At 38.3% G+C, this 119,989-nt stretch overlaps 8 protein-coding genes across 15 annotated transcripts in view; 7 read left to right on the plus strand and 1 right to left on the minus strand.

Moving 5' to 3' along the window:
- Window positions 1-1,787, plus strand: part of pnrc1 (proline-rich nuclear receptor coactivator 1) — a 3,773-nt gene extending 1,986 nt beyond the window's left edge. Inside the window, exon 2 of the mRNA XM_026918088.3 lies at window positions 340-1,787. Coding sequence (XP_026773889.3) covers window positions 340-735 — 396 coding nt within the window. The 3' untranslated portion in view covers window positions 736-1,787. The remainder of the gene's footprint in view (window positions 1-339) is intronic.
- Window positions 1,788-4,675: 2,888 nt separating this feature from the next.
- On the plus strand, window positions 4,676-15,132 carry LOC113528790 (peptidase M20 domain-containing protein 2). Of its 2 annotated transcripts, XM_053231835.1 has the most exons (8): window positions 4,676-6,632; window positions 6,720-7,122; window positions 8,041-8,189; window positions 9,621-9,763; window positions 9,891-10,045; window positions 10,765-10,888; window positions 12,787-12,894; window positions 14,490-15,132. In XM_053231835.1, the coding sequence occupies exons 2-8, from the start codon at window positions 6,721-6,723 to the stop codon at window positions 14,693-14,695; spliced, it is 1,287 nt and encodes a 428-aa protein (XP_053087810.1). In that variant the 5' UTR covers window positions 4,676-6,632; window position 6,720; the 3' UTR covers window positions 14,696-15,132. The 2 variants fall into 2 exon arrangements, with proteins under 2 accessions (XP_053087810.1, XP_026773305.1); XM_026917504.3 differs by having other exon boundaries at window positions 4,677-7,122.
- Window positions 15,133-16,525: 1,393 nt separating this feature from the next.
- On the plus strand, window positions 16,526-29,481 carry LOC113529170 (cilia- and flagella-associated protein 57). Its single transcript, XM_053231903.1, has 22 exons — window positions 16,526-16,679; window positions 17,489-17,659; window positions 17,971-18,281; window positions 18,486-18,727; window positions 18,899-19,073; window positions 19,265-19,414; window positions 19,550-19,689; window positions 19,963-20,128; window positions 20,569-20,679; window positions 20,863-21,075; window positions 22,408-22,581; window positions 22,728-22,889; window positions 23,318-23,473; window positions 23,721-23,814; window positions 24,966-25,135; window positions 25,630-25,806; window positions 26,233-26,400; window positions 26,558-26,749; window positions 26,837-26,944; window positions 27,338-27,657; window positions 29,078-29,174; window positions 29,355-29,481. The coding sequence occupies exons 2-20, from the start codon at window positions 17,500-17,502 to the stop codon at window positions 27,587-27,589; spliced, it is 3,321 nt and encodes a 1,106-aa protein (XP_053087878.1). The 5' UTR covers window positions 16,526-16,679; window positions 17,489-17,499; the 3' UTR covers window positions 27,590-27,657; window positions 29,078-29,174; window positions 29,355-29,481.
- On the minus strand, window positions 29,218-33,876 carry c30h8orf82 (chromosome 30 C8orf82 homolog). The gene is made up of 3 exons (XM_026918265.3): window positions 33,504-33,876; window positions 33,346-33,394; window positions 29,218-32,053 (listed from the first exon to the last, which is right to left on the minus strand). Exons 1-3 carry the CDS (start codon window positions 33,651-33,653, stop codon window positions 31,620-31,622), a joined length of 633 nt encoding a protein of 210 aa, XP_026774066.3. The 5' UTR covers window positions 33,654-33,876; the 3' UTR covers window positions 29,218-31,619.
- Window positions 33,877-37,631: 3,755 nt separating this feature from the next.
- arhgap39 (Rho GTPase activating protein 39) lies at window positions 37,632-77,843 on the plus strand. The gene is made up of 10 exons (XM_026917447.3): window positions 37,632-37,764; window positions 59,908-60,294; window positions 64,778-65,942; window positions 67,859-68,023; window positions 68,374-68,773; window positions 69,009-69,082; window positions 70,857-71,056; window positions 71,889-71,980; window positions 73,484-73,653; window positions 76,191-77,843. The coding sequence occupies exons 1-10, from the start codon at window positions 37,754-37,756 to the stop codon at window positions 76,383-76,385; spliced, it is 2,859 nt and encodes a 952-aa protein (XP_026773248.1). The 5' UTR covers window positions 37,632-37,753; the 3' UTR covers window positions 76,386-77,843.
- Window positions 77,844-78,438: 595 nt separating this feature from the next.
- On the plus strand, window positions 78,439-96,845 carry LOC113529048 (GDP-L-fucose synthase). 3 transcript variants are annotated; one of them, XM_053231812.1, is made up of 10 exons: window positions 78,439-78,522; window positions 86,581-86,729; window positions 87,220-87,334; window positions 88,768-88,896; window positions 89,266-89,339; window positions 90,115-90,248; window positions 94,002-94,133; window positions 94,335-94,414; window positions 95,034-95,133; window positions 96,384-96,845. In XM_053231812.1, the coding sequence occupies exons 1-10, from the start codon at window positions 78,454-78,456 to the stop codon at window positions 96,437-96,439; spliced, it is 1,038 nt and encodes a 345-aa protein (XP_053087787.1). In that variant the 5' UTR covers window positions 78,439-78,453; the 3' UTR covers window positions 96,440-96,845. The 3 variants fall into 3 exon arrangements, with proteins under 3 accessions (XP_053087787.1, XP_026773804.1, XP_026773805.1); XM_026918003.3 differs by lacking the exon at window positions 78,439-78,522 and adding an exon at window positions 78,995-79,125; XM_026918004.3 differs by lacking the exon at window positions 78,439-78,522 and adding an exon at window positions 81,630-81,747.
- Window positions 96,846-99,942: 3,097 nt separating this feature from the next.
- Window positions 99,943-104,665, plus strand: pycr3 (pyrroline-5-carboxylate reductase 3). The gene is made up of 7 exons (XM_026918005.3): window positions 99,943-100,083; window positions 100,199-100,300; window positions 102,216-102,280; window positions 102,459-102,638; window positions 103,176-103,388; window positions 103,948-104,040; window positions 104,141-104,665. The coding sequence occupies exons 2-7, from the start codon at window positions 100,216-100,218 to the stop codon at window positions 104,321-104,323; spliced, it is 819 nt and encodes a 272-aa protein (XP_026773806.3). The 5' UTR covers window positions 99,943-100,083; window positions 100,199-100,215; the 3' UTR covers window positions 104,324-104,665.
- A 2,245-nt stretch (window positions 104,666-106,910) lies between these two features.
- On the plus strand, window positions 106,911-117,040 carry eef1db (eukaryotic translation elongation factor 1 delta b (guanine nucleotide exchange protein)). 5 transcript variants are annotated; one of them, XM_026918199.3, is made up of 11 exons: window positions 107,007-107,064; window positions 108,321-108,379; window positions 108,997-109,767; window positions 111,021-111,135; window positions 111,251-111,322; window positions 114,068-114,136; window positions 115,094-115,178; window positions 115,395-115,501; window positions 115,606-115,803; window positions 116,062-116,256; window positions 116,923-117,040. In XM_026918199.3, the coding sequence occupies exons 3-11, from the start codon at window positions 109,001-109,003 to the stop codon at window positions 116,959-116,961; spliced, it is 1,647 nt and encodes a 548-aa protein (XP_026774000.3). In that variant the 5' UTR covers window positions 107,007-107,064; window positions 108,321-108,379; window positions 108,997-109,000; the 3' UTR covers window positions 116,962-117,040. The 5 variants fall into 5 exon arrangements, with proteins under 5 accessions (XP_053087820.1, XP_053087819.1, XP_026774000.3 ...); XM_053231844.1 differs by lacking the exons at window positions 108,321-108,379; window positions 108,997-109,767 and adding an exon at window positions 107,910-108,046 and having other exon boundaries at window positions 107,004-107,064; XM_053231845.1 differs by lacking the exons at window positions 108,321-108,379; window positions 108,997-109,767 and having other exon boundaries at window positions 106,911-107,064.
- Window positions 117,041-119,989: the final 2,949 nt, after the last annotated feature.

Consider the following 119,989-nt stretch of genomic DNA (forward strand, 5'->3'; position numbering starts at 1 on the left):
ACGATACACATTTCTTGGTCTAAAACACTCGTATCTTTTCATGTCTAATGAGATTGAGGTGTATTAGAGCAAGAGAATTGCACTAAAATCCACATTGTAATGGGGAAATCTGATGTCAGGGTCTAATCAGGGTCACATTTTATTTGTTTGGTGTCAGTGTGCTCATCTAGTCGAGTGTTTAAAGACTGAACCCGAGCAATAAAAGCCTGGCAGGGGGGAGGTGCATAAACAGCCTACGTGCAGTCTGAGATGTCGGTCATGACTGCTAGGCCAGATGCCATTCGTTCCCTTTACCTTGCCATTTGAGCTTCTGATTATTTTTCTTCTGTTTATCTTCAGCTGCTGAAATCAAAAACAGGAAGGGGAGAAAGAGGAACTCAGCCGGTTAGGCCATCTCCACACAGCGCAGACAAACACAAGCCGTGCGCTCCCAACCTGAACACACGCGCTCAAAAGAGCAGGCACGTCAAATACGAGAACAGGGATAGGAAGAGGCCTCTGAGGTCAGCGGACGCTCCAAGAAACACAAACGGTGAACTCTCATCTGAGGATAATCTTAAAGATACAGAGAAGACCTACGCTGGAGCCAAGTTTAGCGAGCCCCCTTCACCGAGTGTGTTGCCCAAGCCGCCGAGCCACTGGGTGGGTGAAAACAGCCCCAAGCATTCCGACAGCAGCCGGGAGCAGATGTCCGTGCATCTGAAAACCATACTGAAGGTCCAGTCCAAGCCGTGACTCCAGTTACAAAGAACAACAACAATAAACCCCTGGGTTTTTCAGTTTCACAGCAGAAAAAATAGGCATTGGATTCTCAGGTGAAAGAAAATTTTAGTAAATTGGCTCCAGGCAGTCAGGAAAAAAAGATTATGGAACCTTGTTGCAACAGGAAGTGTTGAGTTTTGAGCGTAATATCAAAAATGTCTTGCTTTTGTCTTTAGAAAGAGACCTTGTGTTAATTTTTTTTTAAACTTGTGTAAATGTAAATACTGTAAGACATGTAATATATGTGTATATTTTTTGGATGTTATTTTAACAGAAGAGTAAATCTAGTTTTGTTACTGAAGCTTATGATGTTTTCATCATGATCTGATGATATGCTCTTTGCAAGTGTACTGATTGAGGCACAGCGAGCCGTCTCGGGACGCACATTACATGTGAAAGGTTTGCTTAGTTTTGCACAAGACTGAAAAACCAACACGGGTCCCTTTTAAGATGTGAGGATGAACTAGTGTGCGGTGCTATGGCTGAATGTGTTTTCTATGTCATGGACTGTTCTGGAAAGGGATGCAGCTAATAAAAGGGAGTGGAAGTTTAAAACGAAAGGACTGAAGCAAAATGGACAAATCACAAACGGCACTTCTGAAAACAAATGATTTGTTATACCAGTCTTGCAAGCACCAATCGTTCTGGTAACGGACATTTTTCTTTCGTTCTGTAGCATTTGCCTGGTTTATTAGATTAAGAACATTGTATTTAGACAGGAAATGATGTTTACTGTGAGAGAAGGTTTTGTGGTTATGACGTGTTTACATGTCTGTGGAGAAAAGCCAGGCATCTACCATCATCCTGTTATCCTTTTGACTAAACTTTCACTAAAACCAAGACATTTTTGTATTTGCAAAAATCCAACACATTTTGTTGCAACACTGATTGATTTTAATGTTTGGCCTCTTTTTAAAAGTACAAAAAGAAGTAATTTGCGTCCACATTTATTAAATTGGTCTGAGAAACGTTATGAACGTTTTTAACTAAAACTATTGAAATAAAGAATTTGGCCACCCCCTTTACATTGGCTTTTTGTTGTTGTTGTTGTTGTCGTCATTGCTTGCTACAACGCATGTGTTCCCGTACATCACATCCATGTTTTTGAGGTGGTTCATGGTTCGTTTTTGTCGTCCTACTTGGTGAAACTTCACAACACTTGGCAGACTTTTTGAAAGCTCTTGAACAGTAAATGCCCAAACTCCGATTCACTAACAGTGTAAGAATTAGATAAGACTTAAGTAAAAATTTTATGGTTATCCCAGCTGGTTTAGAAAGATGACTTTTTTTTTTTTCCATGTAGTCAGTCATTCTGAACACCATGTCCACCTTTTTAATTTTATGTGCTACTTCTATGTTTGTCTTACATCCACCAAATATAGACGGTATAATTTTGCACTACTGTTAAGGGATTAAGGGAGTTTAGTTGTGGTCATATTAATTGATGCTGACAGTTATGTGACCTACTTATACATCACTGAACATGTAGACCTATTCATATACACTGTACGGCCAAAAGTATGTGGACACCTGACCATCACACCCACATGTACTTGAACATCCCATTCCACATTTAGTCCTTTTTTGCTGTTACAATAACCTCCACTCTTCTGGGAAGCTTTCCACTAGATTTTGGAGTGTGGCTGTGAGGATTTGTGATCATTCAGCTACAAGAGCATTAGTGAGATCAGGCGCTGATGTTGGTGAGGAGGTCTGGGGTTCAGTCGATGTTCCAGTTCATCCCAAAGGTGTTCAGTGGGGTTGAGGTCAGGGCTCTGTGCAGGACACTCGAGTTCTTCCACTCCAACCTTCACACACCATGTCTTCATGGAGCTCGCTTTTTGCATAGGGGCATTGTCATGCTGGAACAGGTTTGGGTGCCATAGTTCCAGTGAAGGGAAATCTCAATCCTGCAGTGTACAAAGGCATCCTGTACAATTATGGGTTTCAGGCTTTGCAGCAACAGTTTGGGAAAAGGCCCACATATGGGTGTGACGGTCAAGTGTCCACAAACTTTTGGCCATATAGTGCATGGTTGTTTTCGGATCTGAAGTGATTCCATGACAGTTAAGACGCTGAAGTACACTACAACAGCGAACCAACAAGAAGAGAAATGATGGGTACTCCTAGACGAGTGCTTAAGAGTTAACAGACATGTACACCAACACGCCCCTGTCTCAGGCCATCGTCCCTAAGTGCTTTTAGATAGCCACCGTCATACCAGTGACCTTTGCCTGGTCACCCTGACCACAAACTTACCTATGACTGTGTCCTGGCTCTTAATGACAACAAGACGAATGAGCTATATCTGGCCAATGGAGGACGCATTGTACAAATTGTACAAATCCTCTCTCTACCACATTTTGTAGTGCACTAATCACTCCATTTAAAAATCCTCTGTTCACATAATATTGTGAAAACCTTTGCAATAAAAACTATTCAACTACTGTTCATGCTGCTGACTCAAAACTGCTGCAAATCCCAGTTCAAATCACAGAATAAAGTTTGCTGATGATACTGCAGTGATGGGACTCATCAGCAACATTGACATGTTAGGAAGGAGGTGGAGCAGCACACATACAGATACAAATAATATTCAGGAGCACCTGTGGTAATCACGCTCCACTGTACATCAACGGCACAACTGTAGAGAGAGTGAAAAGTTCCTTGGTATGCACATCATAGAGAACCTAACCTAGACCCTCTACATCAATGCGGCATAGCTTACTGCTGAACTGCTGTAAGTGGTGCTCTGAAAACACTGTGGGCTTAATAGACAATTTGATCACTTGGGAGAGCATGTCTGGTCTCTTAGGGCAGGATGGTATCCATCCCACGTGGAAAGAAGTTGCTGTCACGGATTGCAGCATACCTCATAGTCGTAGCCCTAGTTAATGGGTGACAACCTCGTACCAAGACAAACCATCTGCTAGCTGCACAAATCCCTACAGCCACACCCCAAAATCTAGTGGAAAACCTTCCCAGAAGAGTGGAGGTTATTATAACAGCAAAGCAAAGTAGTATTAAATCTGGAATGGGATGTTCAACAAGCACATATGAATGTTATGGTCAGGTGTCCACAAACCTTTGGCCGTGTAGTGTAAGATCACACCAAATTCACAGCCAGCACCTTTGATTTGAAGCTAGGACTGGTACATATTAGATCGGATTACTGCTCAGGGATTTAATGTACTCTGTTTAAAGAAACTTGGATTAGACCAAAGGCTATTTTTCCTGGATACAGCTATATACACCACCTTCATATAATTGGTACAGGATGTGGCATTGCAATTATGTATAACTACAGACTGGGAGTTCCATAGAAATCTTCGATATCTCAATTCAAGTACTTTTTATAACATAACGGACATAGCCACAAAAAAGAGGTCGACTCTATCATTTACACTAATTAGTATTTACAGTAGGGGTGTAACACAATGCCAATATCTGTATCTAAGTTTGTTATTGTATCCGTATAGGTTGTATAGATTGTGGGAACATGAATCATACTGTTACAGGGATTCACTATTATTTCAACATTGGCTCTGAAGCACTGAATCATCCAGCAGAATAAACAGCTGCTTCTGGTGAAAAGAAAGAGGAACAGCAGCACCCTCTGCCTGGATAAAATTATTAATGCACCTAACAGGTTTAACCACTGTCCTTTCTTTTCAAGCAGTGTTCAGTGCTTCTTTTGGTCTCTTTAATGGACTAATGTGAGTAAAAATGCACAATTATAGGTGGTGTCAGTAGTTTGCATATGACACACCTATAAGCTCCTTATACTTATAAGCTTTGCCTCTTGAAAACTGTGGCTTCATCTTGTATCTCTCTCTCGCTCTCTCTACATATATATATATATATATATATATATATATATATATACACATACACTGATCAGCCATAACATTAAAACCACTGATAGGTGAAATGAATAACATTGATTATCTCATTATAATGCTACCTGTCAAGGTTGAGATATATTAGGCAGCAAGTGAACAGTCAGTTCTCGAAGTTGATGTGTTGGAAGCAAGAAAAATGTGCAAGCGTAAGGATCTGAGTGACTTTGACAAATTGTGATGGCTAGACGACTGGGTCAGAGCATCTTCAAAACGGCAGGTCTTGTGAGGTGTTCCCGGTACACAGTGATTAGTACCTACTAAAAGTGGTCCAAGGAAGGACAACCGGTGAACCGGCAACAGGGTCATGGGCGCCCAAGGCACGTGGGGAGTGAAGGCTAGCTTGACTGGTCTGATCCCACAGAAGAGCTACTGTAGCACAAATTGCTGAAAAAGTTAATGATGGCTATAATAGAAAGGTGTCAGAACATACAGTCTATCGCAGCTTGCTGTGTATGGAGCTGCGTAGCTGCAGACCGGTCAGAGTGCCCATGCTGACTCCTGTTCACCGCTGAAAGCACCTACAATGGGCACATGAGCATCAGAACTGGACCATGGAGCAATGGAAGAAGGTGGCCTGGTCTGATGAATCAGTTTATTTATTTATTTTTTTTTCTTACATTATTTGGACAGCCGGGTACATGTGTGCATCGCTTACCTGGGGAAGAGATGGCACCAGGATGCACTCTGGGAAGAAGGCAAGCCGGCGGAGGCAGTGTGATGCTCTGGGTAATGTTCTGCTGGGAAACCTTGGGCCCTGGAGTTCATGTGGATGTTACTTTGACACGTTCCACCTACCTAAACTTTACTGCAGACAAAGTACACCCCTACATGGTAACTGTATTCCCTAATGGCAGTGGCCTCTTTCAGCAGGATAATGCGTCCTGCCACACTGCAAAAACTGTTCAGGAATGGTTTGAGGAACATGACAAAGAGTTCGAAGTGTTGACTTAGTCTCCAACTTCCCCCTGATGTCAGTCTGATCGAGCATTTGTGGGATTTGCTGGACGAACAAGTCCGAACCATGGAGGCCCCACCTCACAACTTACAGGACTTAAAGGATCTGCTGCAATGTCTTGTTGCCAGATACCACAGCACACCTTCAGAGGTCTTGTGGAGTTCATGTCTTCGAAGGGACAGAGCTGTTTTGGTGGCACAAGCGGGACCTACACAATATTAGGCAGGTGGTTTTAACGTTATGGCTGATCAGTGTGTAGTGTATATATATTTATATTTATATATATACATAAAGATTTGCTAGGCATTTCTCATATCATATTCTAAAGTCTTTTCTCTTCAACATTTAACCAGAATCACCAGAGTCCTAACAGCTTCTACTGACTACTAGAAACAGAAAATATCTATGCAAATAATATGATGCATATGAAAATTAACTTACACATTTATATTCAGATTGTAAAGTACAGAAAGTACAAATGTCACCAGTGGATAAACAAGATGATGTTTGTAATGTATATGTCATGCTGTTTCAAATGTTGTGCAACATATATACATTTCTATTATGTCTAAATCAAATCGATTTTCAGATGTGTATTTGTGTATGTGTATGCAATGTGTATTTGCGCCATTTATGTGCTTAGACACTGTTTTAACTTCATATGCACTGTTACTCTTACAGGCTGTTTTGCAGCTGTTTCCTGCTACAGGCATGAAATGTTATATAACACCTAGCAATGCAAAGGTCATGGCATGCGGTTGCATAAGATTTCAGTTCACCTCCTCTGCACCCATCTCCTGTAGTTACTTGTCTGATTTGAACCAGTGCTGTTACCTTGTTTTTTGTGACACTGAAGGGTTAGAATTAAAAAAAAGGACTTCACTGACTGCAGCTCAGGGCTGTAGCAGAAAACAGATCACATTACAGATGGGAGTGAAGTGTGTTGGAGTTGAGTGCTGACTTTTCTGACCAGTGACCACCTTTATCTTAGCACCTCCTTCATCTTAGTAACGGTCTGCTTTAAAGTTTTATTGACCCATAAATTTAAGTAACAGAGAGCACCGAGACACTGAGTTTTTGTTCTTGGTGTGCTGATACAGAATGGCTGAAAAACTCCAAGCACTGAAGCAGCAGGTTTGTGCTTCCATCGACGAGGCCAAGGACAAACTCCACCAATTAGGAGACGCGATATGGCACCACCCAGAGCTGGCATATGAGGAAAGACAAGCCCATGACACTCTGGTCCGCTTTTTCACACAGGAGAAAGGATGGAATGTAGAGGCACACTACAAACTAGAAACAGCTTTTCAGGCCACGTGGGGACCTGTAGGTGGAGCAGATGGTGAGTCTGTGGTTCATGTGGGGTTCCTGTGTGAGTACGATGCTCTGCCCGCTATAGGCCACGCGTGCGGCCACAATCTGATAGCAGAGACCGGAGCTGCAGCAGCAGTGGGCCTGAAAGTGGCGCTGGAGAGCGGGGAGGCGTGGCCTGTGCCAATCAAGGTGTGCCAACTAAGCCTAGATGTGATTGTTCCCATCCAAGTATCTTTTTTTATACAAATAATACTTTGAATTTAAGTACAAAGATTTGCAAAAATATATATTTCACTGTAGGTGATTTCTTTTGTTCAAGATTTCTGAGAACTGATGATGGAAACCCCAGTGTAACTCTATTATCTGTAAAAACAATATTTCGCGAGCTAAAAAAAAATTACCGAAAATGATTTTCTGTATAAAACTATTACATGACACATCATACAGTATATCAAATGTTTGCAAATGGCAGTTTTGACTAGCATACGTCCAAATGTGTAAAATACAAATGTGATAAATTCAACTTTGACAAATTAAAGGAAAAACCAACATAATGCATCTTAGTAAGGGGTTGAACCACCACAAGCTGCAAGCAGAGCTTCAATACACCATGCCATAGATACTACAAGTCTCTAGAAATGTACCAGAGCAATAAACACCATTCTTAAAAAAAAAAAATCCCTCAACTGTCTAACACATCACTGCAAAATCTACCACAGGTGTTCAATTCAAAGTGAAGGTCATAGCATATGTTTCAGCAAATGATTGAGCAAGCCCTTGTGCCTTGTGGATGGGGGTGGGGTCATCCTGAATGAGACCACTCCCAACAGGATAGAAACGTTTCATCATAGGTTAAAGGTGATCAATCAGGAGAACAGTACTGACTTACAGTGATGCTTCTCTTTCTAAGGGGACGAGTGAAGCTGAACCATGTCAGTAAAATGCCCCTACAGCATAACAGAACCACAGTTTATTTTCCTTTAATTTGTCACTCATGTATATGTACTACGTCACCAATTAACATGCAGTTCATTAAGATCATGTGCTTAGCTATACTTTACAAACGTCTAGTTTAAGCAATGTCTGATGAATTGTCTGAATTGTTAGGTAACTGTGTTGGGGACTCCAGCGGAAGAGGCTGGAGGTGGGAAGGTGGACTTGCTGCGAGAAGGAGTCTTCGAGGGTCTGGATGTGGTTTTTATGGCTCATCCCTCACAGGAGGACGCTACCTACATCCCAGACGTGGCAGAACATGAGTAATTCAATATCATACATTATTCTACCAAGAACTGTTTATATTTCACTTTCCCCTTTCATAAAATTATTCATGCATTATTTCAAAATCAATGTAATGTTTCAATTCCAACTAATCTTATGAGTTGAGCTAATGTCAGTCATGATATACTGTATGACGCTCACTGGTTCACTGGTGAGTGCTGGAACAATTCCTGATTAATTCACTGAGTTTTGTCTATTGGCTAGATTTCCAAATATTTTCCAAAATCTGTCCACTTCCATCTCTACAGTGTCAGCGACAACGCAAGTGCATTGTGGATAAATTGAGAGCCGAAATGTACAACTTTTACAACCTGCATTGATTACATTGCTGCTTATTTTGCCATCCAGCAACTTGATCAAAGCGTGACGTTCACTGTATTAAAAAAAAGCACACTTAGCTACCAAGCAAGCAATTAAAACATCTTTTCAGTGCATTGAGTGACCATTTTGTTGGACTGAATCCTTATGTACCTGACATGATCTCTGCAGGCAGAGAGTATAGGCAAGTTTATAAAGTAAATAAATCACTATATCATGTTAAATATGTTAATGTTTCTTAAAGTAGATGTGTCAAAGCAAGTTTTAGACAGAAATCAATGTTGGCCAAAACCCGATATTTTCCTGAATTTTCCAGACTGCCACACACACACCACAAAAGTGGTCATTCAAACAACAGTATTTCCTGAGTGCTTGGTATTAGACTCATATTTAGACCCATAGACTCATTAACACCAAGCATCTGGATAAAATGTTACCATGCACAGATGTACGGTATGTATAGACATTTCTTAGGTTTCCTTTACTGGTCATATCTTAACTATTATCGCAGAAGCTATACTTTTTTTTTTACCGTAACATAATTTGTGAGGCAGTACTGATAGATAGTTCCAGTTTCAGTGTGTGACTACAACGGTGATACAGCCACCTTCAGCCCAAGCCCCAGTGCTGTATCAATGCTGCGCTCTGGCCGAGTCCCAGAATAGATTCCTGGGCAAAGGGGCCAAAAGTACGCTCTGTTACTAGGCAGATATGTTTCTGGAGCAAGATTTACATCCTGGCACTACCACAGAAAAAGTACCTGTTGCAATACTATGACAACGCCGAGGGAAAGGAAAATAAAATCTAGGTTATACTAAATACCAAAGGTTATCTAGGTTATACTAAATTTCCCACATATCTAAAAAAAAAAAAGTCATATATTTTAAAAGACTACAGCTCTGGCCCTTTCCTCTGTATCCCAAATTAGTCCAAAGTGACCATATTTTATACATTACATAACATGATTGTTTCTTGGAAAGTGACATGGTTACAACTCAAACTATATTAATTTACAGTCTAATCTGATAGTGACAAACTGCTGTCTGTACTTACTTAGCTGTATCTTTCTTTTGTTCCGTGTTGTTGTGCAGCCTTGTAGTGAAGTACCATGGACGTGCATCTCATGCATCAGCGTATCCCTGGGAAGGTGTAAACGCTCTAGACGCGGCCGTCATGGCCTACAGTAACATCTCTGTTCTCCGCCAGCAGCTCAGACCTGACTGGAGGGTCCACGGTGAGTTTGTATCCTTAGCCTGATAAAGAGTAAGAATGATGTACAAATCTACAAGAGTGATACACAGATAAATGCACAGGACGTTATATACAAAACAGTGTGAAGCTGAGTTATGTGTCTTGTTCAGGTATAATAAGGCACGGTGGTGTGAAACCCAACATCATCCCTGACTACAGTGAGCTGGAGTATTACTTACGCACCCCTTCGCACCGAGACCTGCCCAAGATCAAAGCCAAAGCTGAGGCCTGTTTTCAAGCTGCTGCTCTGGCCACAGGATGCAGGGTTAGTGAACTGTAAACACCTTAATCATTACGTTTGGTTCAAAAACTTAGAAACTGAAATCCCTTGCACTGAGGACAACTTCTAAATTTTTATCTATGTATCTTGTATAGTATGTAAAGAACAAAACACAACACTGTGTTCTGTTATAGGAAAATAATCAAAGATACAGTAATATGATGCGTTACCAGCCCGAGTTTGCTTGGTTTCCTATAAACTGGAAGTCTTCTGTCCTGAAGTATTTCTCGTGGCAGAAAACATACTGTCTGTTACAAAGCACTAACCCTGGAAACTCCTTCCATAAATTAAATAAATGTCTCCTAATGGTGAAAAACACACCATATCAATAATTACATATTTCTTATTGTAAATTAAAACCATCTTTTTTAATTTGTTTGTTTTCAGGTTTAGATTATGTGGGCATCTGCGATACAAGTCCCTATAATTTAGCTCTTGCTATAGAAACAATTCCTTATTAGACATACAATAATATGAACCTGTGATTAACACTGAAGCCAGAAATAATTATTCAACACCTTCTGACCAATCAGATCTAAGAATTCAGCTGTGCTGTTGTAGAAACAAAAATATGCAATTTGTTTCATCATTTTCAAAGAAGCCTTTATGACACATCAACTTGAACATAATCGTTGTAATATATAGTTAATATGTATTTTAAAAGTCATCATTAGAGAAACTAAACTAAGGCTTGTTACTTTCAGGTTGAGCTTCTGTTTGCAAAGAACAAGTTTTATGAAATCCTGAGGAACCGCACCTTGGAAGGCCTGTATGAGGAGAATGGGAAATCTCTTGGCATGAAGTTCATTACTGTCGAGGATTCTTCTGGTAAACAAATAAGCTAACATGCTATCTAGGGGTGGAATGGTGTGGCAACTGTACTACTTAATAACATGGCTTTGGTATATCCCAGTATCTACTAGCAACATCTCAAAATTTGGGAGAAGATACCTTGCTGACTTATTGAACTATGCAGATATGCTACATCCATGCTAAAGCATTCTTTTGCCTTTTCCATTGTCACCTTCCCAGCTACTTCAGCTAGTCGTACCTCATTTTGTTTAAAGATCATAATTTTTTCATTTAGTGCTGCCCGTCAGAAGCTACATAAGATATTTACATGTTTCTCACAAGACAAAATAATAACAATTTACACCGATCATCCTGTTCAAAATTTTACAATGTATTATGTTGCCTTCTTGAGCATCAGTGAATGTTTGCACCTTTTGTAATAGTTGTGTACGAGTCCCTCAATAGTCCTAAGATCTCAAAATCATATAACCACTGTTGGAAAGGGGTCAAATATGCAGAAGACCAAATAATGTGCAGGACCTGGAGGATTTTTCTGAAGATCAGTGGGCAGTTTAACTGCTCAGGACAAACAAGGGCCTTCTGAATAACTATCACAAGACCAAAACACAATCATTGATCTTCCAGGTAACAACACACAGTATTAAGAATCAAGCATATGTAAACTTTTCAACTGGTTCATGTGTGTAAATTCAGTTATTATTGTGTCTTGTGGACTGTATCTAAGCATCTGTTATGTGAAATAGCTTATTCAAGGCAGTACTAAATAAAAAACAAAATGCAATTTCATTTTGCAGATTCTGCAAGGCGTGTGACCCTAATGACCCCAACTGTATAGCCTTCCTATGCATGATCAAAGTTACAGAGATCACACTTTTTTTTCATTCTGTTGTTTTATGTGAACATTAACTGAAGCTCTTGGCCTGTATCTACATGATTTTATCCTTTGTGCTGCTGCCACATGATTGGCTGATTAGATAACTGCATGAATGTGCAGGTGTAAAGGTTTTCCTAATAAAGTGGACAGTACGTGTATATATTGCTTTGCAACCAAGGAGGGAAAACACCGAACTTAAATAGGGTAACTAATTAGGAGAACACAAAACAGGTGTGCACAAACAAGAAAGGAAACTGGGCAGACAACAAATGTGAGTGAGGGTGCCCTCTGGTGGTCTGGGGGGAATTGTCCATTGTGAACCCCCATGTGAAGTGTTCACTGGTCTCAGCCCTTTTCGCTTACACGCTCAGAGCACCGTGCCTTGGTGTCACCACGCCAGCCCACAGCGCGATGACATTTCTTACCTAGCTCTTCACCTCCTTTCTCAACCCTTTTACCTTCTACATTCCAACCACTTCCTTATTCACCATCCCTTCCCCTCTTTTTCTCAGCTATCTCAGCAACACACCATCTGGTCAGCCCTCCTCTGGCTTGCTCTTCCATCCAGATCGCTGGATCCATCGAGCTGGATGACAAATACCATCACCTCTTTTGCCTCCCATTTGCAATGGTGGAATACTTTAGTAATTGGATTTGACGTATTGCACATTTGTGTGTCATATAGCCCTTGATTTGTGCTACATCTTATCTAGTTCATCTCTAACTTTAACTCTGCAGGCTGTTTAACACAGATACATCTTCTGCCATCTTCTGTACTTGGAGTTTAGGAGAAGACCATGCAAGCAAATCCCAATCTTTATCCCCTTCTTCATGGACATTAGCTTCTCATTTCCGCTGGCTTTGTCCCCCAATTAACGTCATCATCCTCTCTGATCCACATACCTACACTTACACCTGCACTTACACCTATGTCTTTTCACTGGTGGGCTGCTAGCATTGATAACCTTATTAAAGTTAAATGTTTTGCCAAAACGAAAGCACTGAACAACATTGGTTATTTCAATCTCATCCATATCAGGCTCTACAGACTTCGGGAACGTGACTCATGCTGTTCCAGGGATTCACCCTTATTTCTACATTGGCTCTGAGGCACTGAATCACACAGCAGAATATACAGCTGCCTCTGGTGAGTCTGAGGAACAGTGCCCTCTGTCAGTGGACTATATGTGATGTTCCACACTCAACGCAGTGTACTCTTTAATGCTCGGTATCGTGGTTTTAAAAGTAGCTGCATGATTCCATGGGTGCAGTGCAATTTAGCCCTTGTAACTCATAACTTAAAATTTATTATTTTTAAAATAATTTTTCAACATTGAAAACATAAAAAAAAATGGATCTTAACTCATCTCAAGCAACTCTGTCTGACACTAACTTGTACAATAATGTGATCTTAGTTGGATTCATACAAAAATGCAATAATATTTGCCATCATTTTTATGATTATATTACAAGGTAAAGTGTAGTTATACTGGGCTGGGTCAAGTACAAATGCTGTAGATCAGTGATTCAGAAAATAGGGTGTGGGAGTTAGAATGGTATAAATCATTATTAAAGTTAGAATATTTAGGGGTCCAAGCACCTAAGTCAGCTTAGATCTAATGTTTTCTGTCAGTGGAAAGTTCAGAAATAGAAAGCTCCCAAAATATTATTTGAAATTCATGAAATAAATCCACACTGAGGGGGTCCATAGAATTTGTTTTACAGTTAAAGCTGGAGATCATCTAAAACATGAACATACATTGTTGTGAAGGACATTTTACCCATGGTTCTTGGAAAGCTCTTCTGGTAAGAGAGTGTATAGTTCATTTAGTTGATTTGGAGCTGCTTCCGTTGGTTACAAATAATGTATGTTTAATTAAATCTTGGAAATTACACTGCCTTTCAGAAGTTTTAAATGTTTAATCACTGTTATTTCGGTTTAATCACTATTATTGCCATGGACCAAACAAAATAATACAGAATAGCAATTAAATGAGGAGCACTAATGAGGAACACACAGATCCCAACGAGACAATAAATGAGTTCATTATCAAATACGTGGAGGGTGAAGCTATTAAGCCTGAAGATAAAAGACTCATACACAGTGCTAGTATTAACTTTAAAATATAAACATGAGGTCTGCTACAAATCCCTAATTAGAGTGATAAAGATTTTGGTCTTTTCCGATTAGATTAGATAAGATCTAGATTGTTCCAATAAAATAAAGTCATTTCTGACATTTCTAGGTTCTCTAGGATAGATAGATAAATCTTACTTGGTTAGATTTTCAGATTGTAGCACAATCATTTAAACAGAAAAGCTAAAATATACTCTATTTTACTGTACACTGTTTACAGACATGGGAAAGCAAATTTTCGATTTACTCAAAAAAAATGGATCAGCCAAGTGCCAAGATTTTGCTTTGACTTTTTTTATGACTGTATGACCAAAAGTTGCATAAAAATATTAAAGGTGGATTTAAAATTTTGTTAATGTGGTATCACCTATCCAACTGATTTCATTAGAAGTATGCATATGCTGATTTTCCTGTTAGTGACATTAGCCTCATAGCTCCTTTACAATCTTATTGGAAATGTGGACAATAAACGTGCCTGGTTAAGGTGGAAAGTGGGAAATAATTCAATAATTCATATTATTGAAATAATTCAACTCAATGCCATTTACTGTTCTTTATGAAATGCAAAACCCCCCTTTTTCACCTTAACTTGACTTCGTTTGCAGGTGCAGATGAAGCTCAGTTTTACACACTCCGTACTGCCAAAGCTTTGGCCATGACTGCACTGGATGTGATCTTCAGCCCGGGAGTGCTAGACAAAGTCAAACAGGAGTTTAAAGAGGCCAAGCTCAGAGAGGAGAGACTGAGACTGCAACAGGTGAAACATGGGGAAGCGGAGACTAACAACAAATATGAAACTGCCACAGTCTAGACAGCTTAAAGGCTTATGGCTTATGCTGTATCCTGCAGTTTCTTTGGTCTCTGTCCTGTAGCTTGCAGGAAATGAGGTGAACAACCATCACTATATTTACAGTGGATTATAGGTAACACTTTAAAACCCAAAACTGTTTTTTTTTCCCCTGGGGCAGTTTAAATTGCCACATTATTTTGAGTGTGACATATTTTTCAAGAGAATGTTCCCAAAATCCTAAACACAGTATGTATGTGTCAAGATACGATCTCAGAAGTAACAGAAAGAAAACGAATGGCTACACATTATCACATATACTGAATTCCAACTTTATCAAAATAGTTTAATTAGTGATGACAAATTCATAAATATTCATGCTCTGTTCATTTTATCATGTAGACACTTTGTGATGATGGTTTGAATAGTAGCTACACTGTATCTTTCAGATCTATGTAGTGAAATTCAATAAATAAAATAAAATCATCTTATCATTTGTAGACTTATGCCTATTTATTTATCACACACCATTATCCAAAGCGACTGACACGTGAGCCGACATCGATACACGGATGAATGATGAAGAGGATGAGAGACACAAACATGGCATCCTCCAGGTACAGCTCAGCAAAACTGTGGGTACTCAGTATATAAAAGTGTATATTAGCACACAGACTTTGTAACATGTTATTTATTTATGCATTAAGTATAAACTCGAAGGTGGGGTATATAAGCAAAATGGCAACAAGGTAGGTACAAAAGGATTTTATAAAATATATATTACATTTCTGTATGAATAAATAATGAGTGTAATTAATACAAATATTTATTTATTTATTTTATGAAATACAGTTTATTTGAAATTGTTCAATAATAATAATAATAATAATAATTATTATTATTATTATTATTATTATTATTATCATTAAACATGAAGGTGAGGTATATAAGCAAAATGAGAAGAAGGTATGTACAAAATTAATTAAAAAAAATACTTTTCTGTATGAATAAATAATGAGTGTAATTAATACAAATATTTATTTATTTAAATAAAATTTATTTGAAATGTTAATAATAATGATTATTATTATTATTATTATTATTATTAATAATAATAATAATTTTTTTATGTACCTATATAAACCTTTGATAAGCCTTATAATAATATATATATATATATATATATATATATATATATATATATATATATATATATATATATTAGCTATATATATATTAGCTGTATATATATTAGCTATATATACATATATATATATATATATATATATATATATATATATATATATATATATATAAGTAAATTAGCTGACATGCTGTCTTCATTTCTGTAATAAAGGTGTGCATGGAAACTTACAGTGGTGCATTTTTATTAAAACAGAAACTATAACTTAGAAAAGAGTCGACTCATCTGTGAGTGACATCAATAAAACACAAGTAATATCTGTATACACATTAATAATTCACGCTGTCTTCATTTCTCTATCTCAGATGTGCGTAAATGAACACTTACTGTTGTACATTTTTATTCAAACCGACATAGAAAACTATAACTTTGACAAGAGTCGAAAAGAGTCGAAAAGAGTCGACTCATCTGTGAGTGACTTATAACTAAAACTTAACCAATATATATTAACGATTCACGCTGTCTTCACTTCTGTAACAAAGGTGTGCATAAACAGACATTTGTTCTGGTGAATTTTTATTAGAACACACACAAAAAAATTTAATTTCGGAAAGAGTCGAAAAGAGTCGACTCACTTGTGAGTGACACATCACTAAATCTCTTTCTGCCTAAAGAAATCGACTCACCTGCCTTTCATACTGATACGCAATAGTCGTTGCTAGGCAACCCGGTGATTAGGGGACAATGGAATAACGGAATGCTAACGCTGTAGCGGTGTTTTCAGAAAGACACTCAGAGTGTCACAAACTCGCAAACTTTTAACTCACCTATTGCAAAACTCAGCGATTTTTTTGTGTTATATAGGTAAGCTACCAATTCAGCCAAAGTTTTACATTCATGTTTTCGGCGTTAGTAATTTTTGACCTTTATGACGTGCTCGAAAAAATACAGCCGCTTTCTCGATCTTTCTAAACCACACCTACGTCAGTGCAGCCGCACCTGCTGTCCTCTTAAATAGCTTAAATTCGTTTAAAAACATGTAAATATTTACATTAACGATACATATAGCTTCAATTAATTAATTGATAGATTGATTGATCGATTAATTAATTCATTAATTGATTAATTGATTGATTAAAAGCACAATTTTGGATTTCCACTGTTTAAAGAATCGATTCCTTGATTCCAGGCATTAGGGAATAGAGAGTCGACTCCAAAGCTTCGGAGTCGACTCACCACAGTGACGTTGTAGTTTGCCTGTTATAGGCCAAGATAACAATTATTGTGGTTAACTACTGTACAGCTGAACCTATGATACATGCTGCCAATACTTTTTTTGTTTGTTAATTGACTGATGGTCGCTTGTCTTGGTCTCTAGACAGTAGTGCCGTGGATCCACTGGCCATTTTCATGAAAGACACGCTCTGGAAACAAGTTACGTTACGCCCCTGAAAGGCACGATCTGGTGCCAAAAAGACAAAAACATTGCTCACTGAACAGCGCCTACATCAGATCAGTGGGTTCTTATTACAATCAAGTTGCTTTGCCACAAAAAGTTTTTCTCTTGGACAGAGGCGTAATTGAAGAAGTACTTGCCAACTTATCCTAGACATAAAGCCACAACCACCTGCCTCTGTCCTTAACCACATGCTGTTTTCCTTTTCTCATTTCAGACTGCTTACCAATGACTGAAGAATATAAACTGGAACCTCACCACATTTTCGGTTTGCGCCAGGAAGTGAGAAACAACTTGCTCTTCTTGGACGACCAAACCATCATCTTCCCGAGTGGAAATCACTGTGTGCGCTACCACATCCTTCAGCGATGGAACAAATTCATTCCAGGTAAGTCTTCTGAGAGCTTCAGCTCCTGTACGACCATTTTAAAAACATACCTAAGCATTCAACCAAAAACAGATACTACACAGATACATTGATCTTCACCAAAGTAACATTAAGATTGTTCTGTAATACTTATAAACATCACAGATTCTTATCTTTCTTTCTGAATATGATATATTTGTTTTCTAACTGCTTCCAGCCTTATTTGTATTGTTTAAGCACTGGAGACACAAGGTAACAAGTCAAGTCCTTTGATATTACATGGTAAATTCACTCCAGCTGTAACACTCTAACACTCAAATGTTACCCCACAGTTGCAAAAGGAAGCAAAGGCATCAAGGCGCTGGCTATAAGCCCCAACCGGCGCTACGTGGCTGTGTCAGAGCGCAGAGAACGGGGCACAATCACCATCTATGATCTTCAGAACCGGCAGTGCCGCAAGAGACGGGTTCTGACAGGTGGTGTGATCAGCGTGCAGGAGTTCGTCTGCATGGCTTTTTCTTCCGACTCCAAGTACCTGCTGGGCCAGTCCGGAGGACCCGAATGGACCCTCTTCTACTGGGAATGGGAGAAGAATGAGGTCATTGCGACGGAAAAGACCACGAGGATCGACCTTGTCAGTCAGGTAAAAATTCTGAATGTCTTGTGGTTGTAGGTAAAGGCATGTGGACTTTGTAACCCTGAAGCCGTTTCTCGAATGGACCAAACAGCGTGCTTTTGAATGTGTACTGAAATCTCCCCTTTTTGTGGCGTTAGGCACAATAACAGTTTCACAGCTGTGTTTTAAGTGAAAGTGTGTATACTGAGTGTTGCTGTTTCTCAATCCCAGGTCAGCTTTAACCCCAAGGACAACACACAGATCTGTGTGACCGGAAAAGGAGTCTTCAAGATCTTCAAACTGGAGAATGAAACCCTGAATCGGACCAACTTGTTTAAAATGGACGTAGAGAACATCCTGTGCCACGTATGGATGTCCGAGGACTGCATCGTCGCAGGGACAGAAACGGGAAAACTGCTACTGCTGACGCTGAAGTCCGGAGACATGCACAAGCTGGGGATGCCGTGTGAGAGGTAGCAACGGAGAGAGAGATGCAGAGAACCTCTCCAACACCCTCTAGCTTGTTCTGATGATCTATTTTAGCATTGTAATGCTTGCATTATCCTACTGTACAATAAGGCACAATATAATTTTTTAATGGATTTTTCCCAATTCTCTGTGTCTTACATTCTCTCCCTCCACAGGCAAACGGAGGAAAGGGACTCGGACGTGATCACTTCATCTCTGACCGAACTGCCGCGTGTCACTGCCATCACGCGGTACTCTACAGGCTTTGCCTGTTCCGCCGGACCGGGTCTAATTTGCCTCTATGAGAAAACGAAGGAGAAGGACAGCTACAGGAAGACCGCAGAAATAAGAGTGAGTGCATTCATATTTAATATTTGGTAGAGGTTTTTATGCAAGGCAGCTTACAAGTGAGGCAGCTGAGCAAGTTTATGGTTAAGGATCTTACCCTTAAGGATCGATATTCTGACACTCTGTGCATGTGTAGTTTGCAACTGAGCATGAACGTAAATAAGCACTAAGAATTGTTGTCCCCTGATCTGCAGATTCCTCAGGACTCGTTCCGTCAGCCGAGTCAGGCCGAGCGGCAGGAGATAACCTCCGTGTGCATGAGTCCATCAGAGGAGACGCTGGCCATCAGCACAGACCAGGGCCAAATCTACCACATCAACCTCGCCTTATCTGAGATTAGCAAGGTAGCAGAGCAACAAGGGGTTTAATGAGTATACAGTAATAAAGTTAGCCATTTGTTCCATGCTGTACTAGTATAAAATTCACATCCCAAAAAAAGGACTTACTGACATTCTCTTCTCCATTGCTTCTTTTTCCAGAGTAAGCAGACCAACTTCGAGTTCCTGTTTCACTCTCTTCACTCGGGGAGCATCACCGGTCTGTCAGTCTGCTTATCCAAACCCCTCATCGCCACCTGCTCGAAGGACAGCTCCATGCGCATCTGGAACTACAAGACCAAGTAGGAGCTGTGAATGTTTTTATTCACATAGCATCTTTCTCCAACTCAAGGTTACTTAACAAAAGCCAACAATAATCATCGTAGATGCTAGCATGTAATGTAAGTACCAGATATGAAGTGGCTGGAAAGACATGTTGATGCTGGTACTCAGGGTGCTTGTTCCAAAACAATCACAGCATTATCATAATTTATATATATCAAAATATCCACAGTGCTGATTTACTGTGGCGGTTTTCTGACTGTATGGATGCGTCATGTTTTTTTTGTCTGCAGTTCTCTGGAGCTGTATAAGGAGTTCCCCGAAGAGCCGTACTGCGTGTCATTGCACCCGAATGGCCTTTCCATCCTGGTCGGCTTCTTCAGTAAACTCTGCCTCATGAACCTGCTAGTGGACACATTCCGCACTGTCCAGGAGTTCGCCATAGGCACCTGCAACGAGGTGAGTCCTCACTGACGTGACCTTAGTATTATACAATGAAGAGCTGATCTGAGATATGGGACAATAAGGTTTTGACATTCCAGATAGCACTCTAAAATCCTGAAATTTCCATTTACAGCTCTATAAGATTACTTCAGATTTATATTATTGAAATTCTGAGACATTTAGAAAGTGGATTTAAGAAAATAAAACATCAAGCATTCTAAAATACAATAAATTTCATTGTTAAAAAAACAATTTACCATTGAAATTTCATTGTAAATTATTAAAATATGTTAGAAAATGCATTTTTTGGGGGGGTACAATTCTTTTTAATATGAAATTAAGTACAGTACTTTTTAAATAAAATAAAGGAGTGCTCAGATTATTAGTTTTTATGTTTTATTAATTGTAGATTAAATGTAGAATTAGTGAGTAAAATAAAGCATGCGTGTCCACAGTGTGTGTTCAACCATGATGGCAACATGTTCGCCGCCGTCAGCAGCAACGTGATTCACATCTACAACATCAGAACACACAAAAAAGTGGACCTTAGGGGCCACCTTAAGAAGGTCAGTATATTTCTCTACGGCAGGGTCCGTGTGCAGAAGGTGCGTCCTTGAGTTCATACGTGGAAATGTGTCTCTGAATCCTGTTATACAACACAAATATTATACGTGTATGTATTTTCATATCATATTTTCATATAACATGTATTAAATATCCATGACTTATACCCTGTTCGGACCCTTCAGGTGCTGTCGGTGAAGTGGAGCGAAGATGACCGTCGCCTGGTGTCGTGTGGGATGGACGGCGCCGTATACGTGTGGAACGTTCTGACCAGCGCCCGCGAGTCTGACAACGTACAGAGATCCTGTAACTACACAGATGTGACGTTCTCACCCAACACTGGGACCATCCTTGCTGTAGGCAGTGATTTCAAACTGAAGGAGTTCCGAGATGAACAGGCAAGTCCAAAAAAATAAATAAATCCATACGATTGTTTTGTGGATAAAGTTACAATCCCAGCAGCTCAACTTCACAACATATAATGAACAAGGGCTTTAATCCAGACACTCACTGCAAGATTCAAGCCACATATTGTGCAGAAACACATGAAGCATGTACTGTATTTCCTGTACTAAAAGACGTCTTCTTGTAGCAGGTGTGGCATTTTGTACAAAGTAATACAGATATGCCTTTAATTTTCACAGACTAATTTACCACCATCGTATAGTCAACCTGGCTGAAAGAAATTTCTGTGTATTTAAGTGTGTGCTGGTTTTATACTGTGATCCTGAAGACTTGATATTTTGTTCTCCTGTATATATGTATACGGACAGAATGACAAGGTTTATTTGATTTGTATTTGTTTTTGTTTTTGTATGTAGAGATTTAACTATAAATTACTGGCACATGAGAAGTTTGTAGATTTTTTTATCAGAGCAGATAGATTACTTTTTTGAAACCAACTGCACTCCTGGTATGACTTACTGTAACCTCTGGGAGACAATGAAGGCCTTTTTAAGCGGGCAAATAATTTCATATAGTGTGGGTATGAGGAATATAAGAATAGAGGAGATCAATCAAATTACTTCAAGGATAAATAATATAGATCAAGAGCACTATAGATTCCCTGCCACAACTTTATATAAGGAGAGAGGAATATTACAGTGAGAATTAGATACTCTAATCACAGAGGCAGAGGAGGCACTACATTTGAGATCTAGACAGCGAGAATTTGAGTATGGTGAAGAAGCTAGCAAGTTGCTTTCACATCAGTTGAGACAGACAGCTGAAGCTAAATATATAGCTGAAATTCAGATGGCGCATGGAGTAACCACAGATCAGTTGAGTATTAACAAGCAATTTAAAAAATTTTATGAGGAGTTGTATACATCAAAGCCATGTGACAGAGCGAATATAGCACGTTTTTTTTTTGCTACAATAGAAATACCTACTATCAGTGACCAAGATAAAGTCAATCTTGAACAATCAATATCAACAGTGGAGATTGAACAAGCTATTAAACAAATGAAAAGCGGAAAAGCACCTGGTCCTGATGGATTTATAATTGAATTTTATAAGAAGTTTTCACACAAACTATCCCCAATTTTGAAAGAAGTGTTTATGGAAATAATTGAGCAAAAATTATTACCACCAACTATGTCACAGGCTATTATTAGAGTTGTACACAAAAAAGATAAAGATCCCCTAAAATGCGACTCATATCGCCCTAAAAGTTTGCTTTCAAATGACTACAAGATATTAGCTAAGGTCTTGTTTTTGTTTTTATTTAGATCCTAAGGGAACTGGTCTCAGATGGCGTTGCCTACACAGCCATCTCCATGACTCGTTCCGGCCAAGCGGTCTTCGTTGGAACCTCTGCTGGAACTGTCAGGGTCATGGAGTACCCATTACAAAAGGGGAAACTCTGGACGGAGTATCAGGCCCATTCTGGTCCCATCACCAAAGTATGTGTGTGCTCTATTGAGTTCTGTTGTTCTAATTATTCTGTTATTTCCTTGGCTGTGTGTGCTTCGTCCTGGCTGAGTGATTTATATAGCTAATGATGGTTATATCTGTATATTTAACATTTTTTCTTTAATTGTGTACACAGATGGTCATCACTCCCGGTGATCATTATCTGCTGACTGCCTCAGAGGACGGTTCCCTCCTCATCTGGACAATCACTGACCATCTGGGATGCAAGTTGTGTATGGGAAAAGAAATAGAGTACACTGAGGAGGTCCTGTGTGCCAAGACCTATCTGGAGAAAAAGGTAAATAAGAACATTCAGTGAGCTATATATTGCTGAAAGTGATGGAAAGATGTTTTACACTGGTGCAGTCGGTAGCATTGCTGCCTCACAGCTCCAGAGTTCTGTCCTGAATCCAGGTGACTGTTTGCGTGGAGTTTTGCATGTTCTCCCTGTGGGTTTCCTCTGGGTTTTCCGGATTCAACCCAATAATAAATTGGCCTTAGGTGCAAAAGGTTGCCATAGAAACCATGCCGTATTAGATCGAGTGCTTTAACATGTACCTGTGTTTACCTGGCAACAATACAGTACAGTACAACACTACTGTCCCTGCTACACTGAAAATTAACATTTTATAGGGACACAGTTGCAGGATAAAACACTCATAGTGTCATCCTGAGCCTTTGCTTGATGTCCAGCCTCTGACATTTTTTCTGTGTTAAAAACTCTAGGACCAGATTTTACAAGAGGCTAACAACCAGGTGAAGTGGCTGAAGATGGAGCAGGAGAACAAGCTGAATCAGAAGGAAATGAACTACAATAAGAAGATTGATGACCTCATGCAGAATTACCTGCAGCAGATTGAGGCTCTGAAAGGCCAAAACCAGGTCAGAACTCGTACGGCCTCATTAGTGAGACTAGAACAGTAGAATTCAATTTCATATGAGGATTTCTTTTTGTCTGTTTGTCTCTGAATTTAATGTATTCTTGAGTAACAGGTATCAAATATATCAAATACATACAAAGTAATATTATATACTGATGAATAATTAAATAAAAACTGTGTACACACATTTATATATATTAATAAAATTATATATATATATATATATATATACATGTTTATCACTGTAGGTGCTGATTACTGAGGACGAGGGCCTGAAGGTTTTTCACCACAAGATGCTGGCCGAGATAATAAAAAAACATGCCAAAGAGCTGGAGGATGAAAGTAAATACACTCACAGAATATGCTTATAATTTAACACAGTGTTTGGTTTTGTTTTTTTTTTTTTTTAACTTTTAATTTTATTTAGTTTAATATACAAAATTAACAACTCAGAAGAAAAGAAAGGAAAAAAAAAAATTCCAAACACAAAACATAACAACAAAGCCAAACAGATGAGGTTATCATTTCTATAACATTTACAGTTTACTTAGCTGAGGATGTCTTTACATTCTTTATATATCAACCACTTTTCCCAGTCCATTCTGAAAGCACTTTTTTTTATCTTTAACATATATGTAAGTTCTTCCATCGCCAGGATTTCTTCAATAATCTCAAACCATTGTTTACAATTCAAAGTTATGTCTTTGAGCCAATTCCTAGTTATAGTCTTTTTACATGCCACAAGAAGAATCTTACATAAATATTGGTCACTTTTTGGTACTATGTATTTAATATTTCCCCTAAGCAAAAATAAAGAGGTTCTGGGTATTCTATATCCAAGTACTTCGGACATAACTACCTGCACATCATCCCACAAAGATTGGATTTTCTCACAACTCCAAAATATATGTGCGTGGTCTGCATCTAACTGTCCACACTGTCTCCAGCAAACCTGCTGCCTGGAGACTTGTTTGCTTTGATCTTAGGTGTTATAAAGAAGCGAATAAGGCACTTCCAGGAAAACTCCCTCCATATTTGTGAGCTAGTGGTAGTTTGGTGTATTATCCACATATCGTACCAATCCGTTTCTGGTATTTCAGTCTTTAATTCTTTATCCCATTTCAATTTTATATATAGTGTGGAGGAGGGGCTGCAACACATTAATACCTCATATAAGGAAGAAATTATTCTGGGTAATGTATGATTATAGGCATCCATCATCATTTTAGTAAGGGAATGGATATCATTTACTCTAATTTTCCTTTTTTTATTGTAGTAATCCCTTAATTGGAAATATCTAAATAAGTCCTGATTTCTGATTCCAAAATCATCCTTTAAGTCCTGGAAAAGTGTTTGGGTTTTAAGTTTGAGTCTATCTAATGAACCATGAACATGGGGTTTTGTTGAATTTTCTAGACTACTCCTTGCACTAAAATGGTTAATGCACTACAACAGTACACAATTTTAAAAGCATGTCTAATTTTGTCGTCCAGAACGGGGCCACGTAGAAACGCTTACAGTGGAATATGAAAAGCACTATGAGCTGGAGCAGAGAATGAAGGCCATGCAGAAGGACTGTGAAGAGAAACTTCACCAGCAAGAGGAAAGCCATCTCCATGCCATGGAGGAGATGAAACAGTCCTATGAGGCCAAGCTGCAGGAGGTAAGGAAGTCCTACTGATCTGGCTCTGCTCCAGACCATGCACCTGATCATTATTCTTATCTGTATCTAGTTAGCTTAATCTGTGTCTTGTTTTTTCATCTGTTACTTGTTTCTTGTTTGCGTCTTGTCCTGGATGTCTAGTTCTAAATCTTTCAGCTGGTTTTTGAGTTCCGGTCCCCCTACTTCCTTATTCTTACTAGTTTTTCTGGTATTAATGTTTTTTTGCCCAGTTTGACACAGTGCACTTTTAAAAGCATGTCTAATTTCCCTAGTGCCTTCACTAAGGGAAGCTGAGGCACAGTAACCATTAATATTTAAGGTTTAGCTGATATTATTGTACCCCCAAAAGCTTACTATTATACTTTTTGCATGCATAGACTATTTTTTAAAAAAAATAAAAATCCACTATATGGGGAATAGTGATCCATTTTCAACTAAGCCTTGGTATCAGTACATTTGGAGTGTCATTCTTCTTCTCCATCTTCACTCTACAGCAACAGGCCAAAGTCCAGCAGGACAAGAAGAAGTCTGAGGAGACTCAGAGGAAGAGAATGAAGGAGAATGTTGAGTGTGAGCTCGATGATCTCTGCCTCAAATACGAAGAGGACCTCCAGGAGGTGGAGGAGATCAACAGCAACCTTAAATATGAAATGGATCTCGTAGAGAAGCAGGTGTGTGGCTTGAGATTTGTTCATATTAACTGTGGAGCAATATGAAAATAAAACGGTACAATACTCTATAACAGTCAAATATCGTGTTTTAATATATGGTATGTGCCCCACAACCTCACATTTTCAAAGAATAATATAATTTAAAACTGATTTGAAGTGCAGAGGAATAGGTGACAAATCGGTAATATGCATCTGGCTGTAATTATTTTGCATACACTGTTTTCAGGGCAGTAGTGCAGTAATGTCTACACCCAGGGCTGTAAAAAGCCTCTTAGAAACCAGTGTAGCTTTTTAAACCAGCTGCTTGTGGAAAAAACAGTGAACAACTGACCAATAAAAATCCATGTCAGCACCACCATTGTCAATCATAGTGTGATTTGACACAGACTCAGAGTTTCATTAATATGTGCATATGTTTGTTGGAAGCTGTTGCAGTTCAGTAAATTGAAAAGAGAGTTACGGGATCGGGACCTGAGCATCCGTAAGCTAAAGGAGGACCTGAAGAACATGCAGGACCAACATAAAGATGCAGGAAACAAAATCAAGGAACTGACAAAGGAAAAGGAGGAGCAAAAGAAGATCACCTGTATACAGGTGAGAGTCGTGCTAACTCTAAAAGTGCTTTGTGGCAAACATTCAGTTATTCGCTTACTTCACTGTAGAAGCGAGAACAGGGTTCTTTAAAAAAAAAAAAAGTCTTTGATTGACGATTATATAGTAAATAAGAAGGAGGTCTGTTCTGTCTCTGCAGAAAAACCAAATCTCATCACTACTTAAAAAGCTTGAGAGGTTCAACAAGGGATACGAATATGACTGTGTCACGCTGCAAAGCCAGCTGAAACAGCTGAGGCAAGAACGAGATAAATTGAAGAAAATCGTTCAACTAAAGGAAATCAAGCAACTGCAGAAAAAGATTGAAGAGAACAAAACAATCATCAAAGAGGTGAGGTGTTTAACTGTATACTATTATTATTATTATTATTATTATTATTATTATTGACTAGCTGATCAGAGGATGTTTTTATTTTAGCTCGAGACTGAGGTGATGAGGAACAACAGAAAGAACAAGGAGATCGTTGAGGACCTGAAGAAGAGGCTGACAACAAAGGATCAAGAGTTGTGCAATGAGAGGAACAGGGTTCGTTTTACCACAATATGCTTTGTTTATGATTAATAATAATTTCTTAGGTCATTTCTTAGAGCTCTTAAAATGCTTTCAGGAATGTTTGTAACGTGGCGAGTGGTGCTCATCGCTTATTAAGGAAATTAGCGACAATGCTTCACAGAGACAGTTTGGAAAGTATTACACGCAACCAACGGCAAATATACAGGAAACAAGGAGCTGAGTCCTGAAGAGGGGAAAATTAAGTTTCTTATTCCAAGTTACTTTACAAAACAGTTCCTATTTCATTGTGCTATTCCAGTGCCAGGATTCAGCATGTAGTTATTACTCATATTACTGGCGATATGGATAATAAGTATTACAATTTAACCACCGGTGCCATTGTTTGTGATGTCTTTGTTTCTTCAGGTCAGAAAGGAGAAAACTCTGGTGGAAAGGATGAAGGCCGACATCCAAAAGGGCTCCAACTTCCTTCAGCAGCCGAAGATGCTGTATGATTACTTCATGAAACTCCACAAATGCTACATCCAGAAAGCAGACGTAAGTTTAATACACATATATACACGAACACACACACACACACACACAGTACACAGGCCAGTATGCTTATACCTGACTGAGTGTGATGACTGCGCAAGGGGTACGCGCAGAAGCGGATGAACGTTCAGAAGAAACAACACGCCATGGAGATGAATAACCAGCAGGCAGTTTGCACCAAGATCATGAAGGTACACACGATTTATCATCCTTTTTTTTTTTTTTTCCTGATACAGGGTTTTTATTAAAACAGTTTACTGAAAAACACATGAATTAAAAAGAAGATTTATCGCAGTTACAAATGTAATGTTTAATGACAGGAACTATAAATATGCCAGTTTGAACAGCTAGCTCTTTAATCTGGATTTAAAAACATTTACAGAAACTGCATTCCTAATAGCATCAGGAAAACTATCCAAGAGTTTAGGGGTAATATAAGAAAAACATTACCATCGTCTGAGCTCCAATTAATCCTAGGTATTCATAGACAACCTGCTTTATACCGTTTCATGTTATAAAGATTAGTAAGAAAAGATGGAGGAAGACAGTTAGATGTTTGTCCTGTATATCATCAACAAAACTTTGCAGTCAATAGGCAGCCAGTGTAAACTGAATAAAATTGGAGTAATGTGATCAGACTTTACATAAGAATACAAGCTGCATCACTGCAAACAATTACATCTTAGCTTACATCAAGTGAAAAATAGATTTTAAATAGATTATAAATTATAACTGAATATTATTCAATTACCAAATATAAGATTATTAATCCTATTTCTAGACATTTTCACTAATTTGAAGTTTTAATTTTTCTTAATCTGCCAATAGAACAAGACTTTTTCAAGCTTTCAAGTTTACAATTATTAAAGCATGTCTAGAAATAGCTTTAATAATCTTATATTTGGTTTATTGTAATCTTATACTAGGAAATACTAGCTACATTTGCCTATATTCAAGATATTTTCACTTGTTAAGATAAGGGAAGTTGATAAGTCATTTTTCACAGTGATTCTGAATTAGTTGAAGCTTACTTATACAGACAAAGGGCTTCCAACTAGCAACATAATTAATGCTAAAGCAACCATCAGGTAATGCACTAAGGTCCTAAGGTCTAAGTGAAGCTTCTGGATTCTCAGAACAATCATCAGGCTCTAAGGTCTACTTAGTGAACTTATCTGTGTACAATCAGTAGATCAGTCATATCAGGAATTAGGAGAAGGAAGTTTCAGTCATCCATGCTTTAATGTCTTTAACAATTTAATGTCTTCTATGTTGTGTGATGGTGCTGCTGAATCTAGCTGCACTGATAAGTATATCTGTGTATTGTCTAAAAGTATAAAAGTGGAAATCAGCATTTTGTCTCGGGGCTGTATATAGAGCGTAAACAATGAAGAGCTTAGAACAGGACCTAGTGGGACAAACATCACCTTCTTGTTACAGGTTGGTGTAGTTGTTCCTTTCCCGCATTCTGACCAGTCATACTTTCACCTACCAACAGGATGATCCATCCCAAGGCAGGGGAAGAGTTTCAAAACCTTAGCCAATAAATAAACAGAATTGGATACTGGTTGCTCATAGTTTGATCTACAGTATATCTGCATATGTGTGTAGGTGAGAACCATGATGGCTGAAGAGCTTAGCCAAGAGAGAACAAAGAACTACGAGATGCAGATGATCCTCGATAAGAAGAATTCCCCAACTGTTGAATGTAAGTAAAAAAAAGAAAGACAAATATCTGTTATTATTCACTTTTTTATCATTGTGGGGAATAGCTTTGGGGGAAATGCCTTTAATCATTCAGCATGTGGAGTTGTATTAAAATATACAAACAGTTAAAACGCCTCAGAAGAGGACAGTATTTTAATTTTTTAAATTTCAATTTTATTAGAACTTCATGCACAATGGGTTACAGTCATCTCTGAAATCCTGTACAGTGAGGTACAGCATTCTGGACTTGGACATGGCTAAAATTTCTTCACCCAGTTTAAAACACTCAAAAAGCATACATAATTTCAGCAGCGGTATCCTCGGAGGAGTCACTGAAGGAATCTCTACAAGACTCTGTACGCATGATCAATCCACAGCGCACAGAAATCCAGAGGCTAAAGACAGATATCATGGATAAAGGACAAGGCCCAGCTGCATGTCGGAGTTCCTCAGGCGCTTTACAGCTTCCACCCATTAACAAGAATTAGAACACCAGATGATCGCCGGGGACGTGTCGAATACTCAGATATCCTCTGGTGCGCGGGCGCAGGACACGCCGAGACCTTAAAGCTACTTCTTTTCAAGAATCTACTCACCAAGTGCCCATTAGGTCCATCCTTGTGCTCTCTAGTGAAGTTACCTGGGTAGGGGGGGTATTTCTGGGACAGGTTGGGGGTGTGTGTGGTTGGACAGTTTGGATCCTGAGTGATCAGGAGTGCTCTAAAGGGTGTGAGCTGGCGGTGTCTGTACGCCTAGAGTGAATGGTGTAGCCAGTATATAGCCAGGGGGCGTAAAATAGCAGGTTTTAAGTGAGTGCCTTCTCTTGAGATGGGGGATGGACAGACTTCGTGTCTTTGTTGGAGATCTCAGCGTTAGAGGATATCCAGGTGTTTGACACCACCCCTGGCTGTCAGCTGTTACATTAAATAGGAAAACTGACAAGTCAGTAAATAAATAAATAAATAGTGACAGTGAATAATAAATTGTGTAACATTATGTAGTTGATTAAATTATTATTTCATTGTTAGACTGAGACTTTATTTTATTTTTTATTAATAATTTAAAAAAATATGTATTTTTTAAGCATAATTTGTAATAAATTTTGTATTCAGTTATTCACAAAAATTACTTCCAGATAGCCGCTGATCACATGACAGTCACTTTCTGAATAGCAAACTCTGGATTAGTGTGTATTTTAAGGTTAAGCGTCTGAGGGCAGTGAAGAACAAGCTTTTGCTTTATAAATTATAGTGTGCTGTCACAGAGTGGCTGAAAGAAACTTACGCAAAACAAAAAGATGTTATATACAGTAATTAAGTCATGAATAACTGTTAGTAGTGCACTATACGGGGACCATTTATAGGGAGCGTGAAGGAGAATGAATGAGAGAAACAGGATTCAGGCTTAATCAGTGTCGAAGAAGAGAAATAGGATGCATCTTTCAGCAATACTTTTGGTCACATATAATATACACTATAAGGCCAAAAGTATGTGGACACCTGACTATCACACAAACACACACACAAGATTCTTCCCCAAACTGTAGCCACAAAGTTGGAAGCACACAGTTGTATAGAATGTCTTTGTATGCTGTAGAATTACAGTTTCCCTTCACTGCAACTGAAGAGGCCCAAACCTGTTCCAGCATGACGATGCCCCTGTGCACAAAGCGAGCTCCATGAAGACATGGTGTGTGAAGGCTGGAGTGGAAGAACTCGAGTGTCCTGCACAGAGCCCTGACCTCAACCCCACTGAACACCTCTGGGATGAACTGGAACACCAACTGAACCCCAGACCTCCTCACCCACATCAGCGCCTGATCTCACTAATGCTCTTGTAGCTGAATGAACACAAATCCCCACAGCCACGCTCCAACATCTAGTGGAAAGCTTCCCAGAAGAGTGGAGCTTATTATAACAGTAAAGGGTCCCTGGAATGGGATGCTCAACAAGCACATATGAGTGTTATGGTCATGTGTTCACAACCTTTTGGCCAGATAGTGTACATATAATTAAGGAATATTCAGTGTGCTTTTATATGTTTATTTTGTATAGGCCTATATTTTAATTAAATGTCTGAATTCATCTTAAATCTGTTACTGAAAGTGTAATCAAGTAGCTTATGTTTACAATACCTTGTTCATGGGGTTTCTTCAACTAATGCAGTTTAGTTTGCTTTTCTACACAAAATAAAATAATACTCTGTCCTGTAACATTCTTTGATGCAAATAAATCCTGAGAAATTAAAAGTGTTTCTTCCACTGTACATTGTATGAATGACTGTACTGAAAAGCCTATGATCAAAAGCTTTTAATACCTATATACACACATGTCTAAAGGGTTTTATTTACAGTAACCCTTCTGGCAAAAATGATGATATGATGGTTCCTTGAGCGTATCTTGTAATAAGTATTGTGAGTTATCACAAAATGTTGAAATAATGCTTTCTATTTCACTGCAAAATGCCTTAAAAGCTCATTAGTCAGTGTGTAACGCTGCCCAGCCCACAGGAAATGAGTAGGTTGAGCAGAACTGTCTTGACCTGAAGAGTAGTGAAAGTGAGGGCTGAACTCAATGGCCAGGGCAGAACGTACCAATCCAACACCCCCTACCAGCTCAGGAGCAGGATGGTACACTCTACCACTGTCTGGATGCATGAACAAGGAATGAGGTTGGAAAGGAAAGGTCAGTTTAGTCCCACCTCCGCAATACGACAGATGCGGCGTCTCAGACAACAAATGAGTAAATACAACTGGCTGATCATCACAACGTAGGAAGTTCCTCTCACGTCCACACAGTGAAAGGAAGGGGAAGTGCTGCTGGTAGCGGCCACTTCGATTGACTTTCAAATGCTTGAAAAAGAAAACCAGAAATTGCTGATCTGGAGGGAGAAACAGAGGAGAGGAAAATGAGAGATTTCAATGATACACGTATACCAACAACAATTTCCAACCCTACTTCCTGGTGTCTATCTAAATATACACGTCACTTTAGTCACTGTTTCAATGGAAACCTCAGAAGCAGGAAACTGTAACTGTTCACAGAATTAAAGGTGCCCATGTAGCTGTTTGGATTCAAAAGTTTGGATTGAGATATTGTTTGATCTTGAAGACATTTTGTTCTAAAGGCTTCAGTTTAAGTGCTTAGAGTTTGTTTCCAAACATATATAAACAATGAATGGCCTTTACTTTCACACCAACTAAACCCAGCCCAATAGCGTGGATCTATTTTTAAAAAAAATACATTTAAATAAACTTTTTAAAAATTAAAAAAATTTAGATTTAAAAATTTTTAAATGTAAAATTTTTATTAAAATAAAAAAGGAAAAGAGGTGCTCATGTGGGGAATTGACTTTGAAAACTGTTGAACAAGCAGCTCAAACAGATCCCTCATGAAGCTGCCAGAAACAATGCCAGATGTGTTTAAAGAATCTCAAATATTACAAATATTTTGATGTCTTTATTATTATTAAATATTGCAGAAAAAGTAAAATTAGGGAAAGATGAGTAGGCTCTAGCAAATGTTTGACTGGCAATGTAATTAATAGATGGCATGTAAATCATACACAAACTAAGCTGTATATAAATCATAAGCTCAACTCTATTTAAAGGTAAGGTTTGCTCTCCAACAGTTAAACAGGTGGTGATGAATAAGATTTTTTTCTTTTTCTCCCACTCATTGAACCCTTCGCTGATTCCTGTGCATGTACACAAACCTCTGCCCCCAGAATTTATGGTGGATTAGCATTAAAAATTAGCAAGCTAACTAGAGTTAGCATTACCAAGGACTACCATGACATCACTTTCAAGCACACTCAGACACTGAACTGCTCAGAAGCAGTTATAACTCTATAAACATGCAAAATGTCTTGTCAATTTTTTTTCCAGGTGATGGTTTTTTGCTGGTTGATAGACTGGGACGTTGGGGGCGGGGTCTATAAAATGACTGACAAGAAGCTCATCCAAACACAAACAAGCTTTCCGGACCGGAATACTGTTTTCCAAACGGGAATTTCCAGCCATTTAATACACTAAAAAGCTTACTTTGTTATCATGTTCTACATGTTTTTCCACGTTATTTGTGCTAGTAATATTTTTAAAAATATTCTTTTGGCTATTGCACCTTTAAGTAAATGCTATAAGGTGATCTGAGTTAGAGATGAAGCTCACATACCTTTAAAACAAGTGACAAAGTTCTTCACCTTGGTATCATCCAGGAAGAGCTAGTGATAAGATACAAGGACATTTTAAAGTTGTAAGCATTTGTTTGTGACATGAATAAGACCCTGTTCTATTCAGGGGAAGACTGCATGCGCTATACAGGCTGTGTACCTGTCCTTGATGATCAAGGTAGTAGAAGTATTCACGAATACGCGGCTCAGGACTCTGACCCTGTGTGTATGTGCTCTGTCCTCTCGAAAACACAGCCGGTGTCCTGACCCTCACCGCGCTTCTCCAAAAACACAGCCTGCTTATAGTCATAGCGACACACACAGAGCTTAGCTTAGAGCTTTACGGCTTAGTTTGGATAATTATAACCAGCTCATTATAACCACGCGTCATGGACTGTCACAAGCAAAGCGACAAAATAACAAAATCGGGGAATGTTTTTTTAAGCGGCGCGGTCCGACTTTTAGAAAAAGTCCGGCGGAATCTGAAGACGCCGCGCATTAGTTCCACCAGCCAACACGTTCTGCAGGGTCCATTAAAGCACAACAGATCATCATAAGTGATGTTATAATGATAAACATTTGGTTTGGTGCTAAAATCAAAAGAGTTTCATTTATCTAACATGGTTAGATATGGCTGCTGGGCAGTAAGGTAACACTAGATGGCGCTGTCTGCTTCTTTACAGTCAGTTAACAGGTCTTGCCAAGGGTTGAACAAGGCGATTGTTTTCTTCTTCAGGTTTAAATGCGACATGACAAGTGCTTTGGGAATGTAGACTACACACAATACTCGAGACTGATCACACAGAATCTAAACTATAGGGTGAATTCTGATGCACTATATGAACAAAAGTTTGTGGACACCTGACCATAACACTCATATATGCTTGTTGAACATCTCATTCCAGATTTAGTCACCTTCCTTTGCCTCCACTCTTCTGGGAAGGTTTTCCACTAGATTTTGGAGCGTGGCTGTAGGGATTTGTGTTCATTCAGCTACAAGAGCATTAGTGAGATCAGGCACTGATGTTGGGATGTCGAGGAGGTCTGGGGTGCAGTCGGTGTTCAGTGGGGTTGAGGTCAGGGCTCTGTGCAGGACACTCGAGTTCTTCCACTCCAACCTTCACACACCATATCATCATGGACTTTGTGCATTGTCATGCTGGAACAGGTTTGGGTCTCTTAGTTCCATTTTGGGGAAACTGTAACACTACAGCATACAAAGACATTCTAGACAATTGTGTTTTCCCAACTTTGTGGCAACAGTGTGGGGAAGAACCGCATACGGATGACAAGGACAAGTGTCCACATATTTCTGGCCATATAGTGTACTGTATATTGGGACAGTTTTTGAATTTCCATCTTGTCTAAAGTTTGTCGTCATTAATAAAACCAATACATAACAATGTGTGAAATTCTCAAGGTGTTGCTTAGCTACATGCGAAGGAAAAATGTTTATTTCATATCATAAAGAAGCATACTTTTTCACCAAATACGACTGAAAACCATGTTAATGACATGTTTGGTCATTTGGGACACGTTTTCATTAGTTTAGGCCTTGATCATGATCATGAATCATGAATTACATGCTCAAAATATTATTTATTTGGAGTGTACTTATTCATCAATAAATCAAATTTCAGTTCTGCAAATTCATCATCACCATATTCTAATATTGTGTGAACACAGTAGAATTGACTACATACTAAGATGTTTGCCTACATAACACTCTGTTTCATTTTATTATTCTTACAGCAATAACAACAATTCAGGGGTTATTTCTTTTCCAAATTCTTTTCCAAAATTCAGTATGAACAGATTATGTAGTAAATAAATCCCACAGTAAAACCCTACAATCCTCACAGTAAATCACACCATCAAAATCATTGTAATCAAAAGTAACATTATATAATTTTTTATTGCAATAGCAGTGTAACACAGATTAAAACATTGAGATCAATCTCTAAAACACAGTACACTAAGTAAAAATCTCTGCACACTATGAAGTAGGTCTAAGTAGTGTTCTATATTTCCCAGTCTACCAATGACTTCGGAAGCTACCACCTAAAGAAAAATCAGTGCCTATTTTTGATGCAAAAATTACAGTGTATCATTACAACGTAAATTACAGAGTATCATTAAAACCTTAGCTCTGTTGCCTCGCACCTCTGGGGTTCAAATCCCGGTTCCACCCTGTGTGCACAGAGCGTGCATTTTTTAGGGTACTCTACTTTCCTCCCCCAGTCCGGTGTAGGCTGACTGGCAATTCCAAATTGTCCATAGTGTGTGAATGGGTGTGTGAGTGTGTGTGTGTGTGTGTGATTGTGTCCTGCGATGGGTTGGCACCCCGTCCAGGGTGTCTCCCGCCTTGTGCCCAGAGTTCCCTAGGATAGGCTCCAGGCTCCCCACGACCCTGTGTAGGATAAAGCGGTACAGAGAATGAATGGATGGATCTTATGTAGCCTATATATGGGTCATAAATACATGTAATACACTACATGGCTAAAAGTATGTGGACACCAGAAGTGTATAGAATGTCTTTTGTATGCTGTATCATTATACAGCTTCACTGGAACTAAGAAGCCCAAACCTGTTCCAGCATGACAATGCCCCTGTGCACAAAGAGAGCTCCATGAAGACATGGTGTGTGAAGGTTGGAGTGGAAGAACTCGAGAGTCCTGACCTCAACCCCACTGAAGCCCACTGAAGATTGATCAAGTCTCAGTTAAACAGGTGGTGTTAAATATGATTTGAATAATTTTTTTTTAATCCTTGAGCCCGTTCCCCATTCTTGTGCATGTACACAAACCTCCACCGCCCAAACCTATGGCAGTTTAACTCGAATTAGCATGCTAACTAGAGTTAGCATTAGCAAGGAATGCCATGACATCACTTTCAAGCACACTTGTACATTCAACTGCTCAAAAGCAGAGTTGTAACTCTACAAATGTAACCCTGGTTGCTCATCCACAGACTCAGTCAGACACGGGACTTGCTTTCTGACCCGTTTCTTCTGGAAGCCTGGAATAAACGGATTTTAAAATGCATAAGTCTTCTCTTTGTTAAATGTTGTCTGCAGTTAATGTTGACTGTGTTAACGTTAGTGTAGAACTCAACACATCTCCTTTGGGTTAAGCAGCTAAAGCACAACGTGGAGTGATAAATTTATTCCACAAAGTGACTGTTATAAAATAGCACATTATACATTTGTGTGTGTTACAAGTGTGTATTTACATTCTGGTCCAAAATGGTCTAATTCATACACAAATAATGAAATAAAGAAATGGCATGGGAGAACTACATACTGTCCATCTTAGAGCTCACGCTTATCTAACGGAATTGTGGAAAGACCAGAGAGACCATGAAAGTCTGCAGCGATGTAAGTATAGCAAAATAATAATAATAATAATAATAATAATAATAACAATAATAACAATATTGTTGTTGTTGTTATCAACAATGAGAACAACAATAATAATAATAACAACAATAATAACAATATTATTATTGTTGTTGTTGTTGTTATCAATAATAATAATAATAATAATAATGTTGTTGTTGTTATCAACAACAAGAACAACAATAACAACAACAACAATAATAACATTATTATTATTATTGTTGTTGTTGTTGTTGTTATTAATAATAATAATAATAATAATAATAATAATAATAGCTGTAAATAAACTCCATATAATATTTTTACAAAAATAACCTTTTATGAAAAGATGCTTCACAAATTAATTTAGGTGAAAATCACATTTTGTCAATAACAAAATTCCAACTCTGCTACATAAACATGCAAAATTTCTTGTTGATTTTTATTTGAAAGTGAAGTTTTTTCTGGCTGATGGTCTGAGATGAGATGGGGGGTGGAGTAAAGGTATGTTATGTGTCTTTAAAATGACTGACAAGAGGCGCAACCAAACACAAACAAGCTTTCCGGACCGGAAGGCAGTTTTCCAGATGGGTTTTCTCCTGGCCAAGTAACACACTTGTGCTGAATTCAGGGATTAAATGACTATTTTTATCATTTTCTCCATATTTTTCCACTTTATTTGTACTAGTAAGAAATTTTAAGGAATGAGTATTGCACCTTTAAATAAAATCATCAGACAACTAATCTATAAAATAATAATAATAATAATAATAATAATAATAATAATAATAAACACCATTTGTGCTTAAAGGTCGGCGTTGCGCTGGTGCCATGGCAACCCGCCGGCCATCCACCAGCCACAGGAGCGCAAGATGACGTCAGGTTGTCGGTGGTGACGGAGACGCGGGCGAGATACAGCGCGTGCTCCAGATCTCTGTACTGCGGTGACGGAGCCCCTGTAGCAGCACCATGACTGGCGTCCTGTGGATTACCTTCTCTGGATTATAACAGGCGAAAGGAAACGGAAGGAGACCATGGCGGAGAGGTAAATACATCATGCCGCATTCTGCACGCGCTCATGCAGGTTAGGGATTCAGGAGGCGAGGATAAGGACTGAGATAAGGGTGCTGATGCTTCTGTCGTTGTCTAGCAGTGTCATATTCATCCCTCCATCCCTCCCTCCCTCCATCCATCCATCCATGCATGCATGCATCTTCATCTTACTGAGGGTCGCGGTGCATCAGGAACAGATGCCTACACCCTGGATGAGACCGCAGCAGTGTCATCCTCATCATCAGGGCAGTAATTAAGTTAACGCGGTGGGTGGGGATCAGACTATCGCCCCGCACATCACGCACCCGTTCCTTATAAACATCATGATGGTATCTCTCTCTCTCAATCTCTCTCTCTCTCTCTCTCTTTCTATCGATGTGCATCCTCCACACCCATAGCCACAGCTCAAGGATATCCGGACATGAGCTTCATTGTGCACTGCATAAACATAATGGTCAAAACGTGGCCTTAATTTCAGCATTTGAGCGTTTTACCGACTCACAGGGCGCGCGCGCGCGACAGAGAGAGAGAGAGAGAGAGAGAGACATGGACAGGGCAGCAGCAGATTCAGCGCGAGCACGCGCTTTCCCAGTTGGAGATGGAGACAACCTGCGGCACGCCATCATACAATCATACAGTCATACAGTCATATAATCATATAATCAGCGTCTCCAGAGATTGAATGCTATTTATGTTATAAATATGTAAAAAATATGAAAAGGTTTAAAGTGGTTGCACAGGTCAGTCACCAGTCAGAGCTGTCGTTTTCATGTATGCAATGTGATCATCTAGAGATAATGTCAATTGCACAGCATTGAATATGAGAGCTACTCCTTCCTTCTTTCCCTCCTTCCTTCCTTTCTTCCTTCCTTCCTTCCTTCCTTCTTTACTTGTGTTTATGTAGTATGAATTGCTCTTGGCCTTGGGTCAGTGTTTTACTGCTACAGATAAGATACAATATATAGGTTATGGAAAGCTCATATACTGCACTGCAATCGCGCCAGTGGGCGGCTAACATCTGCTGAAGTTGAGCAGACCCTGGGTGTGTGTATGGATTTAAGCAGCTGCATGGGTGGATCAGTTTCCACATTTGCTGTGTGTCACCATACCGTACCGTACCGTACCGTACCATACCGTAACATACCATATCATACCGTTCCATACTGTACCATACCGTACCGTAACATTCCATACTGTACCATACCGTACCGTAACATTCCATACTGTACCCTGTTCCAAACCGTAACAAACCATACCATACCACACTGTACCATACCATACTGTACCATACCGTACCCTGTTTCAAACCGTACCATACCATACCATACTGTACCAAACTGTAACATACCATACCATACCATACCATACTGTACCAAACCGTACCATACCATACCGTACCGTACCATACTGTACCAAACCGTAACATACCATACCATACCATACTGTACCAAACCGTACCATACCATACCGTACCGCACCATACTGTACCAAACCGTACCATACCATACCGTACCGTACCATACTGTACCAAACCGTATTGTACCATACTGTACCGTACCGTGCCATAATGTGCCATACCATACTGTACCAAACCCTATCATACCGTAGCATAATGTACCATACCATACCATAAAGCCACAATGTAGCCTACCTGGGCCAAATTGTAAAGCTAATCACGTGACAGGATAGCTGATTGTGTGCTGCAGGCTGAGCCATTATGTCCAGCTAGACCCACTTTAACTATGACCATTCATCCCACAGTAGATAAAATCAACCCATACATTTGATCTTCTTCAACAATACATTGACTACCTGCTACCACAGTGAAGAAATGGACGTCTCTCTCTTGATTATCAGTTCAGATATTAGTTTCGATTATAATTATATATTATAAATAAATATTATTCTTCAAAACGTTTATATTTAAACACATCACACAAACCTGTATTATTAAAGAACTGGGTTCTGAAATGCTACTTTAGAAATAACATGCTACAGCGACAAATGTCATTTAGGCTTCACCATTAGAAAGAAATCACAGTTAACACACTTTAACACGGAGCTCCCAGTAGGCTAGGGCTAATGAGTGTTTTGATACACTTGCAGATCATGGAACATGGCAGCCACTAAAACGTCTTCTTGAACATGTGGATGAAATCTGTGTCACTCTTTAAAGAGAGTTCAGATTTTAGAGTTTGGTTGAAAATCCCTCAGTTTCCTTGTCATGGTACGTATATGGATGCTCAGGTTTGGTCCAGGCTGTAAGGCATACGGGACCTGGTGTCAGACGGGAGCCCTTTCCCGGACCGTGCCTTCATGTGCCAACTTCTATTTGCAATGCATTAAAATGGCTCACAGTTTATGTGCGTTATTACATCTACTGCAAGTCAGGGGGGTTAAAAAGGAGGACCTCTCAGAAATGTTGCACTACATTGTTTAGTCAATGATCCTCTATTGACAAGATAAAAAAAAAAAAGATTGCGTTCTGCACAATCAATGCCTCGGCTTTAACGTCTTTAAGTTTTTCATTGCATTTCTTTTATCACTGTATTGTCTTTAGTTTTCCAATTCCATCCATTAAGGTGCATCAGCATAGATGATAGCCTTTTAGGATGCAGTTTTTGCCGATATTTCAACTTGGTATCTTCGGTACGTGCGTATGTGTGATTTATCTGCAGATACATTGAATTTTTATCATATAAAACCCTTTGAATGGGTATTTGTTTCCATTAAGATGAGATTTTCGATTTTGGTCCAACCACAGAAGCATCACTATGTAAGTCAAGCCTATTTCATAGACAGCTTCATTCCACTGAAGACTACGTGATAAATAACAGGGGAACTGAGTAGTTTCACACAATATACAAACAGAATTCTGATGCTTCCACCAATGAGATTACTGATATCTTTTGCTTAAATTTTTTGTTTTAGTATTAAGAAAGAAACAGATTTTTTGACAATTCTTATTTAATATCGCATCAGCTCACTTCCTCCCATGTTTCTTTTGTCTTTTCTTGTAACAACAGGTCAAGAATAATTTGATGTTAAATTTGATCAGAATATTACAGTTTTCACATTAACATTTTCAGATTAATTAATATCTGTGTACTTAATGTGACTTTGCTTGTTAAATCTAATATATTGTAAATACAATAACACAAATATACTGTACAACTTGTCGACATTTAATATTATATATAAATTATATATAAATGACAAAATTATTCATGAAGAATCTAAAGCTGTGGAATAACTCATAATAACCGTAGCTATGGATTTCTGCTTGCAGCAGTGTACACGTCAAGGATTTTAAGTCTGTTTGACACAATTTACATAGCTCAAGGCACGTTGTAAAGACTGAAAGACGGAATAATTATAAAGAGTGATTTTGGTGACTTTCCAAAGCCTTGACTATTATTACAGACACAGTTATGGAGTGTATTAGCTCAGTTGTTTAGCAACATATGATCACTGGTATGTATTACTTAATATTAGTAAGGGCAATAATGCTTAAATATTTCTAGAGCTGTAATTCCTTTTGCATTGAGAAATGCCTATGATTAAGTAAGATGGATAATTCATGTAGCATTTGTACGATACATCATATCTGTTTAAAAAAAGAGGAAAATGAAAAACAACTAGCTTTCTGAATTTAGAGGTTTTTTTTTTTTTGCTCCTTTGCTATAAATTTACAAAAAAAAAAAAAAAACACAATAGACTCAGAATGTTATGTTTTAGAATATTGGCCTACATACCTACATACTGAATTTTAGATTTTCATCTGTTTTGACCTGGAACAAATGACAAGTTGAAGGACAACTTCCTAGATTAAACACAATGATAGTACAGGCGCAACAAATTTACCTCATTTATTAACCTGCCATTTCTACAAGGCTGTCGTCGACTTGTCCTTTCCTTCTCAGGTTGTGGTTTTTGCAAAACCTGCACATGCTCATGGCTGAGCTTTTGTCTATTCCAATTTAATCCATATTGGCAAATATATTGGTGTATGTCATTTCGGCACATCTTGTCTTTTTCCTGATGTCTTTTAGCTATTTTCCTTGTGTCTTCCTTGTTCAAATCCTCACGTCTCTCTCTGCTGGTGACCTTTGTGTATGTGGAGTTTTTAAAAAAAAAAAAGTCCTTTTTTAGATTTTCAATTTTCGTATTTCTCATATTCCTGTTAAGAAGTGAAAATGAGAAAAAGTTGAGAGGATTTGAATTCGCGTTTTGAATGGATGATACATGGGTTCTGGGTGTGTAGATACCTGGTTTGCAGAACTTACTACAGCATATAATAAACCAGATCCAGGTGTCTAGATGCTAATCTAACATGATGTCTTGTTGTACCGTTCTATAGCTGATTGTAGGAATTGGTAAGAATAGGATCCAGAGAGAAGATATGAAATATAAGAGGAAAATATAACCCGAGAGCAGGTGAACATCCGGAGATAAAACCCTCATGTTTTACATTCTTTACATTTGCAGTCCTGTCACATAGACTGAGCGCTATACAGGTTCAGTTATGTTGCTGTTGAAGCCAGGACCTTTGGGATGAAAACTGATGGCTAGACTAAAGTGAGAAGGAGAGAAAACAAGAGAGGGAGGGTAGAGAGGACAGGAAAAACATGGAAGAGAAATAGAGAGTGGTAGAGAGGTAGAGGAGGAGAGACACACATGTAGGCTGAGAGGAGGAAGATGAGGAAAGATGAAATCCTCATCATTTTCTGTGCTGATATGTGGGTTCGTGGATTCGTTTGTGTGTGTGTATGTGTGTGTGTGTGTGTGTGTGAGAACATGTTTGTCGCGCTACAGACATAGTGTATGAGGGTCATAGATTTGCACAGACCGTGGTTGCTAGGATACTGTTAAAAGGATGCCTTTATGTGGTGTGGGGAATTTCATTGGTGGCAACGAGTGGAAAGCTGGCCTGAGTCACAGGTCACACACTGATGAAGGGGTGATTCATGTCTTTATTAACATACTCATTTAGGATGAGGGCCTGATGGCATTACATTCACATCGATCTATTTGTGTGGGAGAGCAAGAGCAAAATTTAAACACAATAATAGACATAATAATGCTACCTCCGGTTCTCTTTGCAGAACAGGCAGTCCTTGCTGAATGTGTCTCCCCAGCAGGGGTGATATGTTTATTAACATTAATATGCTCTGGTAACTGGTTTATCCTGGTCAAATTGTAATTTTATACTAGGAAATACAAGACTATATTCAAAATATTTTATTCTCAGTGCCAGTGCTACTGTTTCTGCAGCCTGTAAGTGTGCACTATTATCAGGTCACTGCTTCAGTGTGCCCTTGAATGCACATAACAGCTCCAATAAAAGTGGTACATTGTGGAATAGTCGCTCTCTTGGGCAGACGCACTACGCAATGAGTTAGGTCTCCGATCAGATGTGTCAGTGTTGCCAGTGCAGCTTTAATACCAGCCCACAGTGCAATCACAGCAAAGGAGTTTACGTTTTTTATTCCCAGAGGGATAAGAAACCGTGTCTGCCATTTGCTTCACACCCCATTGCGAGAATGCCGCATCACAGGAGGATAATAAACAGTCAGAATTATTTCCCTAGCCAGCGAGTCATGCTTTGTGTGTTGCTACTTGCTATGGACAAGGCACTTTAAGTGCTTGTTGAAGATTCTCTTGGTCCCAAATAATTTGGGTATTGATCACGTCCATCATCCAGCTCCATCACGGTCTGGCAAAACTGTCCTGAATTACAAAATACAAGTTCAATAATTCACAACAAGTGAATTTATGAATTAATACAGTCCTTTGCTTAACAGTGAGAGAGTACATCTTGATAATGGATTCCAATTGAGTAAAATGTATTTGTGCTAGTCTCCTATATTAAGATTGTAGAGCAGCCAGAGGCTACATTCATAACTGATTCTCATGAGTGTTAGTGTACTTAACATATTCCAACCAGGTTTTACACCATCCTTTGTTTAAGAAGGAGATCATGCTTCATGTTTCATGTTGCCATTGAGTGTATATAAAACCATACTGTATATTCCTTAGTTATATGTACATGATATTGCTGGAAGATTGTGGACAGCTGACTGTAACACACATATGTGCTTGTTGAACATCCCATTCCAGAGTTAGTCCCCACTTTTGCTGTTATAATAAGCTCCACTCTTCTGGGAAGCTTTCCACTAGATGTTGGAGCGTGGCTGTGGGGATTTGTGTTCATTCAGCTACAAGAGCATTAGTGAGATCAGACACTGATGTTGGTGAGGAGGTCTGGGGTTCAGTCGGTGTTCCAGTTCATCCCAAAGGTGTTCAGTGGTGTTGAGGTCAGGACTCTGTGCAGAACACTCGAGTTCTTCCACTCCAACCTTCACACACCATGTCTTCATGGAGCTCGATTTGTGTACAGGGGCATTGTCATGCTGGAACAGGTTTGGGCCTCTCAGTTCCAGTGAAGGGAAATTGTAATGCTACGGCATACAAAGACATTCTATACGATTGTGTACTTCGAACCTTGTGGCAGCAGTTTGGGGAAGAACCACATATGTGTGTGATGGTCAGATGTGCACATACTTTTGGCCATAAAGTGTATTTGTGTTTCTACTAATCACCATTATTAGAAGTGTTGTGGAGTCATTGTGCAGTCAGACACAATATTAATGTCATACACACAAATTTATCTTTAAAAATTTGCATAGCAGTAAGAGATCAGATACATGAATCATACACACATTTGTCCTGATGTGTAGAGTATACTTAACTTATCTGTTTTACTGAAAAAAAAAATGTCTAGGAGCCAGCACACTGGGAATCAAACAAAGCTTCACATTTGGCTCCTTCTTGGTGCAGCAACACTTGAAACACCTGCTATGCACATTACACACTGTTTAGTTTGCTTACTGAATAGATTTCATCAGGATACATAACTCACAGTGTGCTCATTTTTCCACAAATGGGTATCATTTAAATGTCTGTTTCATGCTTTGTTTGCTTCTGAAATTTGTCAAGGGGATCCATGATTCATTGCAAAGAGCCTGTGACACTTTTAATCAAAACAGCATGAAAAAGCATGGCAGTAGATGTGACAGAATGAATTCTGACTCGTCGACATCATGATACAAATACACACACGGTACACACATTGACACAAAAATGCATACAGGCAGTACACTGTATGGACAATGTCTCTTTTTGCTAGTTAGTGACGCTTTACAGGCTTGCTAGCATTTATATCTCACTGTTCTAGTGCCAAAATCCAGAGCAGTCAATTATTTTCCATAGTCACTCTTTAAATTATAGATAAGGAATTTACTAGTTAAATATCTACTGGCTGCACTTTCTGTATGACTACATTAATTACTGAAATAGAGACTGGCAACTGCTACACATCTCTATCCAAAACTAGATCTACGCTTCCATTTTCTATTCCTCGCAGCAGTTCACGCACCAAGCTTAGCCTCAAATCTGTGCAAAATGCCAAGGATTTTTCAACTTAATTCTTACACCACAGCATGGGAGAGTAGGAGGTGGTAAATAGACATGAATAGGCGTCCTGAAAATACTAACCAGTTAAGGTGTCTTAAACGTGTACTAATCGCTAAAGGCATCTCAAATGTAATAATAATCAGATTCTCACCGATGCAACATGGCTATTTGAAGTATGGTAGACATTCCAAGTTGCACAGTTGGATTTTTGGACACATGCACAAAGCAGATGGTCACCATTTTTAGGACTTGAATGTCTCTGGAATGCCACGTTGGAGCCAGACATCATGAACATTTGTCACATCTGCCACGCAACAGATCTTTAGATATTGTTTTTGCGGTGTGGATTTGAAATAGGCTTAAATAGTTAAGCAGCAATTTCCCTAGCATGAACCTGTTATAGACCGCAAGCTCTGACGTTTTAAACAAGCTCTGGAATAAGCCGTAAGCTCTGCTTGACCTGGCAATGTTTGCTGCTCAGAAATTGAAAGAAAATGGTGCAGTGTTTATTTTGATTAAGCTCAGAGCTATAGATCTCGTCGATAAGCTCAGTATATCCTTTTTTTAGGCTCATATCACTTCTTTTTATTTAGATAACCTCAGACTTATGGATGTTTAAATGAGTATCAGAGTAAGAAACTTAAATTTCCTCACACATAGGTTTATCGAGTAACCCAGGAAATTGCACTGCAATCCTATTTTTAGCTGGTGACACATTTAATTGCTTAGAAAGAATAATGTAGTCTAATTGTGCCCATAAATGTGAGCATTAATTAATTCTTTTATTCCTTTATTCCCCTGGGATTGCTGAGTAACACATTCGTCTCTGTTGGTGACTCCATTTTACACCCACCCACACACCCACCCACGCTCAAACATCCTTGGGAATGCTTTTTTGCTTCCCCGTGTTATTTTTATTTTCCTTCTTTGTGTAGGCTACTTAAATTTTTTCATCTTCACTATTGTAACATATATTGTCGGCCACCTATTATATTGTCGCTGTTTGTGTAGCATAACTTAAGTACATAGCTATTTATTAGTTTTTAACAGAAAATGAAGACAACTCAGATATGTCAAATGTCATCGCTCCCAAAATGTAAGGATAAATTGGCTTACTGTCATTCACTAACTTAAAAATTAGTAAGTAAATGCCTTATCTTTTTTTTTTTTTTTTTTATTATCTGTCTTAAATCAATCAATCCTGAATCCTTGTTCCTCTCACACTGTTTTACTCTCTTACTCTCTTACTCCGGTTTTCTTTGTTTACATTCTCGCATTTGCTCACTTTCTCTCTGTCCTGATTGGCTGCATCTCCTGCCAGTCACCGTGCAGCCAGACTTAGTTTTGTGCCTGAAATTGGGGAATGATAACGTTTGACATATCAGAACTCTCAGCATACAGATTTCCCATAATTCGAACCTGGACATTCCTGACACAGCACAGACTGTATGCAGAAGAAGGCAGTTAACATATATTTCCAAGTGCGTTCAGCTGCTGTGTGATAGATGAGAGCTTGCTAGTGGGTGGGAATTGGCAAATGAGACTAAGTTGGGGGAGGGGGAGTGTTGTAAAAAGAAAATGAAATACAGCCAATCATAGTTATGCGAGATTTATTAATAGTCCTTATTAAAGAGTTATTAAAATATTCAAAAGTGTGTTATAAAATAAACAAATTAGAAATTACAGAGAAGTGGTGCTAGACAGGCATCCAAGACTTCATGCCTCTGGCTTAGAGAGATGGATGATAATAGAGAAGGGTTGATGACGATGATTAAAAAATTATGAAACATAATTCTGTGTAAGCAAAAACAATCCAATTTTCGTTTTGTTTGTGTTGTTTAACTAACCTTGAAGTCTTTTGTATTATTTTTTCTTAGGAATTTTGTTGAAGTGCCCTCTGTAAGACAATCATATACCAGCAGAGGCAGGAATTAATTTTAGGTAGAATGAGGAAATATACCGAATAAAAATCACTGCTTGATCTGTACGATTAAATTGATTTGTTTTATGCATTTTGTGTGGATGTCAGACTGGATGTCAGTAGTGATGGTACAAACTTGTTACCATCTACCACTAACCATTAATCTCGTCATATTAATAACATTAACAGAAAATACCTTTATGACAGTTCCACTGAAAATGGATAAATAACAATGCTAGTAATATAGGAAATGAAATTTTGTCATATAAAATGCGATCTACCTTTCTTTTTCTAAACTTCTGGTATTTCACAGGCTGTCACCTAGATATCCCTCAGCTCGGAGTGTAGTGAGCTGACTTTCACACAGAAACAGGAAAAATGTTTCCATCCTGATTGGTTAATCCAGTTTCTTACCATAGATACGAACATCACTATACTGCAATTACTGCGCAAAAATGTTATCTGACATTAAATGTGCATTAAATGTAATATAATGATCATAAAATTTCATGTCATTGTACAGTGTAACTGCCTGTTTTACTGTCCATATGACAATAATCTCTTGAATTGAAAAGGCATGTATAATCAACTGTGCTGTGTGTGTTATTTTAACCATCCAGGAATAAGCATTTGGACCAGGAAAATATTTTGGGGGTGTTGAAACATGACATCAACCCGCTAGCTATACTACTGTGTACCAGACATGCACAGACCACAAAAAATGACATGACACACCACTGAACACAAGGTTTACTCCTGTACCTTGAAAAATCAGTACAAATGTACAAAAGATAACACTGACAAGGTCGCTGTCAAGCTGCCAGTTCATCTCTTCTATTGGCACCCTCTTTGCGGCCATTTAAGTCATCTCCTGTTAAACACTACGCTAAGGAGGTCACAGACTGGCTTTGTTGGTTGCAAATGAATGTGATTCACCTCTAAACCATCAGCAATGATAACCTGAAAATTTAAAAGTCACAGCTAATGTGTTCTGACCAGCATTCAATATTTCTTTCCCTTGTTGGACTACATTATCTAAATGTCATTTAACTAAATGTCATTCACATTGTGTTTCTTCTCCATGCCTTAGACATAAACAAGAAAAATCTCATTGACAGAATTTCTCACTTTAATAATGTTAGTGCCATGAGTGGCTCATGTCCATAGATTTTGGTGTTGCAGAACAACATTAATAATGACAAACAAAATTAATTCGGGAGTCTATCACCTGACTTATGCTATAGGCTACTATCTAACCTACAGGCTACGTTTGCACGACAACGATGTAGTCAAAAACGAAAAGTTTTTCTCTTGCATTTTCAAAAAGTTTCACGTATACATGACAACGTTTTCAAAACGATTCGCGCTTACACACATCCGCGATAACGGCCAAAAACGCTGTATTACGTATGCCAGGCCAGTAGTTGGCGCTGTCACCTTGTTAGTAGGTTGTAATATTGGTGAAGTAAATCCACAGTTTGCTGAAGAAGCGTTAGCAAACTCTTGAGCAGCAACAACACTACCATGTACTCCGCCATTGTTGTGTATGTTTGTTCACGCTTGCCTTTACAATAGACACATACTGCGCATGTCTACATACCGAACGCGTACTACGCACGCGCATGACGTCACCACTTTCAAAGATTCCCGTATTGGGTGTTTACATGGAGATGATAACGGCGGCGTTTTCAAAAACTTGCACTTTGAAACCCGTTTTCTAAAATATGCGTTTTCAGTCCGCAAAACGCTGTTGTCGTATACACGAACAGGCAAAACGCATAAAAAGTTTCCTGGTTTTGGCTGAAAACGTTGTCATGTAAATGGCCCCACAGTCTATACTGTCCGTTGTTTCAAGCAGTTTTAGATGTACTTTTGTTCAACTGTGTTCAAGGTAATATAATTTACCAGGGTTTACAGGTTTCAGCAAGATGTTCAGCCCATTTCAAACATCTCAAAAACCACACAAATGACCTGAAACTAGCCAAAAATATTAGGCACTGGAAAAGAGAGAAAAAAATTCTTCTTTTTCTCAGCCTTTTCCTTTCTCTCTCTCAATCTTTGCGATATGTCTTACAATAGAAATGGTTCTGTGTATCATAGACATACTGTCTGCACGTACATGTTTTCTGCAATTTATTAGATTTAATTCCAGTTGTTTGCTATAAAACAAGATCTTGGCAAATGTGGTGTATTTTTAAACTCTGGCAACCGTGTCATTAATTGTCTCCTCTGTTGCTCCTCCCCCGAGCATAGGGCAGCATGAATCCTGCCTCAGTGGACTTCATCTAGCACTTGTTGCAGTTCCCAGTTTTGACCACTAGGTGTAATAACAACTCTATGGAAGCTAGGTGGGGCAGTGAGCCGATTATTCCACAGTTGTGCAACATCAGTAGAACATCAGCTTATATCTGTCAAATAGCTTCAAAAAATAGCTTTAACGTTAAATAAAATAACTCACAGAAAAGAGGTAATTAGTATTTCAGCAGGATTTCAGATATTTGGCATTGCGAATAAGGATTTTATGAAGATTAACGTTTGTTGAATGGCTCGTATAAAAGATACAAGCCACCACTGGTATGTGCACGCTGCACATTTATGCTGGACAGTGGCCTACCCACACTCAAAGGCCTATCCGTCCCGTGGATAGGATCCCATCCTTCCCCTAACAGCTCATTCATGCTCCTGTGTCTGGCAGACAGTCAGACTTCAGAAGAGTTTTACGCCAGCCTGTAAAGTCTCACCCAGTCCCTCTCACCCATTAGCATCCATTAACTCACCACTGCTTTATACTTGATGCTCTATCTGCACTTAATCAGCTACCAGCCCCCAGCTCGCCAACTCTCTCCAGATTCTTTGTTGCATGTATAATCTTTTACAGTTCAACCTGCTTCTCTGTGTATATGACCAAAAAATCAACCTTGTACTTGAAAAAAGTAAAACATAGTTACCATAAAGTACCATAATAAAACAGTCATAGTGTCATGGTTACCAAGTAGTACTAAATTGATTTTTGAGACATTGGGGTGGGGATAAGCCATATGGTCAATGTCAATCAACCCCCATTCTTCTGTAAACACAAAACTTCGTACCCACCCCTCATTCCCACCCATGTACACAGAGCTCTGCTCCCAGGACCTGTGGTGCGCTGTAGAGTTCAACTAGAGTTAGCATTAGCAAGGGCTGTCATGACATCACTTGTTTGCTGGACCGTATTAGGGAAGATAATATTACCTCAAGAGTAGATAAATATCTAGCTAGCATTATGCTAATATTGCTTAATAGGAGAACCAAACAAATAAAAGCATCGGATCATGTGTCAATTTGCAGTCGTCATTCAAACAACAATTTCACAAGTTATTAACAACAGTGAGGCTATATGCTAGTTTATATCAGCTATGCTTTCAGAAACCTATAGTTCTTACAGAAGCATCTGCCCTCAGCAGGTGTTGATTTATTGTGTTAGGTGATCTATAATCATTACCTTTCTTTTATCCAGAATGACTTAACTTCTAATCATATTGCGCAAGTACTCTTCTTGTTACAGTGGCAGGTATCAGAGGCTGGCTGGTAGTGTTAGCATTTTAGCCTGTGCGTTTGACGACTAGCCCATTCAACTGGAAAAAGCCAAGTTATAATGCTAGAAACACGAAAAATTAGGCTCATACTGATTTATGAGAAGAGTGCCTTCACTGTCCTGATTTTTTAATGAGTTCTCATGAGCTTTTAAGTGGAGCATCACCTCCACTGTAAGCATCGTTAGCATCATTAGCTGCTTGAGGACTAGCATTACATACATTTCAATGAATGTGGTACATTCAAAGCATTGCTTTACTTGGTTCTGTAAGTGATGAAAATATATCTACTTTTTTTTTGTAGGAAGCCATTTTAACAATTCAAAGCTTTATACAGATTGTGTTTACACAGTGTCTAAGAGCAACATCGGCTGAGATGGGGAGGAGTGAAGGGGCGTTGTGGGTGTATATATAAAAAAGTCTAACAGGAGGCCGATGTAAACGCAAACAAGCACTACGGACCATAACACAGTTTTCCAAATGGGTTTTCTCAACCACATAACATACTTTTGTTGATGCCATAGCTTAACCAATTTTTTTTGTCATGATCTTCATATTTTGTAGGTTATTTGTACTAATAAGGAATAAAAATATTCGAATATTGCACCTTTGAAGTTGTTTATTTTACTGGTAGACCTTTCCACTTTTAGTGGAATAAGTGTGCTTTTAAGTTTAAACATATGGGGATGCTGATTTTTTTTAATAATATAATAATATAATAATAATAATGCATTTTCTGGAATACAGTATTTACCCAAATAATGGCACCCCTGCAATTCATATTTGATAAAGCATCCTCTAGAGTGACAAACAGCGCTGAGTCTCTTCCTGTACAACAAGGGTGTAGACACTTGTGCAAGGATCTTGGACCATCTTGTTTTATGCAGAACATTCCAAGCTAGTTTATAACCTTGGGTTTGTTCATGTGAGATTACAAAACATAGACTTTCCCACAACCCTCTCTGGTAACTTGTTTGTATGTTCTGAGCTATTTTGTTGACAAGTCTTAATCTACTGGCTGTGGTAACTAGGTTGTGGGCTGAAATGTCCTGGTGTCCTTGAATTCATGTCCTAGAACAGCCCTGAAACACTAAAAAAAAAAAAAAGCCCAAACCAGTACAGTGTTTCCCATATGTAAGTTACCTCCAATTTTATTTCTATTTTATTTCTTGCTGAGAAAAACCTATTGCTATTGGGCAGACCTCTGACAGGACTGGATCTGATTTACCATACTGTCCTAATTACAGCTATAAACTATAGAAGGTTCATATTTTTATATTTTTCCTTTCCTACCTGTATAGAAGTAAATTCTGGTTGATGTAAATTCTATTTTTATGCCACGAACAGTCAGAAAAAACATTTCACTGCATGATGTACTGTGTGTGGTTGTGTATGTGACCAATAAAATTTGAATTTGAATTTTTGAGAGCCTGAAACTATAAAGCCAAGATTTATGCTGTAATTATGAAAGCTGAGCATTATAATATTTGAGTATTTAACCCACTGGACCAAACAATATGCTTATAATTAGGCATGTGCAAATTATTAAACTCTCTCTACCACACAACTGAAAATTTGTTCTATATTTGTTCTATATTATGTCTATAATATTCAACTCCAGAATAGCTTTATTACAAAGATAAATCAATGTAATATAATTTATTTAATAGATAATGCATCCTGTATGCATTAATGCAATCTAGAACAATTGACTAACTTGAAATCCTGTTCCATCCATGTTTAATTTATTAACGAATGACATGTTGCACTTTTTAATGGTTTATACTTACATTTATTGGCAAATCACTGTGGTGTAAAACATACACACTCAAAAACTACTCAAAACACTCAAGTTTGTTATTTCTTTATTTGTTTTTTTTATATTATTATTATTATTATTATTATTATTATTACTTTTTATTATTATTATTTTAGCATTTGCAGCTACAGTTGCAGATAAAGGAATCCTGAAAGTCCCCTCATACTTGTGTTATCAGCAAAGCTATGTTTCTTTTGACTGCTAGATGGTAACATCTAATTCTAAAGCTGACGAACTGAGCTCTGTTAGTAATCTGCTTTTGTAAGTTTACTGTAAAGCTTCAGTCTGCTTTTGTATAGTAGGACAATGTAGCTAAAGACTGAACAATGGGTTAGAAATGTCATCTGGAATCTGGTATATTATTTCTCTTGGACAAGAACAAGCATATACAGTACAATGAGACACACAGGATTGGTTTCTGTGTGTATTTTGGGAAGAAGACAGAAACCAGCAACAATAGCATTACCATTATCTGCTGGCTTGATCATATTGTCATTTATACTGCTGACATCTTTCAGATATTCGTCCTTATGTTGACTGATGCATTTGGTGGGTTTTGAGCTTCTGTTCCCAATTTTTCTTTTGCAGGTATTGATATAATAAAAAAATTGGATGTCCTGGATGATTTAGTGGGATTATATTTAGAAAAGTCAACAAGGTTTTTATTGACTTCCATAAACCTGGATTGTGTATTTTGGTCATATATTTCTGCTGCATTTGTGGTGCCTTGTAAGTGGTAATTTGCAAGCTGTAATAATTTCATTTCTCACCTTGGGACATTCGATGTGCGAAGTGAAAAAAAAAAAACATGGATACCTTCATGAAAGTGTGTCTTTTATTTGTTCTGTCAGAGCGTAAAGCTAATAAAAAGCTACTTTAACTGCCCTTTTACAGTTACAGGCCTGAGTGGTTATTGGTTCTGTTCCACTATAATGAACATTCATACAACATTTTGGGGGGAAATTGCAGCACAGCAACAACAGTGGACAATAGCAAGTAGCGAGTAGTAAGCTAGCCGGCTTACATTAGTGATAACTCTAATGTTGGTGATTACCTTATCAAACCAGTGAGTCATATGGTCAATGTTATACATTTAACAAAGTAGAGTGTCTGTATATTAACTCCTGTAAGGCCAATACTGCTATAAACCAATTTAAAAGTAGAGAAGGGAACTTTATACTGTTCACAGTGTGAGCGGCCATGTTGATTTGACGTTTTAACGTTAGAAGGAAATGGTAGTTGGGAAGACTATCCCAAGTTGAAATTTCAAGTTGAGGTGGCGTTTTTGGTGGTTTTTACCGGTCAGATTACAAGTTGTAACTTCGCCTTGAATGCAGCATTATATTTTGAAATGGGAATGCAGGCTCAGGGTAAAAAAATCTTTACTGTCTTTCATAGCATTTAATCAGTTGATTTGGGGTCGATCTTGTGGATATAAATATAATGAACAGGTAGAACAGCAGATTTTTGCTTTGTAGCCTTCAAGTGCAGTAAGCATCTTGTTTTTTTAGTTTTTCTCCTAAACAGAAAGATGAACGAATTTAAAATAGAGATCACAATCAGCACTTAGTACGTTCTTCAACTTTAAAACAATCCATTTTTTCACCAAGTTTACATAGCTACTAATGATTTCTCTCATTTTCCGCTACATATGAAGAGTGGATTGCATTGACATGTAGTAGTGGTTATTATTTGTTTCTGTAATTGAAGTTGAGTTGAACCGTTGTCTCTTAGACGTCTTTAAATAAAGATGATATGGCTGGTCAGTCTGGTTTTTAAAATGTATTTTAGCTAGCTTGATGACAGAAATGAAGATAAAAGAGTCTATTCAGTTGTCACTCATGCGCTGAGATGTTGGCAGCTTGATAGTACTCATGATGCAGAGTTTGCAGTTGAAAAAAAATTGGAGTGTGGGAGTAAGTGCAGTGTATTTCAGCAATAATTGTAGCTGTATTAAAAGTTCAGAGCAGTACACAAAGTTACACAAACAAGACCTTTCAGACAAAAGCCCTTAATCAGCTGTATTAGCAAAGGGCTTCTGAAGTTGTAGGAGGTGAAACCAGTATATGTTTGAAATGCTACATTAATTTCATTGGATTTTCAAAGTTCCAAGAGAGTAAATGAGCTCTTTTTCCTTGAGCTTCCTCGCTTCATTGGTCTTGTAGCAATGAAAAAGATATGTAATTAATGTTATACCCAGTGCTGTTGACGTGTCCAGAAAATCCGTTGAAGTGTTGAGAAATCCTTTATTGTGATTTATTTTAATGTTAGAAACAAGCAGCAACAATAGAGTTCCTGGAGCAGTTCAAGGGCAAATAAAAAAAAAAATGCATAAATGTGTACATGCTTGTGTACGCATGTGTAACACATTCAATTCAATTTTATTTGTGTAGCGCTTTTAACAATGGATATTGTCACAGTGCAGCTTTACAGAAATATATAAATTCAGGATATAAGTTTTAAACTTATAAATTTTGAAATTTATCCCTAATGAGCAAGCCAGAGATGACAGTGGCAAGGAAAAACTCGCTGAGACAATATGAGGAAGAAACCTTGAGAGGAACCAGACTCGAAACGGAACCCATCCTCATCTGGGTGACACTGGATAGTGCAATTATAGATAATTACCTTCTATAACTGTATACTAAATGGTCTAAAAGTGCAATTGTGTAACCAGTAAATTCATTATCATTGTCACATGATGTCTGTTTTGCTGAAGTTATCAACTGTTCACTGATGGAGACTTAAGTGCTCTGTTTGTGGCAATTGCAGTCCTAAAGCTATCATAGTAATTGTAGTCCTAAGCCATCGTAGGAAAACTGTTCGTATCAATTGCAGACCAAATCTCATGTCACTTTAGGCTGTTCATGTAGGGCCATCCTCAGCAGCAGTGAGCAATCTCAAGTGATGAGAACGCCAACCAGCAGGGCATCAGGTTGGATCAGGCAGGTCCAGAGAGCAGAAGGGGTCAGGATTACTGGCATCTCAGGCGTAGCATGTGTAGCTCAACAGAGAGAGAGAGAGAGAGATTATTAGGAATGCTATTTGTCAGATAATGGTTAAGGACAATGTACATTGTGTGCAAAGTGCAAGCAGGGACTCTGGCAAGACTAGCTATGACAGCATAACTAAATGGGAGAGCCAGAAGGTAACATAGACATGAGGGCATCCTGGGACATAAAGCGGCCAGCCACTCCACCATCAACAAACCTAAGTGAATGTGAGAGAGTGGGGGGCGACAGCATCCAAACGTCATAATTCGCCACAACACTCTATGCCCGTGAACCCACCGGATCTGCTCCTTTACCTAAGAAAAAAGTATTCACAGAAGGCTAGACTAAACAAATTTGTTTTCAGCATAAGTGAAAGGCTGTTCCATAACTGTGGGGCTTTGTAAGAGAAGCTCTATCCCATGCTGTAGCCTTCACTGTTCAAGGTACCAACAAGTAGCCTGCACCTGTTGATTGAAGTAGGCGGGGCGGATCATAAAAGACCAAAAGTTTGCTCAAGTACTGCGGTGCGAGACCATTCAGTGTCTTATAGGTCAATAGTAATATTTTATAATCATTGTGAAATTTGATAAGCAGCCAATGCAGTGTGGATAAGATGTGGTCATATTTTCTAGTTCTAGTAAGAACTCTGGCTGCTGCATCCTGGACTAATTGGAGTTTGTTTATGCACCTACTGGAACATCTAGACAGTAAAGCATTACAATAATCCAATCTAGAGGTAACATAAGCATGAACTAGATTTTCTGCATCATGAAGTGACATTATATTTCTTATGTTAGCAATATTTCTGAGATGAAAGAAAGCTATCCTAGTAATATTATCTACATGAGCTTCAATTGAAAGACTGGAGTCAATAATCACACCAAAGTCTTTTACTCCTGCACATGATGAAACAGAAAGGCCATCCAGAGTTACTTTGTAATCAGAAAGCTTACTTCCAGCTGTGTGTGGTCCTAGTACAAGTACTTCTGTCTTGTCAGAATTAAGTAGAAGGAAGTTAATAAGCATCCAGTGTTTAATGTCTTTTACACATTCCTCAACTTTATTAAGCTGGTGTCTGTCATCTGGCTTTGCTGAAACATACAACAGTGTGTCATCAGCGTGACAGTGGAAGCTAATACCATGTTTACAAATAATTTTGCCCAGAGGTAGCATATATAAAGAAAAGAGCAATGGGCCTAAAACAGAACCTTGTGGAACACCAAACTTTACCTCATTATGCTTAGAGAAGTCACCATTTACAGCTATAAACTGATAATGATCAGTCAGATAAGACCTGAGCCAGGAGAGGACTGTTCACTTAATGCCTACATTTTCTAGTCTATCAAGGAGAATAGCATGATCAGTGGTGTCAAAAGCTGCACTAAGGTCAAGCAACACAAGCAAGGAGACACAACCCTGACCAGAGGCCAGTAGTAGGTCATTTACCACTTTAACCAGCGCTGTCTCTGTGCTATGATGAGGCCTAAATCCTGACTGATACATTTCAGGAATGTTATTCCTATGTAAATATGAGCATAACTGCTGTTCTACAACCTTTTCTAGGATCTTGGAGACAAAGGGGAGGTTTGATATTGGCCTATAGTTGGATAATTGATAGGAGTCGAGGTTAAGTTTTTTAAATCAGGGGTTTCTTTTAACTGATAGTTTAAAAGATTCAGGTACATAGCCAGTGCTAAGGGAAGAATTGATTATTTTTAGAAGAGGTTCGATTGCTTCTGGAATTATCTGTTTGAAGAAAGATGTAGGTAAGGGAACTAGTACAGAAGTACTAGTAAAACATTCTAATCACTAATCTGATATGGTTATATTATTATCTACGGGGTTAGTTATCAAATTGTCTGGTTTTAAATTTATAGTCTGAATTTTTTGCCTGATATTTTCAATTTTGTCACTACACTGACATGTAGTGTTTGTTAGTTATTCTTTTTCCTAATGTGGAACATGGTGATGCATTACCATCAGGGAAAATGATCTATGACTAGATCAGTCCGTTGCGTCTGCATGATTAATGAAATATAGGTTTGGAGACATATGTAAGTATTCATTAACTTTTATTTATACTCTAATTATATTGCCTGCCACTAGGTCACAATATATTGATTAACAGACTGTATTCCACATCCACCCACTGCTGCACATGCAGTAGATAGAGTGGAACTCTGAAATGATCGAACTCTCTAGTACACTTTATACATTCAGCAGGATTAAATTCCCCTCTGTCTGACTATGAAGGCTTCCCAAAAACACTTTTCATCAATTTTTAATGCTCACTTTGGCCGGTGTCAGTACAAATTAGGTTTGATGTTTACGATAGTATCAAGTGGGTACAGTTTCTGTATGACGTTCAGATGTTTTAACCTTTCATATTCAGACTCTAAAAACTAATAACCGATCTCTTACCTTTGTATGTTCACATACACAAATCACCCTCACCTGCCTTTTCATAATTCACACAACATCTGGGGAAGACAAACATAGCAGTTCACTCATGACTCATGACTCATAGCTTGTAAGTGTGTGTGCGTGAGTCATTGATATAAGGATTTTGAAAGGGCACATTTTAAGATATAAAAATCAAGCATACATCTGACAATTGTTGAAAGATTCGGAATATGGTGTTCACACACGTTTGTATAAGAACATGAAAGTATGTGAATTTAGCATTTTTATTAACATTAATTGGCCATAGTCTTAAAAATGATCATGTGGTATGACCACGCTTTACCCTAAAAATAATGCATTTCCCTTAATATGGTTTAAAATTCTACAAAATATTACAAGTAAAGTAGCATCTGTACATCAATATCCACTTGAGCATACTTTATCACTGCTTAATATTTCAGCCACAGAATATAGATATTTTGTTTGTAATTTTAATATGGTTATTGCAATTATGGGTTACACCACATGATGAGAAGAGTATGCACAGTCAAAGAAAGATCAATAAACAATAAATTGATTAAAGATCAGATTAAACCACATCTGAAATCTCATAGACAAACATTTCCTAAACCGTAGACTTTTTCTTTTCTTTTTTCTCTCTGTGTTTCCTTCTGTCTGTCTTTAGAAGGTCACTTGAAGCTCTTTCCCATCTTTTCTTCACCAATAGCTAAAACAGTAGTGTACAATACTGGGACAATTTTTGATTTAAATAGATAATTTTAAATGCATGGTATGTGTTAAAAAAGAAGAAAGTTAAAATACCCATGTTTTTTTTCTCAATAAATAAGAGGTTGAAGTCCTGGTAAACATTCTTTGACTCCCAATCCTAGAAGCTAAGTTGCAAAAACAGCCCTTTAATTATTTACACTTGTGACTCCCATTTACATATCACCACTATTCAGTCCATAGCAGTTTAGTTTTCTTTAACATATTTCAAACCTTTCTTTTCTTCTTGCAAGATACTCAGCTAATGCTTTAGGTTCAGACCTAACCCACTGCCTCTTTGCTACTTAAATGAAAAAAGATTAAAATAGATTAATTAAATACATTTTCTAATGAATGTGTACAAAACGTATGCAAAATATTCATCCTCAAATATAACTTGAAATAGCAGGAAAACATGTTGAAAAATGTAATTATACTTGCATGTATATAAATCATGAATTGAGTATAAAAGCACAGAAAATGCCAATGGAGGACATATATAAACCACAGTGGTTGCACCACATGATTTTTGGTCACAAAAATACATCCCACCAATGTATATTATAAAATTGTGAATAAATAATAGATCAATATAGATTTACAGATATAATTAAATTTGCATTGTTCTCTTGAGGTCATACCACAGACACATATGGAAACTATAGAGTGGTACTTAAAAAGGTGAAAGATTTCCAGATTTGACAACCATTCTAGATGTTTCCACAGATCCTTGGCATGTTGCTCAGTGATGTAACTTTTTGTTATCGAAATGTTTGAGTACGTCTCAAAATGGCCTTTTTTTGATGGTCTCACCAGATGATATTTTGTAAAATGAACAAATTCAGACAACTTTTATATCACAAATATGGCAAAATAAAAATAAATAAGAATATAGAGCAATATCAAAAAATTTTCAGAATTGCACTAATGATAAGATAATGGTCACACCACATGATATTTTGACTCTTCTAATAAATGAGTAATAACTAATGCATTAAAAGGAAAACTTAAGGTAGGTACATACGGATATACTAGAGATGTTTTTGTCTTATTATGCATTTATAATTTTTAAAAGGCAAGAAATTTTTTTTTTCCCTTTTCCCATCCTTCATCTTGCCTTGTAAAAATTTAGCTGGCTCTTCCTTTGTAAATGGGCTTTTCATGGCTTCTGATTTGGTGTGTTCAGGTTGGAATGGGTGGAGATCATCGAACCTCGCACACGCGAGCGCATGTATGCCAACCTACTGACAGGCGAGTGTGTGTGGGATGCGCCAGCTGGTGTGCACATCAAGCGCAGCGGCCCAGACCAGTGGTGGGAACTGTTCGACTCCAACACCTCACGCTTCTACTATTACAATGCCTCCACCCAACGCACTGTCTGGCACCGCCCACACGGATGCGACATCATCCCTCTCGCCAAGCTCCAGACACTCAAGCAGAACACAGACACACCGCTTCCTGTTGCTTCGGTGATCAGTGGATCGGCTGACAGCAGCCCCGCTCGCAGTGCTGTCAGCACCACATCGTCACAAGAGCAGGAGGATAAAACAGCACCCAGAGAGGAAGGAGAGAGGTGAGAGAGAGAAGAGAGAAAAGAGAAAGACAATTCTTTTAATCCTAAATCATACACTGAAGATCAATAACTCAAACTGTTCATACACTTTATCAAAGTATACTTTCTTTGGCTGAAATACAGTCTGAGAAGATAGATGACACTGTTAGCAGTCAGGGAGTGAGACATTTCCCAAATCAGCCTATGTACTATCTGTACCTGACACTATCTGTATGTTTAGTGCATCAAATATTCGTTTCTGTATTTGGATTTAAACCCAACATGGACATGGCCCACTACCACTGTGTCCCCAGAAACACTGGAAAACACTAGGGGAAAAAATGGCAGCGCTGTCTGTGAATTTTGAATCTGAAATTTGAATCTGACGTTCCTCATCATTCGAGTGCATAATTGGTCGCCTATTATTTACAGTTATTATGTTTTATTGTATCTGCCCATGATATTTTGTAATGAATTTAGTTAGCACTTGTTCCTAAAATATAAACAAACTAGTAGCCTTATTTAAAGCGACGTGACCCTGACCAGGGAGTGGATGCTGTAAATACACCAAAGGTGAAATATTTTCCAGTTCCAAATGGATATTCCTGGACGTTTAACATACCATACATATGGTGCAACTGCTATTTACAGCATATATATATATATATATATATATATATATATATATATATATATATACAGTACTGTGCAAAAGTCTTAGGCACCCTTTTTTTTTTTGTACAAACTTTGTTATAGATTTTTTATTTTCTGACTTCTACTTTATCGAATCAGTACAAAAACATTTTAGATTCCAAACATGAAAATGAAAAATGAAAAATGTTTGTATGTCAGTAAAGAAAGCAGCAGATTCCATAAGAGACACTTTTCAGACAAAAAACATCATGAAGCCTGCTGGGTTTCGCTGCAGAAATAAGAAGCGAGTCGACAGTCAAAGTCTCCAGAAGAACTGTGGCTGCTTCTGCAAGATGCTCAGTAACACTTACAGCTCATTTCCTTATAAAACTGCACACACTGTACCTGAGACTACTATTTTTTTTAAAGCGAAGGATCGTCACACCAAATATTGACTTTGTTTCATTTATTACTGTTTACTGCTCTTTATAGTATTTTTTTTAATGTAGAAACATTTAATTTCATTATTTCTGAAGGCATCTTTGCTCTACAGCATTTCATTGCATGTGCCTAAGACTTTTTGCCATAGAAACACTGGAAAACACTAAATAAAAAAGGGCTGCTGGAAAAATAAGTCATTTTTCATTCACAAATTATAACAACAAATAGCAAGTTGCAGAACGTACTCCTTTATTCAGCTTTATTCAACTGCTGAACCAGATAGCATGTGGAATTTCTGGGAAGCTTTCTATCTTCGGTCTAATGAGACCGAGTAAGCAAGCTAACTGTGTTTCAAAACAATCAAGAACCTGTTATATTCTAATAGTATTTTATCAGATTTCTATTAGTTTCTGGGTTTGGTACATTCAAGAAAGATCAGAAAAGTTTGTTGGACATGTTAAAAGAATCTTTTATAAAACTGGGACGCATTTACAGTGTTGCTGCGAGTCAAACAGAGATCCTTTAAGAGGCATTTCATTATAATGCATGCATGATTTTCTGAGAATATTTTTATTTGATTGATGATGGAGAATGATTATTTAAGAATGACAAAAATCATTTTTTTGTGGAGAAACCAGCAGAGATATGCAGCTCTATGCACAGCGCAACTTGAGGGTTGCCAGGTTCTGCATATATTATCCGTGTATTGCAGATAGATACTGCAAGTCAGAAATGTTCTGTTCCTATGAAAAGACTGAAAAAAGGAGAAAAATGTGTCTACCTTTTCTTATGCCTGAACATTTTGGGCTAGTTTCAAGTGTTTTTGTGTGGTTTCAAGTTATAATTTGAATTTATTTCAAGTTGTAATCTACTTTATTATTAGATGCCTATTGTTGTCATCTGTAAATAACAGTTTATTGATTTGGGAAAGATATTTTTGTTTTGAAACACAGTTAGCTTGATTACTCGTCACCTTAGATCCAGGAAGTTCTGCAGAACATCTGGTTTAGGAGTTAAACATATTTAACACATAAACATACTCAAAAAAAAAAAAAAAAAAACTTCCGATATTTTTCCGTATCCAGTTTAAATCCAAATATGAGAACAGATATAAATATTTTGTGTAGTAAACAGATACAGATACACAACACGTAGTCTGCGATTTAGTTGATGGATTTAAAATTCATTTTGCTTCAACGCTTATATAAAGATTCAGGGAAACAGGAGGGAGTTGCTGATTGTGGGTGACAGAATAGAGCGAGAGTGAGGGAGAAAGAATGTGTAAATTGATTAGCAGCTCAGATACCATGAATTATTTATGACCAGAGTGTAACAGTGGTCCCTTTCTAGGAGTTTCTTTCTTGAGAAAAAAATGGAATTAGAAAGAGAGAGAGAGTGCATGAGAGATGAGCTGCCCAACTTCTAAATGAAGCACACACACACACACACACACTCTAACACAGTCTTGGCTGTGTCAGCAGGTCTGGTCATGGGGAGTTCTCAGGCTGTAAGAAAGTGCTGAATTGATTTCAGACTACTGTTTCACTGCTTTACTTTAATACCTAGAGGCAAAGGCCTGTTCTATACACTTTAATCCCTGGCAAGAACTCTTGGATTTGTAAGGACAATGGACCTGATTCATCAACGTTGTATATGGTTAAATATGATCGTAAACCGAACATACACACATTTCCAAGGACAGTCTGGTCAGAGTGTGTGTAAACTTGAAAGAAATATTTTAACAACCTTAAAAATGCTTAATTTGCAGTTAAATAATTAAACTCAGTATCAATAATTAAACTCAGTATCAATAATTATAGCAAGTCAAGTAGAGCTAGTATAAGCAATAACAGTAAAAATTCAATGATATTAATAATCACAATTGCGCACAAGGAAACCCTGTAGTAAAATAGCTATAGATATTGGGTTTTGTGTCAGCCATGTAATTGGTAATGTGTAAATGTCTCAGCCGTGCATCTTTATAAGCTCGTTAGCTCTACAATTGAGTAATCGGTGCATTCATGTACAAGAGCCACCATGAAGCTCTGACCTGGATGCACAGTTTTATTTGACAGGCATGCAGCTCAGAGAAGTGCAAATGTCATCACACAAATTATTAGCTCATTTCATATCACCCCAGAACAGGCCAGACATGATTTTATTCGATTTGGTTCAATCCGTTTCTATTAAACAAGGATTAGCCTTTTTTTCTTCCCTTTATAAGTATTTAGAAATGAAGCCTAATTTGACTTATTCAAGTACTAAAATGAATAACATAGCCATAAACAGTGCTTTCTAAACTAATAATTTTATTTGTAATTTTAATTCTGTAACCTATAAAAAAAACAGTATACTTCATTGTCTATATTCACCTACGTGATACCATTAATTTCAGTAAAAACGAAGTATTGCAAAGGACAAACATACTGAACCATCCCTTCCTCTGTTGAAACTGTGTGAACACTTCAATTGATTTCATTTCAAGCTTTTTTTTTGGAGGCTTCTGAAAAGAATATCTTTATTTGCACCAATCTCAGTTTCATTAAAATGTACTTTTTTCCCACTTGATTGACTTCTTTGCTCAGATCTAGGATTAACTGTAACCTGCTGAATTTTTTCCTTTTATTGATTTAATATCAATACACTCGTATAAATTAGGGTGTTTTGTGTAAATTAGATGTATATGAGGGTGAATTGGGGTTGCGCTAGGATAGTTTATAAATCAGACCCAGATGAAAAGGGCCATTATGTCTTTTTTGGACTACAGCTCATAACAAGAGTTCCTAGCTATCTGTGACTATTATAAATTAACCTACATTTCAATGTAAAATGAATTGTATTAAAAGCAATATAACATGAATCTTAGATTAAGGAAAATGGAAGTTTGTAAATCTATGGCCAAATGTATGTGGACACCTGACCAATCACATCCATATGTGCTTGTTGAACATCCCATGCCAGATTTAGTCCCCCATTGCTATTACAATAACCTCCACTCTTATGGGCTTTCCAATAGATTTTGGAGTGTGGCTGTGGGGATTTGAGCTCATTCAGCCACAAGACAATTAGTGAGGTCAGGCACTGATGTGGGGAGAGGAGGTCTGGGGTGCAGTCATCCAGTTCATTTGAAAGGTGTTCAGTGGGGTTGAGGTCAGGGCTCTGTGCAGGACACTTGAGTTCTTCTACACCAACCCTGGCAAACCATGTCTTCATAAACCTCGCTGTCTGCACAATGTCATTGTCATGCTGGAACATGTTTGGCCCTCTTAGTTCCAGTGAAGGGAAATTGTAATGCTACAGCATACAAAAACATCCTAGACAATTGTGTGCTTCCAGCTTTGTGGCACCATATGGGTGTGATGTACCATATATTGTGTCATAAGTAAATGATGTAATTGTGAAAATGTCTTTGTCTCTCTTTATCTATCAGTTTCAGATGGGGGACGACAAGTAAGGACAGGATGTTGATTAAAGTATCTGACAGGGAGCCCAGTTTCCTGTCACAGGGCAACGGTTATTCCAACTCTTCCCCACGCTCCAGACGCTCATCTAGTAACACCCTCCCTGAGGCAGAAACCACTCCCCATGCTTTGCCTGACCGTCGCCAATCACAGTCTCCCTTTCTGAAGAGAGCTGACTTTGGTGGAACTCAGCGGCGTTGTTCAGGTGACTCTCAGCCTCCTTCGCCACGCTACGCTTATGAACCCCCACTCTATGAGGAGCCTCCTTCTGAGTATCAGTCCCCACCCATTTATGAAGAACCACCCACTGATATGCATTGTGACCCTGGCCTTTATGCCTCAGATAGATCGCCAGCACGCAAGCCTGGGATTTACCATTCTCCCAAACAGAGCCCATCCCCTTATGGTCAGCTGGTGTTGACCAGACAAAGAGGCTCCACCCCTGAGAAGATCTCCAACCAGGCAGAACGGGACTACGGTTTTAGTGGGCGTGATTATAGTTCTGCAGGGCGGGACTATAGCTCTGGTGGACGGGACTACAGCTCTGGCGGGCGTGATTATAGCTCTGGTGGGCGGGAGTACAGCGCAGCAGGGCGGGAGTATGTCAAGCAGCTTGTGTATGTAGAACAGTCAGGCTCCTCTCCCAGGTTCCGGACAACGGATCGATTTTTAAACTATGGAAAGGCTGCACAGGGTGGTCTACCTGCTGGAATGTGTTATGGTGGCTCTTTTACACTGCAGCACAGCCATGATGGTGGTGGCGGTAATCGAAAACGTAAAAATCGCAAGCCCTCCTTGCCTGGTGGGGAGGGAGAGAGTATTGGGGCGGGAGTAGGAGCAGTACTCACACAAGCACGACTCGCCTGGGAAGCCCAGCAGCTCATGCAACAGCGTGGAGGTGGCGCCTTGGGAGGTGGTACTAAAGACGGTTATGAAAGCGATGGCGCAACACCCTTGCCACTGCCAGGGCCTGTGGTGCGGGCATTCAGCGAAGATGAAGCTCTGGCCCAGCAGGATGGCCACTGGAAACGTACTACATTAGACAGACTTGCATTTCCTCAAACGCTGTTAGAGAAGAGTCTGTCTGTACAAACCAACCTGGCATCACCAGAGCCTTACCTGCATCCCTCACAGGTATAACACTCAGATAAATTGCGCATAAGCAAATGTAAATTCATACTCTTGTAATATTGATCTTTTGTTCCCAACAAATACAGTTACATTACACATGTACATCATGATATCCATTCCTAGTGTTGTTTTCTTTTCTATTTTTTTTATTATTAAAATGTTAAAGAACTACTAGCATTTTTGGTGCACATTTTGTCTGTATGACAAATAAACGCACACACAATATACACACTCTATAGACCAGACTCTAGACTGGAAGAGGTGTGGAGAATCAGAGGCTCATTTCAAGGCACTGTTTCTCGTGCCAGGCATTCATTAGTGTCTTTTCATTTTAGATCAATCTGACGTTCCAGCGTTCCCTCCAGCGTTTTTCTCTCTTTTAAACACACCCACACACACACGCAGTTAATGCTGTCTACAATCAGTGCTAGAGTCCTACAGTAGTAATCATATCATCTTTAGAAGCTGAATTAGAAGGTAAATCTGACCACATTCATACAGTTTTTTACATGAACTTTCAGACAGTATGTTTCTAGTTAATTCTGACAGTTAATTCCGACATTCTGACATACATACCTGATCCCATTTTTCACCAAAATATCAGATTGTAATGAATGTCCAGAAAAAAGGAATAGTTGCAGACCAAATGCAGTGTTTATTAAGGAGCAAGACATGGATATGGATATGGAGACATATCAGAAGTTAGGCTGACTCAGATGATAGTTATTTATTAAAAGTTAATTTATTAGACACGCTGTGTGTGAACTCACCAGAGTGTCATTGCTGGAGCTAGGGACAAATTGTAGCAAAAACCTCTGTAATGAATGCCCAGAGACAGGGATAGATCCAGAGCTAATTAAGGAGCAGACAGACATATCAGAGGTTAGGCTGACTCACATTCTAGTCATTTTCAGATAAAAAAAAAAAGGGGGTTGAAAAATCCAAGGTCAGAAAACATTTACATTTACATTTATGGCATTTGTCAGACGCCCTTATCCAGAGTGACTTACAGAAGTGCTTTGAAGTCTCTATCAATAAATACATCCTGATACTGGTTCACTACATCAAGGACTAAGAATACCATCGGTCTAAAAACTCTGTTGGGGAGGTAATATAGTAAGAAAAGCACATGGTGAACACTTTTTTCATTAGAAAGGAAATAAAAAGTGAATAAAAAAGGAATAAAAAGGGTTCAAGTTCACAACAATAGCTCACATAAAAAAACTGGCTCAGACATGCACTTCAGAAACTGTGGAAAGACTTCGCAAAGACACATATCACACAAGCTGTTCAAACAGAGTGAGCAGTCAAGATGACATGGTTTAGATGATGGTTTATGACAGGTTTGCACGCTGCTCAGAATTCCAGTGATGGTGCACTCTGGTGGTCGTAGGAGAAAGTACGAAGGGTGGCTGTTACACAGATAGAAAATTATACTAATAATCAGGTTCATGAATAGTACATTCGCTTTATATGTTGTTTTGAAATGTATAGTTCTGTGTAGTATACAGTATGTCTGTTATTATATGCTGCCATCAGGAGTTATTGTGTTGAAGCATTCTCAATGAAGCCTCTGCCATTATTTAACATATAGAGCTGTATGTAGAGGAATATCGTTGTTTCTTAGACTTTCAGTTTGAAGGAGACGAGGGATGAATCGTTGCTCCAGAATGCCTTTTTTATCACTTATTTTAGAAACTCAAGCTTTGACCTGCTTCAGCCCTGAGGCTGCCTCTTGATGAGCTCCCTCTCCACCACCTCCTTTGTCTCTCTGTCTCTCTCTCTCTCTCTGTTTTCTTCTTCTTGCTGTTCATTGAGGTTCAGACACACCTTTCATTTCTTTATAATGCTGTTTATAACTGCATTATCTCTCTCTCTCTCTCTCTCTCTCTCTCTCTGTCTCTCTCTCTCTCTCTCAGTCGGAAGACCTTGGTGCATGCTCACAGTTTGAGGCAAGTCGGAATGCTCGGAACATGATGCCCAGTGCTAGTTGTGGTGTGTTTCCAGAATTCTCCCTGCGAAAGCCCTCTTCCGAGACTGACATTGAGAACTGGGCATCTAAGCATTTCAGCAAACACACACAGGTACTTACCCTCGATACATGTGATTATATTATATTTTACAACATTCAATGCAGATAACATAGTTCTTAGTGACAGAGAGTGTGCCTGAGATTAAAAATAAAAGCTGAAGCGTTGCATAAGAATCTTTCTTATTTGGACTAATTGGAAGGTAGCATTGTATGTTATGCCACTAGCATGATATCGATGATGGAGTACAAAATGTTATTTAAATGCCGCCCAAAAGGTACAGGTAAAGGTATCATTTTTTTAATACATTACCATAATAAAAAGCTAGACAGTTATTGGTGTGTGAAATATTGGCATTTGTCTAAACTCTACACTCTAATCTCCATCTTATCTCCATCTGTCAGGGTCTGTTCAGAAGGAAGGTATCTATCGCAAACATGCTGGCCTGGAGCAGCGAGCCCATTAAAAAGCCCATGATCCACACAATGGACCGTACAGTCAAGCGTGAGGCAGTGGAGCTCTTCAAGCACATCCAGACCTACATGGGGGACAGAAAGGGCAAAGGTGAGCCTCTGGCTGTGGCTCTGGAGATTGCAGTGCGTGGCTGGAGCAACCAGGGCCTCCGTGACGAGCTCTACATTCAGCTGTGCCGGCAGACCACAGAGAACTTCCGTTATGACAGCTTACAGAGGGGCTGGGAGCTCATGGCCATCTGTCTGGCCTTCTTTCCTCCTACACCGCGCTTCCACAACTACCTGGAAGGTTACATTTACAGACACATTGACCCACTGAATGACACCAAAGGTAAGACTCAGACACATACTTATGCACACTTGTATTAATACTTATCCAGTAATATTTTCTCTTTATGGCAAGGATTATCTGCTGACGAATCTTTACTTTTAGTGTGATAGTTTGTAGAAGATTGTACTTCTTAAATGATAAAGATGTTGATCAAAACATTTTGATTTTGCAGGAAAGCATAATGTCTAATTTTTGCCGTACTGACCAGTATTTGTGTGTATGCATGTAAATGTAGGAGTGGCTGTCAGCAGCTATGCGAAGTATTGCTACCGCAAATTACAGAAAGCTGCATTGACTGGAGCGAAAAAGGTTGGTGCCTTCAATTTTTCCTTTGCAATTGTATTTATTTATTAATCTTTAGCATGTTTCTTTACTTTCAGTAGTGTTTGAGAATTAAAGGCCCCTTCATAGCTTCATAGCTGTGATTTGATTCTATATGTTGATGTATTTGCTTTCAAAACTGGAAGAGAGAGTGACGTCATGTTGAACTGCTTGTCTCACTTAAACAACAGCCAGTAGTGTTTGAGATACGACACAACACAGACTATAAATAAACCTGACAGTATCTTAGGAAGCCCACTAAATATAGTGAACAGTAAAGAGATTAACGAGAGGCTCTTACTGATGAAGAAGCCTTGATGGTGTATAAAGACGGAATCACGTTATCGCTCAGTCTGAGGAAGTGAAGTATTCCAGCAAGTTGGTAAAACCTCTAGAAAAGTGAATAGTGTGCAGGGAGATACACACAGCCAAAAACACACTGACAAACTATGTTTACTACTAACAAGTGTAGAGCAAAACCCACTTCAGAGTGTGGGTTTTGTTTCTAGAGAGCATTTAATCGCTACTTAAGAATCAGCAGAAAGTTTTTGATCGTTTTCCCGGAACTGATGATCTGTAAACTTAAAAGGAGAATATCTCCAAAACTATTTTTTTTCCAGATACTATCGTACTGGTGTCCATAACACTAAGGGACAGGGAGAAAAAGCTCTGAAAAAGCCATTTTGATTTCATGTACTGTATTGTGTGCCTCTTACCTTATTTTTTGGTCTATCATTTTGGTTCATATAAACATATACACTATATGGCCAAAGGTATGGGGAGACCTGACCATGACACCCATTTGTACTTGATGAACATTCCATTCCAAAGGCATAGCATTAATATGGAGCTGGCCCCACCCTTGCTGTTATAATAAGCTCCACTCTTCTGGGAAGGCTTTCCACTAGATTTTGGAGCGTGACTGTGGGGATTTGTCCGTTCAGTCACAACACCATTAATGAGGTCAGGCAGTGATGTCCGGCGAGGAGGTCTGGGGCACAGTCGGCGTTCCAGTTCATCCCAAAGGTGTTCAGTGGGGTTGAGGTCAGGGCTCTTGAGTTCTTCCACTCCAGCCTTGGCAAACCATGTCATTGGGTAGGCTTTCACACATTTAGTTAGACAGGAAGGGAGACCTGTTGTGTGACAAGGCTGAAAAAGAACTCTGAAAAAGACTACTCCCCCATCTGAAGAATTTTCTGCAAATAAAATTCATCTACTGTGAAGATCGTGTGTCCAGATTTATCCTTCCCCTTCCCTTTTGCATTTGACTGAAGCATTATTCTCATGTAAAAGACAACAGTGTCCAATGGGCTTGAGGTCAGGGCTCTGTGCAGGCCACTCGAGTTCCTCCACTCCAACCTTGTCAAACCATGTCTTCATGCACAAGAGCATTGTCATGATGGAAGAAGTTTGGGCCCCTCAGTTCCAGTGAAGGGAAACTGTAATGCTACAGCATACAGAGACATCCTAGACAATCATGTGCTTCCAACTGTGGCAAGAGTTTGGGGAACAACACATATGGAGGTCATAGTCAGATGTCCAAATACCTTTGGACATACAGTGTATATGTACTGTGTATGTGGATTTTTATACATCCTTTACATGAATATGAGTAAATGTGTGTGTCTAGGCCTGAGTGTGTGTGAACAGTTTAATTGCCTGTATTAAATGCCTGAAATGTTTGTGTTCTCAGTAGGCTTTGGTAATGAGAAGTCCTCTATCTTTCTATCTATCTATCTATCTATCTATCTAACCAATGCAGGGTTTGAAAAAGCCTTGTCTCGAGGAAGTAGCTTATGCTCGGAATGCCATCTTTAGCCCCTCTATGTTTGGCTCTTCTCTGGAAGAAGTGATGGCAATGCAGAAAGAGCGCTACCCTGACAGACAGCTGCCATGGGTACAGACACGTCTGTCAGAGGAAGTATTAGGGTTAAACGGAGACCAAACTGAGGGTATCTTCAGGTGAGATGTAAAGATCATAAAACCATAATACATAATCTACAAAGTGGCACTAACTGGTCGTGGAATGAATGAATGAATGAATGAATGAATGAACAATCTGTACATTTCTATTGTACTATGAAGTGTTTTATGATTTAAGCTAGTTTTTTATTAACACAACATTACAAAACTAATCATCACTTGGCAGTGTGCTGGTTTTAATTTGATTCAAGTTTACTATCATTATCCAGTATTGGGCTAAAGACTTGGGTATGGAAAAAAATCTGTAAAGCAAAGATACATAATAAAAAATAAACACAGTAAAAAACATTCAATCAATCACATCAATATTTGGCATTGCCACCATATGCATTTAAATTCTCTTTGGTACACTGTTGTTCAGTTTTATAAGGAAATATCTTGGCAGGTTGTTCCAGTCATCTTGGAGAACATGTCAAAGTTATTCTGCAAGCCTGATTGTTAGCTTTTTTTCATTGGGCTATATACAGTACCTAATGAACCTATATACAGAAGTAATCAAGTTTTTATTTCAAAAGTTGCCTTTTAGTTTTTACTTTTTTTAAAGGCTCACTGCAGCATGTCATTTTCTAAATTTTTGGAAATTTTTAAATTGCTTGATTCTACTGACACTTTAATATAGAAGGAATAAAATATAGCTGCTGCATTGTTGGCTCCAGATCCACTGCACTGAAAGCAAGATAAAGCTTTCACTCAGGATGAATGAATGAATGAATGAATATAGCATTATACCTCTTACTACATAGACTACAAATTGTGTTATAAATGCTACAAAAAGTGTGTTACAAAGTGTTTGTGAATCTGTGGCTGACAGGGTGCCTGGAGATATAGACGAGGTAAATGCGCTGAAGTTGCAAGTGGACCAGTGGAAGGTGCCAACCGGCTTGGAGGACCCACACATTCCAGGTATATTCTGATATATTCTCAAATGTTAAGTAAGAAATCAACAGGTTTTCACTAAAACTAAAAAAATAATTAAAAATGATGCACCAAGTGAAACGGTAGTTATTCATTCTTTTTGTTATTATACAGTAGCATCCATCATATAAGGAAAATAACTGCCTGTCTATTTATCCACCAAATACAAAAACCTACTCTTATATATACAGATCATCCACAGAGTTTGGCACACACACACACACACATTTCTCTTTTGCACACACAATTCTCTTTCTAACACAAACACACACACAGAGACAGGCATAGACACTCTCTCTCTCTCACACACACACACACACACACACACAGACTTTTAGCTTTGGGCAATTGCAGTGCTCCATTTCCCACTGAATATAAATAGCCCAATCTCCAAGAGCATTATAGAAAGAGAAGAAACAAACCCCCTCTACCTCTAAAGAGCATGAAAAAGTAAGGCTTTGTGTTGAATCTTGAATTTTCTAGCCATGCTTAGCTAGAAAATTGTTTATTTAAATAGCTTGTTTATTTTAATGTACATACATAATATGTACAATGTATTTATAGTTATTTATTTATTATTTCTTTTTGAAGGTGAATGTAGTATACAGTAGCACGCCACAAAGAATTAATACCTGGTGTCATTATAAAAGATGTAACAATCATGCTGCAGGTGAAGGAGCTTCCTAATGTTGTCAGTGAACAAAGCAACAGAGTTGTAGCAAAAAATTTTAACAACTCCATCAATACAATTGGTTTGATAATATTCAGGTGGACAGTTCATGGAACCACAGCTAACAGGTGTGCTACACAAGATTTCACAGCACGCTCTCAGACTAACGATAAGAAAGGCAAGAAAGAAGCCAGCAGTCACTTAAAAAGAATTGCAGGATGACCTGAAACAGTTTGGTAATAATTCAGGTCATCGTGATTGGAGAAAGTAGGGTTGTGCGTCAGGACACCATACCCACATTGAAGCACGGAGGTGGGAGCATCATGATACGGAACTGCTTCTCTGCAAACTGTACTGGGTCATTACACATCACCAAAGGAAATGTGAATGGAGGAATGTATTAGAGGAGAATACAGCCAGAATAACTCAAGAAAAGGCTTGCATGGCATAGCCAATCTCCTGACTTGAAAATTATCTCATTGAAAATTCATTGAGGATTTTGAAATTGCAAGTCCATCAGAGTGACCCTCACAAGCTTGAAGAATTGACGACAATTAGCCAAGAGGAATGGACCAAAACGTAACCACAATGATGCAAATAGATAATTACTTCTTACTATAGATGTCTCAAAGCTGTAATTGCCAACAACAAAATACTAATGTTGGTAATTTGTGGTCTCCAGAGTTATCTAAATGCTTATTCCCCTCACTGTATGTATAGTAACATTATATTATATAGTATCACTTCTGACTTTTTGAATACAATGAACAAACTCAATTGTTAATAAAAGTTTCTCGTCCTGCCTCTATCTTTCTCATTAGCGTCATTGTTGAAGTTGTGGTACAGGGAGTTGGAGGATCCAGTAATTCCTCATGAGTACTATGAAGAATGCATCACTAACTATGACAGTCCTGAAGCTGCTGTCAGTGTCATCCATAACCTTCCTCACATCAACAAACTGGTGCTCTGCTACCTCATCCGTTTCTTACAGGTCAGTCTTTCCATCTCTGTGTTAATCAGAGCATCGGTTTACTTCAATTTAATTCAGAATAACTGTATTGCTGCTGTAAATAAAATCTGGATAGTACTAAAAGGATGTCATTTAATAAGGAAAATCTTTTTTGCCTACCATGCCTATGAATATAACTGACCTTATATATTTCTTTGTGCCAGAAATCTCAGAAGTATGCAATTACAAATGTAGAATATAAACTACATTGCCAGTAAAAGAAAAAGAATGACGGTATTCATTTCATTTTAGTGGACCTGAAGTTGACATGAGGAGACCATGCAAAACTCCATACTGACATCTTTAGGGACAATGTTTTTTTGTTTTTTTCATGCTTGTTCCCAAAGAAATTCTGACCAATCCCACCCATAAAGTTTATCTAATCCTTCAGATCGTCCCTGGACAGTTGCGCCATGCAATATTTCACAACGCGGTCTCAGACTAATGATACGCAAGGTAACAGAGAAGCCAAAAGTTACTCGAAAAGAGTTGCAGGACGACCTGAAAGCAGCAGGAACAACAGTTACACAGAGAACAATAAGCAGTGAACTGCACACATCTCCATTCCTACACCTCATGCAAAAGAAGCACAGAGCTCCAAGTCTATTAGACTACAAGTCTATTTAGCATTTAGACAAATCAGGACTCTTTTGGAACAAAAGACAAAACAAAATACTTTTTTTCCAGAAATTCAGCTTGTCATATTTGGAGAAAGAAGGGTTGCACATATGATCCGTAGAAACCATACCCACAGTGAAGTACAGAAATGGGAGAATATGGGGCTGATCTACCACTAGTTTCTTAGGAAAATTCATTAAAAGACCCCCCCAGTGTTCACTGATGTTATGATTTGTAATAGTAATTCAGCTGGTTCTGAAAGGCACAGAAAGTGAGGAATATGGAGCGAAATATTCGACTGTAAGGGTGACAAGAAGACTGTGTGAGTTTTTTTAGACTGTGAATTTATAGCTCAGTTTATCAGGTCTCAGGAACCAGTGAGGTTTGTAAAATGTTAGTTTACTCATGTAAATGAGCTGGCTAATTTCATGCTTAAGGAGACATCATTACAAGCAGACATCTTTAAAATAAAGTTTCTAAACCTGAACTTTATTTAATGCCATGAAACCTCTAAATCAATTCCTTGCAACTGTGTTCTCAGTACTGTCTTGAGAGAAATGTGCTGTGCACACCAGTCTCTTGTGTTTGTGAGATCAGAAAACACATCTGTGCTGCCGTAGGTACCACGATACAACAAGGCTTTGTCTTATATTCAAACCCTAAATACCACTGTGTGAAATATTTGAAGCCATCTTTTAGTAATGTGTCATGGAACAATTGCGCTTCCATTTAGAAGAAGAAGCCTTTATTTGTCACATATACAGTACAGCACAGTGAAATTCTTTTCTGCACATATCCCGGCTTGTTAGGAAGTTGAGGTCAGGGTCAGCCATGATACAGTGTCCCTGGAGCAGAGAGGGTTAAGGGCCATGATCAAGGGCTCAATGACTCAACAGCTTGGCAGTACTGGGGCTTGAACCCCTGACCTTCTGACCAGTAACCCAGAGCCACCACCACTGAGCCACCACTGCCCCGTTTTAACCAGTGTTTATATCCACACAAGCCGTGAGCCCTTCCTTAAAAACAGTTGGTGTGAAGAAACCATCTGTCCTTCTGCATTTTCTGTTATTTGTGTGTAAATGAAGCGTAAAATCGTACCATGCATATGATGCCATGAATGTAAACCAGGAAGGCTGAAAAAATCACCAAATTAAGACACCAATTAAGCACATATATGTGTTATGTGTGTGTGAAGAACCAGATTTAGTTAAATATCCATTTTTAACACTTAACTTGCTCAAGACGTTTTTACTCCTCTGGACTTTGGGACTGGTTTTAGAGGGATAGCCTGTGGACAGTTCTTCAAAGATGGTCTCCAGACTGTAATTCTTTCTAGAGATAACGTCTAGCCCCATGACACAAACTCCATAGAAATCCATCTAAATCTATTCATAAAGTAACATTCCTCTATTAATATAACAAGTTTATTGACACAACACTCAGCAGTATGAATGCTGTTAGGATAGCAGGAACATTCTCAAATTGCACTTATCAGTAGGTCTGATGACCTCTCCCAAGTTATGTTGTACTTACACTTTCTCACTTACATGATCTTCCTTTAATGCCTTACATTTAGGCCTGGTCTCTGAAGATGATATCAAAATAGCGTATATAAATCTTCAGCATACATAAATGAACTTTATACATACTATAAAGAGTTTACGCTGTTTCTGCACATACTCTTTGAATGTTCTGTAACTCAGTGAATACAAAATAATTAGTCTTGTGTACAGTACTGTACTGTAGACAGATAATTGCTAATCTGGTTACAATAACCTCCTTGTCACTATGTCTCTATCTGGCTGTGTATATCTGCATCGTTACTCTCAGTGCAGCAAGTCTGTTGGCCACAAGGGCCATGCCTAATAATAACTGCCTGTTTTCTCTGCTTTCTTGTACAGGTTTTTGCTCAGCCTGCCAATGTGGCTATCACTAAAATGGACGTGAGTAACTTGGCAATGGTGATGGCCCCCAACTGCCTGCGATGTCTGTCTGACGACCCGCGCATCATTTTTGAGAACACCCGCAAAGAGATGAGCTTTATCCGGGTGCTCATTCAGCACCTCGATACTAGCTTCATGGATGGAATTCTATAGTCCACATTATTTACACACACACACACACACTCACACATACATACATACACACATACATACATACATACATACATATGCTACAAATGCACACTTGTATGCCCTGACATATTCACCACACATACATAACAATTACACAAAAATTTAAAACCTAATTTGTGGACAAGGAAAACCCAGCCTGTATAGTCAGCTGTAGATCAGGAGGCATGAACCCTAATTACTGCACTGACACACACTCACAAAAGCACAAATTGAATCTGTTTTACATACAACCACTTATAGACACACTTAGAAGACAACGCATACATTCCATTTTAGCCCCTTTTATAATTTCTGAATGTGTTTGATTGGAGATGTGAATGTATAGCAGTGTCTTGTGTGTTTGTTTGTTGAATGTCGTGTGAAAATATGTGTGTTTTTTTTTATCTGACTGACCTATATAACTGTCTATAACAGTCTACTTGATTTTATATGATTAATTTATTTTTTTTGTATTTATTTTAACAGGTGTTTATAACTACTGCCTTTTGAAACAAATTGTCAGCCTCATGTCGAGTGTGAGTGTGTGTGTATTTACATGTATGAACAATATGTTCCACATAGTAGTTTTCTTTCATGGAAATTGTCACCACACACGTTTACATGATCATAACAATCACATATACTCATAGTTTACCCAGCCCCAGACCCCCCCGACAAACACACACACACACACACACACACACACACATACTGATTAGGCCTGGTGCTTTTAATAATGATATAACACACCGCCTTGCACTACATCCTCACTTCCCTTCAGGAGAAGCAAAGGAGAGTGAAATAGAAGGATGAAAGATGGAGGGAGAGGCAGAGGGATCAAGGCAGAAAAAATAAATATTAAAGTTTTTTTTTTTTGGTTTCTTCACTTATTGCACATGGAATGTCATGGAAATTAATGTTCACATTCATCTATATCATCATAAAATATATAAAAAAGATATTTAAAAAAATATAAAATCCATAAAAGAAGTAAACACAAAGTATCATATAAAGGAATAGTGAAACTAAAAAAAAATGCTTAGGTTTGCTTCTCACTTTAGTAAAATCGAAACTATTTTAATGGAGATTGAAATAAAGGAAGTCGATTTGAATCATGTCTAATTGAGAATGATCAGAGCTGAGAAAAAGATAAAACACTGGGCAGATCACTATGAAGAGCATACTCAGAGCAGCACACAAACAACACACAACCACACACACACGCACACACACACCTTACCTGGGACACAAACAGGGAAGAAATTTAGATCACTGCTGGAATGTTAGCCTGCTCATGGGTCTGTCTTGCGTTATTGCTTTCACTGTTCATGAAATCAGGCTGAAATCCCCTCTCCCTCCTTTTGGTCTGAGATCTAATGGTGACTCTGTAAGGTAGGGTAAAGTCTGTCTGAATGTTGTTTAATAAACAATTAAAAACTTTGGATGTGATTGATCCTTAACCTGCTCAAACACACACACACACATGGAAACATACTTAAAACATACAATCTTATATCATTTTATTACACTTTATACAGATTCAATCACTAACACTTTTTGGACAGTATTGGACATTATGTATTATTGGTCAGTATTATTAGATATTTTAACTTTTTTTTTTTTTTTTTTTTGGAATGTTTTTGGTCATGATAAGCCTTGAGTCTAATATTTTATGGCCCTCTAAACCTTGGTGTTTATGAATAATAGAGTAATGAATAATAGGCCAGTCATGGCAGTGTCTCTCCAGTCCACTAGAGGGCGGTGTCCCCCTGTACACTGTTACCTACAAATAATGTTGCCAGATTTGGGAACTTTAACTGAAAGACAGTCTGTGTGAAGCTTTTAGAATAGGTTTGTTTGACACTATATGGCCAAAAGTATGTGGATACCTGAAAATAACACTCGTATGTGCATGTTGAGCATCCCATTCCACATTTAGTCCCCTTTTTTGCTGTTATAATAAGCTCCACTCTTCTGGGAAGGCTTTGGAGCATGGCTGTGGGGATTTGTGTTCATTCAGCTACAAGAGCATTAGTGAGATCAGACACTGATGTTGGTGAGGAGGTCTGGGGTTCAGTCGGTGTTCCAGTTCATCCCAAAGGTGTTCAGTGGGGTTGAGGTCAGGGCTCTGTGCAGGACACTCGAGTTCTTCCACTCCAACCTTCACACACCATGTCTTCATGTCTCGCTTTGTGCACAGGGGCATCGTCATGCTGGAACAGGTTTGGGCCTCTTAGGGGCAGTCGTGGCCTAATGGATAGAGAGTCGGACTTACAATCTGAAGGTGAACCTGAAGGTTGTGGGTTTCGAGACTCAGGTCCGGCAGGGATTGTAGGTTCACTACTGTGTGTGTGTGTGCACTTGGATGGGTTAAATGCAGAGCACAAATTCCGAGTATGGGTCACCATACTTGGCCACACTTCACTTCACTTAGTTCCAGTGAAAACTCAGAGATCTTTGAGACCATTATGCATTTGCAATTTTGTGGCAACAGTTTATGGAAGGCTGTGATATTCAGGTGTCCAAAAACGTTTAGTTATATAGTGTATATGGGAAAACTTGTAAGGATTCAACCCTGTAATCTTCTTCTTATAGAGCAGTTTTGATACTTTAGGTAAGATGAGCTTACATGGTGAATTAGCCAGAATATGGCAACCCTGATCTCTGCGCATGCGCACAGTAGGACTGTCTCTCGTGCTCCTGCTGTGTGTTGATTACACCGGTAAGTCTATCATTTTATACTGGTACATAGATCCTTTATTTATCATCAGAAACAAAGCAGGTAGAGATGGTTCAGATGAACAGGAGAAAACACACTGTGTGTGACAGTCCACACACAGCTGGTTAAGTTAATATCCTGGATAAACATTGATGTAGCTAACAATGCCTCGTTGTTGTTGCATGCAGTGTGATTAGTAATGGAGTAGATATTTGACAACAGTGCAAACTCTGGAGTAACTCTGCTTCTCAGTCACTCAGTGTGCACACTTGATTTCAGACCAGGATCACACTTGAGGACTGCTTTAAATGTGTCCATGTCACTTTTACCCCTACTTCCGACTACTTTTCCTAATACCCAGCTTGTTCTCACCCTGCCATAACAAGGTGTCTTGCCCACTTCCTGAAGACTTTCCTACAGTACTGATGACGTGTACATGCAGATATTAGTGACGTAGGTGTTTAAAAAAAAAAGCAACACACCTTGTGTACACAGTGGTCGTGTCCCTGTTGGGTGTCTAATTTCATGTAACAGAGAACAGAAAAAAAAAACATGTTTTTGTTCATTCTGTCAATCCCTGGCTTAAAGTTAAGGTATATTTATATTAGATTGCTTGAATGTTCACTATAGGGGCAGGTGGGGTAGATCCAACCATACACTGTGTGGCCAAAAGTATGTGGACACCTTGTCATCGCGCTCATATGTGCATGTTGGACATCCTATTCCAGATTTATTCCCCTTCTGCTGTTATAATAAGCTCCACTCTTCTGGGAAGCTTTCCGCTAGATTTTGGAGCGTGGCTGTAGGGATTTGTGATCATTCAGCTACAAGAGCATTAGTGAGACCAGGTGCTGATGTTGGTGAGGAGGTCTGGGGTTCAGTCGGTGTTCCAGGTCATCCCAAAGGTGTTCAGTGGGGTTGAGGTCAGGGCTCTGTGCAGGACACTCGAGTTCTTCCACTCCAACCTTCACACACCATGTCTTCATGGAGCTCTCTTTGTGCACAGGGGCATTGTCATGCTGGAACAGGTTTTAAGCTGCTTAGTTCCAGTGAAGGGAAACTGTAAGTGAGTGCATCTAACATTGTGGCAACAGTTTGAGGAAGAACGGCATATAGGTGTGATAGTAAAGTGTCCACAAAGTTTTTGCCATATAGTCTATATACCAGCCATTCAACAAATGTTAATCTTCATTAAGTCTTAACCCCATATATTTTAAATTCAGTTAAAATACTAATTGCCTCTTTTGAGTGACCAATGATTTATCTATTTATTTTATTTTTTTTAAAAAAAGCCATTTGACAGATATAAGCTACCATCCTATTGATCTATGAACACTTTGTTTGAGGAGAGGGACAGTGAACAGGACAGTTTATACATTTTTCCTCTTCTGTGTTTGTCTCACACATTGAGACAGTGGTGACAAGTACCACATCTGCTCTACTGAACTTTTTAAAAAAAACAAAAAAACAATTTGAACGTAAGTTATCGGAATATGAATATGGCACATGTGGCATTGGCTTCTACAAATGGTGCGGTGCAGAACATCGTTTGCGATTCAGTCTGTATCCTTGATTATTTTATCAAAAGTAAAGTGTTAACCTGTTTAGCTGTACGTTTGGACCATGCAGTATCACCTACATGACAATAGATAAAATCGAGTGGTATTTAGTTTATTAGTCATACTGGACATGAGCGATAAAATGCAAGCCAGGTTTGATGGAACATAGGATTATAGACAGATTTAAATTTATGTCTGCTTAAGCACATACTTTAAACTAGAGCCCCAAGATACACGTCATAGGCTAGACATGCTTTCGAGTCATTTTAGATTTAATCTGCACACCTTTCCATATGAAATCGTGCCCATAGGAATGAAAGTTACATTTTACAGAAACATCAGGAATGGCTCATTTGATTTTATGTAGCTTATCAGACTGCTTTTATTCCGTACCTTTAATTTCTATTTGAAAATGTGCATATCTGTTGACAGGTGTGTTTACATCATATATTACCATTCAAATTGTAGTTCAACTATAGTGACTGTCTCTGAGCAACCTATGTAAGACCTGCAGTTTCAGTGTCAGCTGACTGTGTAAACTAATAAGTGGTGATGCTTCCAACCACTAAGCATGGAAAACCTTTTACGAATTCTTGAAAGAGTCTTAAACTAAAGTGGTCAGTGTTGTTTGTCCTGAAAAGGAGCACAAATTTATGAATATCATCTTGTGTCTCACAACTACAGCAGTCACCTGCTCCAGTCATTAAACTAAAATTACTTTCACTATTTTGGAGCTCTAAAATAATATACCATCCCTCAGGTATTTTGATGTGGTCTAATCTGGCCCCCTTTAAAAAAAAAAGGGAAAAAAGTTTGGACACCCCTAGCCTGCAACTGGTATGCCAAACAAAAGGGGAAATGTATACTGGGATTCCTTTGTTATTCCTGGTAATAAGGCATAGGACAGTATGGGCAGTAGGTGGCAGTAACACGCACACCTGCATGCAGTCATAACGCAGTCCCACGCAGGTAACACGCACATGGCCACACTGAGCCTCCGCCAGCCCACAGGTGTAACGTGGCACGTCAGTAGTTTAGTTGTGATTATCAGAGGATACGCCTAAAGGTAGGACTCCTTGTTATTAAGTGTACATGGGTTTTATTCAATGTTTAGAAAAATAAGATATAAAACAAGCTTTTTATAAAAGATCTTGAAAGGTGGAAGAAATGTTGTTTATTTAACTGGCCATTCGACAAAATTTTTAGGTTCATATTTACAAGATTGCAGGGTCTCAATTTTATTTTATATAAGCACTATTATTCTTATTATTCTTATTATTATTGTTATTAATATTATTATTATTATTAATATTAGTAGTAGTAGTAGTACTGTATAGTATAGTAATACCTGTAAAATGTGATTTAATGTATATGTTATGGCTAACATGTAAATCAATAACTTACAACTTTATACCTACATTACATTTTAGATTGGGTGATGCAAATCATAAATACAATAAATACATGGCAAACAGTTTTATTTTAAATCTAACCCCCCAATATGTTACAATACTAATTTATTATTACATTAAATTATTAAAACATTACAAGAAAGTAAATGTAAACTATTATACATATTTTTATTAACATGTGTTATCAAGCCTTAGAATGAATCAAATCCAGTAAAATATTTAAAAGATTTTCAAGTACTGCTTTCAGGAGGTTGGAGCGTGAAGGGTGACATGTTCATATGTATAAGTATTATAACTGACTTGGTCCTTCATTAACCTGATTAATCTGATGCTGATAATCACAGTTTCAAAAGACACAGCAAACAAGAAACTAATGGGGAAAAAAAACCTCAGTGTCATCTCTTGTACTAAAATGGCATGATGTCATGTCTCAAACACTTGTTGGAGCAGCTTTCCCAGACAAAACCAAATGTGAATGTGATCTGAAGCTTACACATTAGCATAAAAAAGGAAGTAAAAATGGCTTCAGCTATAAATACACACACACACACACACACACAATTTTTTTTATTGTTTTACACCATACACGGTTTGCTTTTACAAAGTATTTCAGGGAGATATTTTTAAATGCTAATCATCTTCACAGCTAGTGCTAGTCAGCTAGCTAAACCTGAGCTAATCTGACAGGATTTCTGTGGGGAAAATAACAACAAAATTAAAAAATAAGGGACAAAATTTTTAAAATGTTCTTACTTTTAATTGACTATGCTGCTTCTGCTGATTTACAATTGTATTATTTTAACAACTTCTATAATCATAGAAGAATACTGATCCGATATTGTATGGATTATTGAAAAAGGATAGGTTGACCTTTTAATGCTTTTACCCATTTTATGAATTGTAATATAGAAGAGACTGATAGGGTGGTTTATTTGACTTTTTAAATTGTAAATTTATATATTTATAGAATGTAAACTAGAATATTTATGAATTATAAAATAAATCTTAACCTTCATTCAAAAATCTCTGGAAATACCTGGAATATTAGCATGATTAGGCTAATAACTGATTAGATCTAGTTATGTAGCCTAATATAACAGTTAGCCTGATGTTAGCTTGATAGTACCCCTGTTACTAGTTAGCCAAAGAACCTAATTATGTTATGGCTCTTTTTTTCCCTGTCAGTTAATGATATTCAAGAACACTCTCCTCAATCATTCAGACATAAAAAGTAAAAAAAAAATTTAATAATTTAAAAAAAAAGCAGTGTACTATATGCACGTCAGGGGAAGTGTGAGGTAAAATGAATTCCATTTTGTTGCATTTTGTTTCCTGCTCTTGGTTACTCCAACTCACATTCACACCTGTATCACAGCAGGTATTTTTAAAAACCATGTGACTTGTCCAAACCCTGACTATGATATTGTACTCTATTTCTTGGGCAACTGGTTTGATCTGATTCTCCATTATGTTGTGAGGATAATACAAGTTGAATCGCATTCCTTATCAACAGAGGGGGAAAAAAGTAAATTGAAGCAGGCTTGCTAATAACCAAGCAGGCATAGCATCGTTAGTTAAGCTAATGCTGACTAGGCAAACAATTTATAAAGTTACTGCTAGATTATTGAACAGTCTTTTGCGATTTCTGTCTATAGAGAAATTTTAGATTGGGAAAAAAAATCATTAGGAGAATTTGCCTTTTTGCCACTGAACCTGGAGGTTATAGTTGGAGAAAAAACAACTCATCGTTTTTATAGCGTGTATATAATCTATACGTTTAGAGATTGTCCCCCACTATAACTTATACTACTTTATTTCTTCATTTTTTTTAGGTTCATCAAATATAGAGTAACTGTGCATTGATATTTGCAGAAAAATCTTATTTTTAAAGATAGTTTTCAGAGATTGTTTTTTACAGAACTCCAGAAAGGCCATGAGTTATTTATATTTTCAGTGTTGTTATCTTGATATCACAACTTTTTTTCTCATGATCTTGAGATAACAAAAGTCGTTTTCTTGAGATAGCGAAAGTTATAACAAAAGTCTCCATGTAATTATTGCAGAATCGCTATAACACCAATTTATGACAGTGTGACACTGGCCACAACGATGCAATACTAGTGTGCTACTGCTAAAAATGGAAGATAACTTATAATGAGATCACAAGAAAAATAATTTGTGATCTTGAGATAATAGTAAAGTAAAAAGAAACTAACGGTCTTTCTGGACTTCTGTAGTGTTTGCTTCTTTGCACTTCAAAAATCAAAATAATTTTTAATTTGGCCACAGGTGCCCAAACTTTTGCAAACAACTGTATATGTACATTTGTAATTTTTTTGAAAAATTTTGAATGTCAATTTTTTTAAACATATCTTTGTTTCTGCTTATATAAATATATGCATTTTTTTTTAAAATAATTATAAGTACAAAGTCAAAAGACATTATGTGTATAAATCTGAAGTGGATATATGCTCTGGAAGTGTATTGGATAACGAAAATGTCCGAATACTTGTTTCCCCTCACTGCATATAAACAACGAGTCAGATTGGCTGTGATTGGTCAGTTTGTGTATTTTGCCATAATAATTATTTGTCACAATAGTTTTAATGTTGGCTACCCTATACTAAGAGTTGTACAAAGTAATTGAAGTTATTATTTTTATGATTGTTATTATAAATTAACACTTAGTTATTGAAATTAAGCCAAATTTACTAGCTTTAGGATCATCTACCTTATATCTGTACACGTATGCATAAATATACGAAAGATTTAGTTAATGCCTGTGGCCAGAAACAGGTCATTCAATAATGGGATTAATCTGAGACTAATTCAGATTCCTACAAATTTGTACACATCTTTGTAAATCTGGGGTTTAAATAGTGTGATAGTGTAAAACATTATCTGGATACTGCTTCATGTAAGTACTATATTCAACATGTTTATATTCATCATGACTCGCGGAGGAAAAAGTGTCATGTAAATCAACCATTGCATTCTGAAAGGTTTTTCTGTGTGAAAGATATTTATTCCTTTAAAAGTACTAGCCTACATAATAAAAAAATTGGGAAAAACCCTGACTTTTGTTGTCGAATTAGCCTGTCAATGGAGTCTTCTTCAATTTACAGAGAATCCAGTTGCTCAAGCAAGATTTTCTTTATTAAGCTCAATATCACATGCTTAGAACATATTCCCCAGAGCGCATCTCATTGTGGGTCAGGTTACAAGAGGATTTATACCATCAGAGTTACTTAGAGATTTGCTTAGAGAAGAAAGATCTGACATACGGAGCGTAAAGCTACCGCTAGAACAAACACCGGCAACGTCTTTGAGAACCAACCTTTTGTGCTTACAAGCCAGAATGCATTCATAACACACATTTTTATGTAACTGTTCATTATATGTGTACACGCATAAAAGCAAAATTAATATTTACCTCACCACACTGTTTTCTTTTAAAATGTAAAAAACGTGGTGATTAACAACTGAAGCCTTTGAATAAGCTACAGAGGTACAATACTTGTGTACCTGTATATATTACATCCCTGGTGTTCAGTTTTTTCCATTTCCTTGCACGTTGCAGTTCTATATCTTTCACGTGAAAATCCTGGAATCTCACAATGATGGAGTTGGTTCTGGAGCCAGCGACCGATAGGACCTTTTTCTGCATATATCCAAGCCCTCTGATAAATGAAGTGACGTACCGATATGAATTTAACCATATTGTCTTTTTCTTTACCTTCAGCCACCCTATAAATTCGGATATTATTCTTCCTTGCTCTTGACTCTTTATCCTCACATTTAACAGAGAGCCTGGTTTCTTTTTGGAGTAGAGACAGGATTGCTCTGTCGTGGTGCATAGTCTTATCGTCTGCTTTGCCAACTCTCTGTTCAAGCAGATGTTTGCTGCTTCAGAGCCATTACTCTTTCCAAAACCTCTTTCATGTTTGATTCCAGTCTTGCAAAAGTTGTTTGGGTATCGACACATGCATGTCTTTAACATGTTCTTCTCTACGTTTAATATACTTCATCAAGCACTGATTGTTCTTTTTCGTTAGATGCTGTTAGCTTTTTAGCTTTTTGGTGTGTAGCAAACATACGTGTTCTTTTTTTTTTTTTTTTTTTTTTTTTTGCTTAATTTACCTCTTCGTTCTTCCTCTGCATTGTTAGCTTGTGGACAAAATGTACCTTGTTTGCCTTTGGAATTATTTGTTATTTGACTAGTTTTTTTCCCCAACCCCATTGTTCACGCTGTTTCTTTACTCATGACGCCACTGCAAGTCCTCTTGTGTGCATATTAGACATAATTGTGGAATATGGTGATTAGTGACTATTTCAACTAGAATGCTGCTCAATAAATTCCAGTTATTCTGGCTTGGACATTGTGGTTAAGGTTCACTTTGTCAAAGACTGTTGTGTACTATGTTACGCTGCCTTTAACTCTTTTGATTAAGTCCAGACAATCAGTTTTCATTTCTTTTTTATGTCAGATGGAGGGAGACTCTGGGAAGATGCGTGTGATGGTGACAGGTGGCAGTGGTCTGGTGGGCAGAGCCATAGAACAAGTGTTGAAAGAAGAAGGAGGAGCAAGAGAAGGAGAAGAATGGATCTTCCTTTCGTCCAAAGATGCCAACCTAATGTAAACACCTGTTTTTTTGTTTTTTTTTTATTCCAAACACATTCATATTCGTAAGAGGACATAAAAATGTGGCATTTGGAAATGGCCCATGGAACATTTTTGTATGTTAAGTCACATACACTGTAGTCGGTGTTACTTTCCAGTTCCTTTTAGTTCACTTAAAGCAGAACAGTACAAAGGGAGGTTCCTTAGGGCAGAACACTGAGTACACAGCAAGAATGTATTTGCATTTGTTTGAATCTTTTATGAGGGCCTGCACAAGTTGTTCCTGATGAGTCAATTAGCCTAAATCTCTGTAAACACTCTATGTAAACTAGAACTCAGTGTCACACCAACACACCCATTTGTATGTGTGAAACCACAAGGAAAAATTCCAGGAGCAAAAAAAATATCTGGTTTTAGTAAAGTATACATGTCTTTAAATACCTTAAGGAATTTACCATAATCTTGTTCAGTACTTGGGCAAAAAACAGTTCTCTTCCTGGTTTAGGGATATAGCTGAGACAAAAGCTGTGTTCCAGAAACACCGCCCAACACACGTCATTCATCTGGCAGCCATGGTGGGTGGTCTCTTTAAAAACATGAGGGAGAACCTTAGCTTTTGGGTAAGACACACACACACACACACACACACACACATTTCTCCTACTATCCTTATTTACATTAACTTAATTATTAATCCAGCTAATTAATGCTATGCCTACACCTAAACCCCTAAACCTAACCTTAACCTCAGAAAAACTTTTGGCTCTTTAAGGGATCGTTTCTCAGACAAGGTTTAAATTAAGACATAATCCAGAATACACAAATCCATCAAGGTCTTAACACTGGCTGTTCTGAAACACACCTTAACTTAAGATTAGGTATTTTAAGATTAGGTGTCTTAATTTAAGAATATTCTCTTAAGATAATATTCATGGTTTGAAATGTAACTCTTCCAAATACCAAGCATGTGTTCTATTAGACCTCTAGTGCAAATATGAGTCTGGTTGTAGCAAGGATGCTCAGGTGATACTGGTTGTAAATATAGTGTGAACAAAATGTTCTTCTGAGCATACACACTGTCACCAAGAACAATCCCATCATGAGCTCCTCTTTCAAACTGCATGCAGAGATGAATTTAGGAAAATCCTTGAAATTCAATGTGCCACTATGTTTAAAAACTCCAGCTCTCTATAGCATACAAATGGATGCAATAATAATGAAAAACCAGTTCTTTCAATTCCAGTACTCCTCAGACTCTGGTGTAGAAAGAGACTGGATGGAAATATGATATGTGTCTATAAACTCTCTCAGTCCTAGTAAATTTCCATAGTCAAAGAATTGCCTTCATTTCACAATTTGCCTTGCAGATTCTATCCATTCTGTTTGCAACCATTTCAGGATGAAATATGCCACATGCCAAAAACCTTAATGTTATGCGCACTTGGAGACAAAGGGGTATAGGCATTCCTCTTTCCATGACTGATGAAGACTTGTCCTCCAAAAATGAAATGAATGCAAGCTCAAAAACGAATGGCCTCTAAATCATGTAACAGGTTACTCATCTTGCTGATGAGAATTCGTCTGGCAGGTGGAAGACTGAAAAAACCACAACAAATTCCTTGTGTGTCTGCGCACACACTTAGCAAATAAAGCTAATTCTGATTCTGAACCAGTTGGTCTTCTTTAATGTAGTCCAAATCATTCATGTGTCTCCCTTGACAAAAAAAATGGTAAACCGAAATAAAACCTGCCTCCCCAGAGATTTACTTTAAACACTTATTCGCATCGGGAGTAACAATAATCTTTGACTTAGACATCAGGTTATATATGACTAAACCTAATCCCTGTTTGGGAAAACACCCCACAACTTTTGTCATGGGGACCAGTCGATATCAAATCCATCACATACACACACACACACACACACACACACACACACACACAAAAACACACACATATTTTACTATCATTGGTAGCTTTTTCCATTATAAATAGCTTTAAACATGGTGAAGGCTTAAAATTCTATATGTTCACTGAATGTTTTGTCTTTCAGAGAAACAACATCTACATCAATGACAATGTGCTGCAGACAGCTCACGAGTTTGGGGTGGAAAAAGTTGTGTCTTGCCTGTCCACCTGCATCTTCCCAGACAAAACCACTTACCCCATTGACGAGACTATGGTTTGTATACTTGATCTTTTTTTCAGTACCTTCTTTCTGTGAGAGGAGATTGCACTTTTTTTTTTAAAGTACAGGTCAGCATTCTCTAAACAGAAATCTGAATGTAAATGACTAGATTTGAGCTTTGATTCAGGGTCTGCTAAATACTTTTTTCTTTCCCTTGGTAAATTTTGAATCATCTTACTGCTGAATAAATGTTTTCTGGTCTCCTGGAAGTGTGTGGTTTTATAAGGATTTTATTTAAAATTACTTCGATTACCATTTCAGAGAGTGAATTGTCTTCATGGTTGCATGTGTTGCTTTGAGATTAGCGACTCTAGTATGCATGAATGCATTAATTGAACTGAATCTTATTTGTCTCTCCATCAGATTCACAATGGTCCTCCTCATGAATCTAACTTTGGTTATTCTTATGCTAAACGAATGATTGATGTCCACAACAGGTGAGTAAATAATTAGATGTTGCTGTTGTAGCTGTGTGCATCATAGAAAAGAACGTAAAATCTGTATCTTGTGTTAGAATGTTTTATGGCGCATGAGTCACATGTACTCAGTTGAATTGAGGACTGGGCTTCGACTGGGCCATTCCAACATTTTCAGTAGGCTTGCTTAGGGTCGTTGTCTTGTTGGAAGATGAAGCTCCACCACAGTCTCATTTCTCCTGCAGCCTGGAACATCTTTCCTTCTCTGATTGCCTTGTATTTGGCTTTATCCATGTTTCCCTCAAGCCTGCCCAGGTTCCTAGTCCCTGCTGATGAATAGCATTCCCACAACATGATGCTCCCACCACCATGCTTCACAAGGGGGATGTTATTCTCAGGGTGATGAGTAGTGTTGGGTTTTTGCTGCCTAACATAGTGCTTTGTGGTGAGGCCAAAAAGTTCAATGTTGGTCTCAACAGACCAGATTTTCCATGTTTGTTGAGTCTAACACAGTACTTTTGTTTCATTAAAGGCTTTCTTCTTGCTACTCTAATAGTAAAAACTTCTTGTTAACTGGGCTAATAGTTATGCAAAGCTGATCATGCCTATGTAGCCACTATTCAGAGAAAAATCAGACACTGTGAACAGATAACAGACAGATCACATTACAGGACATATTGTGTTCCAGTACACTGCTTTTTTACTACTGTAATTTTTTTTTTTTTTTTTAAACCATTGCATGTTATACATAGCTAAATGTTAATAGATAATCATATTTCCTGTGTGTTTTGTGCAGGGCATATTATAAACAGTATGGTCGACGGTACACTGCTGTTATCCCCACAAACGTGTTTGGTCCCCATGACAACTTCAACATAGAGGATGGCCATGTTCTCCCAGGACTTATACACAAGACCTACATAGCACAGAGTAAGAAATTCTAATATGCAGTGCGTACATATTCTATCTCTCTGCACGTTTGAATTCAGAATGAGATGCAAGTCTAGGCTGAAGAACGTTCAAAAAGTTTAAAACAGGCTCCTAGTTCTTTGAATCAGCCTGTGTGACAGCGTGTTCCCTGTATCAGGTATCAGCTATTCTCACTCACTATTGTTTGACCAGTTCTGTAAGGAACAGTATGTATATTTATTTAATTCGTACAATAGCAGGCTGTGGTAGATACATTTTCCTAGTGTGTGAACGACGGCTTGTCTGCGTTTTGGATTACTGATTTAATGGCGCATGAGCCTAAATCCTGAGCAAACAGAACTTTTGAAAAATTTAGCATATCCTCCTTAAGTTAAAGGGAAACCAGTAATGGCTGGTTACATAATTATTCATAAATAATTAACATAATTATTCATAATTAATGTTTCTCTTTCCAGTTGCTGGGCTGGTTTGCCCTGGTGTTTATTACTTAAAACTTGGTAAACAATGACCCAACCAGACTCCTCAGAAGACTCAGGACACATGATAAGAAAGGAATATAACATGTTTAACGTTTATATTAATATTTAACTGGTTCATTTTATTCCTTACATTATAGCTGCTATAAACCGATGCTATAAACTGATGCTCCTTCACCAGCTGCTCTTTTTTCCCAGAGAAAAAAGAAAGCACAAAGTCCTCTGTCCTGAAGAAATAAACATCTTTATTTTACAGGTTTCACAGAAACACACATTACACAATAGGATTCATTCCAATTTATTTATTTATTTTTTATAAACTTAATCCCTTAAAGAACCACTCCATTCCTTTAGAAAACAAAAATCAGCCCACCTTGATCACAGTCATTTTCATACTATTATATTACTATTACTATTATATTATTGAGGCAATGAGAACAATGCGAGGAAAACGAAATGGAGAACAGAATAAAGTCAGGTGAAATGTGTAGCATTATCCGTTAGGCAGCTCTTTAAGGCTTGGAAGGATTGCAATTTAAAATTTTTCACAGATCCCATCAAGATCAATTGAAATTTTGATAACTTTAAAAAAAAATTACATCTTCCAACCAGGCTGCTGCAGACGGTGGAATGGCAGATCTCGAAATCAGCAATTCTTCTATGGGCTATAAGTGACATAAAGGCATTAACAGAAGACTGATTAGTGTTTAAAATTAAAGATTTGTTTAATATATCAAATACTGCAATTTGAGGGCATGGCATTAAGGAAATACCAAGTACCAGGCTATAGCAGTTTGAAGAGTGGGAAAAGTAGGAAAATGTGTTTTGTAACGAAGTAACGGGCTTGAAGATATCTAAAGAAATTACTATATGGAAGAGCATATTTTATATGCAAATGATTAAAACTGTCAAATGCATTGTCAGTAAATAAATCTTTAATGTGAATAAGACCATTTAAGCTCCAGCGCTTGAAAGTGGGGTCCAGTATGGAAGGGTAAAATAAGTCATTGTGCAAAATAGGCCCTAAAGATGAAGCGAAGGTGAATCTGTAATGATGGCAGAACTGAGTAAAAACCTTGAAGGTGTTCAGCACAACAGGACTAGGTGTAAACTGAGAGAATTTCATAGACATGGTGGAATAGACTAGAGCTGAAAGACGCGAAGAGTGACGAGACTGTGTTTCAAATAAACACACTTGTATTAGATCGATGAAGCCAATATATTTTCTGGATATTAGCTGCCCAATAATAATGAGTAAAATTTGGGTAGCCCAATCCACTGAAGTTATATATATATATGTGTGTGTGTGTGTGTGTGTGTGTGTGTGTGTATATATATATATAAACCCTTTGTACCTTATATTCCCCAAATAAAACACTTCACTAGTCTGAAAAAATGACTTGGATAAGAATACTGGCAGAGACTGGAACAAGAAAAGAATGCGTGATGTTGCATACCCTCTCTCCTAATAACTTTAAATGATGCTGTTGTTTTGAGTGCAATGGACAGAGGTTCGATAGCAGTTGCCAAAAGAATCAGGGACAGCAGGCATCCTTGGCAGGTATGATTAGTCTAAGCACATGCATCGAGTGAATGGTACAGCAGTTTAGCCCGAGGTTTTGCCAAATCCATATTTTTAAAGGACACTGAAGAGAAACAGTCATTCTCCTCAATCAGATGCCAAAGAAATGACTACTCCTGGGCAGCCATTTGTTTTTAATGTGTTTTTTAGTATTAGTCTTAGATTATGTAACGCATCCACCATAAATGAGATGTTACAATAGAAACAATCATATATTAGAACGAGCGCATTAATGTAAACCTGTGAAATGAATTATAGCCATAACTATTGTCAGAGCAGTCCTATTATAGGAAATTAATCAACAACTTCCAATCAGACCAATGAGATTTGAGTATACAAGAAGTTCTGTGTCATTGTTTTGATTGTTCTGTAGTAAATCAGCAAGCCACAGGACATGGAATTTTTTTTTTTTTTTTTTTTTTTAAATAACTGGAGCTCTGGTTATTAAGTCTCATCTCTTGTTGTGAAATATTTTGAAAGACGACCACACCTAGAAACTACCGAGTTCCTGGGCCGGATGTAATCCCGGAATATAGTATTTTCCTTTACAAAACATGGCATAGACATGTGCTTTGCAGTGTATTGTATATGCAAACGATTTAAAGTTATTCTTAGTAATAGCATGACCCTGTGAATTGGGTAGTTTTTTGGGTTTTTTTGTAGAGTTTTGATCACAAAATTTGATTGCGTTTGATTAAATGTGTAAAGCAGATTTAAAGATTACATCATACATTTTTTCAACAGTTTAGCATTATTACTTCATGTAATACTATTCCAATAGAAATAAGAAAATGTATTCTCGCTGCGAGAGCACATGAAGCCTGGTAACTGGAAGAAACCAATGTAACTATACACTCACTGTCCTCTTTATTAGGAACACCTGTACACCTGGACGTTCATGCAGTTATCTAATCAGCCAATCATGTGGCAGCAGTGCAGTGCATAAAATCATGCCGATACAGGTCAAGAGCTTCAGTTAATGTTGATGTCAAACATCAGAATGAAGAAAAAGTGTGATCTCTGTGACTTTGATCGTGGCATGCTTGTTGGTGCCAGATGAGCTGCTGCTCTCCTGGGATTTTCACACACAACAGTCTCTAGAGTTTACACAGAATGGTGCGAAAAACAAAAAACATTGAGTGAGAGACAGTTCTGTAGGTAGAAACACCTTGTTGATAAGAGAGGTCAGAGGAAAATGGCTAGATTGGTTCGACCTGCCAGGAAGGATATAACTCTGTAAGAAGCTCTTCACCTGCACTGCTGAAACTGTTGAAAAAATGTATGATGTAATCTTTAAATCTTCTTTACACATTCAAATCAAATGTGATTAAAAAAAAAAAAAATGTTCCTAATAAAGTCGATGGTAATTGTATATTACTTAAAGTCTGTTCAAAGTCTGTTTCATGAAGGTTACCTTTTTTTAAAATAAATTTCATAAAATCCTGATATAAAATATAATATATTTATATATATATATATATATATATATATATATATATATATATATATATATATATATATATATATATATATATATATATATATATATTATATATGATATAATCTGTAAAAGCCTTATATAACTATTTTAACTAATCTCTACATAGAAATATTTATGCAGAGCCTTCGAGGATTAATAAAGTTTATCTTATCTTATCTCTTATCTTATATTTAGCTGTATGTTTTGTGTTGTAGAGGAGGGGACACCCCTGCAGGTCTGGGGTTCTGGCCGTCCACGACGACAGTTTATTTATTCACTCGATTTGGCGCGACTCTTTCTTTGGGTGCTCAGAGAATATAATGAGGTGGAGCCAATCATACTGTCAGGTAAACACATTATACACACATATTTAATCACCCCAGAGATGTAACATAAGTGTCAATGTTTCCAATATATTATTTGTCTACAAAATGATAGATGGTGCCATGAGATTATGAATCTGTAATTGATTTCTCTCTCTCTCTCTCTCGCTCTCTCTCTCTCTCTCTCTCTCTCTCTCTCTCTCTGTTTCACACATACACATCCAGTTGGAGAGGAGGATGAAGTGTCCATCAAGGAAGCTGCAGATGCAGTTGTTGAAGCTTTGAAATTCAAAGGGGAAGTGGTTGTATCCTATTACTCATTCTCACTCACACGTGACATGATGTCTGGTAATTTTAGGGTCCTTGTTTATTACCTGTACAAACACACGAATCTGTGCACAGAGTTGACCGTGTGTGTACAAAGCACCTAGCAGTGAAAAACAAGCCTGCATGTGTATGTGTTGTCTCAGGAAATTTTTACCTAGGGGCTTGTTAAATCATAGAGCTGGACTGCTAATGTATTGAATCACCTATAAAAGTAATTAGTGTTAAATTCAAAGTTTGGGTTTGTTTGTACAGAAAAGCCAATAATAGTTATCTGTGAGCTCATGTATGAGGAAGAGGGCAGATAGTGCGATAGATTGTGTTACGCCACCCTGTGACACTACACGAGTTCGAGTTCACCCACCCCAGCCAGGTGAAGGCTAACATATTCATCCCCTGAGACATGTGAACCCAGCCAGCCACATCTTTTCAACTGATACTCATGCTTCTTCACTAGTATCTCCAAGATCCAGGTACAGAAGAACATGTTCAGGCACAAAAAGCTCATTTGACCTTAATCTCTGTGTAATGACCGTACTGAATGCTGATCTGAGGTCAGCATCCACCTATTTCATGTTAGCCTTGACTTTTTATGTTCAGTATGATACAAGTAAAGCTGATGGACAGTTCAAGAAAACAGCCAGCAACGCTAAACTCCGCAAGTACCTTCCTGACTTCACCTTCACTCCTTTCCACAAAGGTAAAAACCACAGACAAACTAGTGTATGTATTAGGGGTGTAACACAGCACCATTATCTGTATCTGTATCAGTGTTTTGTATCTGTAACAACAAATAGCTATTTGCAGAACGTAACTTGATTCAGCTGCTGAACTTATACAGTTCCTCAACCTCAGCTACTTCACTCGAGTTAATACCGGGTCTCAACCAGATGCCCTGTAGAGCTTTCCGTCAGGTTTTCTATCTAATGTGACTGAGTTAGCTATGAGGGAACTGACTGTTTGTTATGGAACTGTTATTCATAGTTGATAACGATAGCCAGCTAATAATATTTTATTATATATACTTATAGTTTTGGGTTTGTTATATGACAGAAAGATCACGGATACGTTATCAGAATCTAATACATAGCTGGGACGCAGATTTTCTTTTAATAACGCTGGAGAGCATTTATTTAAGAATGATGAAAAACATACACAAAAAACATACAAATTAATATTTCTTTTAAGTAATGAAATGATTATTTTGTGGACACCCAAGCAGAGATATGAAGCAGAGGCTCTTCCAGGCCAGTTTTTACAGAGTAGTGCATCTCCTATTCTTTATTATGTTAATGAGCCCGCATGGCATTAAAGTACAAATCTCCTGCTCGTGCAGTCTTTCTAAAAATAACATCAGTACACCTGTTAATATCTGTTTAGAACATATTATCTGCTCAATCCAAATGGATTTGTATTTACAGCTAAGAGGTAGAAATGGCAGCACTGTCAGCATGGTGTGTGAATTCTGACTCTGACATTTCCACATCAGGTCAGGCAGTTGTCAGGAGTGCTTTGTTTGTCTAGCGAGCTTCATGCTCGGGCATGCATCGAAGTAAAAACCTCCCGTTCCATTCTTTCAGCTTTTGTTGCATCCTGCAGGATCCAGGCTGCCTTAAAAAAAAACAACAGCAAATAGTCTGTCTTGTATTCATATCTGTATTTGTATTCATAGAGGATGCATTATCACTTCAGTCCAAATGATGAATTTGTGTTTGGTTACATCCCTAGTATGTGTTTATATCAGCATATACCAGAAGCACAGCTAAACATCACTAACTAAACACACACACACACACAACTCATAGAGTACGTACATACTGTCCGTAGTCACTGTAGTAGCCACTGCTTCATGTTGACATTCATTGCATGCACGGTGCATACACATACCTCATAGCACATGTGGATAAGTGTGGTGAAGTGGATTTTACAGCTGCTACTCTCTTTCCTCAGCCATCAAGGAGACCTGTGATTGGTTTGTGGCCAATTATGACATCGCTCGCAAATGAGGATCACTGGAGAATGCCACCTTTCTTGCTGCACCACTATAGGATTTGTAGCACAAATGTTAGACCCATTGCACTATTGTACTCGAGGGTACTTTTAGTGAAGAATTGAAAAAGCAGCACATTATTTTTATTATTATTATTATTTGAGAAAATATCCACTACATTAAAAAAAAGGCTTAAAGGATGGCCTAATGTGATAAATATGGAATAAAACATGGGCATGATGTTACTGGAAATTTATCAAAACAGGGTGATGTGATGGATCCTGACTCAAGTGTAGTTATAGTTAACACCCCAAAGTTGATTCTTTTCTCAACAGCACATTCCAAAGCTTTTCATTCCTCTTCTACCACAGCAATGCCAACATTAACAGCTTGTATTTATTAAAGAATGACTTGGCATATGACTGATAGTAACCTTTTTTTTGTCATGGAATGTCTATGAAACAAGTTTGTTCCTGTTATAACACCTAGGAACTTTTCCTCATTAGCTTCCGTTCCTGAAGACTCTTCCGTGACTGAAAACGTAAAGAAACAGCTTTAACACTGTTAAAAAGCACTGGCACTGGAGACTCCTTCCAACAATGCTAAATAAACATCTCTACACAGAAATATCCACCATATAAGCCCCTGTTTCAGTTGTTACTATAGAAATAATAACATAAAACATTTCAGATAAACGTGGGATTTGCCGAGCCGTACTGTTTTAAACCATTAATCATCGGCTGACCAATCAGATTCAAGAATTCGACATCACTGTGGTATAAACGTCAGTAAGTTTACTAATTCTTATCTGCAGTGCTTTCCTATACTCCCTCATTTTGGTGAACACATAGACCTTTTTGGACACAGATTTAATCAGGTATGGTTGTATTTTCCCAACGTTAACCCTTTGCCTTTTTGTGATAGTGTAATTTGCCATAAGTTAAAGAATAACATAATTCTGAATGTTTCTGAATCTTACAATGGCGAAGGCTTGGCTCATGAATAATCATATAGTTGATTATTTTTTTAAATGAATGTCACTTTCGGCTACTTCACTGTGATTTCATACACACTTGTCTCAGTATGAAAGAAGTAGGATTGACTATGTTAGTGAGGTAGGGCGATCTCCTAAAATTGGTTTTCATAGTCTGCCTTTAAATTTGTTCATCTTGCAGAGAACTGCCCCAGCTGACAAGCCTTTGCCTTAGTAGTACTCCTTTAATGGGGCAAATGCCTAATTTCTCTTTTTTACACATTTAAAAGCAAATTAATTTCTGATTCAAATATGGTTTAAATCACACCTCCAGAGGTATCTTTAAAGGTCGAGGGGTAGGGATTAATATTTAAAACAAACTGAGGTGGTTGCAGTAACTTGGCTGGAATTACAACACAAGAATCATTTATCCGTTGTTGAGTTAGAAAATAATAAACACCATTAATACTATCTTCTCTCCATTAAACAATAAGCAGTAGTTATATCGGTTATCAGAGATTTTTTTAAGGGTAAACATGATTAGGGTCTTGTAGTAAAAATTAATCTTTAATATCTGCTCTCTTTATGACGAAATGTTGGATGTGATGGAACCTTTTTTTCTGCTGGGATGTTATGATGTTTTATTGAGAATCTGTTAAATATAATTTACTAGTCATTTTTGTCACACTGATCTGTACAGGGCTAGAAAAGATTTGTATTTATGTATATGATGAGGTCTGATGAGTGATGTCATTCTTGAGCAATGACCAAATGAATTTTTCATTTCCTGTGAAATGTTAAACATTTGCTACGTTATGAAACATTATAAGTTGATTTTACAGAAATAGATTAAATCTACATGAGCATGGATTTAACGGTGTAACAGTTTTGTGATCTTACTGTGAGATATCAAAGAACACACACACACACACACACACACAAGTTAACCTTAAACGAGATGAAAGATTCTGACGAAGTTAAGTCATAAATATCCTAAGCTTAAGATTACTAACTAAGTTTTTGGTATCAAAATATATTCTTTTATATTTCTGGCAAAAATACATGATAAATGAATAAAACTAAAAACTCAGTATAGCAAACCTGCAGGACTGGAATTATTGTAAAGTTTTGTACTGCCCCAAGGGCACACCCATCCTAATCCTCATCTTTCGAAACCACATTACATGCAAACACATGAGGCAAAAGGATTTAAATATCAGTGCTGTGCCTGTGCTCGTGCTCTTTAGGATAAACATATAGACTTAAATATATAGATCTTTGCCGAACAGACCGAGAGACTTTTTCAATAGTCAAAACAAAATACTGTGGGGATTAATCACTCACAAATCATATGTACACGTGCTTTCCCAATTTCCCATGCTGTTTTTTTTTTCACAATATTTAAGTCAAGTCAAGTTAAGTGGAGTTTATTGTCATTTCAACCATATACAGCTAGTTAGTGCATAGTGAAATGAAACAACGTTCCTCCGAGGTGCTACATAGGACAAGCACAGAAAAACACAGAACTACAAGGGACTACATACATTTATATATAAAGTGCACAAGTGCAAACATGTGCAGACAGCATAAGACAGTACAATGACTACTGAGATAGACAATGGGCACAGTACGTCCAGTACACAGTTCTATTAGAAAGTATCATAACAGTACTATAATTTAGTATTTTATTTTTTATAATCTTGCTGCCTGACGGCTCCAAGGTTCCAGGTTCAGTCCTGAGCTGTGTGGAGTTTCACACGTTCTCCTCACGGCTTCATGCGTTTCCTCCTGGTTCTCCAGTTTCCTCCTGCAGCCCAAAAACAAGCAGGTAGGCAGACTGGCTTCTCGAAATTGTCCCTGGGTGTGAATGATGGTGAACGTGTGTGTGTGTGGTGTCTAGTCAATGGACTGGTGCATTCCTGCTTCATGCTCAGTGTCCCTGAGATTCACCACGACCCTGACCAAGATAAAGCAGTTATTAGAAACACTGCATGGATGTACTTTTGTCATTTTTGTGTTACATTTATGGCATTTGGCAGACACCCTAATCCAGATCTCACTTCACTTGAGGGTTAAGGGTCTTGCTCAAGGGCCCAGTGGAGGCAGTGCTGGGGATTTGACCTCATAACCTTCTGATCAGGATGTATGAAGTCTTAACCACTGAGCTACTATTGTCTGTGTTTTTTAGTGTTCTGACAAATCACACCCATATGTGCTTGTTGAACAACCCAGTCCATCTTTTTGTTTATTTGTTTGTTTGTTTAGCTGTTTGCTGTTGTGTATTCTACACAATTGTGTGCTTCACACTTTATAGCAACAGTCTGGGGAAGAATCACATGGCAGTGATGGTCACGTGTCCACATACAATTAGGTGTATATAGTGTCAATATTTTTGAGTCATACATTAGATGAATATTTTTTTCATTTGGAAATGATATTCTCGTGTGCATACATTGGACGTACACTTCTTAAAGTCTATTTTATATATTACACTGTTTGTGATTTTTTTCCCCTAACAAACCAATCTGTGTTTATTGGGACTTTTGTTTTGAAATACCGGAAGTCAATTCCGCTCTTCATGCCACGTGTTTCAGTGTGCAGCACATTTCTGTGCTCCCTTACAGGAAGATTTACACCTGTATGCTGTATACAGTGACAGCACGTGCATCCCAGTAAACAGATCAGCTGTAAGTACCCCAGCATTAACATGTGTAACTCATCTGCAGTGCATTCACACACACTGAACACATCTCATCTCACACTGAAATGTCTTGAGTGCTACAGACACTTTGTTTATTCCAGTTTTCCTCCAGAAGATCATGGATGAATTGCCTCAGCTGAAGATTGGCTTCATTGGAGCAGGAAACATGGCTTATGGAATAGCACAGGGCATCCTTAGACCTGGTAGCTATATAATATCTTTATTTATGACTATACTAGACTAGAGCAGCTCTTTAAACTGTACTGAACACATCCCATGCATGTGTTTGATCAATCTGGTGTAGATTTGAGAGTGTGGATTTTCCTGTTTGCTACAGAAAAAAAAAAAAAAAAATCCCAATCTGAAAATGTGTGCAAAGATGTACACTGAAATTACAGTACCATCTAGTGGTTTTCAGAAATTATAGCAGGCTGGCATACTTTAAGCTACATGCTGTTAAAAACCTTTTTACAGCAAATAATCAGAATGAAATCTAACAAACTTCTGCAAACAAACACAAAGTGTAAGTGCGTACAGTTCGTCTATGATGTATGATGTTGTCAAAATCATTTCTGTAAATATTAGGAAACGGAAAAAGAGGAGATTATGGCGTAGAGGATCAGAATCAGAGCCAAGCGTATGTGCATGTACAAGGAGTTTGTCTTGGTACAAGGGTCAGACATACAGGGACAACAGAGAGCAGGGGTGTCCAAACTTATTTCAAAATACCCATGGAACAGGCTCTAGTGTTCTGTAGTTGAAATTAAATAATGAATATGAGCTTTACTTTGAGGGTATTTACATTCAAATCAGCTGTAGGAATTACAGCACTTTTTATATGTGTTTCCCCCATATTTCAGGGACCAAAAGTAACTGGACAAAGTCACATAATCATAAATTAAATTGTCTTTTTAAATACCTGGTTACAGATCCATTTTAATTAAGGACTTTTTCAAGAATTCACTAAATGTTTTCCATGCTTAATGGTTTCCAGATCTTTGGAAATCACCCCGGACACCCCAGACATTAGTGCAATAAACATTATACACACACAAGCATCTGTGTGTACATTAGAAATGCATGTGCACCACAGTGGCCTTATTTTCCACACAAAGGCTGAGGAGAAAGACAAAAAAAAAAAGTCTTCCTTTTCCAGTGTAAACCATTATCACACTTCAGCAGGAATTCAGCAGGAATCTTGTAGTTGTATGTAGGATTATTCATCATGTACGACTTAATTATTGTGTATACACTATATACACAAAAGTATATGGACACCTGGTGTGTTAAGGTTGGAGTGGAAGAACTCGAGTGTCCTGCACAGAGCCCTGACCTCAACCCCACTGAACACATTTGAGATGAACTGAAACACTGACTGCACCCCAGACCTCCTCACCAACATCAGTGACTGATGCTTGCGTGATTGAATGAACACAAATCCCCACAGCCACACTCCAAAATCAAGTGGAGAGCCTTCCCAGAAGAGTGGAGGTTTTTATAACTAAATCTGGAGTGAGATGTTTAAAAAAGCACTTATGGGTGATGGTCAGGTGTCCACAAACATTTGGCTGTATCGTGTATAAAGATACATGTAGAATAAACATGAATTTAATGCTTTAGCGACCTCTTCAATGCCATTTCTCTCTTTTTTTTTATTATTATTTTTTTTTTTTTATAAACAAGCTGCCTTGCGTTGTATGACGCATTGCACAAGGGCACAGCTAATCTTAATGAAATAGTTTTAACAGTTATTCTACATTTTGACAGTTTTTGGCAAAGTTCAGTGAATTGCTGACAAGTGTATCATCACGGATCATGAAAATGTCTTCATGTATTGTAATATGATCATTTTTGACATATCACTTACCCATAAAATACCATTTAAGGCTGTTTTTTCTCTTGTACTTGTTTCTTATACATATGAAAATTATGAATTAAAATGAAGAGCAATTGGTTCAGTAGATACAGCTGTGATAGAGAAGTGTGAGAAAAGATTATTTGGTACACTTAAGGTAGATGTGCAAGCCCTAAGGGGTTTAGCTTACGTTGCATCTCATAAATTTTATCAGTATTCTAAATGTTCCATTGATACTGGATCTGTGTGTTCTGCATTATTAGGTGATGTTGTCGCGTCTAATGTGATTGTAAGTGCCCCGTCGAAAAACAACTTTTCCCGCTTCCAGGTAAATCACACATGCATTATTGTTTTTGTCTGCTTGGGTATGATGCAGTATAAAATACTCACAATGCAATCAAACATGCTTTATGAATTCTGGATTACGACCATCATGTGCTAAAAACTAGCAGTCTCAGTAACTATATTCTGATCACCATCTTTACTGATCATGTCACTGCGTCTAGGCAATGGGAGTTTCAGTCACGCACTCAAATGAGGAAGTTATTCATAGATCTCGTCTGGTCTTCCTGGCAGTCAAACCCCATCTGATCCCTACTGTCCTAAGTGCACTCTCAGAGCACGTCACCCCACAGCACATTATTGTCTCAGTGGCAGCTGGAGTCACTCTAGCAACACTTGAGCGGGTGAGAGAGATTGTTATTTCTATATACACTCATTGGCCACGTTAATAGGAACACACATGTACACCTGATCATTTATACAATTATCCAGTCAGCCAATCAAGTGATGGCAGTGCAGTGCATAACATCCTGCACATACAAGTCAAGAGCTTCAGTGAATGTTCACAAGGAAATGCCTGATTGATGAGAGAGGTCCGAGGAGAATGGAGAGGCAGGTTTGAGTTGACGGGAAGGCTACGGTAACTCAAATAACCACTCTTTACAACCGTGGTGAGCAGAAAAGCATCTCAAACAGTGGAAGACCAAATCAGGTTCCACTTCTGTCAGCTACGAACAGGAATCTGAGGCTACAGTGGGCACAGGGTCATCCAAATTGAAGTTGAAGATTGGAAAAAGACCAGGCTGATTGGATAATTGCATGAATAACCAGGAGTACAGGTGCTCCTGTTAAAGGGGCAGGTGCACTATTAAAATTGAAATGTAGTATACAATATACTAAATCATTATAACTTTAAATTTGTGTCAATTTTCGGTGTCTAGTTGTTGCCTGGAGGATCCTGTGTGATGCGTCTGATGCCGAATCTTCCGTGCATGCTCCAGGAAGGAGCGCTACTCCTGGCATGTGGAACAGGGGTCAAGCAGGAGGTGGCTTCTCTGCTGAAAGGTCTCCTCTCACCTTGTGGACTGGTGGAGGTTGGACCTGAGTCCTGGATCGATGCCCACACAGGCCTAAGTGGCAGCGGTGTGGCTTTTGTGAGTATGACAACACTAGTGTTTAAACAGGATGAAAAATCAGGATGAAAAACATGGTACAGTCCAGTGTCGCAGGTTTCGGCATATCACAGTGTCTGCTTACAACTTTTGCATTTTCAAAATGGATGACTTTAATGATGTACTGTATAGAACCGCTGTTACATACATACCTAGTGTTCTCAGGTATCTCCCCCCTTATTGCTGTTACATGTTAAAAATCATAAAAGCTACTGCTAAATGTAGATGTGGGAACCTCTGAAGGATAACTATTTTAGATTTCTTTATGAGAGTGTACAATTACACAGTTAAATCATGCTAAAGTGCCTAAAGCAGAGGATAAGGTGTCTTTAAAGAAAGATGTGAAACAAAACTAGCAACATTTAATTATTAGCAAAAATATGTTTTTCTATCGTGCTTTTGCAATTACATGACTATTATATATACTATTATATATACTATCATATGTCTGTAAGTACTATTAAAAATGATAAACATTTGTACATTAAGAAATTTAGTGAGCTCACATTTTATAATTTTAACATCCAGCTCTGCCTGATAGGTGTACGTGTTTGCTGAGGCCCTGGCTGAAGGAGCTGTTAAAATGGGAATGCCGAGTGCGCTGGCTCTGCGTTTTGCAGCTCAGACTATACTAGTAAGTATTTTTACAACTGTATATGTTTGAGTCATTAGTCTATTTATTTAAAAAAAAAAAACATAGCTTGATGATATTACAGCCTGAACGGTTCTGACAGGGTGCAGGTCATTTGTTGCGAGATGGTGAGAAGCATCCAGCACAGTTAAAGGCAGAAGTGTGTACTCCAGGCGGGACCACAGTGTATGGACTTCACGCACTGGAAAAAGGAGGGCTCAGAGCTGCCGTCATGGGGGCCGTGGAGGCAGCCACAGAAAGAGCAAGAGAACTCGGGCGCAGTTAAAGGAGGAGCAAGACAGTCTGCAGGAAATAGAGGGAGGAAGAGATGAAAAGAGAGAAGCGATGGCAAGACTGGAGCATGAGCCATTAGTTACAAAGTAATGTAGAGTTATGTAGGGATACGTAGAAGATGAAAAAGCAGCACTAGACAAACTGCCTATTTAAGTGTACATAAATTCATTAAGTCATAAATGAAATCACAAACAGAATCTCTTGTATAGCTGTCTGCTGAGTGTATTACATAGTTTATTGTAATCTGTATTGCAAAGGTTTTGTCAAAAAGCATTGGTTGGGAAAGCATTGCAACATGATTCAAATGTAAAAAATAAAAATATGAATGAATGAATGAATGAAAAAAGTCATATGTTTATCATTCACAAATCCATCAAAGCACTTTTATAGCAGTGGAAGTGACCACAAACACATACAGTAAATGACGATACTGTTCTCTGCCTGCATGTGTTGTTTTTAACAGAAAAGGCTATTCCAATCACCTCCTATTCCAATAAGTAGCCTACAGGCCATTATTTTATACAATTTCTTTCATATTTAAGATGAAGTTCTTTTGTCACCTAGATGTCTAACACTGAACCATTTGAGATGAACCCCTTAAAAGCACACAACTTATCAGACTTGGTGTGTATTGCATTTAAAAGTCAAATATGCTGAAACTGGTCCAATATTATTTAAAAAAAAAAAAAAAAAAAAAAGCTGTCACTAATATTCAACATGGAGATTAATATGTTGGCTAGGTATTAAGCAATCTGTAAAAATCTAATTCTGAATAGCAGTGTCCCTAAGCAGTGTGTGTATACACATAAAATTTGACTTTCATGTTATTACAAAAAACACTTTTATGACAGCAAGGCAAACTGTAACCTTGCTTAGATTTTCCACACCAGCATCAAAGTAATATGTGGCTGTAGTGCTTTTTAGGAACTACAGTAGAACTTGTCACCATTAATTCTACACTTTGGGGTTGTCTTTACAGCCTTAGGCTATATGACCGCAAAGATTCTGACATCTCCATGTAGGCAGTGGTGGATCAAGAGCATTTGACTGGGGTGGCAAAGGTGTGACACAGAGCATGAGCAGAGCTTCTTAATGCCAGATAATCTCAATATGCAAAATTGCATGTTTCAGACTATGCTCTATTTCATTAGAAAATAATAAAATTGGACTATTATTATTTATTATTATATTATTATTAGAAGAAGAAGAAATCACTGTAACAGGCTAGTTACATATAGTTACATATAATATAATAACATGCCCTCTGAGAAATTTGAAGTTTGTTTCATCGTTGTTTAAAGGTGAGCAATAAGATAGATTAGCTAGCGAACACAGAAGGAAAGTATTCCTTCCTTGGGTATCCCAACTGAACACAATAAACAACAACATTGTATTACTTCTTATTATCTTCCAATAGGGGAGGCACGGTGGCTTAGCGGTTAGCACGTTTGCCTCGCGCCTCCGGGGTTGGGGGCTCGATCCTGGCTTCACCCTGTGTGCGCGGAGTTTGCATGTTCTCCCCGTGCTTCAGGGGTTTCGTCTGGGTACTCCGGTTTCCTCCCCCAATCCAAAGACATGCGTTGTAGGCTGATTGGCATTTCCAAATTGTCTGTAGTGTGTGTGATTGTGCCCTAGGATAAGTTGGCACCCCGTCCAGGGTGTCCCCTGCCTTGTCCTCCGAGTCCCCTGGGATAGGCTCCAGGCTCCCTGCAACCCTGTGTAGGATAAGCGGGACAGAATATGGATGAGTGGATCTTCCCATAGCTAATGATATTGAATTCAGAAAGCTAGCATGCTTCACAGGATGCAGTTAGTTATGATTTTTTTTTGTACCTTGATAGACAATAAACCAGTGTTGCTTAGGTGTGTACCTTTTATGTCTGCTAGTGATCCTACTCAGGTCATACACAGCCATCTTATGCCAGTTTCTATGTATGTGGATTAGTATTTTGCCCTAACCAAGATGGCCACCCCAATACTCCAGTGTTTTTGGACATCTCATTCCATTCTCATTTTGCTTGTATAATAACCTCCACTCTTCTGGGAAGGCTTTCCACTAGATTTTGAAGCATGGCTGTGGGGATTTTTGCCCCTTCAGCCACAAGAGCATCAGTGAGGCCGGGGACCATGTATGTCTTCTTGGACCTCAGTGAAGGGATATTGTCATGCTACAGCATGAGACATCCTAGACAATTGTGTGCTTCAAAGTTTTGTGGCAGCAGTTAATTGGGGAAGAACCACGTGGTCAGGTGTTCACATACTTTTGCCCATATAGTGTACAGCTGCAAATGGATAATATTGATAAATTCTTGCAGACTAGCTGAAATAAACTGTATTTGACATTTCGTTTCCTCCCCTAACTGTCAAAGCGAGGCGCAGTTTATCCAGAACACACCTTTTCGCTCTCATTACGAGTTCTCGCGAGATTTCACCAACTCGAAGGACTATACCATTTATGAAGTGGCACATTATACATATATATATATAAAGAAAGTATTCTTTTTACTACTTTGGTTTTTATGAATAGTAGGAAAATGTGAATTTAAGACGTTTGAAGTGTAAGTCTTATCAGTCTGGCTGTAAAAAGATTGTTTTGGACCTGTAACACTGCAGTAGTTGTTCCCCGCCGTGAGGAATGGACTCGCCCACACGCCACTCTCTCTGCAGCGCCTCAGAGCTCTCACCAGGTTTCACTCCAGCTTCTGCCTAAACCTTTCATTCAATTATCACAAAGTGAGTATGTGTATTGTCTTTGTGTTGCGAAGTATAATTCATTGTCATCATATTTTTCAGTATAGAGCCCTACAACATTTTTATGACGATTCTTATAAATGTTATTAATCTTTTTTTAAAGCTCTGCTCTGCCGAAAGTGGCGAAATGAATCGTCACAGTAACATAAAGATAAACAGGATTAAGCATCTTATATATCACAAACGTGGTTTCCTCCCTTTCTCTTTAACTATCGGCTCATTTTCGGGTCACATATAGATTTTGAAGGGTGATGTGTCGAGCTAGTAATTAGCTATGTTAGCTAACAGAATCAAGCATGGAAGCAGAATGAGGATGTGCGCATGCGCACTTGCCTGTGGCTTTCCGTGTTGACTAAATGCGCATGCGCACATGGTGAAAGCTGAAAGCCATAGCCATGTAATAAAATGTCTTTGGATTTTCCACTCTTCCTTTTAACTTTGGTACTTTGTTATAAGTTTGCTTTAGTTTCTTAAGGGATGGATGTATTTTTAAGTAATGTAAACCATGGTTTGTTTCTATGGTAGTTATTTTAGTGCTTTATATTTATAATATTTAGGAGATGCCCTTATCTAGAAGTGTTTTATAGTTTTTTGGTTTGTTTGTTTGTTTGTTTTTTTTAATTAATGCTCATTTAAGCTCGAGATGAATCTTCAGTCTTCATGTCAAGCCAGAGAAAGTTAATCTCACCCCCACCTGAGATTATGTATTGTTTTGAATAAGTATTGATTAAATGTAAGCTTTACGCATACAGATACAAAATATGGCCAAAAGTATGTGGACACCTGACCATCACAACCATATGTGCTTGTTGAACATCCCGTTCCAGATTTAGTCGGCGTTCCAGTTCATCCCAAAGTGTTGGGGTTGAGTTCAAGGCTCTCGAGTTTTTTCCACTCCAGCCTTCTCACACCATGTCTTCATGGAGCTCGCTGTGTGCACAGGGGCATTGTCATGCTGGAACAGGTTTGAGCCGCTTAGCTCCAGTGAAGGGAAACTGTAACACTACAGCATACAAAATCATCCTATACAAGTGTGTGTGTCTAACTGTGTGGCATCATTTTGGAGAAGAACCTTATATAGGTGTGATGTTCAGGCGTCCACGTACTTTTGGCCGTATAGTGTATATCAAGAAACAAGCATGGTCCTGGTTAAAGCTGCCTGCTGAAATCCTAATCAAATCAAATCAAGCGTGATTGTGGCTTTGTGTGTTTTATTTCCTGCTGCTGACTGGGTGAAGAACAATCTGAGCACACATTAGTGCCATTTGCTTGGTTATTGTGTTACTCTTTACTAAAGGTAAGATGGGATCAGGTTTGTATATGTCCAGCAAAAAATACTGAAAGCATGAAACATCTGAATGTCAGCAATACACAAGTGCATAAGTGTATTTCATTTGTCAATTCCCAGCCAGAGATCAGAAATATCTGGAAATAACCGTTTCAGCATTAAGAGCTCATAATAGCTAACTATTGAAATATTTATTTGGATAAAAATCTCTCAACAGAAATTTCTACTATGTGAAAGTGATTGCGTTGAAGCATTTCAGTTTGGTTTTGTAAATCATTTGATTTGAAATAAATACATAATGAGGCATACATGGCTCATGTCTAGCTGCATGTCTATAAAATCTCTGTAGTACAGGTTTAATACTGCACTGAGAAGCACTGTGCATCTTCTGATATCTTCATTTCTACACACTTCAATGCCTTTTTTTAATCCTCTCTCCTGTCACTACACTGGAGATATGCACTGTTTACACCTCAGTGTCTTTGCATGCATTGTCTTGCCTACTTCTGCATCTGTGCTTCTTATTTTCTTGTAATTCTTCTTCTTCGTTTAATTACTAACACTTTAACCCTCGTGACTCTACTTCTCTTCTCTCTTCTTCTGCTTTTGGTCTGTACTGGACACAGCGTAATGCCTCAGAGAATTGTGATCAATTCCAATGTGGAGGCCAAACCCACTGGCCATTCGGACGTCGGAGGCTGTATGTCCAGCGCGGTCGTACAGGGCCTGTTTTCGGAGCGTGCTGCTGTATGGTTTGACTGCAGAGCATACGAGAGAGCAGAAAGCCACTATTATATGAGGCTTCAAGAGCGCCAAAATGGGACCACATCTGCTGCAAGCACCTCAAATTCCCAGCGCGGCCAAGAAAATTCTTTAACCAAGGCTATCTTTGACCAATCTCCTAAACGGCCTGATTCAGTGACCACCCCTCGTTCCCTTCAGTTCACGCCTGATAGCCCTTTAACCCCTACATTGTGTGATGAAGGATACCTATCACAAACCCCAACTCCTCTGACTCCTGCGTCAGCACCAATTAATGGCCTGCCTTTTGTGCCTGCGTTCCTCCAAGGGGTGTGGTTTCAGAAGCCTCTCTATGACCGGGCAGAAGCAACTTTCTACCAGAACCTGTACCATGTGAATGAGCCTCATACCACACCCGATGGAGAGCAAGCATGCCTCGGGCATCCAGATGCCGCTGTCAGTAACAAAGCCAAACCTGATCAAACAAAAGAGAAGAAACCTGGCGATGATGGAGACAAGAAAGGAAGCAATGAATTATGTCACTTCCTGCATGCAGACAGCGAGAGGGTGTGGCTAGACCGCAGTCGATATGCGGAGGCGGAAGCTCGTTTCTACGAAGCCATTATGACCAAAACCAGCTGTAGCCTTTCACCGAAGTACGACTTTGACCATATAAACACACACTCAGATTGCACATCCTTATGCTCCCGAGTGGCGCAACAGAAAAGCGTTCGCCCTGTTGTCGGGAGTTCACGAGTTTGAATCCTGATGATGCCACAGCCATCCGTGGACGGGAGCCAAGGGAGCAAAATTGGCCGTGCTCTCTGGGTGGGATGGATGGCATTCTCTCTCTCCCCTGTCAATCACAACATCACTAGCCAATCGCAGGTGGCTGTGAGCTCATGTATGCGGAAGAGGGTAGATAGCGCTTTCCTCCGAGTGTGTTATACTGCCCCGTGACCGTTTAACGTTGTCTCAGAGGATGCACGTGTTAGCCTTCACCCTCACCGGTTTGTAGCTGTTGTATGATGGGGAGAGCTGACTGGTGGGTGGGAATTGGCAGGTGGCCAAATTGGTAAGAAAAATGGGGAAAGATGTCTCATATACACACACAAAACTCGACAATGACAAGTTATTAATAGCATGGATTAAATAAATATGTGTGCATTTACAGTCTGTTTTCATGTATTCTGTTTGTGATTCTGTTCATTATTATACTTTTCTTCATTTTCCCATGTTTAGTCTAGGATGCCATGTATAATAATTTGATTCTCATTTATAATTTTTATGCCTCTGCCACTGAGTGGAGGCAATAGCGTCCTTCCTGTGCGTCATACAAAGCTGATATCTTCATGGTCAGGAACTCAAGACCCATTTTCATTGCTATTGATGATTTTTTACCATCAGAGCCATCCATCAATGTGTGTGTGTGTGTATGTATATGTATGTGTATATATATATATATATATATATATATATATATATATATATATATATATATATCTCACTGTAACCAGCAGATGAACTGATTTTGGAATCGATCCAAACAGGATCAAGGTCACAGCAAGGTCGAATGTCTGAAATAGTTTTTCTTCAATAACTTCCTTCATGTTTGAAGTATATTTTAAAGGTAGTTCTGGCGTGCACATTATTAATAAGAAGGACTAGACTTGTTGGTGGCGGAGGCATCCCTGTTGACGGCGCTGGTGTCGAGTTCGACTTGTTTTTCTTTTATGCCATTTTCCCTTCATGTGTTCTGTCTTATTTGTTTTCGCTTCGTTTAGCCTCTTTCTCACAACTGTGTGAAAATTTTTCATTTGGATACATTGAGTGTGTATGCAAAATGGCTCTTGCACTGGCTTGCCGTTTGTCTTTGTGCTGAAGTAGTGCCTCTGATTTATGTCTCCAGAATGAGTTCAGTGGAGTGCTTGGCTCAGGAGAGGATATGGTTTGACAAGTGTCGCTATGATGAGGCTGAACGAAAGTTCTATGAGAGGATGAATGGCCCCACACTACCTCCCCAGGTATGCATCTGCTCCAGCTGATGTAAAAGTGTATTTGCATATATGCAGTCTGTATGGATATGTATGTACACAGAATTAACCTACGTTCCTCTGTTCTCTTTATTTACAAATGCAGGACTCGGGGGCTAATAGTATTCTTCAGGACATTGCTAGAGCACGAGAGAACATCCAGAAGTCTCTTGCTGGAGTGAGTAGCTCATGAACTGTCAGTATGATCCTCTGTACGGTTTAATAAGACGCACCACTGCAATCATTTTGACACTTTCATACCAAACAAGGTTTAATTTATACAGGTGACGGTGTATATAACTTATCCATCCCAACCTGAGTGCACCAGTGTTTAATAACATTTCATTATGTGATGTCATCCGATGGTTAATTATACATATCGGCTTGGAAGTCCAGCACACTTTAATCTTTAATCTTATTACGATTCCCATTTAAGTGACGGTGATTAAGGTAAAATAGGATGCTGTATTCTGTTAAACTCTTTACTAGTGCTGCAGAAACTAGTAGATAAAATTCGGTAATAAAACTTGTTCGTGACAAATGTCATTATCGATTAGTTGGACTGTTGTGAAGTACTCTGTGGCACACTGTATCGCTTCGCTTTGACTAAAAACACATTTTTAACGGAAACGATTGAGCATATTAGAACAGACAAAACTTCCTCTAAAGTATGGGAGTGCTTTATATTACACTACACTGTTGGCCTTATGAGATGAATTGCGTTTATTATGTGAGTAATATTTTGATTCGTTTTTTGGGAATGTGACAGATGAAGTGTGATGTCTTTGGTTGCATCATGCTAATCAACCGCCGTGTATCAAGTTGTCCTACTTTATTGGGTTTTCTAGCTACACTCACCATCCACTTTATTAGGAACACCTGCTTATTTACGCAGTTATCCAATCAGCAGCAGCGAAATGCATAAAATCATGCAGATACAGGTCAAGAGCTTCAGGTAATGTTCACATTAAACATCAGAGTGAATAAAAAATGTGATCTCTGTGACTTAAATGTGGCATGATTGTTAGTGCCAGAAGGGCTGGTTTGAGTATTTCAGAAACTGCAGATCTCCTGCGATTTTCACAAACAAATGTGAAATTCTCCTCTGATCTCTCTCATCAACCAGGTATTTCAGGCTGCAGAGCCTTCACTCACAGTATTTTTTTCCCTTTCTTTCGCACACCATTCTGTGTAAACTCTAGAGAATGCTGTGTGTGAAAATCGCAGGAGATCAGCAGTTTCTGAAAAACTCAAACCAGCCTCAAACTAGCACCAACACGCCACGGTTAAACAACAGCCATGCCACGGTTAAAGTCACAGAAATCACACTTTTCCCCCCATTCTGTTTGATGTGATGTTAACTGAAGCTCTTGATCCGTAATCCGCATGATTGTGTGCATTGCCACATGATTGGCTGATTGGATAACTGCACAAATGACAGATGTTCCTATTAAAGTGGACAGTGAGTGTAAATCCCACATTTGATCAGAATTTCGGTACTTTTGTATGTCAACTCAAATGAACGATTAGTCTTATGAGATGGACTTTTTCTCACTTGATGTGATGAATAATATACACCTTCTGACCAATCAGATTCGAGCATTTAACCATGCTGTGGTATAAATATTTTTAATAAATGTTGTGCGTCAGGTCATCGTCCTGCTTTTGGTTCACAAAAACATCGATCCCGAAAAGAGTCGAATCTTAATTAAGAGTTCTGTAACAGTGTTGGTTGATGCTGCAAATAATTTTTTAACCCTTTCATGCCCTTTCTTTTCATAAGCATTAAAATGACATGACTTATGAATTTTGACTTTCTCTGTATATCACAGTAAATGGATTGTCCATGAGTAGGAATACCATGAGTGGATAAAACCTCAACCACTGTTTTTGTAAACAAATATTGACATTCATAGACATTTTACTTTCAGATAATATACAAAAATATTAAAATATTAAAATAGTTTTTAGTAATCTAGGTTGTTCAGTGGAGTCTGATACAAAAAAAAAACATTTTTTCTTTGAAATTTTGATTCAAACTTTTTAATATTTACATAGAACATTAATAAATGTATACAGGAGACATTAATAACAATCTAGAGCGAACAGAAATCAGGATAATGCTTTAGGTTAGGTTTCAAGTAATTTGGAGGTGATTTACATCTTATATTTTTTATAAAATATAAAAAAGACTGTCCATAAGTGTGCATGAAAGGATTAAGTACATATTTTTGGTAATATTTTTTAAAAATAATCCAACTTATTCATTAAAAATAAATAATTAGATTAACTGATGATCGAACTAATCATTAGTTGCAGCCCCAGAATTCACCTTTTGAACTAGGATTCATCTGAGTGGCTGAATGATTCAAGTCTACTGATCATCATTTACAATAAAAACAGACTTAGAAATGTGGAGTTTGGCTGAGCAAACCTTTATCTCTTTCCTTCTTTTAATTGCTAATTGCTCATAAATGGCACTGCCAGCTCAGATATTGGGCTCATCAAGCTGTGTTTATTTTTACCACTCACTAACGGAGAATTAGGAACTCTCGACTGCGGGGAGTGTGGGATGATTTGGTTGCGTAAGGTTAAATAACTGTTTAAAAAAAAAAAAAAAAAAAAAGGCCGTGCTGAAGTGTTCCTGGCTTAACCATACTCGTTTGGAAATTTCATCAGGATGGTTTCTCACATTCGGACATACAGTGTAAAGAAGCTGCTGATGGAGTGTGAGAGAAAGGAAAAAAGGAAGATTAAGAGATTAAGTTGGACAGTGCAAGAGAGAGAGAGAGAGAGAGAGTGTGTGTGTGTGTGTGTGTGTGTGTGTGTGTGTGTGTGTGTGTGTGTGTGTGTGTGTATGTATTACTTGCTGGCTCTCGCTGTCTTTCTCAGCCCTTGTCTCTATACGTCTTTTCTCCCTCAGTTGAAGACGACCTTGCAGCCAACTACAGGCTCTGCCCATAAATCCCCAACCCCTTCTCACAGCCTCACTGTAAGCGTGTGTGTAACGGTTACCTGTCGCAACACACTCGGTCCAGATTAGTCAATCTAAATTCGTTGTTTGTGCGTGCTGTGTTGTGGACATTTTTTTTAAAAAACATCATTCGTTCCTATCCTTTGCATGCATTTGTGTGTGATGTCCAGTGCTCAGTTGAGTCATTACAAATAAACCATCTTAGAAAAGACTATTGTTAAGATAAATTGGTTTAAAAAAAAAAATCTTTGTTTTGAAGTCAGTGTGTCTGAGCTCTGCAAACAGACGTGTTCAGTACGTGTGTGCTGTGTATGTGTATGTTTGTAATAGACTCGGTTTATTAACATGCCTCTTGTGTGATCGGATCACAAGCAGTAGTCAGTGATGAATACAAGCGTAAACTGGGTCACGTGTGTCTTAGTGATCTGTTCTGTGCTTCCTCCGAAACACGTGACACCAGCCAACTGCATGTTTCTTAACAGCTGCATCACAGATCAGAGGAAAGCGCTGTCCGCCCTCTTCCGCATACATGCACTCACGGCTGTCCACGATTGGCTTGTGACACTCTGATTGACAGGTGAGAGAGAGTACACCGTCCATCCCACCCAGAGAGCACGGCCAGTTTTGTGCCATTGGTTCCCGGACACGAACATCGGAATTCAAACTCTCAACCTCCCAATGGGTTGCCAGGTTCACAGTTTTCATGCTGAATAATGCATATTGCACAACATAGCTATTTAAGCGCGTCTTTCCATTTTGTATGATTAATGAATGAACCAAATGATATGTGTTCAGCTGAAAGGTTTGTAGGCTCAGGTGACCACTTTTGACCCGATCACTTGAGGCATGTGTTAATATCATAGGTAAATGGGGCCATATGTGCATGTGTGTCACATTGATGCAGGCTTCCAGTTCTCTTTAACCGTACACTACAGCCGTGTGTGTGTGTGTGTGTGTGTGTGTGTGTCTTTGTAGACGGCAGGAGGCAGTAGTGCTGAACACGGGGAACTTCTTACACGCATGAAGACACTGGAACTGGAGAACCAGAGTCTACAGAAAAGTACGGGAAAGATTTCAGAGAGCTTTTAGTTAGCCTGTTAGTTAGCTTTCAGATACTGCATATGCTTTCTGTGCTGTAACACACTCTTCAGTTTTAATGTCTAAAATGGTGTTCTTAGAGAAGGAAACGTTGAAAATGTGGAGTTAAGGAGCCTTTGATAATTGGGAAACTTTTTTTAAAGCAAATCTTCAATGATTCTGTGACTCTTTCTCTCAGTTGTGGAGGGGTTGCGTTCTGCTCTGTCTAGCCTGGAGAGTCGGGTCTCAGTCCTGGAAAAAAGACCAGCAACCCCAGCAGCAGTGGTTAATGGAATTGCTTCTTCTGTGAGTAAACATAATTACGGACATTACACTCTTGGAGTACCATTAAGTACCATGGAAATGAGTTGTTTTTCATGCTTCCGTGTTGTTATTTTTTTCCACACAAGACTGCTCCTCCTACGCAGAAAACACCTCCTGCGCCAGCAGAAGACGAGGATGACGATATAGACCTGTTCGGCAGCGATGATGAGGTGGACGAAGAGGCCGAGCGTCTCAAGGAGCAACGGCTCCAGGAATATGCAGCCAAAAAGGCCAAAAAACCTGCACTCATCGCCAAATCTTCCATCCTGTTGGACGTCAAGCCTGTACGTCAGTTAGCGAATTATAAGATTGTATTCGTTGATTTTTGTTTGGTCTAAGGTGTCCATGTGTGAGCACTGAGCTGGGCTGGTTTAACTAATAAAGAGCCTGACAAATGCCTGTGGAGTTAAACAGGGAGAACACTAAACTTTAGTGCTTTAGCTCTCCATCACATTTCACCAACATAATGCATGTTGTTAATCATGCTGTATATCAGTCAATTTCAGGCCATTTTTCTGTGTGTGTGTGCGCATTATGTGCAGTGGGATGACGAGACAGACATGGCAAAGATGGAGGAGTGTGTGAGGTCGATCCAGGTCGACGGGTTGCTCTGGGGTGCCTCCAAACTGGTACCGGTTGGTTACGGTATTAAGAAGCTGCAGATCAACTGTGTGGTTGAGGACGACAAGGTGGGAACAGACCTACTGGAGGAGGAGATCACTAAGTTTGAAGACTATGTAAGTATACAATGTGGATGCATGTACCTCAAGGCCACTTCACACACCTGTAGCTTTTTTTTTTTTTAGTCAAACAGATACACTTCCAATCTACCCATGAATCCATCACCTCAATAAAACGTATGGCTAAAGTCCGTCAAAACGCATTTCCCGCTGGCGTTTTTTTTAAAACTTTATTTTTAAAGAGCAAAGTGTTTGAGTAATCATGTTCCTTACACCAACACGGATAACCAAATAAGCACATATATATGCAGTTTGTTCACTCCCAGTGTGTCCTGTTACTTAAAATACACGTAAAATAAACTGTGTTGTAATTACAGCACCAACTATCCCTATATCCTACTGATAATGGGCCTCATTTAGCAATCTTTTAACAATGTTGTGTGTTAAAGTTTGCATAAGCCAACAAAACTTTCACCGGATTTACGAAAGTTTTGGAAAAACGCTAACTTCCTTCACACACACATGAAAGCCAGTAACCCGTAAATTACGACATGCACGGCATAGCTGATTTACATTTGGTGACACCCACAAAACTCCATAAAAGGCAAAGTTCACACAGCTGAAATGACGAGTATACAGTAATCAGTATCACTTTTTTCCCCAACTCTTCTGTGTATGCTTTTAGTGTGTGTATTCTGACGTATATTTCTGTGTCTTTTGCAGGTCCAAAGTGTGGATGTAGCAGCTTTCAATAAGATTTAAAGCACTAACATACTTCACTCGTTCTCATCTGCACTACACATGATGAAATAACATTTGACAATAAAAAGCCCTGACTTTATTCTGGACTTCTTCTGTTCTGCTTTTTACTGTAAAATTATACATACTCCTTTATATTCCATAATGATATATTCCATATATTAGTTGTGAGATCTGAATGTGTATTAAAGATTCGGAGTTAAACTGTTCACACCGTACAGTAGATGGTCAGGATCCATGATGATATTGACAGTGTAGCAGTTCACAATTTTTTAATGTGGAAAGGATGATATTTGTAATTGTAGAAGAATCCAGGGAAGAGCTACAGTACAGTACTGTGATAATTGTAGTGTAGTGCACAACTTTTCAAAAAAGAAATAAATGACCAGGACATTTTGGACAGAAGTCTTTCATCAGCTGGTGTCACCTCCTACAGCTTCAGAAACTTGTGCATGTTTCTTTGGATACAAGGTGTACTATCCTGAACTTTTATTGCATCTACAAATATTTGTAATTGGAATACTACCAAACAAATTACAATATTAATGAAAGGAAACATGATATTCTCTGATGTTAATATGAAGTAATGATTGCGTTTGTCTTTGAGTGATTAAATACTAAGTTCTGTTGATATAAAGTATACAGATGCTTTTGTTTCCTTTTTTTTATTTAACACGATGTTGCTCAATGCTCTGAAGACCAGTGGATAAAGCCTTAATTAATCTCAGATAATTACAGTTTTAGGGACTGTATCTACATCATATGTGTACACCTTGACTATTTCATATTAAAACAGTGGAGATAGAGTAAATGACTTGCAGGATGTTCTGGGAGTGTGTGTAAACCTGCCTGTATACGTAGCTTTCCCTGAGTGAGTGTGTTCTGCTATTGCAAAAGATCAAATTGTCCAGCCATGATGCTACAGCTTCAGGAGCAGACCTAAGATCTGCACTTTCCCCATGCCCTTGGGATACATAGAGAATCTAAAACGGATCAACTGTACTCAGAAGTGACTGATGTTCTTTTTCTCTCAGGTCTCTTCCTGTTGTCACTGTAACCATAATAAACTGTTTACTGTGTTCTCCAGTTGTTTGTCCTGATAATCCGTGTTACTTCTATTCATTTGCCAACACGAAAGTCTGAGAAAGATGCTAATTTAACTATCTTCTCACTTGTAATAATAAATAGTTGGAATTCCTCACCTTGTGTAATGTGAGAAGTTGAAAAACATATGCTTTTGGTGTTAAAGGGCTGTTATACATATTATAATCCTCATAGCTACAGAAAAGGATTCTGTTATATTCAGTTCTCCATGGGCTTGATGGCTTGTCTACATGATGTAATTCATTCAACTTTATTTGTATAATGCTTTTAATAATAATAACCATTGTCACAAAGCAGATTTACAGAAATATGAATGTAATGTTAGGTCCCTAAAAAGCAAACGAGGGGACACAGTGGTAAAGAAAAATTCCCAGAGATGACATGAGGAAGAAACCTTGAGAGGAAGCAGACTTGTGCTCTTCTGGGTTTTACTGAAGAGTGTGATTATAAATCATTACAGTATTTGAGAAACAGACAAACATCTCAATGAGGAGATGAACACTGACACCAGGGAGAAATAGTTTAAGTAAAGCTGCACGTAAAAGTTTTACTATAAATTTGTGCATATTTTATAGTATTGACATTTAATGTTTCTGTTAAAAATTGTATTTGTGCCTTTGAAGAAAGTGTCCAGTGCTTATAGTACTGTTTGCCTTTATGCTTCTACCGACGTGGACTCACCAACCAATTAATGCAGTTATCCAATCACGTAGATACAGGTGAAGAGCTGCAGTTAATTGTTCACATTAAATGTCTGAATGAGGTAAAATAGTTTTTTTTCTGCAGTTATCCAATTACTTTTTACAATTTGCAACCAATCACTGATCACCATTGTTCCCAACAACCAATCCCTGATTACCACTGTTTCCCAACGACCAATCACTGATCATCATTGTTTGTCCCACTCACGCACTTCTTTGTTCTTCGTTTTATGCTTTTAAACTTTGTTTTAAATTTATTTACAGGTTCTAAAAGCGCATAACTGTTTCCTATACGACCACTCACTATCACTTCTTATTTTTGTCTGCTTCCTTGATAGAAAGTATACAGTATTTTGTAAATGCACAGAAGTTTAGTTCGGACATGGCGCCATGAGCAAAGTTGACTTCTTTCTTTAAGAAATCAATTATTTAAGAAATATTTTCTATTATGCTAAAACTATTCTATTCGATTTTATTGTATTTTAAGTGAAAATCTTCCTTCTTCATGTACCCTAATTTGTACTTGATATGCCAATGATCGTGAATTATAAATTAATATGCTAATTAGTCTACATCATCTAGTGAATTCCAGTGACTTTTTGAGCATGCTTTAGCTTTTTTTTTTAGTTTATTTATTCATTTATTTTTCTCTATATTTATTTGTCTTTTGTTTATTAACCACAATGTTCGGATCAACTTATACTACAATAAAAAAGTTTTTTGAGTGTGCGTTAGCTACTTTCCTCTGAAAAGAGATTTGGCATCACTGGTTCTTGGAGGTATGAGCAGTGTGACAACTTACCCCAGGGGGGTTTGGTGGCTTAATGGTTAGCACTGTTGCCTCCGGGGTTGGGGGTTCGAATCCCACCTTCGCCCTGTTTGCATGTTCTCCCTATGCTTCAGGGGTTTCCTCTGGGTACTCTGGTTTCCTCCTCCAAAGACATGCATTGTAGGCTGATTGACTTTCCAAATAGTGTGTGATTGTGCACTGTGATGGGTTTGGCACCCTGTCCGGGTGTCTCTGGCCCTGTGTCCTGGGGCCCCTGGAATAGGCTCCTCCATGACCCTGTGTTGGATAAGTGGTACAGAAAATGGATGGATGGACAACTTACCCCAGTCTCCCCTACATATTCTTTCCCACCATCCTCAGCACATAATATGTCATATTTACTGTAGTTTACTTTTATTTTAGCTTAATTTACCCTTGTCTGTTTTTTTTTTTTAAT

This window comes from Pangasianodon hypophthalmus, chromosome 30 (assembly GCF_027358585.1).
Source record: "Pangasianodon hypophthalmus isolate fPanHyp1 chromosome 30, fPanHyp1.pri, whole genome shotgun sequence".
Lineage (NCBI taxonomy): Eukaryota > Metazoa > Chordata > Actinopteri > Siluriformes > Pangasiidae > Pangasianodon > Pangasianodon hypophthalmus.

What these genes read in the sequence shown, in the direction of transcription:
- LOC113528790 (XM_053231835.1), top strand. Translation starts at nt 6,721, where the DNA reads ATGGCTGAAAAACTCCAAGCACTGAAGCAGCAGGTTTGTGCTTCCATC. An exon ending in CGTGGCCTGTGCCAATCAAG is followed by an intron (nt 7,123 to 8,040) that starts GTGTGCCAACTA and finishes CTGAATTGTTAG; the next exon opens with GTAACTGTGTTGGGGACTCC. An exon ending in CTCTGGCCACAGGATGCAGG is followed by an intron (nt 10,046 to 10,764) that starts GTTAGTGAACTG and finishes TGTTACTTTCAG; the next exon opens with GTTGAGCTTCTGTTTGCAAA.
- LOC113529170 (XM_053231903.1), top strand. Translation starts at nt 17,500, where the DNA reads ATGACTGAAGAATATAAACTGGAACCTCACCACATTTTCGGTTTGCGC. An exon ending in AGGAGTTCCGAGATGAACAG is followed by an intron (nt 21,076 to 22,407) that starts GCAAGTCCAAAA and finishes GTTTTTATTTAG; the next exon opens with ATCCTAAGGGAACTGGTCTC. An exon ending in ATGAGGCCAAGCTGCAGGAG is followed by an intron (nt 25,136 to 25,629) that starts GTAAGGAAGTCC and finishes TTCACTCTACAG; the next exon opens with CAACAGGCCAAAGTCCAGCA.
- c30h8orf82 (XM_026918265.3), bottom strand. Translation starts at nt 33,653, where the DNA reads ATGACTATAAGCAGGCTGTGTTTTTGGAGAAGCGCGGTGAGGGTCAGG. An exon ending in ACCTTGATCATCAAGGACAG is followed by an intron (nt 33,395 to 33,503) that starts GTACACAGCCTG and finishes TCTTATCACTAG; the next exon opens with CTCTTCCTGGATGATACCAA. An exon ending in CTTTGTCACTTGTTTTAAAG is followed by an intron (nt 32,054 to 33,345) that starts GTATGTGAGCTT and finishes TTCTCCCTCCAG; the next exon opens with ATCAGCAATTTCTGGTTTTC.
- arhgap39 (XM_026917447.3), top strand. An exon ending in CAAACTGAGGGTATCTTCAG is followed by an intron (nt 71,057 to 71,888) that starts GTGAGATGTAAA and finishes TGTGGCTGACAG; the next exon opens with GGTGCCTGGAGATATAGACG. An exon ending in ACCTCATCCGTTTCTTACAG is followed by an intron (nt 73,654 to 76,190) that starts GTCAGTCTTTCC and finishes TTTCTTGTACAG; the next exon opens with GTTTTTGCTCAGCCTGCCAA.
- LOC113529048 (XM_053231812.1), top strand. Translation starts at nt 78,454, where the DNA reads ATGTTGGTGAGGAGGTCTGGGGTTCAGTCGGTGTTCCAGTTCATCCCA. An exon ending in ACCCCATTGACGAGACTATG is followed by an intron (nt 88,897 to 89,265) that starts GTTTGTATACTT and finishes TCTCTCCATCAG; the next exon opens with ATTCACAATGGTCCTCCTCA. An exon ending in GGAGCCAATCATACTGTCAG is followed by an intron (nt 94,134 to 94,334) that starts GTAAACACATTA and finishes ATACACATCCAG; the next exon opens with TTGGAGAGGAGGATGAAGTG.
- pycr3 (XM_026918005.3), top strand. Translation starts at nt 100,216, where the DNA reads ATGGATGAATTGCCTCAGCTGAAGATTGGCTTCATTGGAGCAGGAAAC. An exon ending in GTGGCAGCGGTGTGGCTTTT is followed by an intron (nt 103,389 to 103,947) that starts GTGAGTATGACA and finishes TCTGCCTGATAG; the next exon opens with GTGTACGTGTTTGCTGAGGC. An exon ending in TTGCAGCTCAGACTATACTA is followed by an intron (nt 104,041 to 104,140) that starts GTAAGTATTTTT and finishes CGGTTCTGACAG; the next exon opens with GGTGCAGGTCATTTGTTGCG.
- eef1db (XM_026918199.3), top strand. Translation starts at nt 109,001, where the DNA reads ATGCCTCAGAGAATTGTGATCAATTCCAATGTGGAGGCCAAACCCACT. An exon ending in AGCTGTAGCCTTTCACCGAA is followed by an intron (nt 109,768 to 111,020) that starts GTACGACTTTGA and finishes TTATGTCTCCAG; the next exon opens with AATGAGTTCAGTGGAGTGCT. An exon ending in TCCTGTTGGACGTCAAGCCT is followed by an intron (nt 115,804 to 116,061) that starts GTACGTCAGTTA and finishes CATTATGTGCAG; the next exon opens with TGGGATGACGAGACAGACAT.